Raw genomic sequence first — 122,168 nt, forward strand, 5'->3', positions numbered from 1 at the left:
GCTAAAGCCTAGGCTCGGGTCAAGATCACTCATCATGCGAGCATAGTTCACTGAAGCACCTCCGCTCCACTTGCACCCAGAGCTACAGATAGTAAGAGCAACCAGGTCAAGCATGTCAATGTTTCCTGCCAATGGAGTCTATAGTTCAGTCCAGTCTTTATCATACTATTACTGTGAGTGGGGCAGTGATATCGTCCCAATCCCTGTAATTTTACAATCGTGACATAGCGGTTTATAACTTTGTATGGTTGGCCAAGGGAGGACCTTGAGAGTAATTACTCACAATCATTTAGCAACAAATAAAGGGCGATAGAAGGAAACATCCACCAAGGGATTGCCCACCTTAAATTAATGGCAGTGAATACTGAGGGATTTTATTAAGGCACGGGTTGATTGTGCACACAGTAACTAAGCTTTATTGCACATATTAAATGTATATGGTTGTATAACATAGGAACTGTAGTGATAAACCTTCTATATAAACTCTTGTTAATGTAACAGTATAGCTTCTGTCCCTCTCCTCGCCCCTACCTGGGCTTGAACCAGGGACCCTCTGCACACATCAACAACTGCCTCCCACGAAGCATCGTTACCCATCGCTCCACAAAAGCCATGGCCCTTGCAGAGCAAGGGGAACAACTACTTCAAGGACTCAGAGCGAGTGAAGTCACCGATTGAAACGCTATTAGCGCGCACCCCGCTAACTAGCTAGCCATTTCACATCGGTTACATTAAGGTGATGCAAAGTGATGTTTGTCCACAGTGTTGTTTGATTGACAGTTTCTTAAGAATGATAGAGGGTAGAGACAGTCAGAACAGAGAGACAGAGGAGAGAATACACACAAATAAAATGGTTCTGTATAGTGCCAAATTAGGGTTCTTTGGCTTGTAACCATAGCGGTGCTATATAGAACCTTTTTTTTAAGGTTAAATAAAGAACCATGCTCATAAGGTTCTAAATGGAACCTGTATGGTGCTATAAAGAACCCTTTCCAAAGATTATTTGATTACTCAGTACAAGTTGATTCATTCTCAGTAGAAGTTGAGTCATTCTCAGTAAGAGTTGAGTCATTCTCGGTAGGAGTTGAGTCAGTCTGATAAAGACTTGACTGGACTATAGACTCCATTCGCAGGGCAAATTTGCTTAGTTGGTATAGTTGCTCTGATTATCTGTCGCTCTGCGTACAAGTGGAACGGAGGTGGTTCAGTGAGCTATGCCTGCAAAATGAGTGATCTCGTCTGAGACCTGGAGAAGCGAGCCTAGGCTTTAGATAAGTGTACTGACATGGTCTTGAGGTGTGTTGACAACACAGGTTTGACTGCCAAACAAAACTGCCACAAGAACTAGACTAGCCTATATGCAACGACATTGAATAATATTGATGATGAGGATGGTGAGGGGAAGGAGGAAGATGATGATGATGAGGAGGGGGAGGAGGAAGATGATGAGGGGGAGGAGGAGGAAGATGATGATGAAGATGATGAAGATGAGGATGAGGGGAAGGAGGAAGCTGATGATGATGATGAATAAGAGGAGAAGGAGGATGATGATGAGGGGAAGAAGGAAGGTGATGATGATGAGGATGATGATGAGGAGGATGATGGTGATGAGGATGTTTAAAGACTTTCCATTTAAAATTCCTTTCACAACTCCTCACAAGTTACACTCACTGTGATTCCAGGAAATTTTACCTCCATGGAAGTGTGTTAATTATGGTTTTGGCTCTTTTTGATTACGCAATGTGTCAGGTATTAGTTCAGTTCAGTGCACATGATGTCTCAATTCCAGTATGACGGAAAGTCTCTGGATTGTGTGTCAACTCTTACTGAGACTAAGAGTGTGCTAATATTAACACTGTACAGATAAACAGCACAAAAAATAAAGATAGAAAAAACTGAGAGTTTTATTTTTTATTTATTGTAACCTTGATTTTACCAGGCAGGTCCATTAATAAAAAAATTGTATTGACAATGACAGAGACAGTGGGCAGAAAGTGTAAGAACGAGAGAGACAGAGAGAGAGAGAGAGAGAGAGAGAGAGAGAGAGAGAAACAGAGTGAAATGCAGAAAAGAGAGAAACAGAGAGAAAGAGAGGAGAGTGAGATCTGCAGTAGTATGGTTCTGTCTGACCACATCATCCCCTCTGACACTGTTTGAGGAATTTGTGCGAATCCGGCCAAGTCACACCCCTTTCTGCGCTATGTCCGACCCAGGCCATAACCCTAACCCAGCCAGACGATAGCCTCTCACACTACAGGAATCAGGCCTCATTTTACAGGTGGCCTACCCTGTCATAAAAATAAAACTTAATGCCATCTCAGGAAGGCCCAGAAATGTTCCAGTGAGAGAGAGATCTGAGCAGATGAGGGTATCTGTCTTCAGTGCTGTAATGTACAGTACGAGAGCCCCATCCTTCAGTCAATGGAAAGTAATCCTCATCCCCAGAGACCTCCTCACAAAACATTATCACACTCCACCAAGTTCAGCTGGTTATGTATTCACAGTTATACAAGAGCTAGAGTCTATCAGGTGATGGGCATGTTTTGTGGATAAGGATTTCATATATGCAGGCACGTGCTTGCAGTGAGTGCGTTCTGTGTAAGGGTATACAGTTGAAGTCAGAAGTTTACATACACCTTAGCCAAATACATTTAAACTCAGTTCTTCACAATTCCGGACATTTAATCCAAGTAAAAATTCCCTGTTTTAGGTCAGGTAGGATCACCACTTTATATTAGGAATGTGAAATGTCAGAATAATAGTAGAGAGAATTATTTATTTCAGCTTTTATTTCTTTCATCAAATTCCCAGTGGGTCAGAAGTTTACATACACTCAATAAGTATTTGGTAGCATTGCCTTTAAATTGTTTATCTTGGGTCAAATGTTGCGGGTAGCCTTCCACAAGCTTCCTACATTAAGTTGGGTGAATTTTGGCCCATTTCTCCTGACAGAGCTGGTGTAACTGAGTCAGGTTTGTAGGCCTCCTTGCTCGCACATGCTTTTTCAGTTCTGCCCACACATTTTCTATGGGATTAAGGTCAGGGATTTGTGATGGCCACTCCAATACCTTGACTTTGTTGTCCTTAAGCCATTTTGCCACAACTTTGGAAGTATGCTTGGGGTCATTGTTCATTTGGAAGACCCATTTGCGATCAAGCTTTAACTTCCTGACTGATGTCTTGAGATATTGCTTCAATATATCCACATAATTTTCCTTTCCTCATGATGCCATCTATTTTGTGAAGTGCACCAGTCCCTCCTGCAGCAAAGCACCCCCACAACATGATGCCGCCACCCCCGTGCTTCACGGTTGGGATGGTGTCTTCAGGTGGCAAGCCTCCCCCTTTTTAACAATGGTCATTATGGCCAAACAGTTCTTTTTTTGTTTCATCAGACCAGAGGACATTTCTCCAAAAAGTATGATCATTGTCCCCATGTGCAAACTGTAGTCTGGCATTTTTATGGCGGTTATGGAGCAGTGGCTTCTTCCTTGCTGAGCGGCCTTTCAGGTTATGTCGATATAGGACTCATTCTACTGTGGATATAGATACTTTTGTACCTGTTTCCTCCAGCATCTTCACAAGGTCCTTTGCTGTTGTTCTGGGATTGATTTGCACTTTTCGCACAAAAGTACGTTCATCTCTAGGAGACAGAACGCGTTGTCACGATCGTGTGGAGGAGAGACGGACCAAGACGCAGCATGTGGAAAATAAGCCATCTTCTTTTAATATGGAAGAAGGCAAAACGAAACAAAACACTTACAAACTACCAAAACAATAAACGACCGTGAAGCTAATAAACGTAGTGCACACATACAGGCTACAAACGTTCAACATAGACACAGCTAGACAACTATCCTAAACATAAACCCAACTACTCTAAATAAACCCCCTAAACCATACAATCACCCTGGACACACAAAAACCCACATAAATACCCATGTCACACCCTGACCTAACTAAAATAATAAAGAAAACAAAGAATACTAAGGCCAGGGCGTGACACGCGTCTCCTTCCTGAGCATTATGACTGCTGCATGGTCCCATGCTGTTTATACTTGCGTACTATTGTTTGCACAGATGAACTTGGTACCTTCAGGCATTTGGAAATTGCTCCCAAGGATGAACCAGACTTGTGGAGGTCTTGTTAGGATTTATGTTTATGCACTATAGCCTGCTACCATATTGTATGAAGATGAATATTGTTTTGTTACACACAAACAATGCAGATGTGTGTGTGTGTGTGTGTGTGTGTGTGTGTGTGTGTGTGTGTGTGTGTGTGTGTGTGTGTGTGTGTGTGTGTGTGTGTGTGTGTGTGTGTGTGTGTGTGTGTGTGTGTGTGTGTGTGTGTGTAAAGACTGATCAACAGAGTGACAGGCTATAAAAGCTGTGGTCAATCTGGAGAGGGGAGTGGTGCATATCTCTTAAGCCAACCAGGGAGGGTAGGGCACTGGACAATACCATATTAGGAACTGTTTGAGTGTAGAATCGACGGGAAGACACAAGACGGATCTAATCTACCCAACGACCAGATGCGGACATCTGAAAGAAGGGGACCAGTCTGAGTACCGGCGATAGGCTGAGCAAAGTTTAAACCACGCTCAGCCTCTACTGTGATAGGCCAACAGACGCGTTGGAACTACGTCATCACGGTATAAGAACAGCTGTTTACATACTTCCTGCCAGTTACCTGTTTTACCCTGCGCGGTGATACAGCGAACCCGTATATACGAAAATTGCATTTGCCATTTATTGTTTGCGTTAATTAAACATAATTTAAAAAAGTTAGCAGACCTTGCTTTTTATTTATCCTGATACCGGATTTGAAAAACGCAAAGCTCACAGTCTACACATTTTTTTCTGAGGTCTTGGCTGATTTATTTTGATTTTCCCATGATGTCAAGCAAAGAGGCACTGAGTTTGAAGGTAGGCCTTGAAATACATTACAGGTACACCTCCAATTGACTCAAATTATATCAATTAGCCTATCAGAAGCTTCTAAAGCCATGACATCATTTTCTGGAATTTTCCAAGCTGTTTAAAGGCACAGTCAACTTAGTGTATGTAAACTTCTGACCCCCTGGAATTGTGATACAGTGAATTATAAGTGATGTCCTAACCGACTTGCCAAAACTATAGTTTGTTAATTAACAAGAAATTTGTGGAGTGGTTGAAAAACAAGTTTTAATGACTCCAACCTAAGTGTATGTAAATTTCTGACTTCAACTGTATGTGCTATGTTAGTGTAGTGTATGCTGTGTGTGTGTCCGTGTCAATCAATCAATCAATAACATTTTATTTGTCACAAGTCACAAGTTACCATGAAATGCTTATTTACAAGCCCTTTCCCAACAATGCAGAGTTTAATAGGAAAACATTTCTAAAATAAAATAGAAACACAATAAATAGCAATAACGAGGCTGTGTTCAAGGAGTAGCAGTGATGAATTCATGAACTTCTTAGATGAAAAGATCATGATCATTAGAAAGCAAGTCATTAGAAAGCAAAGCTCAGTTGTCCTGAGTCTGCACAGGACTGCCAAGACCAAGGATCAATGGAGACACTAACGTTTTTAATCCTGTATCTCTTCACATACAGTATTCATGAAAATAGTCATGGCCTCTAAACCTTCAAGCTGCATACTGAACTTTATTCCAACTAAACTACTGAAAAAGCTACATAATAAATGGCACCCTATCCATTGGATGTGTACCAAACACACTAAAAGTGGCAGTCATAAAACCTCTCTTGAAAAAGTCAAACCTTGACCCGGAAAATGTAAAAAACTATCAGCCTGTATCAAATTTCCCATTCCTCAATTTAAAAAAAAAAGCTGTTGCACAGCAACTCACTGCTTTCCTGAAGACAAATGACGTATACGAAATGCTTCAGTCTGGTTTTACACCCCTATATAGCATTGAGACTGCACTTGTGAATGTGGTAAATTACCTTTTAATGGCGTCAGACCAAGGCTCTGCATCTGTCCTCATGCTCGTAGACCTTATTGCTGCTTTTGACACCATCGATCAGCACATTCTTTTAGAGAGATTAGAAATCCTAATTGGTCTACACGGACAAGTTCTTGCCTGGTTTAGATCTTATCGGAAAGGTATCAGTTAGTCTCTGTGGATGGTTTTTCCTCTGACAAATCAATTTAAAGTTTTGGCGTTCCTCAAGGTTCCGTTTTAGGACCACTATTGTTTTCACTTTATATTCTACTTCTTGGTGATGTCATTCAGAAACACAATGTCAACTTTCACTGCTGTGCAGACGACACAGAGCTGTGCATTCTGATGAAACATAAGGAAGTGAGGAACATAAGGAAGTGGATAGCGGCACATGTTTAACTTTTAAACTCGGACAAATCAGAGTTGCCAGTTCTAGGTCCCAAGAAACAAAGAGATCTGCTGTTGGATCTGACTAACCACCCTTGCTGTCTCTGCCTGTCCAGCTCCCCTCTCCCCACTGTGATTTTCTGCCTCTGACCCTATTACGGGGGCTGAGTCACTGTATGGAAAAGCACTGAGTTACTAGTGCTTTTCCATACCGTCCCTAGGAGGGGTGCATCACTTGAGTCACAGACATGATGTTCTTGTCTGGTTTTGCGCCCCCTCGGGCTTGTGCGGTGGGCTAAACTCAGCCTTGTCTCAGAGTAGTAAGTTGGTTGTCTGTTTTTATTTTATTTTACCCACTTTTCTCCCCAATTTCGTGGTATCCAATTGTTAGTAATTACTATCTTGTCTCATCGCTACAACTCCCGTACAGGCTCGGGAGAGACAAAGGTCGAAAGCCATGCGTCCTCCGAAACACAACCCAACCAAGCCGCACTGCTTGCACTGCAAGCCTTGGTTAGTGCGCACTGCGCCTGGCCCGCCACAGGAGTCGCTGGTGCGCGAGACAAGGATATCCCTACCGGCCAAACCCTCTCTAACCCGGACGACGCGAGGCCAATTGTACGTCACCCCACGGACCTCCCGAGCCTGGGCGCGAACCCAGAGTCTCTGGTGGCACAGCTAGCACTGCGATGCAGTGCCCTAGACCACTGTGCCACCCGGGAGGCCAGTTGGTTGTCTGTTGATATGCCTCTAGTGGTGTGGGGGCTGTGCTTTGGCAAAATGGGTGGGGTTATTTCCTGCCTGGTTGGCCCGGTCCGGGGGTAGCGTCGGATGGGACCACAGTGTCCCCCGACCCCGCCTGTCTCAGCCCCCAGTATCTATGGTGCAATAGTCTATGTTGCGGGGGCTTGGGTCAGTCTGTTATATCTGATGTAATTCCCCTGTCTTATCTGGTGTCCTGTATTAATTTATGTATGCTCCCTCTAATTCTATCTATCTATCTATCTATCTCCCTCTCTCCCACCCCATCCAGAGGATCTGAGCCCTAGGGCCATGCCTCAGGACTAACTGGCCTGATGACTCCTGGCTGTCCCCAGTCCACCTGGTCGTGCTGCTGCTCCAGTTTCAACTGTTCTGCCTGCGGTTATGGAACCCTGACCTGGTCACCGGATGTGCTACCTTGTCTCGGACATGCTGTTTTCGACTATCTCTCTCTCTACCGCACCTGCTGTCTCGACCTCTGAATGCTCGGCTATGAAAAGCCAACTGACATTTACTCCTGAAGTACTGACCTGTTGCACCCTCTACTACCCTCTACAACCACCTTATTATTTTACCCTGCTGGTCATCTATGAACGTTTGAACATATTGAACAACAATCAGGCCTTAATGGCCATGTACTCTTATAATCTCCTCCCGGCACAGCCAGAAGAGGACTGGCTCAGGACTGGCTCAGAGCCTGGTTCCTCTCTAGGTTTATTACGAGGTTTCTGCCTTTCTAGGGAGTTTTTCCTAGCCACCGTGCTTCTACATCTGCATTGCTTGCTGTTTGGGGTTTTAGTCTGGGTTTCTGTATAGCACTTTGTGACGTCAGCGGATGTAAAAATGGGCTTTATAAATACATTTGATTGATTGATTTAATTCAGGCTGTAACCAAGGGTGAAAGTAGAATATATATATTCCCGATACGAGGCCTCCTATGTGTGCATGCACCAAAGAAATATATTGGCCATATCATAGAATTACATATAGAAACCCTATTCATTCAATATGATCTATGTGGGCCTTGTCTTAAACATATGTCGTCTAACTTTTAAAATGACCTTTTATTGTGGCATAAACACAACCAGTCATGATGTTTTCATCTGATTGTCAAACTCACTTCAACGGACTCGTTTACTAGGCTAACTGCGCACCTTCATCCACTTGCAACATATTTCCAGCCTCCAAACACTGTACATGTCTCTCTATACATTTTATAATTAAATCTTATTTATTTATTGTCCTATCATGGTGGAACTGCATTTAAAAAATAATTTATACATCTCATATATTTTCTTATGGTCTTATATTGACGGGACGGTCCACAACCCTATACACTAGACACCCACCTTAACGACCCAGATACTAAGGAGAAGTCCCTAACTGTTTTATGGGCCTGCTGTAAGCAGCCTGTCTGCAGCCAAAATGCTCACCGCCCCCTCAAGATTCTGAGCCTGCCTGGCAAGGTTGGTCCTGCAAAGCCAGAGCCCCCTGATAAAGAGCTTAATATACAAGGAAATTCTCAAAGATGCTAATGAGAACCTTGATGACCTTGTACCTAGCCGGTGGGAATTCCGGTGGGGTGTCCCCAACCAGGCAGTGGCAGTGCTGGCAACACTAGCTGCAGTAACCCATGGGGAGGGGGTCACACTCGGACATTCAGAGAGGGGGCATATTATTGTGGCCCTGGTGGCACAAAATCAAAGGTCTGACTGCACGGAGATGCTTGGGAATATGGTCACAATGGGGGACCGTGTGGGTGTTTCAGGGGAAGGGGGTATATCTGACCTCCATCACCTAGGATGTGACAATGGTTAAATAAATCTACCCATTTCTGCCCTTTTTTTGCTTTGTTTTGCAGGCCTTCTCATACAGCTGCAACTGTATATGCATTCGTAAATCAAGACCTTTCTTGAGTTGAGCTCTGGGATGGTGCAACTGTTGAGAATCTGAGAATCTTGTTGTGTGTATCCCACAACTGTTGCGAGGGAGTAAAAGATGTTAGGGACAATAGAGGATGAATCATAATAATTGCGTGCCATAATGTGTTTTGGTAATGGCAATACTGGCGAGAGGTAAAAATCCTTTGCATAAACTGCCAACATTACTACAAATATGAATTGCTAATATTAATTGAAAATAAGATACAGGAGTTTTTATATATATGTATATATTTTAATGGCTATATATAATACAAATTGAGGTAATGGCGATGGAAATGCATTTGGCGGTTGATTTGTTTCTGTTCTGATGGTGGCACTATGTGCTCTTTTCGAAGGATGGGTCTCGGTCTCCCCGGGGCCATGGGATGACAACCCAACTCGGGATGAGGGGTTTTAGCGGGTGTGGACCAATTGGAGGTTTACTTTGTAGCAATGCAAATATCACGGTACAGCTATATAGACACTCAATCATCACGTTACTTTTTAATGGTACGTTTACAAACATATATTATGATAAATAGAATTGAAACGTGTGTCTCATTATGGTAATTGGTGAAATAAGTATAGCCAGTTATGATTGTAATAGCAGATAGTAAAAAAAGACGATCAGTATTTACCTGGCTAAAAGAGAAGGAATATAATATCTATTGTTGACAGGAAACTCATTCAACAATTTTAGATGAAGTTTTGAGGAAAAAGGACAGGGGGCGAAATGTATTTATCCTGTGGGCAAAGAAATTCAAAAGGGGTAATGATATTAATTAACAGTAATTTTGATCCAAATGTGCAAATTGTCCGAACAGATCCTCAAGGCAGAAAGATGATTTAAAATATATTATTGGACCATAAACAGATATGGCTTATTAATAACCTATACGATCCAAAGCTTCTTTGGAAATATATATTAGAATTTATCAACTCTACAAGCAACACTAGACTCTATTATTATGGTGGGAGATTTTAATATGGTTTAAAATACCTCTATTAATACCCTGACCTAGTGAGATATACATGGAGGAGGTTTAATACCCTGACCTAGTGAGATAAACATGGAGGAGGTTAAATACCCTGACCTAGTGAGATATACATGGAGGAGGTTTAATATCCTGACCTAGTGAGATATACATGGAGGAGGTTTAATATCCTGACCTAGTGAGATATACATGGAGGAGGTTTAATATCCTGACCTAGTGAGATATACATGGAGGTTTAATATCCTGACCTAGTGAGATATACATGGAGATTTAATATCCTGACCTAGTGAGATATACATGGAGGTTTAATACCCTGACCTATTGAGATATACATGGAGGAGGTTTAATACCCTGACCTAGTGAGATATACATGGAGGAGGTTTAATACCCTGACCTAGTGAGATATACATGGAGGAGGTTTAATACCCTGACCTAGTGAGATATACATAGAGGTTTAATATCCTGACCTAGTGAGATATACATGGTGGAGGTTTAATATCCTGACCTAGTGAGATATACATGGAGGAGGTTTAATGTCCTGACCTAGTGAGATATACATGGAGGAGGTTTAATATCCTGACCTAGTGAGATATACATGGAGGAGGTTTAATACCCTGACCTAGTGAGATATACATGGAGGAGGTTTAATATCCTGACCTAGTGAGATATACATGGAGGAGGTTTAATACCCTGACCTAGTGAGATATACATGGAGGAGGTTTAATACCCTGACCTAGTGAGATATACATGAAGGAGGTTTAATCAAGCTAGTCGTCTTGACTACTTTCTTATGTCATTCTCTCTGGCAACAAAAGTCACATAATTGGTATATAATTTATATTACTCTTACAGAATTTCCACGTGGGTGAGGATATTGGAAATTTAATCAAAGCCTACTGGATGATAACTTGTTTTTAACTAGGACAGAATAATTTATAACTGACTTTTTCCGACATAACATAGGTACAGCAGATCCCCTTATTGTATGGGACAATGGGACTTTAGAGGCCATGCAATTCAGTACTCATCTATAAAACAAATTAAATTGAAGGACTAACAGTACAGATAGCTAGCAATAAAAACTGTACCATAGAGGCTCAGAGTAAGTTAGAGGAAAAACAAAAAGAAATGGAGGAGCTTATTCAAGAAAGATCCAATGTAATATATTATAAAAAATAAAGCGAACTGCACCAAATTATTTTTCAATCTTCAATATAGAAATTCTACCCAAAAAAATTTATTGAAACTTGTTACAAATGATGGAGTCACTCATGATTCACCGAACTATATTTTGAAAGAAGAAGTAAAGTACTTTAGGAATATGTTTTCGTTTCAGTCTCCTCCATCTCCACTAACCAAAGCTAATTGTATGGATTTTTTTCTTATTAATAATGTACAGAAAGACTCATGTGAAGGCCAAATTACAGAGGAGGAACTTCTTGATGTAATTAAAGCATTTAAGTCCAGGAAACTCCACGTCTGGATGGCATACCAGTGGAAGTATACCAAACTTTTTTTGATGTACTCAGAGGACCATTATTAGCATGTTTAAACCACTACTATATATAAACGGTAGATTATCAGACACGCAACAAGAACGTCTGATTTAATTATTACTGAAACAGGATCCAAGTTGTATATGCAGTGGGGAGAACAAGTATTTGATACACTGTCGATTTTGCAGGTTTTCCTACTTCCAAAGCATGTAGAGGTCTGTAATTTGTATCATAGGTACACTTCAACTGTGAGAGACGGAATCTAAAACAAAAATCCAGAAAATCACATTGTATGATTTTTAAGTAATTAATTTGTATTTTATTGCATGACATAAGTATTTGATACATCAGAAAAGCAGAACTTAATATTTGGTACAGAAACATTTGTTTGCAATTACAGAGATCATACGTTTCCTGTAGTTCTTGACCAGGTTTGCACACACTGCAGCAGGGATTTTGGCCCACTCCTCCATACAGACATTCTCCAGATCCTTCAGGTTTCGGGGCTGTCGCTGGGCAATACGGACTTTCAAATCCCTCCAAAGATTTTCTATTGGGTTCAGGTCTGGAGACTGGCCAGGCCACTCCAGGACTTTGAGATGCTTCTTACGGAACCACTCCTTAGTTGCCCTGGCTGTGTGTTTCGGGTTGTTGTCATGCTGGAAGACCCAGCCACGACCCATCTTCAATGCTCTTACTGAGGGAAGGAGGTTGTTGGCCAAGATCTCGCGATCCATCCTCCCCTCAATACGGTGCAGTCGTCCTGTCCCCTTTGCAGAAAAGCATCCCCAAAGAATGATGTTTCCACCTCCATGCTTCACGGTTGGGATGGTGTTCTTGGGGTTGTACTCATCCTTCTTCTTCCTCCAAACACGGCGAGTGGAGTTTAGACCAAAAAGCTCTATTTTTGTCTCATCAGACCACATGACCTTCTCCCATTCCTCCTCTGGATCATCCAGATGGTCATTGGCAAACTTCAGATGGGCCTGGACGTGCGCTGCAGGATTTTAATCCATGACGGCGTAGTGTGTTACTAATGGTTTTCTTTGCGACTGTGGTCCCAGCTCTCTTCAGGTCATTGACCAGGTCCTGCCGTGTAGTTCTGGGCTGATCTTCCTCATGATCATTGATGCCCCACGAGGTGAGATCTTGCATGGAGTCCCAGACCGAGGGTGATTGACCGTCATCTTGAACTTCTTCCATTTTCTAATAATTGCGCCAACAGTTGTTGCCTTCTCACCAAGCTGCTTGCCTATTGTCCTGTAGCCCATCCCAGCCTTGTGCAGGTCTACAATTGTATCCCTGATGTCCTTACACAGCTCTCTGGTCTTGGCCATTGTGGAGAGGTTGGAGTCTGTTTGATTGAGTGTGTGGACAGGTGTCTTTTATACAGGTAACGAGTTCAAACAGGTGCAGTTAACACAGGTAATGAGTGGAGAACAGGAGGGCTTCTTAAAGAAAAACTAACAAGTCTGTGAGAGCCGGAATTCTTACTGGTTGGTAGGTGATCAAATACTTATGTCATGCAATAAAATACAAATTAATTACTTAAAAATCATACAATGTGATTTTCTGGATTTTTGTTTTAGATTCCGTCTCTCACAGTTGAAGTGTATCTATGATAAAAATGACAGACCTCTACATGCTTTGTAAGTAGGAAAACCTGCAAAATCGGCAGTGTATCAAATACTTGTTCTCCCCACTGTATAAAGATCCAGTCCATTAAAAAAAATGGAGGCCTCTCAGTGTTGTGATGCAAAAATTCTAGCTAAATGCTTGGCTCGTAGAATTAAAAAGGTTTTGTCAGATATTATTCATCCTAATCAGACAGGTTTTTGACATGGATGATACATTGGAGATACTATAAGACAAGTATTGGAAACAATAGCACAATATGAAATATCGGGGAAACCAGGCCAGGTTTTCATAGCTGATCTTGAAAAGGCTTTTGATAAAGTATGACTGGAGTTTATATATAAATGCCTGGAATATTTACATTTTATGAAAATATCTTATAAAATGGGTTAAAGTTATGTATAGTAACCCTAGGTGTAAAATAGTAAATAATGGCTACATCTCAGAAAGTACTAAACTGTCAAGAGGAGTAAAACAAAGTTGTCCACTATCGGCATATCTATTTATTATTGCCATTGAAATGTTAGCTGTTAAAATTAGATCCAACAATAATATTAATGGATTAGAAATCCGTGGCTTAAAAACAAAGGTGTCATTGTACGCTGATGATTCATGTTTTCTATTAAAACCACAATTAGAATCCCTCCACAGCCTCATAGATGATCTAGATACTTTTTCTAACCTCTCTGGATTAAAACCAAATTATGATAAGTGTACTATATTACGCATTGGATAACAAAAAAAATTATACTTTTACATTAGTGTGTAGTTTACCAATAAAATGGTTTGACGGGTATGTGGATATACATATCCCAAAAGAAAGAAATGATCTTACTCAAATATATTTTTTATAGAAACTTACCATGGAAAGGAAAATACCTGTCTATTTGTGGAAAAATCACCCTGATTAACTCTTTAGTCATATCACAGTTTATCTATTTGCTTATGGTTTTGCCTACACCTAGTGACCTGTTTTTCAATTGTATGAACAAAATTATTCCATTTTATTTGGAATGGCAAGCCAGAACAAATTAAAAGGGCCTATTTATATAATGAATATGAATTCAGAGGGCAGAAATGATTAAATATTAAAGCATTAGACCTCTCACTAAAGGCATCAGTCATACAAAAGTTATACTTACCTGTAAATCCAAAATGGTTCTCTAGTAAATTAGTAAGAATGTCTCACCCCATGTTCAAGAATGGCCTTTTTCCCTTTATTCAGATTACAACTGCTCACTTTCGGTTATTTAAAAATGAAATCATCGCCAAAATATTGTTATTTTTTAAACAAGCCTTAGAAAGACACAAAACAACTACCCACAAAACACAGGTGGGAAAAGGGTACCTAAGTATGGTTCTCAATCAGAGACAACGATAGACAGCTGCCTCTGATTGAGAACCACACCTGGCCAAACACATAGAAATAGAAAACATAGAACAAAAACATAGAATGGCCACCCCAACTCACACCCTGACCAACCAAAATAGAGACATAAAAAGGATCTCTAAGGTCAGGGCATGACAGTACCCCCCCCCCAAAGGTGCGGACTCCTGCCGCAAAACCTAAACGGGAGGGTCTGGGTGGGCATCTATCCGCTGTGGCGGCTCAAAAAACACAAATCGAACAAAAACAACAAACAGGAGAACGAAAGCGAAACAGTTCTGTCTGGTGCAGACACAAAACAGAAAACAACTACCCACAAAACACAGGTGGGAAAAGGCTACCTAAGTATGGTTCTCAATCAGAGACGATAGACAGCTGCCTCTGATTGAGAGCCAAACCCGGCCAAACACATAGAAATAGAAAACATATAACAAAAACATAGAATGCCCACCCCAACTCACGCCCTGACCAACCAAAATAGAGACATAAAAAGGATCTCTAAGGTCAGGGCGTGACAGCAATTTCAGTTTAATCCACCTGAAAAGACAGAGCAAATAATACAACAAATATTGTGGTTAAACTCAAATATAGTAATTGATAAAAAAAACATATTTTTCGATAAAATTCCAAATAAAATAAAAGGTATAATCTTTGGAAATGTTATCATAAATAAGACTGGTGGAGTTATGTCATTCATGTAGCTAACACAGACATATGGAAATGTCTGTTCCACCCAAAATTACAACCAACTAATTGCAGTATTACCACAAAAATGGATGGGCGAAAAAGTAAGGAACTTGTCTGTCAACCCTGCATTAAAGACCAAAAATGGTAAAAGAAAATTGTGATAAATAAAACTAAATAGCAGTTTCATTGAAGGACCAAAAAATGTACAGCTGTGCCATATAAATTGCTAAATAGTTGGGAAGAGATTTTCGATGTACCGATTCCATGGCACATGGTTTATGAATTGATACACAAAACAACGCCGGATTCAAAACTTCTAATTTTTCAAATTCAATTATTATACAAAATTCTTGCAACTAATAGAATGTTATATATATGGGGGATACAATCTTCCCAGCTCTGCAGATTTTGCTGCGAGGAGGCAGAGCCATTAGATCATTTGTTTTGGTATTGTCCATATGTAGCTTGTGTTTGGTCACAGGTCCAGGAATGGATGAAGAATTGCAACATTTACCTAGAACTAACGCTGCAGATAGCAACACTGGGTGATTTGAAAAGTCACAGTCAATTGATCGATAATATAATAATTATTTCAGCAAAAAAAAAAAACTTTAATTTACAATCTGTACAAACTATGAGAATAGAAAGGTTCAGTATTTTTGTGAACATCACAGCACAGTTGAAAAATATATGGCAAAGAGAAATCCAAAATGGATGGTGTTAAGAGATTAAGAGATAGATGGGAGCTGAAGGGTGGGGCTAACAACAATAAGAGAACAAATGTAAACATACGGGGTCTGTAAAATCTATATAGGTTCAGAACTTTTGTGAAATAGCACAGTTACAAATAAAAATTGAACTGGATGGTCATCAGAAATAGAGGAAGGCCAGAACTAAAAACAAACAAAAGATAACTATTGTAAAACAGATAGTGTCTGTAAAATGTGTATAGTATGTATAAACTGAAGGTAGAAGCCTAAGTGTTATTGTTTATTAGTTTACTCCAATTGGGGGAGGGGTGGTAGGGTTTGCGGGGAATAATAAAGGTATGTTCTAAAAAAATAAAAAATAAAATAAAAACAACATTTGGTGGTTGTCATTGGGCCAGAATGTATGCCTCCACTGCTGTCCTCGCACGTCTCTGTATCGGCCAATCATCTCTGCCTCAGCAAAATATCAGTTGGGGGTAGAAGCTGTTCAGGTGCCTTTTGGTACCAGACTTGGTGCTCCGGTATCGCTTGCCATGAGGTACCAGAGTGAACAGTCTATGGCTTGGGTGGCTGGGGTCTTTGACAATTTTTAGGACCTTCCTCTGACACTGCCTGGTATAGAGGTCCTGGATGGCAGGGAGCTCGGCCCCAGTGATGTACTAGGCCATGCGCACTACCCTCTGTAGCGCCTTGTGATCGAGGCGCGGTGCAATTGGCATACCAAGCGGTGATGCAGCCAGTCAAGATGCTCTCAATGGTGCAGCTGTAGAACTTTTTGAGGATGTGAGGGGCCATGCCAAATATTTTTTACCTCCTGAGTAGGAAGAGGCGTAGTCGTGTGTGTGTTTTGTGTGCAAGGTGTGTGCGCAGGTGTGTGTGCGTGCCTGTGAGCATTGGTGTGTTCTTACGATGTGTTCACCATCCCTCCTCCTCATCCTATCAATTCCACCCCAGAGATCAAAGGTTCCCTAATCGCTGTGGTGATATGAAAGGATGGGCATCCATTTAGCACTCAGCCATATAAATGAGACGTTCCGCTTCATCATCATATTTAAGCCTTTTGTCGAGAACATACTTGGTTTGTACATTAGGGATGGTTTGGGTGGGTTGTATTTGTGTGTATGGATGAGGCATTAACTTGAACTCTATTTTACAGTTCCTCTAACATTGATGACACCATGTTAACCTTGTTCATATGGATTTACAAGTTATTAATCAGGGTGAGATAGATTCCAGGTGAGAGAGAAAGCAGACAACAGTTACTCCTTGGCAGGCAGCAATAAGAGGAAGACGGACAGTTTATTACCCGTTTTACCCTCCTTTCAGCGGGACAGTTTAATACCTGATACCCTCCTTTCAGAGGGACAGTTTAATACCTGTGATACCCTACTTTAATTGCTTAACTCACTATCAGATGGCTGCAGTATTTATTTTATTTACATTTTATTTTATTTCACCTTTATTTAACCAGGTAGGCCAGTTGAGAACAAGTTCTCATTTACAACTGCGACCTGGCCAAGATAAAGCAAAGCAGTGCGACACAAACAACAACACAGAGTTACACAGTGGTGGGCCGTCAGGGCCTGCAAGGCCTTCTCTGCTGGCCTAAACATCATCAGAATATATAATTTTTTTTAAAATATATTTTCCCACAAATATGTATTAAATTATTCCCCAGAGTAAGAGTTATACTCTTCATTTCATAGCTTTCCTCTTGGTTGCACTGCTTCCAGCCCCAGGTTGAGATTTTGAGGGCTGGTCTTTATGTTAGATCTTTTATCCAATCATATTCAGCCATCATGTGTTGCCAGGGCTCTAAAATCTGCCCTCAGGCCTTCAGAATCAACAGTGCGGGCGCTTGTAGCTTATAGTGAATGGAAATGAAAATTTAGTGTCAACCAATCAGCTTTAGAGTTGGCTATTGTACGCCTTCTGGCTGGCTCCAGTGTTACACAGGAGCCAGCTAGCAGGCGTAGTGCGTGCACGTCTTTTGATTGGATTACCAATATTGAGAGGCAGGTCCTATGGAGATCTAGGAAACTGAATTTGATAAACGAATTAATTCGCGTACTACTAAGCTGTTTTTTCAACCCACAATGGCGGAAGGAGGAGAAGATATCGATTTGGTCGAGGATATAATTATAACGCCATTCTCAAGACGAACTTTTCAAGAAAAGTTAGACATTGTAAGGAGAGGTCGCCCGACGCCACAAAGCCTGTCACAGGCGGGAAAGTGCTTCGTTCGCTCGCCACTTTCAAAGTTTCAACTACGAGCGCTGTCAATGGCTCACAGGCTCCTTGGCTCCGAGAAGCACTGCAAACTGTACTGCTGGGAATGCCTATTATTTGCAAGTGATCGATTTGGTGTTTGGAGCCACACTGGCTTTGCAAACTTGAGTTGTCTAACCAAGGCAGCAACGAGACACCAAAGTACGGCTGGGCACTAACAAGCAATGGTGCTTTTGAAAACTTTTGGGGACACCGGAGTGGATCTACAGCTCAAAGAACAAACGCGCAGGGCAACGGAGCTGCACAATGAAAAGGTGAAGGGAAATATTGAAAAGACTCATTGATTGTGTCATGTTTTTGGGTAAACACTGTTTACCCAAAAATGTCAATTTGTCAATTTCAAGGTGACGCAACGCCTGGTTATACTGCGTTTCTGTCTAAATGTATAGTTTCTAGAGCCATGGCATCATAATGAGGTGGATTAATTCGGGTGGGACTGTGTAGTACCTCACTGAAGGCCCAGGCCCCAGGCCCACGGCACGCCACTGGAGTTACAGTAGGAGTTATTATTCATTAGAAACCGGGTAGTTTGGGTCCTGGATGCTTATTGGCTTAAAGCCTTGGTCTATCAGACTATATACCACAGGTATGATGCAAACTACAGTGGCTTGCGAAAGTATTCACCCCGTTGGCATTTTTCCTATTTTGTTGCCTTACAATCTGGAATTAAAATAGTTTTTTTTGTGGATTCATATCATTTGATTTACAAACATGTCTACCACTTTGAAGATGCAAAATATTTTTTATTGTGAAACAAACAAGAAATTAGACAAAAAAACTGAAAACTTGAGCGTGCATAACTATTCACCCCTCCAAAGTCAATACTTTCTAGATCCACCTTTTGCAGCAAGTACAGCTAAAAGTCTCTTGTGGTATGTCTCTATAAGCTTGGCACATCTAGCCACTGGGATTTTTGCCCATTCTTCAAGGCAAAACTGCTCCAGCTCCTTCAAGTTGGATAGGTTCCGCAATGTACAGCAATCTTTAAGTTATACCACAGATTCTCAATTGGATTGAGGTCTGGGCTTTGACTAGGCCATTCCAAGACATTTAAATGTTTCCCCTTAAACCACTTGAGTGTTGCTTTAGCAGTATGCTTAGGGTCCTGCTGGAAGGTGAACCTCCGTCCTAGTCTCAAATCTCTGGAAGACTGAAACAGGTTTCCCTCAAGGATTTCCCTGTATTTAGCGCCATCCATAATTTCTTCAATTCTGACCAGATTCCCAGTCCCTGCCGATGGAAAACATCCCCACAGCATGATGCTGCCACCACCATGCTTCTCTGTGGGGATGGTGGTCTTGGGGTGATGAGAGGTGTTGGGTTTGAACCAGACAAAACATTTTTCTTGATGGCCAAAAAACTAAATTTTAGTCTCATCTGACCAGAGTACCTTCTTCCATATGTTTGGGGAGTCTCCCACATGCCTTTTGGCGAACACCAAATGTGTTTGCTTATTTTTTTCTTTAAGCAATGGCTTTTTATAGGCCACTCTTCCGTAAAGCCCAGGTCTGTAGAGTGTACGCCTGTGGAGACTGTGGAGCTTTTGCAGCTCCTTCAGGGTTATGTTTGGTCTCTTTGTTGCCTCTCTGATTAATGCTCTCCTTGCCTGGTCCGTGAGTTTTGGTGAGCGGCCCTCTCCTGGTAGGTTTCTTGTGGTGCCATATTCTTTCAAATTTTTTTATAATGGATTTAATGGTGCTCCGAGGGATGTTCAAAGTTTCTGATCTTTTTTTATAACCCAACCCTGATATGTACTTCCCCACAACAATGTCCCTGACCTGTTTGGAGAGCTCTTTGTTCTCCTTGGTGCCGCTTGCTTGGTGGTGCCCCTTGCTTAGTGGTGTTGCAGACTCTGGGGCCTTTCAGAACCGGTGTATACATACTGAGATCATGTGACACTTAGATTGCACACAGGTGGACTTTATTTAACTAATTATGTGACTTCTGCAGGTAATTGGTTGCACCAGATCTTATTTAGGGGCTTCATAGCAAAGGGGTGAATACATTTGCATGCACCACTTTTCCGTTTTTTATCTTTTAGAATGTTTTGTTCTTTTTTTAATTTCACTTCACCAATTTGGACTATTTTGTGTATTTCCAATACATAAAATCCAAATAAAAATCCATTTAAATTACAGGTTGAATGCAACAAATTTGGAAAAACGCCAAGGGGGATAAATACTTTTGCAAGGCACTGTACTTGTTTACTGTTCCAATTATGTTGTTATTTGTATTTGTATTTATTGCCAAGGCAACAGCTACTCTTCCTTTGGTCCAGCAACATTAAGGCAGTTACAGTTGAAGTCGGAAGTTTACATACATACACCTTAGCCAAAAACATTTAAACTCAGTTTTTCACAATTCCTGACATTTGATTTTAGTAAAAATTCCCTGTCTTAGGTAAGTTAGGATCAACACTTTATTTTAAGAATGTGAAATGCCAGAATAGTAGAGAGAATGATTTATTTCAGCTTTTATTTATGTCATCACATTCACAGTGCGTCAGAAGTTTACATACACTCAATTCATATTTGGTAGCGTTGCCATTAAATTGTTTATCTTGGGTCAAACGTTTCAGGTAGCCTTCCACAAGCTTCCCACAATAAGTTTGGTGAATTCTGTTTCCATGTTTCTCATGGACTGAGAGTCCTTTAGGAGCCTTTTGGCAAACTCCAAGCAGGCTGTCATGTGCCTTTTACTGAGGATTGGCTTCCGTCTGGCCACCCTACCATAAAAGCCTGATTGGTGGAGTGCTGGAAAGTTCTCCCATCTCCACAGAGGAACACTAGAACTCTATCAGAGAGACCATCAGCCTCTTGGTCACCTCCCGGATCAAGACCCTCTCCCCGATTGCTCAGTTTGGCCGGGTGGCCAGCTCTAGGAAGAGTCTTGCTGGTTTCAAACTTCCATTTAAAAATGATGGAGTAAATGTGTAAATGTGATATTTCAGTATTTTATTTTTAATAAATTTGTCACCCCCCACACACATTTCTAAAAAACTGTTTTTGCTTTGTCATTATGGGGTATTGTGTGTAGATTGTTGAGGAGGGGGGGGGGGAAATGTTTTAATCAATTTTAGAATAAGTCTGTAACGTAACAAATTGTGGAAAAAGTGAAGGGGTCTGAATACTTTCCGAATTCCCTGTAAATGCACATCCATACACACATACAACCACTGGATTTAAACAGGAGTTCCTGATGGAGTTCCTCTGGATTGGTTTCAAAAATGTTTCATTCCACAGTTAAAAAGGACAACTCTTCTATCCCTAACTCAGTGCCCCTCTCAGTGTAGCATAACCCTCCCCTCAGAGGAACAGGGTCACCTCCAGGCTCCAAGCCAGGCTGCCTGAATCACACACAGATGTGGCTATGAAGTCACAGATCATACCCCGCACACTTCTCCACACTACACCACCCCCTAACACATGTTAAACCAGCCCTCTTGTCAACCATCGTCACTAGTTGTTTTTGAAAGTGTGTAAAAATGATTGCCTTTCTCTATGACTATAACTAGTTGTTTCTGCAAATGAGTGTCACCTTTGGATGGTTCCTGTGAATGAGTGCCACCTTTGACTGGTTCCTGTGAATGATTGCCACATTTGACTGGTTCCTGTGGATGAGTGGCACCTTTGATTGGCTCCTGTGAATGAGTGCAACCTTTGATTGGTTCCTGTGAATTAGTGTCATTTTGTATTGTTTTTTGTGAATGAGATTCACCTTTAATTGGTTCTTGTGAATGGTTGCCACCTTTGATTGGTTCTTGTGAATGAGTGCCACCTTTAATTGGTTCTTGTGAATGGTTTCCACCTTTAATTGGTTCTTGTGAATGAGTGTCACTAGTTGTTCCTGTGAATTAGTATCACCTTTGATAGGTTCCTGTGAATGAGTGAAACCTTTGACTGGTTCCTGTGAATGAGTGTCACCTTCGATTGGTTCCTGTGAAACATCAGTACTGTCATTTTTTGTATTTTGGTTAGTTTTCAATAAAACAATTCTCAGAGCAGACTGAAGTGCAATAAATGGTCTTCTGTATGTGGACTAGTGTATGTAGACTACTGTATGTGAACTACTGGATGTAGACTACTGTAAGTGGACAACTGTATGTAGACTGCTCTATCTGGACTACTCTATGTAGACTACTGTATATGGACTACTGGTGTAGACCTTACCATGAAATGCTTACTTATACAGCAATTCAGTTTTCAGAAAATAAGAGTTAACAAAAGATTTACTAAATAAACTAGCATTATTGCTAATGAATCCAGGTAACATCTCCAGCCCTCTCCAATAGGGCATTATTTAAGCAAGAAGGCCAATGGGGTGTGGTAGCTGACCAATATACCACGGCTAAGGGCTGCTCTTAGGCACAACGTGAAATGGAGTGTTATGTTATACAGCGCCTTCGGAGAGTATTCGGACCTCTTTACTTATTCCTTTTTACCTTACAGCCTTATTCTAAAATGGATTAAATAAATATGAATACTCAGCAATCTACACACAATACCCCATAATGACAAAGCAAAAACAGGTTTTTAGAAATGTTTGCAAATTTATTACAAATTAAAAACAGAAATACCTTATTTACATGAGTATTCAGACCCTTTGCTATGAGACTCGAAATTGAGCTCAGGTGCATCCTGTTTCCATTGAACATCCTTGAGATGTTTCTACAACTTGATTGGAGTCCACCGGTGGTAAATTCAATTGATTGGATATGACTTGGAAAGGCACACCCCTGTCTATATAAGGTCCTACAGTTGATAGTGCATGTCAGAGCAAAAACCAAGCCATGAGGTTGAAGGAATTGTCCGTAGAGCGTCGAGAGAGGATTGTGTCAAGGCACAGATCTGGGTAAGGGATGAATGTCCCCAAGAACACAGGTCCCCAAGAACACGGGTGGCCAGCTCTTCCTAGAGCTGGCCACCCGGCCAAACAGAGCAATCGGGGGAGAAGGGCCTTAGTCAGGGAGGTGATCAAGAACCCGATTGTCACTCTGACAGAGTTCTAGAGTTCCTCTGTGTAGATGGGAGAACCTTCCAGAAGGACAAACATCTCTGCAGCACTCCACCAATCAGGCCTTTATGGTAGAGTGGCCAGATGGAAGCCACTCCTCAGTAAAGGCACATGACAGCCTGCTTGGAGTTCGCCAAAAGGCACCTAAAGACTCTCAGACCATGAGAAACAAGATTCTCTGGTCTGATGAAACCAAGATCGAACTCTTTGGCCTGAATGCCAAGCGTCACATCTGGAGGAAACCTGGCACCATCCTTACGGTGAAGCATGGTGGTGGCAGAATCATGCTATGGGAATGTTTTTCAGGGGCAGGGACTGGGAGACTAGTCAGGATCGAGGCAGAGATGAACAGAGCAAAGTACAGAGAGATCCTTGATGAAAACCTGCTCCAGAGCTCTCAGGACCTCAGACTGGAGCGAAGGTTCACCTTCCAACACGACAACAACCCTAAGCACACAGCCAAGACAACGCATGAGTGGCTTCGGTACAAGTTTCTGAATGTCCTTGTGTGGCCCAGCCAGAACCCGATCAAACATCCTGGAGAGACAGCAACTCTCCCCATCCAACCTGACAGAGCTTGAGAGAATCTGCAGAGAAGAATGGGAGAAACCCCCCAAATATAGGTGTGCCAAGCTTGATGCATCATACCCGAGAAGACTCAAGGCTGTAATCACTGCCAAAGGTGCTTCAACAAAGTACTGATTGAAGGGTCTCAATACCTATGCAAATGTTATATTTAAGTTTTTTATTATTTAGCAAAATGTCACATTTCTCATTTTGCTTTGTCATTGTTGCGTCAAAAAACAGAACACTCAAAACATGAGCACAATGGCAGCTCTTCCTTTAAAGAACTCCAGGCCTCAAGAGGGCAGATAACCCAAAAACACGGGTGGAACTAAAAAATTGAGCCAGGATTTCTGGAGGGACTACTTTTACATGCGCACCTGGCAGATAAGCATGGGTATAAAATGTTTGGGCTTAGCTTTGCTTGGGTCCTCAACATACAAACAGCTCATTGTTCAACCCTAAAGACGCAACTGGTATGTAATGTTTGGAATTATTTATTATGTTGCATCCAGTGCTTAGCACAATTTACATGTTTAACTCTGGTAGGAGTGGTGACTTCTTTTGTTGTGGATATTTTCTGACTGCAGAAGTAATTGCTTGAAGTGCTAGATTAAATTGTTTAAACGTTTACTTTATTCAAAGCCATGCTTTGTTGCTGTGTCATGCATTGTTTATTGTGTAAAATAATGCATGTTTATTCTCTGTTTAAGGTTATCAACCTATTCCTGTTCCCTATTCCTTATTCCTCTGTCATTCAACTACTCTATTCAACAAATCAACTGTTTCAACATATTCAACAAATGGCATCAAAACCATAATAAAACACTAAAAAGGAATTGAGTTGTCCCTTTGCATCCTTCACGGGTTGAGCAACCCGTTTTCAAGTTTGGGCAGAGCTGAAATAATTATAACACCTAGACAACTTGACAGTTGATAACCACCTGGCAGTGAAGACAAAAGGATTAACGGCCTGAAGTCAGGAAAGCTGTCGTCGCAGACAAGAGGATTGGCTTACATCTCAAAATGGCGGAGGAAACTCTTGGGAAAACAGGGAAGGAGCTGAAGCAGCTGGGAGGTGAAGTCTGCAATCAAAGAAGCTGAGACCGCCTGTGATGGAGTTGCTCAAATACCTGTTATTGCTGTAAATAGAGATGGCTTCGAGCTACGGTGGGATGGTGCGAAGGCACAAGTCCAAGATGCAATCACAAGCCTAGCAGAGTGGGAGATGTGGATTCCAGTAGCAGAAAAAGAACGGCTGGAAGCCAGAGTAAAGGATCTGAAAGCATTCAGAAACAACCTTGAAGCAAGGAGGGCAGGATTTCTCACAGCGCAAAGAATTGCAGAAGAGGATAAAGACAGAGGGAAAGTGCCGCAGATGCCCGTGCCAGCTCCACAGCCGACACTGAGAATAAAACCAACCTGTTTACCCAGGTTCAGTGGGGATAAAAGGAATTTCCATCGATGGAGAAGAGACTGGGAGAGTCTACAGAAGCAGGGGGAACAAACAGGCTCAGTCGAAGTAAAGAAGATCCAACTCCTTGACAGTGTAGATGAGAGAATGTGCAGAGACCTCCGTTTGTCTACTTACAATAATGCTGAGGACATGTTCAGGGTGCTTGAGAATAGGTATGGAAACAAGTCTACAATTGCCTTGGAGATAATTGAGGATCTAAAGAAAATTCCTGCTTTAAGAGCAAATCAGCCAAGGAAAGTTATCGACATGATCCAAACTATAGAGAAGGCACTGGATGATCTCACAGAGCTTGGAGGCACAGGAGCCATCAACAACCCTCTAGTGATCAAATCCATAGAAAGCAAGTTACCTGACAACATCAAGCGAGATTGGCTTGTCTTCATGGTTAACCCGAGGAATAATGTCACGCCGGACAATCACTTTGAAAACCTTCTTAAATTCCTGAAAACACAGGAGGAAATTCTTGAAAAATTAGAGCAGCTGGGAGGGAGTGAAAAGCCAGAAAAGAAATATGCTTGTGAAGAGAGAAAATATGCGTCCACACGTTCCACAAGGAAAGGCGGCTGTGTTGTCTGTGGAGATGAAAAGCATAGAGAAAAGATCTTCTTTTGCAAGCGTTTCAAAGAACTGAAGCCTGTGGAAAAGTTGGATGCTGTAGAAAAGCTGGGGGCCTGCAAGAGGTGCTTGGTCTGTCATGGAGAAGATGATGAATGCAAAGACACTTACCTGTGCAGGAAAAGAGACTGTAAGAAAGACCATCATTTCTTTCTTTGTCTGAAGGGAGATTTCAAGAGGAGTGACTCAGACAGAAGACAATCCAATGTGAGAAGGTATACGCTTACAGAGGAGCAGGAGAAATTTCTATCTAAGCTCTCCCCAGAGATGGCAGAGAAATTCAAGAAAGCATTCACCAACATCACTGCGAAAAAACAAACTGTGTCGAAAAGAATCAGCTGGGAGTGACTGAGTCAAGTGCAGTAGAAGAATTGCCAGTTATTCTAATGCTGCTCAAGGTAACTGCCAATGCAGGACAAAAAATTGGAACCCTGATCGACTTGGCATCGGACACAAACTACATCACTCACAGAGCTGCCAGAAGATTAAATCTTCGAAGTGAAAACATCACTTTAGTCGTTCATGGAGTCGGAGGAATGGCCATTAAGGTTAGAACCAGAAGATATCTCCTTAGAGTGAGGGTCAAAACGCCCATAGGCACGGAAAGAGCTCATGAGCTTATCTGCTATGGTTTGAATGAAATTGCCAATATCCACAGAGTCATCAAACCTGAGCAACTCAAGAAGTTCTTCCCAAAAGTCAATCTAGGAGATCTGAGCAGACCGGAGAGTATTGAGCTACTGATAAGCCACCGCGAAGGAAGACTTGCTCCGCAAAGAGTGAAGGTGATTGGAGACCTTGTCTTGTGGGAAGGCCCGCTAGGAAAGACTGTTGGTGGAGCACATCCAGATCTGTTTGAAGAAGTGGATATAGCCGCACACAGGTCTGAAACACACTTTGCTCGATCCATGAGAGCAACCGCTGTCAAGTATCAAGAGATAGCTAAGCTGTTCACAGCTGAAACCAAAGGCACAGTTGCTCGCAGAGAGTTCTTGGATTGGTGGAAATGGGACAGCATTGGAGCAGCTTGCGACCCAAAGTGTGGAGGACGCCGGTGCGGCAACTGTCAACCAGGAGGCAAAGAAATGACTCTGGGTGAGGAAAGAGAGCTGGAGATCATAAGGAAAGGCCTCACCTACATCAAAGCAGATGCTCACAGTGATGAACCCCACTGGGACACAAAATACCCCTGGATTCAAGATCCAAGTTCCCTTCCTGACAACAGGAGTGGGGTGGAAGCCACCATCTTGAGAACAGAAAAGCAACTCAAAAAAGAGCCAGAGTGGAGAATAGCATACACAGCTCAAGTCCATGAAATGGTGGAGAGAAGAGCAGCGAAGAAACTCACCAAAGAGCTCATTGCCAGCTGGAAGGGGCCAGTATGGTATGTCAGCCACTTGGTGGCGGCAAACCCGCACTCTCTCACAACACCTGTGCGACTGGTATGGAACAGCAGCCAGAAGTTTAGAGGGGTCAGCATGAATGACCTTCTGCTGAAAGGGCCTGATGTCCTCAGTCCCATCCGAGCAGTACTACTCAGGTTCAGGAGAGGCGTCCATGCTGCCCTCGGCGACATTAAGAAAATGTACAATTCTGTGTGGTTGGAAGACCTGGAGATGCACCTTCACAGATTTCTCTGGAGAGACACTGAGGAGGAAGAGATTGAAGAGTATGCGATCACCAGAGTCAACATTGGCGATCGACCAGCAGGGTGCATTGCGCAATTGGCTATGAGAGAGACAGGCAAACTGCCCATGTTTGCTCACCTGGAGGAGGAACGTAGGATCCTTGAAGAAGATACCTATGTCGATGACATCCTGACTTCCCATAATGACTTGCAAAAGCTGGACCAGAACACCAAAAGGGTTGAAGAGATCCTGAAGGCAGGCGGCTTCGTCCTCAAGCCCTGGGTCCGGTCAGATCAAAGTGGGAGGCAGGAGATCGTACCAGGAGAACAAGGAGCGCAGTCAAGCACAGCACTCATTCTCCCAAACCAAATGAGGGAAGCAGACAATAAAGCCCTTGGAGTTGGATACCTTGTTGAGGAGGATAAACTGTACCTCATGACTTCAATCAATTTCTCAAAGAGGAAAAAGAAAATGAGAGTCGGCTAAAATCTCCTTGATGAAGAGGTGAGAGGGAAAACTCCAAACCCACTGACGAGGAGAGAACTGCTGAGCCAGGTAGCTAGCCTGTATGACCCAATAGGCCTCGTCACACCTGCCAAACAAAAGGGCGCCATTCTTGTCAGAAAGGCGTTTCAGGAAGTTGGAGGCAAAACTCTGACCCGAGACACTTGGGACAAACCTTTGTCTGAAAATTTGAGGGAAGAAGCCATCCAATTCTTTGAGGAATAGACACGTCTTGGCCAAATCACCTTTCACAGAAGCCTCACACCAGTCAACTGGATTGGAAAACCTTGGGGAATAACATTCTCTGATGGAAGTGACAAGAGCTATGGAGCCGTAGTGTACTTAAGATGGGAGACCCAGCAAGGCATCAAAGTCAGACTGGTTGAATCCAAAGCAAAGCTCACACCATTGGACCAAAAGGGAGAACCAGTAAAGCTGAAATCTGCGGTGCTGTCTATGCAGCACGACTTCGAAAGTACGTTGAAAAGCACAGTCGAATAGAAATTGAACGATGGCTCCATCTACTGGACAGTCAAACTGTGTTGGGAGAGACAGCTATGGATATCAAACTTTCTTTGCGAATAGAGTTGGAGAGATCCAGAAATCCACATCCGTAGAAGACTGGTGGTGGATCCCAGGAGGCCTGAACAGTGCTGACATCATAACAAGAGGGGCAGCCCCAGAAGACCTCCAGGAAGATTCCATGTGGCAGGATGGACCAGCATTCCTGAGGCAACCTGTGAAATTATCTTTGAAAGACAGGGTCCTGAAAAAGGGACGTTTCTTTTTTTGCTGAGTTTACAACCCAGGGGTCCTAGTACCCCTTGTTGGGAACCATTGCAATAGCCTGTCTTACAGGGGTGTTTCTGCCTGGATGAGCAAGCATAAATTATTACTGTTGACACACAGAGCCTGTCAGTAACTGGTGAGAGATTGATCAGGATTGTAAACATAGAATAGCTCATGTCAGTCAGGCCGAGGAAGAAATGGATTCTGCCCTTTATCACCAGGAAACAGACTAAGGGAAGGTGTGCCCCTGTCAGACTGGTGCATTGGCACACTTTGACTCGCCATTGCAGGTGAATGATCAGAAAGCCTAATGGGTAAAGTGTTGGTTTTGCCCTTCAAATAAATATTGAGACAACTATGCTGGAAATGCAGCATCCTATCTAACTATTGTAATGGCTGTCACAATACCCCATAATGTCAAAGTGGAATTATGTTTTTATAATTTTTTACAAATTAATACAAAATTAAAAGCTGAAGTGTCTTGAGTCAGTTTGTATTTATTATGGATCCCCATTAGTTTCTGCCAAGGCAGCAGCTACTCTTCCTGGGGTTTATTATGGATCCCCATTAGTTCCTGCCAAGGCAGCAGCTACTCTTCCTGGGGTTTATTATGGATCCCCATTAGTTCCTGCCAAGGCAGCAGCTACTCTTCCTGGGGTTTATTATGGATCCCCATTAGTTCCTGCCAAGGCAGCAGCTACTCTTCCTGGGGTCCAAACACGTTAAGACACTTACATTACACATAAAACAAAAGATAAAACATTACATAAAATAACACTGTCACACCACAACACAAAATATATACCACTATACAACATTACAATGCACGTGTGTGTAGACTGCGTGTGCTAGCACTGGTGTGCGTATGCGTGTGTCTCTTCACAGTCCCCGCTGTTCCATAAGGTGTATTTTAATCTGTTATCTGATTCTACAGCTTGCATCAGTTATCTGAGGTGGAATAGAGCTCCATGTAGTCATGGCTCTATGTAGTATTGTGCACCTCCCGTAGTCTGTTCTGGAATTGGGGATTGTGAAGACCTCTGGTGGCATGTCTTGTGGGGTATCAATGGGTGTCCGAGTAGTTTAAACAGACAGCTCGGTGCATTCACCACTTACAAAGACAAGCAGTGACGAAGTCAATCTCTCCTCCACTTTGAGTCCTGATAGACTGACATGTCTATTATTAATGTTGGCTCTCCGTGTACATTTAAGGGCCAGCCGTGCTGGATCAACAACATTGTAGTTACTCCACAATACTAACCTAATTGCCCTGTAGGTTTTTGCTCCAACCCTAATCTAGCACACCCGATTCTAATAATCAGCTAGTTGAAGGTAAATCTCCAGGAAGGTAAATCTCAGGGTTGAAGAACTCTGCTGTACAGAATAAAAATATTCCGAAACATGCAAAAAATGTGGCAAAGGAATCAACTTTTTGTCCTGAATAGTGTATTGTTTATGGCAAATACAATAGATTACTGAGCACCACTCTCCATATTTTCAAGCATAGTGGTGGCCTGCATCATGTTATGGGTATGCTTTTAATCATTAAGCACTGGGGAGCTTTTCAGGATTAAAAAAAAATAACTAAATGGAGCCAACTAGAGGAAAACCTAGTTGTCTGCTTTCCACCAAACACAAGGCCAAATCTATACTGGAGTTGCTTACCAAGAAGACAGTGAACCTTCTGAGTGGCCAAGTTACAGGTTTGACTTAAATCTATGGCAAGATCTGAAAATGGTTGTCTAGCAATGATTAAAAAACAATTTCACAGAGCTTGAAGAATTTTGAAAATAATAAATGGGAAAATGTGCCACAATCCAGGTGTGGAAAGCTCTTAAGACACTTATCCAGAAACACTCAGTTGTAATGAATCACTGCCAAAGGTGCTTCTACAAAGTATTGATTCAGGGCTGTGAATACATATGAAGGCACTGTATATCTTTGCACTACTCATAATTTCACTCTGAGCCTTGTGCCATCTAGCGTCCAAGTGTCAAATCAGCAAAAGTTTCACAGCTTAAATACTTAACCAAACAGCACACCCTAGTGGAGGATTTTAAGAGTGTGGGATGTTAGACAATCATGCAACATAAAATACACTCGTTAGCAACCCCATTCCCCCCCCAAAATGTTAATCTTTAAATCGACTGAAGCTGTTTCATAAACAAACTATGCCCTGTCCTTTTATATGGTGGGGAGGGGTCTTCCCGGCCCTTTAGAGTTAACCTTTAAGAGAAATAACATTCAGACCAGAAACATGGGAGTCATTTCGTTTGTGTTGAGTTTATTTACAGCTGAATTCAGTGGGAAAAGCGATCCCTTGTGCAACGAACTATTGGAATTCATAAACATCTTGCAAAAACAGCATTGATTCTAAAGTAATAGTTAATATAAAAAACACATTTCAAATGACTACTTCAATGCATAGGCCTTCATATCAATATATTCTTAAAGCATTACAGACTTGTATATGGAAATATCATAACACACCATTTAATAGCAATAACATAATATCTGGATTTTTATTATTTATTTTTTTAAATTCCAGGTTAGCAGTAGCCACGCTCTCATCCAATAACTAACTTAAGTAATAGTACTAAGACTGTCAAATAAAAAGTCAACTGATATGGCAGACGTCAGAAGCAAGCTTAGGCACAACATCAGTAATACCACACTCACTGCTCCCCCCCCAAAATAACTATACAAAACTATCAAACTACAAAAGCATAAGACTGTCAGAGGTGATGGAGTCTAGAGTGAAATTGCATTGGCTGGGGGCTGTAGTGCTTTTAGCGAGAGGGAGTTCAATATAATGAACCATGGCGGTTTTTGTCAGTCAGAGCAGGGAACTGATTGAACCAGTACCTCTGCTTAAGGAGACAATATGACAACATCTCCTCTGACGCCCGGGATCCTTCAATTCAAAGTCCCATTAACTGGCTCTGCAAATGTTATGTCAAAATACATTCAGTACTCACCACAATATCACGTTTCACAGAGCAACTATCTCCATCCTTCCGTTACGCACAGTATGTACTTTCAAAAAAGGTAAAAAATAATAGTTTTTGACCAAATGCGCATGCGCCAAATCCAATGACTCATTACTGCCACACACAGGTCGGCTGATCCAGCAGCAGTACAGTATCCCGAAACACATTTTTAGGAGGTAAACGCCATGCGTAACGGCAGTAACGACGATAGTTGCTCTGCGAAACGCCATATTGTGGTGAGTACAGAATGTATTTTGACATAACATTTGCAGAGCCGGTTAATGGGACTTTGACTTGAAGGATCCTGAGCGTCAGAGAAGATCTCGTCATATTCAGGGTCTCCTCAAGCCCAGGTACTGGTTCAGTGACTCATGAGACATCACGGTCTCCTCAAGCCCAGGTACTGATTCAGTGACTCATGAGACATCAAAACCACCATTTCAACCTCATGACATCGCAGACGACAATGGCAACCGGGCACCATATGCCAAAGCACCCAGAAACTGAAGAAGTGACCCTCTTGAGGCGAGGTGGTTGGAAATACTCCATTTGGTGCTTTAATTGGACCAAGGAGGGTTGGCCCTAAAGAGGGAGATGTCTATAGTAGGTTCACCATCAGCAGGAATAGGGTCAGGTAGAACAGTAAGGTTTAGGGAATAGGGGGAAAGTTCTGTAGCTTCTCCATTTTCTCCGTCTCAGGGCTTCCATAGAGGCCGAGAAGACAGAGGAGGGTAGTAGACCAGCTACTGGCCGACAGGGGGCGACGGGGGGCGAGGGTCGGTAGAATTCAGGAGAAGGGGCTCCTGGGGGTATCAGAATCCTGACGGTGTCAGGACGTTCATGTCCCGGGGTTTGAGTTTGTGTGGGCGAGTCTGGGGGGGTCTCTTGCCCTCGATGCCGCTGATCTCGATCTTGGGGGGGTTGAACTTGGCGGGGTCATCCACCATGAGGTTGACCTGGGTCTTAATGCCTTCCATGGTGTTGGACTTTGGCACGCCAAAGTACGACTGTAGTGTGAAGCCTGAGGGACAGCAGAGGAGACAAGAATGTTACTCAACTGACAGAAAGGTATATAATCAATATAGCAAAAACGGCAACATCCATTACATTCCAAGTTATTTTTAAAAGCATTCTCTCTCGGGAACACAAAGTCCACAATGACAGCTCAGCCACCATTCATAATAATAGAGACTCCTGAGGGACTGATTTCTCACCTGTGTTGGTTTCTGAACCAGGGTCAGTAGAGGACTTCTGTACTACTGGGCGAGAAGTTCCAAAGAAGCTCCACCTCTCCCCTCCTGCTCCTCCTCCCTCATTGCCTCCCATTTCTGGGCTGAAGTTAGGACTGCCGAGCTCCGGTGTGGTGAGAAACGGTGCTGGACTCAGGCTGTTGAACCAGCTCCTGTGCCCCCACACACATTAACGATATTAGAGACATGGAACAGTTGTACACAAAAGTGCCATCTGAAACTTATCTTTGCATCTATTGCTTATTCTGAGGAAAGTGGAGAAGTTCTATTCTACTACATACTTGGGTTGAGTATCAGTGGAGAAGTTCTATTGTACTACATACTTGGGGTTGAGTATCAGTGGAGAAATTCTATTCTACTACATACCTGCGGTTGAGTATCGGTGAGGCGTGGGGACTGACGCTGGGGGTAACGGAGGGGGTCCCGGAAGGGGTGCCACAAGGGGTGGATTGTGCTGATGTCGAAAGCCTGTCCTCCTTGAAGTCCCCGCTTGGCATTCTCAGCTTCTGCAGAGACAAAGAGGTAGAAAGATGCAGCTTAGAGATGTTGTTCAGTAGCTCCCTGTCTGCAGCCCATGAGGGAGAGAGAGGTGTGTGTTTTGCAAGACATTTACAGACAACACACATGACAAGAAGACACAGCAGGATTGTGACATTGAGGTGAGTCAAATGATGGCTGGCCACAAACACACAAACCAAAGCCCAGTTTGGCCTGTCCCCCCCCCCCCCATTTGTTTCTGTGTCAAACTAAGGGTTATTGGAAACCGTTGACTGCCCTTAACCTCAGTCAATGGGAGAGATAGCCACTCAGGGGGCACTGAACAGAAGGATTGAAGATTCTCTGGTGGGCCAACAGGCTACAAATTCCACTGGACCGGCACAAAGACAAATGGCCTTCTAATAACCCTCTCTACGCAGGGATCCCATTCCCATCAGTCCAAAATTAGAAGCTCACTGCATATCAAGTATTTTTTATTATGTGTATAACTCAAACGCATCAAGAAAGGGAGTGTTCTTCCTAGGCCAAACAAGACAGGCAAAACACCTGTCCTGCACCCACCCAGAAAGAAACCAAATCACCGTCAAGACCTGTCACAAACATCCCTATTACCCATATTATCCATAGCAGGATAAGCCTGCCAATATGGTTCCCCAGCTAGGTAGCAATATTCACAGAAGATTAGGCAATCTAGAGAGTTTCCCAGCTAATTCCATAGTCCATAGAACTATGCTATAGGCTAGTGAAAAAGCTCCAATCTTACCATTTTGAGTCTGTGGATTTTGGTTACTACCATCTCTGGAACGATATTCTCAATGTTCATCATCCTCCATTCTGTCGGGGAATATTGGGATGAATATCCCGTACCTCTGTATGTACAATGCTCCTGCATTCTCTCTGTCTGTTCTCCAGGTTGCAATCCTTGCTCTTGAGTTCTGCTCACTGTACTGCTCATCATTCCAATGTGGCTGATGCACTGTCTGTCCCCTCTTGGTTTGCTCTGCTCCTAACATTCTATCTAGGGGTTTCCTCTAGGGTTTCAGCACCTGGCCGAAACATAACCTTTTGGAACCCTGCCTGTCGAATCCAAATCTGGTGTCGACCACGGCTCCAGACGGTTGGTCAGGGACCACATGTTTATGTCACACCCATGAACCTGTCAAAGACCCAGGAGGGGGGTAAATCTCTGACCACCAAGGTTAGAACCAGAAGATATCTCCTTAGAGTGAGGGTCAAAACGCCCATAGGCACGGAAAGAGCTCATGAGCTTATCTGCTATGGTTTGAATGAAATTGCCAATATCCACAGAGTCATCAAACCTGAGCAACTCAAGAAGTTCTTCCCAAAAGTCAATCTAGGAGATCTGAGCAGACCGGAGAGTATTGAGCTACTGATAAGCCACCGCGAAGGAAGACTTGCTCCGCAAAGAGTGAAGGTGATTGGAGACCTTGTCTTGTGGGAAGGCCCGCTAGGAAAGACTGTTGGTGGAGCACATCCAGATCTGTTTGAAGAAGTGGATATAGCCGCACACAGGTCTGAAACACACTTTGCTCGATCCATGAGAGCAACCGCTGTCAAGTATCAAGAGATAGCTAAGCTGTTCACAGCTGAAACCAAAGGCACAGTTGCTCGCAGAGAGTTCTTGGATTGGTGGAAATGGGACAGCATTGGAGCAGCTTGCGACCCAAAGTGTGGAGGACGCCGGTGCGGCAACTGTCAACCAGGAGGCAAAGAAATGACTCTGGGTGAGGAAAGAGAGCTGGAGATCATAAGGAAAGGCCTCACCTACATCAAAGCAGATGCTCACAGTGATGAACCCCACTGGGACACAAAATACCCCTGGATTCAAGATCCAAGTTCCCTTCCTGACAACAGGAGTGGGGTGGAAGCCACCATCTTGAGAACAGAAAAGCAACTCAAAAAAGAGCCAGAGTGGAGAATAGCATACACAGCTCAAGTCCATGAAATGGTGGAGAGAAGAGCAGCGAAGAAACTCACCAAAGAGCTCATTGCCAGCTGGAAGGGGCCAGTATGGTATGTCAGCCACTTGGTGGCGGCAAACCCGCACTCTCTCACAACACCTGTGCGACTGGTATGGAACAGCAGCCAGAAGTTTAGAGGGGTCAGCATGAATGACCTTCTGCTGAAAGGGCCTGATGTCCTCAGTCCCATCCGAGCAGTACTACTCAGGTTCAGGAGAGGCGTCCATGCTGCCCTCGGCGACATTAAGAAAATGTACAATTCTGTGTGGTTGGAAGACCTGGAGATGCACCTTCACAGATTTCTCTGGAGAGACACTGAGGAGGAAGAGATTGAAGAGTATGCGATCACCAGAGTCAACATTGGCGATCGACCAGCAGGGTGCATTGCGCAATTGGCTATGAGAGAGACAGGCAAACTGCCCATGTTTGCTCACCTGGAGGAGGAACGTAGGATCCTTGAAGAAGATACCTATGTCGATGACATCCTGACTTCCCATAATGACTTGCAAAAGCTGGACCAGAACACCAAAAGGGTTGAAGAGATCCTGAAGGCAGGCGGCTTCGTCCTCAAGCCCTGGGTCCGGTCAGATCAAAGTGGGAGGCAGGAGATCGTACCAGGAGAACAAGGAGCGCAGTCAAGCACAGCACTCATTCTCCCAAACCAAATGAGGGAAGCAGACAATAAAGCCCTTGGAGTTGGATACCTTGTTGAGGAGGATAAACTGTACCTCATGACTTCAATCAATTTCTCAAAGAGGAAAAAGAAAATGAGAGTCGGCTAAAATCTCCTTGATGAAGAGGTGAGAGGGAAAACTCCAAACCCACTGACGAGGAGAGAACTGCTGAGCCAGGTAGCTAGCCTGTATGACCCAATAGGCCTCGTCACACCTGCCAAACAAAAGGGCGCCATTCTTGTCAGAAAGGCGTTTCAGGAAGTTGGAGGCAAAACTCTGACCCGAGACACTTGGGACAAACCTTTGTCTGAAAATTTGAGGGAAGAAGCCATCCAATTCTTTGAGGAATAGACACGTCTTGGCCAAATCACCTTTCACAGAAGCCTCACACCAGTCAACTGGATTGGAAAACCTTGGGGAATAACATTCTCTGATGGAAGTGACAAGAGCTATGGAGCCGTAGTGTACTTAAGATGGGAGACCCAGCAAGGCATCAAAGTCAGACTGGTTGAATCCAAAGCAAAGCTCACACCATTGGACCAAAAGGGAGAACCAGTAAAGCTGAAATCTGCGGTGCTGTCTATGCAGCACGACTTCGAAAGTACGTTGAAAAGCACAGTCGAATAGAAATTGAACGATGGCTCCATCTACTGGACAGTCAAACTGTGTTGGGAGAGACAGCTATGGATATCAAACTTTCTTTGCGAATAGAGTTGGAGAGATCCAGAAATCCACATCCGTAGAAGACTGGTGGTGGATCCCAGGAGGCCTGAACAGTGCTGACATCATAACAAGAGGGGCAGCCCCAGAAGACCTCCAGGAAGATTCCATGTGGCAGGATGGACCAGCATTCCTGAGGCAACCTGTGAAATTATCTTTGAAAGACAGGGTCCTGAAAAAGGGACGTTTCTTTTTTTGCTGAGTTTACAACCCAGGGGTCCTAGTACCCCTTGTTGGGAACCATTGCAATAGCCTGTCTTACAGGGGTGTTTCTGCCTGGATGAGCAAGCATAAATTATTACTGTTGACACACAGAGCCTGTCAGTAACTGGTGAGAGATTGATCAGGATTGTAAACATAGAATAGCTCATGTCAGTCAGGCCGAGGAAGAAATGGATTCTGCCCTTTATCACCAGGAAACAGACTAAGGGAAGGTGTGCCCCTGTCAGACTGGTGCATTGGCACACTTTGACTCGCCATTGCAGGTGAATGATCAGAAAGCCTAATGGGTAAAGTGTTGGTTTTGCCCTTCAAATAAATATTGAGACAACTATGCTGGAAATGCAGCATCCTATCTAACTATTGTAATGGCTGTCACAATACCCCATAATGTCAAAGTGGAATTATGTTTTTATAATTTTTTACAAATTAATACAAAATTAAAAGCTGAAGTGTCTTGAGTCAGTTTGTATTTATTATGGATCCCCATTAGTTTCTGCCAAGGCAGCAGCTACTCTTCCTGGGGTTTATTATGGATCCCCATTAGTTCCTGCCAAGGCAGCAGCTACTCTTCCTGGGGTTTATTATGGATCCCCATTAGTTCCTGCCAAGGCAGCAGCTACTCTTCCTGGGGTTTATTATGGATCCCCATTAGTTCCTGCCAAGGCAGCAGCTACTCTTCCTGGGGTCCAAACACGTTAAGACACTTACATTACACATAAAACAAAAGATAAAACATTACATAAAATAACACTGTCACACCACAACACAAAATATATACCACTATACAACATTACAATGCACGTGTGTGTAGACTGCGTGTGCTAGCACTGGTGTGCGTATGCGTGTGTCTCTTCACAGTCCCCGCTGTTCCATAAGGTGTATTTTAATCTGTTATCTGATTCTACAGCTTGCATCAGTTATCTGAGGTGGAATAGAGCTCCATGTAGTCATGGCTCTATGTAGTATTGTGCACCTCCCGTAGTCTGTTCTGGAATTGGGGATTGTGAAGACCTCTGGTGGCATGTCTTGTGGGGTATCAATGGGTGTCCGAGTAGTTTAAACAGACAGCTCGGTGCATTCACCACTTACAAAGACAAGCAGTGACGAAGTCAATCTCTCCTCCACTTTGAGTCCTGATAGACTGACATGTCTATTATTAATGTTGGCTCTCCGTGTACATTTAAGGGCCAGCCGTGCTGGATCAACAACATTGTAGTTACTCCACAATACTAACCTAATTGCCCTGTAGGTTTTTGCTCCAACCCTAATCTAGCACACCCGATTCTAATAATCAGCTAGTTGAAGGTAAATCTCCAGGAAGGTAAATCTCAGGGTTGAAGAACTCTGCTGTACAGAATAAAAATATTCCGAAACATGCAAAAAATGTGGCAAAGGAATCAACTTTTTGTCCTGAATAGTGTATTGTTTATGGCAAATACAATAGATTACTGAGCACCACTCTCCATATTTTCAAGCATAGTGGTGGCCTGCATCATGTTATGGGTATGCTTTTAATCATTAAGCACTGGGGAGCTTTTCAGGATTAAAAAAAAATAACTAAATGGAGCCAACTAGAGGAAAACCTAGTTGTCTGCTTTCCACCAAACACAAGGCCAAATCTATACTGGAGTTGCTTACCAAGAAGACAGTGAACCTTCTGAGTGGCCAAGTTACAGGTTTGACTTAAATCTATGGCAAGATCTGAAAATGGTTGTCTAGCAATGATTAAAAAACAATTTCACAGAGCTTGAAGAATTTTGAAAATAATAAATGGGAAAATGTGCCACAATCCAGGTGTGGAAAGCTCTTAAGACACTTATCCAGAAACACTCAGTTGTAATGAATCACTGCCAAAGGTGCTTCTACAAAGTATTGATTCAGGGCTGTGAATACATATGAAGGCACTGTATATCTTTGCACTACTCATAATTTCACTCTGAGCCTTGTGCCATCTAGCGTCCAAGTGTCAAATCAGCAAAAGTTTCACAGCTTAAATACTTAACCAAACAGCACACCCTAGTGGAGGATTTTAAGAGTGTGGGATGTTAGACAATCATGCAACATAAAATACACTCGTTAGCAACCCCATTCCCCCCCCAAAATGTTAATCTTTAAATCGACTGAAGCTGTTTCATAAACAAAGTATGCCCTGTCCTTTTATATGGTGGGGAGGGGTCTTCCCGGCCCTTTAGAGTTAACCTTTAAGAGAAATAACATTCAGACCAGAAACATGGGAGTCATTTCGTTTGTGTTGAGTTTATTTACAGCTGAATTCAGTGGGAAAAGCGATCCCTTGTGCAACGAACTATTGGAATTCATAAACATCTTGCAAAAACAGCATTGATTCTAAAGTAATAGTTAATATAAAAAACACATTTCAAATGACTACTTCAATGCATAGGCCTTCATATCAATATATTCTTAAAGCATTACAGACTTGTATATGGAAATATCATAACACACCATTTAATAGCAATAACATAATATCTGGATTTTTATTATTTATTTTTTTAAATTCCAGGTTAGCAGTAGCCACGCTCTCATCCAATAACTAACTTAAGTAATAGTACTAAGACTGTCAAATAAAAAGTCAACTGATATGGCAGACGTCAGAAGCAAGCTTAGGCACAACATCAGTAATACCACACTCACTGCTCCCCCCCCAAAATAACTATACAAAACTATCAAACTACAAAAGCATAAGACTGTCAGAGGTGATGGAGTCTAGAGTGAAATTGCATTGGCTGGGGGCTGTAGTGCTTTTAGCGAGAGGGAGTTCAATATAATGAACCATGGCGGTTTTTGTCAGTCAGAGCAGGGAACTGATTGAACCAGTACCTCTGCTTAAGGAGACAATATGACAACATCTCCTCTGACGCCCGGGATCCTTCAATTCAAAGTCCCATTAACTGGCTCTGCAAATGTTATGTCAAAATACATTCAGTACTCACCACAATATCACGTTTCACAGAGCAACTATCTCCATCCTTCCGTTACGCACAGTATGTACTTTCAAAAAAGGTAAAAAATAATAGTTTTTGACCAAATGCGCATGCGCCAAATCCAATGACTCATTACTGCCACACACAGGTCGGCTGATCCAGCAGCAGTACAGTATCCCGAAACACATTTTTAGGAGGTAAACGCCATGCGTAACGGCAGTAACGACGATAGTTGCTCTGCGAAACGCCATATTGTGGTGAGTACAGAATGTATTTTGACATAACATTTGCAGAGCCGGTTAATGGGACTTTGACTTGAAGGATCCTGAGCGTCAGAGAAGATCTCGTCATATTCAGGGTCTCCTCAAGCCCAGGTACTGGTTCAGTGACTCATGAGACATCACGGTCTCCTCAAGCCCAGGTACTGATTCAGTGACTCATGAGACATCAAAACCACCATTTCAACCTCATGACATCGCAGACGACAATGGCAACCGGGCACCATATGCCAAAGCACCCAGAAACTGAAGAAGTGACCCTCTTGAGGCGAGGTGGTTGGAAATACTCCATTTGGTGCTTTAATTGGACCAAGGAGGGTTGGCCCTAAAGAGGGAGATGTCTATAGTAGGTTCACCATCAGCAGGAATAGGGTCAGGTAGAACAGTAAGGTTTAGGGAATAGGGGGAAAGTTCTGTAGCTTCTCCATTTTCTCCGTCTCAGGGCTTCCATAGAGGCCGAGAAGACAGAGGAGGGTAGTAGACCAGCTACTGGCCGACAGGGGGCGACGGGGGGCGAGGGTCGGTAGAATTCAGGAGAAGGGGCTCCTGGGGGTATCAGAATCCTGACGGTGTCAGGACGTTCATGTCCCGGGGTTTGAGTTTGTGTGGGCGAGTCTGGGGGGGTCTCTTGCCCTCGATGCCGCTGATCTCGATCTTGGGGGGTTGAACTTGGCGGGGTCATCCACCATGAGGTTGACCTGGGTCTTAATGCCTTCCATGGTGTTGGACTTTGGCACGCCAAAGTACGACTGTAGTGTGAAGCCTGAGGGACAGCAGAGGAGACAAGAATGTTACTCAACTGACAGAAAGGTATATAATCAATATAGCAAAAACGGCAACATCCATTACATTCCAAGTTATTTTTAAAAGCATTCTCTCTCGGGAACACAAAGTCCACAATGACAGCTCAGCCACCATTCATAATAATAGAGACTCCTGAGGGACTGATTTCTCACCTGTGTTGGTTTCTGAACCAGGGTCAGTAGAGGACTTCTGTACTACTGGGCGAGAAGTTCCAAAGAAGCTCCACCTCTCCCCTCCTGCTCCTCCTCCCTCATTGCCTCCCATTTCTGGGCTGAAGTTAGGACTGCCGAGCTCCGGTGTGGTGAGAAACGGTGCTGGACTCAGGCTGTTGAACCAGCTCCTGTGCCCCCACACACATTAACGATATTAGAGACATGGAACAGTTGTACACAAAAGTGCCATCTGAAACTTATCTTTGCATCTATTGCTTATTCTGAGGAAAGTGGAGAAGTTCTATTCTACTACATACTTGGGTTGAGTATCAGTGGAGAAGTTCTATTGTACTACATACTTGGGGTTGAGTATCAGTGGAGAAATTCTATTCTACTACATACCTGCGGTTGAGTATCGGTGAGGCGTGGGGACTGACGCTGGGGGTAACGGAGGGGGTCCCGGAAGGGGTGCCACAAGGGGTGGATTGTGCTGATGTCGAAAGCCTGTCCTCCTTGAAGTCCCCGCTTGGCATTCTCAGCTTCTGCAGAGACAAAGAGGTAGAAAGATGCAGCTTAGAGATGTTGTTCAGTAGCTCCCTGTCTGCAGCCCATGAGGGAGAGAGAGGTGTGTGTTTTGCAAGACATTTACAGACAACACACATGACAAGAAGACACAGCAGGATTGTGACATTGAGGTGAGTCAAATGATGGCTGGCCACAAACACACAAACCAAAGCCCAGTTTGGCCTGTCCCCCCCCCCCCCATTTGTTTCTGTGTCAAACTAAGGGTTATTGGAAACCGTTGACTGCCCTTAACCTCAGTCAATGGGAGAGATAGCCACTCAGGGGGCTCTGAACAGAAGGATTGAAGATTCTCTGGTGGGCCAACAGGCTACAAATTCCACTGGACCGGCACAAAGACAAATGGCCTTCTAATAACCCTCTCTACGCAGGGATCCCATTCCCATCAGTCCAAAATTAGAAGCTCACTGCATATCAAGTATTTTTTATTATGTGTATAACTCAAACGCATCAAGAAAGGGAGTGTTCTTCCTAGGCCAAACAAGACAGGCAAAACACCTGTCCTGCACCCACCCAGAAAGAAACCAAATCACCGTCAAGACCTGTCACAAACATCCCTATTACCCATATTATCCATAGCAGGATAAGCCTGCCAATATGGTTCCCCAGCTAGGTAGCAATATTCACAGAAGATTAGGCAATCTAGAGAGTTTCCCAGCTAATTCCATAGTCCATAGAACTATGCTATAGGCTAGTGAAAAAGCTCCAATCTTACCATTTTGAGTCTGTGGATTTTGGTTACTACCATCTCTGGAACGATATTCTCAATGTTCATCATCCTCCATTCTGTCGGGGAATATTGGGATGAATATCCCGTACCTCTGTATGTACAATGCTCCTGCATTCTCTCTGTCTGTTCTCCAGGTTGCAATCCTTGCTCTTGAGTTCTGCTCACTGTACTGCTCATCATTCCAATGTGGCTGATGCACTGTCTGTCCCCTCTTGGTTTGCTCTGCTCCTAACATTCTATCTAGGGGTTTCCTCTAGGGTTTCAGCACCTGGCCGAAACATAACCTTTTGGAACCCTGCCTGTCGAATCCAAATCTGGTGTCGACCACGGCTCCAGACGGTTGGTCAGGGACCACATGTTTATGTCACACCCATGAACCTGTCAAAGACCCAGGAGGGGGGTAAATCTCTGACCACCAAGGTTAGAACCAGAAGATATCTCCTTAGAGTGAGGGTCAAAACGCCCATAGGCACGGAAAGAGCTCATGAGCTTATCTGCTATGGTTTGAATGAAATTGCCAATATCCACAGAGTCATCAAACCTGAGCAACTCAAGAAGTTCTTCCCAAAAGTCAATCTAGGAGATCTGAGCAGACCGGAGAGTATTGAGCTACTGATAAGCCACCGCGAAGGAAGACTTGCTCCGCAAAGAGTGAAGGTGATTGGAGACCTTGTCTTGTGGGAAGGCCCGCTAGGAAAGACTGTTGGTGGAGCACATCCAGATCTGTTTGAAGAAGTGGATATAGCCGCACACAGGTCTGAAACACACTTTGCTTGATCCATGAGAGCAACCGCTGTCAAGTATCAAGAGATAGCTAAGCTGTTCACAGCTGAAACCAAAGGCACAGTTGCTCGCAGAGAGTTCTTGGATTGGTGGAAATGGGACAGCATTGGAGCAGCTTGCGACCCAAAGTGTGGAGGACGCCGGTGCGGCAACTGTCAACCAGGAGGCAAAGAAATGACTCTGGGTGAGGAAAGAGAGCTGGAGATCATAAGGAAAGGCCTCACCTACATCAAAGCAGATGCTCACAGTGATGAACCCCACTGGGACACAAAATACCCCTGGATTCAAGATCCAAGTTCCCTTCCTGACAACAGGAGTGGGGTGGAAGCCACCATCTTGAGAACAGAAAAGCAACTCAAAAAAGAGCCAGAGTGGAGAATAGCATACACAGCTCAAGTCCATGAAATGGTGGAGAGAAGAGCAGCGAAGAAACTCACCAAAGAGCTCATTGCCAGCTGGAAGGGGCCAGTATGGTATGTCAGCCACTTGGTGGCGGCAAACCCGCACTCTCTCACAACACCTGTGCGACTGGTATGGAACAGCAGCCAGAAGTTTAGAGGGGTCAGCATGAATGACCTTCTGCTGAAAGGGCCTGATGTCCTCAGTCCCATCCGAGCAGTACTACTCAGGTTCAGGAGAGGCGTCCATGCTGCCCTCGGCGACATTAAGAAAATGTACAATTCTGTGTGGTTGGAAGACCTGGAGATGCACCTTCACAGATTTCTCTGGAGAGACACTGAGGAGGAAGAGATTGAAGAGTATGCGATCACCAGAGTCAACATTGGCGATCGACCAGCAGGGTGCATTGCGCAATTGGCTATGAGAGAGACAGGCAAACTGCCCATGTTTGCTCACCTGGAGGAGGAACGTAGGATCCTTGAAGAAGATACCTATGTCGATGACATCCTGACTTCCCATAATGACTTGCAAAAGCTGGACCAGAACACCAAAAGGGTTGAAGAGATCCTGAAGGCAGGCGGCTTCGTCCTCAAGCCCTGGGTCCGGTCAGATCAAAGTGGGAGGCAGGAGATCGTACCAGGAGAACAAGGAGCGCAGTCAAGCACAGCACTCATTCTCCCAAACCAAATGAGGGAAGCAGACAATAAAGCCCTTGGAGTTGGATACCTTGTTGAGGAGGATAAACTGTACCTCATGACTTCAATCAATTTCTCAAAGAGGAAAAAGAAAATGAGAGTCGGCTAAAATCTCCTTGATGAAGAGGTGAGAGGGAAAACTCCAAACCCACTGACGAGGAGAGAACTGCTGAGCCAGGTAGCTAGCCTGTATGACCCAATAGGCCTCGTCACACCTGCCAAACAAAAGGGCGCCATTCTTGTCAGAAAGGCGTTTCAGGAAGTTGGAGGCAAAACTCTGACCCGAGACACTTGGGACAAACCTTTGTCTGAAAATTTGAGGGAAGAAGCCATCCAATTCTTTGAGGAATAGACACGTCTTGGCCAAATCACCTTTCACAGAAGCCTCACACCAGTCAACTGGATTGGAAAACCTTGGGGAATAACATTCTCTGATGGAAGTGACAAGAGCTATGGAGCCGTAGTGTACTTAAGATGGGAGACCCAGCAAGGCATCAAAGTCAGACTGGTTGAATCCAAAGCAAAGCTCACACCATTGGACCAAAAGGGAGAACCAGTAAAGCTGAAATCTGCGGTGCTGTCTATGCAGCACGACTTCGAAAGTACGTTGAAAAGCACAGTCGAATAGAAATTGAACGATGGCTCCATCTACTGGACAGTCAAACTGTGTTGGGAGAGACAGCTATGGATATCAAACTTTCTTTGCGAATAGAGTTGGAGAGATCCAGAAATCCACATCCGTAGAAGACTGGTGGTGGATCCCAGGAGGCCTGAACAGTGCTGACATCATAACAAGAGGGGCAGCCCCAGAAGACCTCCAGGAAGATTCCATGTGGCAGGATGGACCAGCATTCCTGAGGCAACCTGTGAAATTATCTTTGAAAGACAGGGTCCTGAAAAAGGGACGTTTCTTTTTTTGCTGAGTTTACAACCCAGGGGTCCTAGTACCCCTTGTTGGGAACCATTGCAATAGCCTGTCTTACAGGGGTGTTTCTGCCTGGATGAGCAAGCATAAATTATTACTGTTGACACACAGAGCCTGTCAGTAACTGGTGAGAGATTGATCAGGATTGTAAACATAGAATAGCTCATGTCAGTCAGGCCGAGGAAGAAATGGATTCTGCCCTTTATCACCAGGAAACAGACTAAGGGAAGGTGTGCCCCTGTCAGACTGGTGCATTGGCACACTTTGACTCGCCATTGCAGGTGAATGATCAGAAAGCCTAATGGGTAAAGTGTTGGTTTTGCCCTTCAAATAAATATTGAGACAACTATGCTGGAAATGCAGCATCCTATCTAACTATTGTAATGGCTGTCACAATACCCCATAATGTCAAAGTGGAATTATGTTTTTATAATTTTTTACAAATTAATACAAAATTAAAAGCTGAAGTGTCTTGAGTCAGTTTGTATTTATTATGGATCCCCATTAGTTTCTGCCAAGGCAGCAGCTACTCTTCCTGGGGTTTATTATGGATCCCCATTAGTTCCTGCCAAGGCAGCAGCTACTCTTCCTGGGGTTTATTATGGATCCCCATTAGTTCCTGCCAAGGCAGCAGCTACTCTTCCTGGGGTTTATTATGGATCCCCATTAGTTCCTGCCAAGGCAGCAGCTACTCTTCCTGGGGTCCAAACACGTTAAGACACTTACATTACACATAAAACAAAAGATAAAACATTACATAAAATAACACTGTCACACCACAACACAAAATATATACCACTATACAACATTACAATGCACGTGTGTGTAGACTGCGTGTGCTAGCACTGGTGTGCGTATGCGTGTGTCTCTTCACAGTCCCCGCTGTTCCATAAGGTGTATTTTAATCTGTTATCTGATTCTACAGCTTGCATCAGTTATCTGAGGTGGAATAGAGCTCCATGTAGTCATGGCTCTATGTAGTATTGTGCACCTCCCGTAGTCTGTTCTGGAATTGGGGATTGTGAAGACCTCTGGTGGCATGTCTTGTGGGGTATCAATGGGTGTCCGAGTAGTTTAAACAGACAGCTCGGTGCATTCACCACTTACAAAGACAAGCAGTGACGAAGTCAATCTCTCCTCCACTTTGAGTCCTGATAGACTGACATGTCTATTATTAATGTTGGCTCTCCGTGTACATTTAAGGGCCAGCCGTGCTGGATCAACAACATTGTAGTTACTCCACAATACTAACCTAATTGCCCTGTAGGTTTTTGCTCCAACCCTAATCTAGCACACCCGATTCTAATAATCAGCTAGTTGAAGGTAAATCTCCAGGAAGGTAAATCTCAGGGTTGAAGAACTCTGCTGTACAGAATAAAAATATTCCGAAACATGCAAAAAATGTGGCAAAGGAATCAACTTTTTGTCCTGAATAGTGTATTGTTTATGGCAAATACAATAGATTACTGAGCACCACTCTCCATATTTTCAAGCATAGTGGTGGCCTGCATCATGTTATGGGTATGCTTTTAATCATTAAGCACTGGGGAGCTTTTCAGGATTAAAAAAAAATAACTAAATGGAGCCAACTAGAGGAAAACCTAGTTGTCTGCTTTCCACCAAACACAAGGCCAAATCTATACTGGAGTTGCTTACCAAGAAGACAGTGAACCTTCTGAGTGGCCAAGTTACAGGTTTGACTTAAATCTATGGCAAGATCTGAAAATGGTTGTCTAGCAATGATTAAAAAACAATTTCACAGAGCTTGAAGAATTTTGAAAATAATAAATGGGAAAATGTGCCACAATCCAGGTGTGGAAAGCTCTTAAGACACTTATCCAGAAACACTCAGTTGTAATGAATCACTGCCAAAGGTGCTTCTACAAAGTATTGATTCAGGGCTGTGAATACATATGAAGGCACTGTATATCTTTGCACTACTCATAATTTCACTCTGAGCCTTGTGCCATCTAGCGTCCAAGTGTCAAATCAGCAAAAGTTTCACAGCTTAAATACTTAACCAAACAGCACACCCTAGTGGAGGATTTTAAGAGTGTGGGATGTTAGACAATCATGCAACATAAAATACACTCGTTAGCAACCCCATTCCCCCCCCAAAATGTTAATCTTTAAATCGACTGAAGCTGTTTCATAAACAAACTATGCCCTGTCCTTTTATATGGTGGGGAGGGGTCTTCCCGGCCCTTTAGAGTTAACCTTTAAGAGAAATAACATTCAGACCAGAAACATGGGAGTCATTTCGTTTGTGTTGAGTTTATTTACAGCTGAATTCAGTGGGAAAAGCGATCCCTTGTGCAACGAACTATTGGAATTCATAAACATCTTGCAAAAACAGCATTGATTCTAAAGTAATAGTTAATATAAAAAACACATTTCAAATGACTACTTCAATGCATAGGCCTTCATATCAATATATTCTTAAAGCATTACAGACTTGTATATGGAAATATCATAACACACCATTTAATAGCAATAACATAATATCTGGATTTTTATTATTTATTTTTTTAAATTCCAGGTTAGCAGTAGCCACGCTCTCATCCAATAACTAACTTAAGTAATAGTACTAAGACTGTCAAATAAAAAGTCAACTGATATGGCAGACGTCAGAAGCAAGCTTAGGCACAACATCAGTAATACCACACTCACTGCTCCCCCCCCAAAATAACTATACAAAACTATCAAACTACAAAAGCATAAGACTGTCAGAGGTGATGGAGTCTAGAGTGAAATTGCATTGGCTGGGGGCTGTAGTGCTTTTAGCGAGAGGGAGTTCAATATAATGAACCATGGCGGTTTTTGTCAGTCAGAGCAGGGAACTGATTGAACCAGTACCTCTGCTTAAGGAGACAATATGACAACATCTCCTCTGACGCCCGGGATCCTTCAATTCAAAGTCCCATTAACTGGCTCTGCAAATGTTATGTCAAAATACATTCAGTACTCACCACAATATCACGTTTCACAGAGCAACTATCTCCATCCTTCCGTTACGCACAGTATGTACTTTCAAAAAAGGTAAAAAATAATAGTTTTTGACCAAATGCGCATGCGCCAAATCCAATGACTCATTACTGCCACACACAGGTCGGCTGATCCAGCAGCAGTACAGTATCCCGAAACACATTTTTAGGAGGTAAACGCCATGCGTAACGGCAGTAACGACGATAGTTGCTCTGCGAAACGCCATATTGTGGTGAGTACAGAATGTATTTTGACATAACATTTGCAGAGCCGGTTAATGGGACTTTGACTTGAAGGATCCTGAGCGTCAGAGAAGATCTCGTCATATTCAGGGTCTCCTCAAGCCCAGGTACTGGTTCAGTGACTCATGAGACATCACGGTCTCCTCAAGCCCAGGTACTGATTCAGTGACTCATGAGACATCAAAACCACCATTTCAACCTCATGACATCGCAGACGACAATGGCAACCGGGCACCATATGCCAAAGCACCCAGAAACTGAAGAAGTGACCCTCTTGAGGCGAGGTGGTTGGAAATACTCCATTTGGTGCTTTAATTGGACCAAGGAGGGTTGGCCCTAAAGAGGGAGATGTCTATAGTAGGTTCACCATCAGCAGGAATAGGGTCAGGTAGAACAGTAAGGTTTAGGGAATAGGGGGAAAGTTCTGTAGCTTCTCCATTTTCTCCGTCTCAGGGCTTCCATAGAGGCCGAGAAGACAGAGGAGGGTAGTAGACCAGCTACTGGCCGACAGGGGGCGACGGGGGGCGAGGGTCGGTAGAATTCAGGAGAAGGGGCTCCTGGGGGTATCAGAATCCTGACGGTGTCAGGACGTTCATGTCCCGGGGTTTGAGTTTGTGTGGGCGAGTCTGGGGGGGTCTCTTGCCCTCGATGCCGCTGATCTCGATCTTGGGGGGGTTGAACTTGGCGGGGTCATCCACCATGAGGTTGACCTGGGTCTTAATGCCTTCCATGGTGTTGGACTTTGGCACGCCAAAGTACGACTGTAGTGTGAAGCCTGAGGGACAGCAGAGGAGACAAGAATGTTACTCAACTGACAGAAAGGTATATAATCAATATAGCAAAAACGGCAACATCCATTACATTCCAAGTTATTTTTAAAAGCATTCTCTCTCGGGAACACAAAGTCCACAATGACAGCTCAGCCACCATTCATAATAATAGAGACTCCTGAGGGACTGATTTCTCACCTGTGTTGGTTTCTGAACCAGGGTCAGTAGAGGACTTCTGTACTACTGGGCGAGAAGTTCCAAAGAAGCTCCACCTCTCCCCTCCTGCTCCTCCTCCCTCATTGCCTCCCATTTCTGGGCTGAAGTTAGGACTGCCGAGCTCCGGTGTGGTGAGAAACGGTGCTGGACTCAGGCTGTTGAACCAGCTCCTGTGCCCCCACACACATTAACGATATTAGAGACATGGAACAGTTGTACACAAAAGTGCCATCTGAAACTTATCTTTGCATCTATTGCTTATTCTGAGGAAAGTGGAGAAGTTCTATTCTACTACATACTTGGGTTGAGTATCAGTGGAGAAGTTCTATTGTACTACATACTTGGGGTTGAGTATCAGTGGAGAAATTCTATTCTACTACATACCTGCGGTTGAGTATCGGTGAGGCGTGGGGACTGACGCTGGGGGTAACGGAGGGGGTCCCGGAAGGGGTGCCACAAGGGGTGGATTGTGCTGATGTCGAAAGCCTGTCCTCCTTGAAGTCCCCGCTTGGCATTCTCAGCTTCTGCAGAGACAAAGAGGTAGAAAGATGCAGCTTAGAGATGTTGTTCAGTAGCTCCCTGTCTGCAGCCCATGAGGGAGAGAGAGGTGTGTGTTTTGCAAGACATTTACAGACAACACACATGACAAGAAGACACAGCAGGATTGTGACATTGAGGTGAGTCAAATGATGGCTGGCCACAAACACACAAACCAAAGCCCAGTTTGGCCTGTCCCCCCCCCCCCCATTTGTTTCTGTGTCAAACTAAGGGTTATTGGAAACCGTTGACTGCCCTTAACCTCAGTCAATGGGAGAGATAGCCACTCAGGGGGCTCTGAACAGAAGGATTGAAGATTCTCTGGTGGGCCAACAGGCTACAAATTCCACTGGACCGGCACAAAGACAAATGGCCTTCTAATAACCCTCTCTACGCAGGGATCCCATTCCCATCAGTCCAAAATTAGAAGCTCACTGCATATCAAGTATTTTTTATTATGTGTATAACTCAAACGCATCAAGAAAGGGAGTGTTCTTCCTAGGCCAAACAAGACAGGCAAAACACCTGTCCTGCACCCACCCAGAAAGAAACCAAATCACCGTCAAGACCTGTCACAAACATCCCTATTACCCATATTATCCATAGCAGGATAAGCCTGCCAATATGGTTCCCCAGCTAGGTAGCAATATTCACAGAAGATTAGGCAATCTAGAGAGTTTCCCAGCTAATTCCATAGTCCATAGAACTATGCTATAGGCTAGTGAAAAAGCTCCAATCTTACCATTTTGAGTCTGTGGATTTTGGTTACTACCATCTCTGGAACGATATTCTCAATGTTCATCATCCTCCATTCTGTCGGGGAATATTGGGATGAATATCCCGTACCTCTGTATGTACAATGCTCCTGCATTCTCTCTGTCTGTTCTCCAGGTTGCAATCCTTGCTCTTGAGTTCTGCTCACTGTACTGCTCATCATTCCAATGTGGCTGATGCACTGTCTGTCCCCTCTTGGTTTGCTCTGCTCCTAACATTCTATCTAGGGGTTTCCTCTAGGGTTTCAGCACCTGGCCGAAACATAACCTTTTGGAACCCTGCCTGTCGAATCCAAATCTGGTGTCGACCACGGCTCCAGACGGTTGGTCAGGGACCACATGTTTATGTCACACCCATGAACCTGTCAAAGACCCAGGAGGGGGGTAAATCTCTGACCACCAAGGTTAGAACCAGAAGATATCTCCTTAGAGTGAGGGTCAAAACGCCCATAGGCACGGAAAGAGCTCATGAGCTTATCTGCTATGGTTTGAATGAAATTGCCAATATCCACAGAGTCATCAAACCTGAGCAACTCAAGAAGTTCTTCCCAAAAGTCAATCTAGGAGATCTGAGCAGACCGGAGAGTATTGAGCTACTGATAAGCCACCGCGAAGGAAGACTTGCTCCGCAAAGAGTGAAGGTGATTGGAGACCTTGTCTTGTGGGAAGGCCCGCTAGGAAAGACTGTTGGTGGAGCACATCCAGATCTGTTTGAAGAAGTGGATATAGCCGCACACAGGTCTGAAACACACTTTGCTTGATCCATGAGAGCAACCGCTGTCAAGTATCAAGAGATAGCTAAGCTGTTCACAGCTGAAACCAAAGGCACAGTTGCTCGCAGAGAGTTCTTGGATTGGTGGAAATGGGACAGCATTGGAGCAGCTTGCGACCCAAAGTGTGGAGGACGCCGGTGCGGCAACTGTCAACCAGGAGGCAAAGAAATGACTCTGGGTGAGGAAAGAGAGCTGGAGATCATAAGGAAAGGCCTCACCTACATCAAAGCAGATGCTCACAGTGATGAACCCCACTGGGACACAAAATACCCCTGGATTCAAGATCCAAGTTCCCTTCCTGACAACAGGAGTGGGGTGGAAGCCACCATCTTGAGAACAGAAAAGCAACTCAAAAAAGAGCCAGAGTGGAGAATAGCATACACAGCTCAAGTCCATGAAATGGTGGAGAGAAGAGCAGCGAAGAAACTCACCAAAGAGCTCATTGCCAGCTGGAAGGGGCCAGTATGGTATGTCAGCCACTTGGTGGCGGCAAACCCGCACTCTCTCACAACACCTGTGCGACTGGTATGGAACAGCAGCCAGAAGTTTAGAGGGGTCAGCATGAATGACCTTCTGCTGAAAGGGCCTGATGTCCTCAGTCCCATCCGAGCAGTACTACTCAGGTTCAGGAGAGGCGTCCATGCTGCCCTCGGCGACATTAAGAAAATGTACAATTCTGTGTGGTTGGAAGACCTGGAGATGCACCTTCACAGATTTCTCTGGAGAGACACTGAGGAGGAAGAGATTGAAGAGTATGCGATCACCAGAGTCAACATTGGCGATCGACCAGCAGGGTGCATTGCGCAATTGGCTATGAGAGAGACAGGCAAACTGCCCATGTTTGCTCACCTGGAGGAGGAACGTAGGATCCTTGAAGAAGATACCTATGTCGATGACATCCTGACTTCCCATAATGACTTGCAAAAGCTGGACCAGAACACCAAAAGGGTTGAAGAGATCCTGAAGGCAGGCGGCTTCGTCCTCAAGCCCTGGGTCCGGTCAGATCAAAGTGGGAGGCAGGAGATCGTACCAGGAGAACAAGGAGCGCAGTCAAGCACAGCACTCATTCTCCCAAACCAAATGAGGGAAGCAGACAATAAAGCCCTTGGAGTTGGATACCTTGTTGAGGAGGATAAACTGTACCTCATGACTTCAATCAATTTCTCAAAGAGGAAAAAGAAAATGAGAGTCGGCTAAAATCTCCTTGATGAAGAGGTGAGAGGGAAAACTCCAAACCCACTGACGAGGAGAGAACTGCTGAGCCAGGTAGCTAGCCTGTATGACCCAATAGGCCTCGTCACACCTGCCAAACAAAAGGGCGCCATTCTTGTCAGAAAGGCGTTTCAGGAAGTTGGAGGCAAAACTCTGACCCGAGACACTTGGGACAAACCTTTGTCTGAAAATTTGAGGGAAGAAGCCATCCAATTCTTTGAGGAATAGACACGTCTTGGCCAAATCACCTTTCACAGAAGCCTCACACCAGTCAACTGGATTGGAAAACCTTGGGGAATAACATTCTCTGATGGAAGTGACAAGAGCTATGGAGCCGTAGTGTACTTAAGATGGGAGACCCAGCAAGGCATCAAAGTCAGACTGGTTGAATCCAAAGCAAAGCTCACACCATTGGACCAAAAGGGAGAACCAGTAAAGCTGAAATCTGCGGTGCTGTCTATGCAGCACGACTTCGAAAGTACGTTGAAAAGCACAGTCGAATAGAAATTGAACGATGGCTCCATCTACTGGACAGTCAAACTGTGTTGGGAGAGACAGCTATGGATATCAAACTTTCTTTGCGAATAGAGTTGGAGAGATCCAGAAATCCACATCCGTAGAAGACTGGTGGTGGATCCCAGGAGGCCTGAACAGTGCTGACATCATAACAAGAGGGGCAGCCCCAGAAGACCTCCAGGAAGATTCCATGTGGCAGGATGGACCAGCATTCCTGAGGCAACCTGTGAAATTATCTTTGAAAGACAGGGTCCTGAAAAAGGGACGTTTCTTTTTTTGCTGAGTTTACAACCCAGGGGTCCTAGTACCCCTTGTTGGGAACCATTGCAATAGCCTGTCTTACAGGGGTGTTTCTGCCTGGATGAGCAAGCATAAATTATTACTGTTGACACACAGAGCCTGTCAGTAACTGGTGAGAGATTGATCAGGATTGTAAACATAGAATAGCTCATGTCAGTCAGGCCGAGGAAGAAATGGATTCTGCCCTTTATCACCAGGAAACAGACTAAGGGAAGGTGTGCCCCTGTCAGACTGGTGCATTGGCACACTTTGACTCGCCATTGCAGGTGAATGATCAGAAAGCCTAATGGGTAAAGTGTTGGTTTTGCCCTTCAAATAAATATTGAGACAACTATGCTGGAAATGCAGCATCCTATCTAACTATTGTAATGGCTGTCACAATACCCCATAATGTCAAAGTGGAATTATGTTTTTATAATTTTTTACAAATTAATACAAAATTAAAAGCTGAAGTGTCTTGAGTCAGTTTGTATTTATTATGGATCCCCATTAGTTTCTGCCAAGGCAGCAGCTACTCTTCCTGGGGTTTATTATGGATCCCCATTAGTTCCTGCCAAGGCAGCAGCTACTCTTCCTGGGGTTTATTATGGATCCCCATTAGTTCCTGCCAAGGCAGCAGCTACTCTTCCTGGGGTTTATTATGGATCCCCATTAGTTCCTGCCAAGGCAGCAGCTACTCTTCCTGGGGTCCAAACACGTTAAGACACTTACATTACACATAAAACAAAAGATAAAACATTACATAAAATAACACTGTCACACCACAACACAAAATATATACCACTATACAACATTACAATGCACGTGTGTGTAGACTGCGTGTGCTAGCACTGGTGTGCGTATGCGTGTGTCTCTTCACAGTCCCCGCTGTTCCATAAGGTGTATTTTAATCTGTTATCTGATTCTACAGCTTGCATCAGTTATCTGAGGTGGAATAGAGCTCCATGTAGTCATGGCTCTATGTAGTATTGTGCACCTCCCGTAGTCTGTTCTGGAATTGGGGATTGTGAAGACCTCTGGTGGCATGTCTTGTGGGGTATCAATGGGTGTCCGAGTAGTTTAAACAGACAGCTCGGTGCATTCACCACTTACAAAGACAAGCAGTGACGAAGTCAATCTCTCCTCCACTTTGAGTCCTGATAGACTGACATGTCTATTATTAATGTTGGCTCTCCGTGTACATTTAAGGGCCAGCCGTGCTGGATCAACAACATTGTAGTTACTCCACAATACTAACCTAATTGCCCTGTAGGTTTTTGCTCCAACCCTAATCTAGCACACCCGATTCTAATAATCAGCTAGTTGAAGGTAAATCTCCAGGAAGGTAAATCTCAGGGTTGAAGAACTCTGCTGTACAGAATAAAAATATTCCGAAACATGCAAAAAATGTGGCAAAGGAATCAACTTTTTGTCCTGAATAGTGTATTGTTTATGGCAAATACAATAGATTACTGAGCACCACTCTCCATATTTTCAAGCATAGTGGTGGCCTGCATCATGTTATGGGTATGCTTTTAATCATTAAGCACTGGGGAGCTTTTCAGGATTAAAAAAAAATAACTAAATGGAGCCAACTAGAGGAAAACCTAGTTGTCTGCTTTCCACCAAACACAAGGCCAAATCTATACTGGAGTTGCTTACCAAGAAGACAGTGAACCTTCTGAGTGGCCAAGTTACAGGTTTGACTTAAATCTATGGCAAGATCTGAAAATGGTTGTCTAGCAATGATTAAAAAACAATTTCACAGAGCTTGAAGAATTTTGAAAATAATAAATGGGAAAATGTGCCACAATCCAGGTGTGGAAAGCTCTTAAGACACTTATCCAGAAACACTCAGTTGTAATGAATCACTGCCAAAGGTGCTTCTACAAAGTATTGATTCAGGGCTGTGAATACATATGAAGGCACTGTATATCTTTGCACTACTCATAATTTCACTCTGAGCCTTGTGCCATCTAGCGTCCAAGTGTCAAATCAGCAAAAGTTTCACAGCTTAAATACTTAACCAAACAGCACACCCTAGTGGAGGATTTTAAGAGTGTGGGATGTTAGACAATCATGCAACATAAAATACACTCGTTAGCAACCCCATTCCCCCCCCAAAATGTTAATCTTTAAATCGACTGAAGCTGTTTCATAAACAAACTATGCCCTGTCCTTTTATATGGTGGGGAGGGGTCTTCCCGGCCCTTTAGAGTTAACCTTTAAGAGAAATAACATTCAGACCAGAAACATGGGAGTCATTTCGTTTGTGTTGAGTTTATTTACAGCTGAATTCAGTGGGAAAAGCGATCCCTTGTGCAACGAACTATTGGAATTCATAAACATCTTGCAAAAACAGCATTGATTCTAAAGTAATAGTTAATATAAAAAACACATTTCAAATGACTACTTCAATGCATAGGCCTTCATATCAATATATTCTTAAAGCATTACAGACTTGTATATGGAAATATCATAACACACCATTTAATAGCAATAACATAATATCTGGATTTTTATTATTTATTTTTTTAAATTCCAGGTTAGCAGTAGCCACGCTCTCATCCAATAACTAACTTAAGTAATAGTACTAAGACTGTCAAATAAAAAGTCAACTGATATGGCAGACGTCAGAAGCAAGCTTAGGCACAACATCAGTAATACCACACTCACTGCTCCCCCCCCAAAATAACTATACAAAACTATCAAACTACAAAAGCATAAGACTGTCAGAGGTGATGGAGTCTAGAGTGAAATTGCATTGGCTGGGGGCTGTAGTGCTTTTAGCGAGAGGGAGTTCAATATAATGAACCATGGCGGTTTTTGTCAGTCAGAGCAGGGAACTGATTGAACCAGTACCTCTGCTTAAGGAGACAATATGACAACATCTCCTCTGACGCCCGGGATCCTTCAATTCAAAGTCCCATTAACTGGCTCTGCAAATGTTATGTCAAAATACATTCAGTACTCACCACAATATCACGTTTCACAGAGCAACTATCTCCATCCTTCCGTTACGCACAGTATGTACTTTCAAAAAAGGTAAAAAATAATAGTTTTTGACCAAATGCGCATGCGCCAAATCCAATGACTCATTACTGCCACACACAGGTCGGCTGATCCAGCAGCAGTACAGTATCCCGAAACACATTTTTAGGAGGTAAACGCCATGCGTAACGGCAGTAACGACGATAGTTGCTCTGCGAAACGCCATATTGTGGTGAGTACAGAATGTATTTTGACATAACATTTGCAGAGCCGGTTAATGGGACTTTGACTTGAAGGATCCTGAGCGTCAGAGAAGATCTCGTCATATTCAGGGTCTCCTCAAGCCCAGGTACTGGTTCAGTGACTCATGAGACATCACGGTCTCCTCAAGCCCAGGTACTGATTCAGTGACTCATGAGACATCAAAACCACCATTTCAACCTCATGACATCGCAGACGACAATGGCAACCGGGCACCATATGCCAAAGCACCCAGAAACTGAAGAAGTGACCCTCTTGAGGCGAGGTGGTTGGAAATACTCCATTTGGTGCTTTAATTGGACCAAGGAGGGTTGGCCCTAAAGAGGGAGATGTCTATAGTAGGTTCACCATCAGCAGGAATAGGGTCAGGTAGAACAGTAAGGTTTAGGGAATAGGGGGAAAGTTCTGTAGCTTCTCCATTTTCTCCGTCTCAGGGCTTCCATAGAGGCCGAGAAGACAGAGGAGGGTAGTAGACCAGCTACTGGCCGACAGGGGGCGACGGGGGGCGAGGGTCGGTAGAATTCAGGAGAAGGGGCTCCTGGGGGTATCAGAATCCTGACGGTGTCAGGACGTTCATGTCCCGGGGTTTGAGTTTGTGTGGGCGAGTCTGGGGGGGTCTCTTGCCCTCGATGCCGCTGATCTCGATCTTGGGGGGGTTGAACTTGGCGGGGTCATCCACCATGAGGTTGACCTGGGTCTTAATGCCTTCCATGGTGTTGGACTTTGGCACGCCAAAGTACGACTGTAGTGTGAAGCCTGAGGGACAGCAGAGGAGACAAGAATGTTACTCAACTGACAGAAAGGTATATAATCAATATAGCAAAAACGGCAACATCCATTACATTCCAAGTTATTTTTAAAAGCATTCTCTCTCGGGAACACAAAGTCCACAATGACAGCTCAGCCACCATTCATAATAATAGAGACTCCTGAGGGACTGATTTCTCACCTGTGTTGGTTTCTGAACCAGGGTCAGTAGAGGACTTCTGTACTACTGGGCGAGAAGTTCCAAAGAAGCTCCACCTCTCCCCTCCTGCTCCTCCTCCCTCATTGCCTCCCATTTCTGGGCTGAAGTTAGGACTGCCGAGCTCCGGTGTGGTGAGAAACGGTGCTGGACTCAGGCTGTTGAACCAGCTCCTGTGCCCCCACACACATTAACGATATTAGAGACATGGAACAGTTGTACACAAAAGTGCCATCTGAAACTTATCTTTGCATCTATTGCTTATTCTGAGGAAAGTGGAGAAGTTCTATTCTACTACATACTTGGGTTGAGTATCAGTGGAGAAGTTCTATTGTACTACATACTTGGGGTTGAGTATCAGTGGAGAAATTCTATTCTACTACATACCTGCGGTTGAGTATCGGTGAGGCGTGGGGACTGACGCTGGGGGTAACGGAGGGGGTCCCGGAAGGGGTGCCACAAGGGGTGGATTGTGCTGATGTCGAAAGCCTGTCCTCCTTGAAGTCCCCGCTTGGCATTCTCAGCTTCTGCAGAGACAAAGAGGTAGAAAGATGCAGCTTAGAGATGTTGTTCAGTAGCTCCCTGTCTGCAGCCCATGAGGGAGAGAGAGGTGTGTGTTTTGCAAGACATTTACAGACAACACACATGACAAGAAGACACAGCAGGATTGTGACATTGAGGTGAGTCAAATGATGGCTGGCCACAAACACACAAACCAAAGCCCAGTTTGGCCTGTCCCCCCCCCCCCCATTTGTTTCTGTGTCAAACTAAGGGTTATTGGAAACCGTTGACTGCCCTTAACCTCAGTCAATGGGAGAGATAGCCACTCAGGGGGCACTGAACAGAAGGATTGAAGATTCTCTGGTGGGCCAACAGGCTACAAATTCCACTGGACCGGCACAAAGACAAATGGCCTTCTAATAACCCTCTCTACGCAGGGATCCCATTCCCATCAGTCCAAAATTAGAAGCTCACTGCATATCAAGTATTTTTTATTATGTGTATAACTCAAACGCATCAAGAAAGGGAGTGTTCTTCCTAGGCCAAACAAGACAGGCAAAACACCTGTCCTGCACCCACCCAGAAAGAAACCAAATCACCGTCAAGACCTGTCACAAACATCCCTATTACCCATATTATCCATAGCAGGATAAGCCTGCCAATATGGTTCCCCAGCTAGGTAGCAATATTCACAGAAGATTAGGCAATCTAGAGAGTTTCCCAGCTAATTCCATAGTCCATAGAACTATGCTATAGGCTAGTGAAAAAGCTCCAATCTTACCATTTTGAGTCTGTGGATTTTGGTTACTACCATCTCTGGAACGATATTCTCAATGTTCATCATCCTCCATTCTGTCGGGGAATATTGGGATGAATATCCCGTACCTCTGTATGTACAATGCTCCTGCATTCTCTCTGTCTGTTCTCCAGGTTGCAATCCTTGCTCTTGAGTTCTGCTCACTGTACTGCTCATCATTCCAATGTGGCTGATGCACTGTCTGTCCCCTCTTGGTTTGCTCTGCTCCTAACATTCTATCTAGGGGTTTCCTCTAGGGTTTCAGCACCTGGCCGAAACATAACCTTTTGGAACCCTGCCTGTCGAATCCAAATCTGGTGTCGACCACGGCTCCAGACGGTTGGTCAGGGACCACATGTTTATGTCACACCCATGAACCTGTCAAAGACCCAGGAGGGGGGTAAATCTCTGACCATGTGACATTGATAGAGCACACCCTTTTAGTAGGAAGGGCAAACTCGATTGTGATTTCTGGTATATCATAAAATAAAATAAATTGCAGCGCGATTTCAGACTCATTCCACAGTTTTTACATGATTAAGTACAATACCATTGGAAAGATCAATTTATAATCCTAAAACTTAAGTTGAAAATGATGCTGTCACTGCTTCCTGTTGACAAGACATTTTGATAAATAGCCAAATGTCAAAACACAGCTTTACATTTACATTTAACAGACGCTCTTATCTAGAGCGACTTACAAATTGGAAAGTTCATACATATTCATCCTGGTCCCCCCGTGGGGAATGAACCCACAACCCTGGCGTTGCAAGCGCCATGCTCTACCAACTGAGCCACACGGGACCACGGGGGCTTTAACTTGTCCAAATCAAAAACCAATACGGAGAAACAGTTTGTGATATGCTGAAAACATCAAATGTACTATCTACGCTGAGTATACGAAACATTAAGAACACTCCATAACAGACTGACCAGGTGAATCCAGGTGAACGCTATGATCCCTTACTGATGTCACCTGTTAAATCCACTTCAAAATCGGCGTAGATCGGTTAAAAACAGTTTCCCGTGTGTATCAAGAATGGTCCACCACCCAAACTGTGGGAAGCATTGTAGTCAACATGGGCCGACATCAATGTGAAATGCGTTCTACACCTTGTAGAGTCCATGCCCCTACGAATTGAGGCTGTTCTTATAAACTCAATATTAGGAAGGTGTTCATAATGTTTTGTATACTCAGGGTACACATACATGTGCAGCAAAAGTAACAATTTTAACGTTACTTGTTACAAGTTGCAATAAATCACTCATTGATTAGGAGAAAATATGGTTGTACGCGCTGTTGAAACTAACAACAACAAAAACGTCGTATATATTGTATCGATGTGCTACGGAGTCGAAGGTTCGTCAACACACGCTAGGGCCAGACTGGCAGAAACTGGCTCTAGCCTGATAAACTGTTTGTTTAACCCGGACCTCACCAAACAACGTTAGCTAGCAAGCTACGGTAGTTTTGTTAGCTAACGTTAGTTCGCTAGCACAAAGTGTCCCCGTTTCTGTTGCCGGTATAACGTTAGACAGGAATTAATAATTAGTACCCAATCAGCTATATGACTATTCATTGTGTATATACTGTATGCTAAATGACCTTCGTTTCAGCTTGTTTTTGTTGCTAACGTACGGTAGGCCTCCGTTTATTTTACTGTTAGGTTAATTTAGCGAACGTTAGGCCTCGACATACAGGATATTGTCAAGGAAAATGAAACATAAATCTAATGAAATACCTTTTCATGAGAAGATTCCTTTGACTTTCCAGTACGATCCACTCTGTCACTTTATCCATTATTCGTATTTTGTATTCAAGTTTAATTGACAAATAAAGCACGGAGACGGAGGTACAATGATGTGTAGCTAGCTAAGTTAGCTACAAACCGGAAAAAAAATCCCCTTTGTTCTGATTGGCTGTTTCAGGAAAATATGGGCGATCATGTCATTTTAAGGGTGTTGCCTGGCAACATGCAAAGCACAGAGAAATAAATTCTAGAACAGACTCATTCTTATTATACCTCAGTGGAACATACGGCACTAGCTATGGTTTAATACAAGTGTCAAAAGAACATAGAACCCGAAATCGAATCGAGAACCTGGCAACAAATCAGATGATCAAAAAACAAATACATCACACAAGGAAATAGCCCTGCTTTATTGTGGGTGACAATTTCTATATCCAGTAGCATTTTCATAAACTTTATTAGTGGTGTTTATTTTACACAAAGGGTAAAATGTATATAAGCTATTGTCGAGCCATTATATGTGTTGATGAAAATGAGTCCACCATATATGTGGATACCATTCACCTATAAAATAACTGAATATAGATTATGATTACAATACTAAAATGACTGTGTAACATGAGTGGATATTGATTGAATTCATATATGTAACGGGGTTGGTTATAATTCTACTTGCTACTTTAGATAAATGTATTTTAATGTTTTAGTATTCAGATTGATTGGATTACTTTACATGTCAATATAAACTGGGTAGTTTGGCTCCTGGATGCTGATTGGCTGACAGGGAAGGACAAAACATTTATTTTTACTGTTCTAATTACGTTGGTAACCAGTTTATAATAGCAATAAGGCACCTCGGGGGTTTGTGGTATATGGCCAATATACATGGCTACGGGCTGTATCCAGGCACACCGTGTTGCGTCGTGCATAACAGCCCTTAGCCGTGGTATATTGGCCATAAACCACACCGCCTCGTGCCTTATTGCTTAAATATACCACGGGTATGACGCAAAACTACTTGTTTACTGTTTACTGTTTACTGTTCTAATTACATTGGTAGCCGGTTTATAATAGCAATATGGCACCTCAGGCATTTGTGGTATATGACCAATATACTACGGCGTTGTGCATAAGAACAGCCCTTAGCCATAGTACAGTATATTGGCCTCATACCATATACCCTCAGGCCTTATTTCTTAATTATACCACAGCATTGTTGAATACTGGTTTCTGATTGGCTAGAAGGGCATTCTAGAATGGGCATTAAAACCAAATAATGGACAGTTGGAAAAGATATCGGGACACCTTGCAGTCATGACGATATACCCTTGGCCACTGTTGGAGATTCTATCCAGTCAGATATTTACATGCAAGCGGTAGGTCATGTTCTAAAGCAATGTATTCTATTTATGTACATGTGTACAAGTTCAGTACGTACTGTATATATGCATAGGTGCTGCATGCAATAGGGGAAGCTAAGCTTATATGTAACATACTATATGTCGAAATTCAAGAATAGCATGCGATCGGTTGGCTCTATAGAGACGTCTTTTGTTTACAAGCAAACGGCACATTCGAGCTATGCGCACCCTTCCTCGTATCAAAGTTAACAGTGTGTAAGTTATGACTATGAAAATAAACCAGACTGGTGGCTATAGCTATGTTCAACAAGTATATTATTGTTCTGGCTTTATCTAGCACGGTTTGTGATATTTTACCTTGCCTCGCTGGCTTGCTAGTGTGCTAGATAATCAATTCCATGATGACATCTGCAATGTTGTAGTAGACGATAACCATCTGCATCTGAAATTGGATGTTGTCGTATTCACTTCAACATAAACAAGCCTCTTTGATGATGCAGCCTGGAAATGGGTCTATGGAATCCAAACTGTTGACACTTGTATGCAACACCTTTGGACAGTCTCATTGACCCCTGGCCCAAGCCTAATCATACACCACAGAGACAACAACTGCACAGGCAGGCAGACACACACACGAGGGTTACATTCAAGATTTATATTATACTGGTCTTTAAAAAAAAGAAAAACATATCCAAGCACACTCTAGAGGGAGAGAGCATGTTTCTAGTTCTTCAAGATTGATTGCTCTTATATAACACTATCTTCTGCTCCCATCCACCTATGGTATGTCAGGTAGCATGACTCAGATAGCATGAGTCTGCACTGATCAAAGGACTGGAATTACACCAACTATTTACAAACATTACAGTTTTTCTCAATCGCGCACAAGCATTTTTTGGTTCTGCATTGAAACATACAGTAACAATAGCAGAACAGCTATGATCAAATTCTCAAATACATTTACAGAACTTCTGATCATTTTCTTGCCTTAGTACCTAGCTTGCATATCATAGACCACCTTTTGATAAACTTTAAATGCAAATGTCATCAGTGAATACAAAATGGTATGTCAGAGAGCATGAGTCTGAACTGATATTAACTTATGCATTGATGGAAGGTTTAGCATTACACTCCGCCCACCCCTCCAGTGGACTGGGATATGCTTTTTCCAACGGTAAGCTGATCTTGTATCAGTGCCAACAGTCAATCCTCCAGTCCCTGTCATACTCACAGGCATCTGCCCCTCAGCCAGGCGGTGGAATCGTGTGTCCTCTGCAGAGAGGCCCTTGTGGGGGGTGTAGCCAGCTTCTGTTAGCCCTGCCTGGAGCTCAAACCTCTGGAGGCTCTCCTGGGTCTGCTCTGAAGGACCAGGGATGGGTTCACAGTCAGCAGTAGGACATACAAGTCTAGTGTGGTGTACTAGTCTAGCGCAGCAATGTTGAATGCAATGATATTATGTCATCCATCCTATCCCATATATCTATCTATGTCATTCCTATCATCTAGAGCAGGGACGGGCAACTTTGATGGGGGTGGGGACAACAACAAAAACTAAACTCCCCCCCACCCCCCTGCGAGCAAAACATTTTAGCGGCCCCCATCGTGACAGTGAAGATAAAAATTGTAGTTTTAAGGTTAATTTACTGCTATTCTACACATTTTGCCATGGGGTGGAGAGAAGATTTTGTAATTTTATAACTAATTTCATACAATTCAAAGAATTTTGCCATGGTGCGGAGAGAAGAATGTTCAGTTTTACAGCTTATTTCCTGCAATTCTACCCATTTTGCCAAAGGGTGGAGGTATATGTTTGCTGTGTTTAATATGAAAATTGATGATCAATGGGCCCCACTCCGGTCAGTCATTGGACCATGCTTACTACAAGTTTAAATAGCTGGCCAATAGACTAACTTACCAATCTCAAAAAATGTAGCTGACATGGGCTAATTGAGTGACTGTGTGTTTTCTAGTTGAGAGACCTTGGGTATTCTATTATTCGCAAGTTGCCCATCCCTGATCTATACAGTGCAATATATACAGTTGAAGTCGGAAGTTTACATACACTTAGGTTGGAGTCATTAAAACTCATTTTTCAACTTCTCCACAAATTTCTTGTTAACAAACTAGAGTTTTGGCAAGTCGGTTAGGACATCTACTTTGTGCATGACAATTGTTTACAGACAGATTATTTTACTTATAATTCAATGTATCACAATTCCAGTGGGTCAGAAGTTTACATACACTAAGTTGACTGTGCCTTTAAACAGTTTGGACAACTCCAGAAAATGATGTCATGGCTTTAGAAGCTTCTGATTGGCTAATTGACATCATCATCATTTGAGTCAATTGGAGGTGTAGCTGTGGATGTATTTCAAGGCCTACCTTCAAACTCAGTGTCTCTTTGCTTGACGTCATGGGAAAATCAAAACAAATCAACCAAAAAGAATTGTAGACCACCACAAGTCTGGTTCATCCTTGGGAGCAATTTTCAAGTGCCTGAAGGTACCACGCTCATCTGTACAAACAATAGTATGCAAGTATAAACACCATGGGAACAAGCAGCCGTCATACCGCTCAGAAAGGAGACGCGTTCTCTCCTAGAGATGAACGTACTTTGGTGCAAAAGTGCAAAATCAATCCCAGAACAACAGCAAAGGACCTTGTGAAGATGCTGGAGGAAATAGGTACAAAAGTATCTATATCCACAGTAAAACAAGTCCTATATTGACATAACCTGAAAGGACGCTCAGCAAGGAAGAAGCCACTATTACAAAACCGCCATTAAAAAGACAGACTACGGTTTGCAAATGCACATGGGGACAAAGATCGTACTTTTTGGAGAAATGTCCTCTGGTCTGATGAAACAAAAATAGAACTGTTTGGCCATAATGACCATCGTTATGTTTGGAGGAAAAGGGGGAGGCTTGCAAGCCGAAGAACATCATCCCAACCGTGAAGCACGGGGGTGGCAGCATCATGTTGTGGGTGTGCTTTGTTGCAGGAGGGACTGGTGCACTTCACAAAATAGATGGCATCATGAGGAAAGGAAAATTATGTGGATATATTGAAGCAACATCTCAAGACATCAGTCAGGAAGTTAAAGCTTGGTCACAAATGGGTCTTCCAAATGGACAATGACCCCAAGCATACTTCCAAAGTTGTGGCAAAATGGCTTAAGGACAACAAAGTCAAGGTATTGGAGTGGCCATCACAAAGCCCTGACCTCAATCCTATAGAAGATTTGTGGGCAGAACTGAAAAATCGTGTGCGAGCAAGGAGGCCTACAAACCTGACTCAGTTACACCAGCTCTGTCAGGAGGAATGGGCCAAAATTCACCCAACTTATTGTGGGAAGCTTGTGGAAGGCTACTCGAAATGTTTGATCCAAGTTAAACAATTTAAAGGAAATGCTACCAAATACTAATTGAGTGTATGTACATTTCTGAACCACTGGGAATGTGATAAAAAAAATAATGTGATAAAATAAATAATTCTCAATAATTTCACATTCTTAAAATAAAGTGGTGATCCCAACTAAGACCTAAGACAGGGAATTTATTACTTGGATTAAATGTCAGTAATTGTGAAAAACTGAGTTTAAATGTATTTGGCTAAGGTGTATGTAAACTTCCGACTTCAACTGTATACCATCTATTCTGATATTTCTACAATATTCCATATAGTATGATCAGAGTGCATCAGGATTTGGGATGTCTTACTGTGTTAGCATGTTGGATGTCTAGTTACTTTGTAAAGTTGACAGGTATCTCACTATGTTAACATGTTACCGCAAGGCAAGCGGTACCGGAGCGCCAAGTCTAGGACCAAAAGGCTCCTTAGCAGCTTCTACCCCCAAGCCATAAGACTGCTGAACAATTAATCAAACGGCCACCGGACTAATGGCCACCGGAGTAGCAGCAGTGTTTTGAACGATGTTGGATGTGTAGATACATTGTAAATTTGACAATGTGAGTTTGTTTGTTTTCCTACTTACTGATCATGAGTGTGTTCATGAGCGAGGAGGCTTTGGCCTTGACCACGGGGACAGGGGACTTGACCGGTGCTGCTGTTGTTGCCACGTTAAACTGACTGGCAGACAAGTTCAGTGTCTTCCCAGTGCCACTCTCGTCCTCCTGGACATAACAACAGGCCAATGGGTTTAATATGAACACAATACTACGTGCTTTATGGGTGGTCACTCTTCCAGCCACGGTTCATTAAACTCTACAGTGATAACCTCGGCCAGGTTGGACATTGAGCGTTACAGTTGCCGTTACACAACAAGTACTATTACACAACTATAAACTTCTATACTGTATGTAGTAACAGGATAGATAACTAGGAGATATTTAGGTTCTGTACCTCAACAATCCTCTTGAACTTCCTCTGTGGGATGAGAGGGTCCTTCCATGGGTTGTTGACACACATGTCAGGGGGAGGGGAGTGCATGGGAGCGTCCAGGGCCTCGTCATAGCTAAAGGCTCGTCTGGACATACCAATGGGGGACGAGAACCCCCCAAAGAATCCCCCAGATACACCAGACTCCAGTGCTGGAATTGAAGACAATGGTAAGAGAAACATTAGAGCAACATTTAATGACCTCACCTAATTTATTTGACCGCTAGTGGACCGTTTGTGTGTCAAATGAAGAAGCACACCATCACATTTACTATCTTATTGTGTTGGGAATCAAATAAATGGTACTAGTCATCAATTCTATTTGCTTTCATCTTTGATGATGTGTATCACACGTGATCAATGAAGGAGGATGTTCATCATGTATTACCTGGTATATCACCCTGTCTGGATCCCATTCTGCAGTGTGCTATGGAGGACCAGGTTATCTATGTGAATGAAGGTGAATGTGGAGATCTTGACTGGCTTCCTAATCTGCAGAGATCAGCATAAGACCCAACATGAGTTAATAACGGGGCAGAGTTCCAGAGGCCTGGGCCCGTATCCACAAGGCATCTTCAGAGTAGGAGTGCTGATCTATGATCAGTATTGCCTTTTAGATCATAAAGAATCAAATGATATGGACAGATGGGGACCTGATCCTAGATCAGCACTCTGAGACGCTTTGTGGATACGGGTCCTGATACAACAACAAAAAATGCTTTATGAATAATGTCAACACACTAATTAATAAAGGTTTGGTTTTATGTTTGTTTTGGGAAGAGCACAATGTCCTGGGAGGGGTTCTGACCCCCAAATAGACCTGAGTCTGGTTACCAGAAGCCTATGTTACAAAAGGTCACAACATCAGAGTCATGTCACGGAAAGACAGGAAGTCACACACGTCACACAACCATGTTACAGTGTCCACACCAGATGGTGAAGGTGAAGCAATGTTCCAATGTATATTTGTAGGCTATAATGCGAGAATATTAATCAATTGACGTTGTTTTCTTATTGCAAGTTGCAACAGACCAATGCTGTTTGCACAACATGCACTCCTATAACAATTATCCCGGTACTGTGTGGCCTAAACTCTCCTTCATCTACCACCAATCTTATCAACAGATCAGTAACAAATGCAATTCTTTTAACACCATTCCCAAGATTTTGTGAGATTAAATTCCTGAATCGTGGAGACACCATGGGGAAGACATATATAGCCTACCATAGCAGGCTGCTGTTTAGAAAGGGGAAGCAGTAATAGGAGGTAAAAAATATTTGCAGAACATGACAAACATGCGATTGTCACGATTGTGAAAGTCAAGACAGCATAGCTTTAATTAACCTATACTGAAATTGACAACGTCGGCAGCAGCGCTTGCCAGCTGGACAGTGACTTGCACAAATACAATATTGATGTGAAATTCGCAAACGATTCGTTCTTTTTGAACGACTCTTTTCACTGATTCGAGAGTCAAAATTATTTTCTCCGAGTGACTCGTTCATTTTAGTCGTTCGTTTGACCTGCTGGCCGGCCTGGCCGCAATTAATTCAAAGCAGGATTAATACGCGATTATCCGGTTCAGCGGCTCCAAGAGACGACAACCAACAGTCCATCATGTGCACAGCAGAAAAACCATGTTACAGGCATCATAGAGAAGGAAAATAACTGACAAATTATTAATGCAATCATTTGATTATTAAATGTTATTGGACACAGCTTTGTAGAACCAAAACATACACAACCTTCTGCTTAACACTCGAACTCAAGAGCGAATCGTTTGTGTGGCTGCTGCAGTTCTCGAACGATAGCCTATTGCAGGGGTAGGCAACCCTGGTCCTGGAGTGCCGTAGGCAACCCTGGTCCTGGAGTGCCGCAGGCACTTCATGTTTTTGAGTTAACTGACCTGGAAGACCATGCAGGTGTGTTGAATTTAGGCAACCACTGAACAAATACATTAGCTCAGTTAGTCAGGTAGGACTGGGCGATATGGCCAAAATGTCATATCACAGTATTTTATGTTTTTGAAAATAAAATGTTTATATTGTAACGACCCTGGGTTTATAAGCGCGGATATCGACTCTGCCGCTCGAGCATGCTTTTGCGGTACAGTCAATAGCGCGCTGGACTTCGGGCTAGAAGGTCTTTCTCCATTCTGATTGTTTTATACATTTCAACTTCAACCAAAAATCATTTTCAGCATTTACATCCATTTCTGCCACATAGACGATATGGACAAACAATCTAGGCCTTATTTTTAACCAAATGTTGCAATTGAAATTTGATTTGCGATTTAGAGCAAAACACTTGTGTTAACTGTTGGAATAATGGATTATGATAATTGTAATTATATAGTTAGAATATATAGTGGGCACTTTGACATAACAACGAATGAAAATACCAGGGAGGAGTTAATTGTGACAAGGTAGGAAGCAGCGTTGATAAGTGTTTCCTAGGGTAGCCTATAATCTTTGTCTACATTGAATATTTTCCCTAAACTACTTCATGTAGTGTACAAATTCATGCTTCGCATATTACTCTTTGATTTTGAAGATACTGTTACACAAACAACATGCTCATTTAGGTCTACACCATCACTGGTATTATCAGGCTGTATAGCCAACTACGTTTGCTCTTACTCAGTACATTTATTAGCTAGCTAACTAACTAACGTTAGCCAGCCAAACCAGCCAGCTAACTAGCGATTACCATTAGCGGCTAACAAGATTTAGGCACAATTTGCTAATTAGCTGTTTGCAGGTGTAAGAAACACAAATGAATAGTGTCATAAAAGAACACTAGTGAATTTATATTAAGAAGCAAAGTGAAAACAGCATCGTTGTTTATCAACACTGATACATGTGTTGCATTGACCATGCAGACCGAATGCAAGTGTCTAGTAGTGCTCAAGGAACAACCACGCGCTCCTTGAGTGACAGGGGCTGGTCTAGTAGTGGTCGAGGAACAACCACGCGCTCCTTGAGTGACAGGGGCTAGTAGTGGTCGAGGAACAACCACGCGCTCCTTGAGTGACAGGGGCTGGTCTAGTAGTGGTCGAGGAACAACCACGCGCTCCTTGAGTGACAGGGGCTAGTAGTGGTCGAGGAACAACCACGCGCTCCTTGAGTGACAGGGGCTGGGCTAGGTCTGTGTGGAAAGCGGCATGGAGAGTGAGAGCGGAGAGAGATTACTCAAGAAGTGAAGTAAACTAAATCGACGTTACACATATCGTATCACATTTAGCAAACCAAACATTCAAATGCCATTATCGAAGGTAAAGTAATAAGTTAAACCGCTCCTTGCATCAATACTGGTATATCGGAAAATACAGTATACCGCCCAGAGGTGTGCACCACACCTGACCAACTGAGCTAATTGATCAGTTGGAGCAAAATCTTGCAGTATACAGACCCATGCAGTGTGACAAATGTAAATTACTTGATTATGTGTCAAGTGTATGTAGACGGGAGGAGTATTATTTGCCTGCTGAGCCTAAATGCTGCAATTGTGGTTTGTGAACATGCACCCGAATTCCTGACGTGTCCTGTTAGGCAGGGTGAAGGAAACGGATGCGGCAAGAATAAGGGCTGACCAGAATGTGTCCTGGTCAGAGGCGGTGAGAAGAGTGGCAGAAAGAAGTGAAGAAGTAATGGTAGTAGGAGTAAAGACACTAGATGATGTCTCTTGTCAACAGAGGGATCCTGACATGTTGTATGTTAAGAAGGTGGACTTTGTAGCGTTTATTACTTTGTTTATCAACTGCACAGCGCACTGGAGAAAATAGGCATTGTGAATGCGGCTGAGCATTTTTGGGGGGGACTCGTGGATTTTTCTGCAGAGGCATTACAAGGAATTCTGTCGATGAATGCTCGGTCCTACCAGGCACCTGAGGCTGTGTATGGATGTGATTTCAACTGTGACTGAAGGAGTGGGGAGGTTGTTTGATTTATCGTCCCCCCATGGAATATTTGTTCTTACATTAATCAGTAGGTGTAGTCTGCCATAAAACTTTCAAGAAGAAGGACATTGGCTAATCTCCCCCGCGGCTGTCAAACAGTTATATTCTGCCAAGAGTCGTTCTTAATCTAGTCCGGTTGCGGCCGCAACTAGACCTCGTTTCAAATGTATTAATAAATCATCGTATTTATATGCCTAGCAATCACAAATGTACATTGCTTGAAGCACAGTTTTCAAAATTTCTGTCACATATGACAGCTCCAATAAGCCCCCTATGGTGAACGAGATGGCTTGTAGAATCATGATTCTTTCGAGTTTTTAGTTCATCGTTCGCCGATAGGGGTTCCTGCGTGCTCTGGGCATTAGGCCTACTGACTCAAATGAATGAAATGAGTCGAAATATTCATTCATTTGACTGAACGAGTCGAAAAGATCCGAGTCAGTAAAAAGAGTCAACTCCCAATCACTAAAAGATTACGTGAAAGGCAGGCAGAATACTGGAATTAAATTCATACGATCGGCTAAATGCGCCTTAAAAATATTTATATTGATAAACCATGAATATTATAGGCCTACTTATAATACAAATATATAATTATCTTGATATTAAGTTGGATTTTACTATTGCTGTAGGCTATTAAAATATAATTACACATAGGCTATAACCCAACCACCGACGCAATAAAAACACATGTATTGATCATATTGGTTATTACAGAAACATGACAAGATGCAGTTATAAATTATAGAGATTTCTCACCTATGATGACGATGTACCTGCTATACCTCAATAAAGTCCACTCACTGTCGTAACTGCGCTGTATTTGAACCAATTTTGGTGAACAAACAGACAACGGCCTAATCCATGACTTTAGGATGGGCACGCAAATGAACAAGTGCAGTGACAAGCGGTCAAGCACCGGACCAATGAATGAGCATTCTGAAAAATAACGGAAGTGATCATGCTGGAATGGGAATTGTAAAAATGAAAGTCTTGACTCCTCCCTGGTGCATGGGTTTGTCTGTCTTGATTCTAGACATGATGCAGAGACCAGAGAGACGTTTTAAAATGCATTTTATTTTGTACATTGGTCACACCTCACAGCAACATCCGAATTATTACAATTATATGTATATATTTGAATGTATAGTAAACATGTTATTATACACATTTCAACTTGCTTTGTTGTATCCCTCCATACATTTACTCATACATTCACCCATACATTCACACATACATTTACTCATACATTCACACATACAGTGCTTTGACTAGAAAACCAACTTACTTCCCCTTGAGTGTGCACATCATGTGGTTGAAGTCCTGTAAAGTTACTTTAGACTCTCTACCACTATTACATAAATGTAATGATGGCAGCACACACAGTCACACAGTAGCATAGTTTCCCCAATGCAAATAGGGGTTTGGACATATAGGGGGCCAGCCAGATGCCTGACGACGAACAAGATCGACGACCACCACATCCTCATATATTCTCGAATAGAATAATCATAATATGATTAGCCTGCTTAATTACTTACACATAACTTAAAACGTTCTGAAGTAAAGGTCTACACATGACACATTTTCCCATTGATCTATGTATCAAATGTCAGGACACAGAATTATAGGCCTCGGGAACTGACAATCCAATCTTGAACTTGCTAGACTGTTGAATTTCACTCTGTACCCAAAGTAGCCGATGCCTCACTGTTCAATTGAAAGTTGTCTCAGGTTCATATGGACCACTGTCTGTGATGATGCATGTATAGGTCATTCAGAATGACTATATAATGTTGAGATTCAGTAGAATAATTTGTGCCTTTGAGCCATGCCTTTTAAAGACATGCTCTAACAACATGCTATTGGCCTTGGCTTTTTTAGTTACTTGCCTTTTTACTATCAGGCCTTTTGCATGTTCACATGACCACTTGAACCCCAAAGCTCTGTATTAGAACTTTTACCTTGACTGGATCCTGAAAGTCAAATCTCCTCTTTTACCTTTTCAAAGTCAACTTGCTACTTCAAAATTACTGCTTCTACATAATTAAATGATGAACACCCTCCTCTTAGTTTACTGCAAGGAATCCAGGTGACATTATAACACAGGTTTTCCCAAACTCGTTCCTCGGGACACCAAGGGGAGCACGTTTTGGTTTTTGCTCTAGTGCTACACAGCTGATTCATATAATTAACTCATCATCAAGCTTTGATCATGTGAATCAACTGTGTAGTGCTAGGGCAAAAACCTAAACATTCACCCCTTGGGGTCCTGAGGACAGAGTTTGGGAAACGCTGTTATAACCTGTCAAAACTTTGATTGAACCCCACAGTACACATTACAAAAAGGTGCTATTGGGTTCCAAGTAGGACCCTTTCCACAGAGGGTTCTACATGGAACCCAAAATTGTTATAGCCGAATAACCCTTTTTTTCTAAGGGTGTAGGGTGTACAGTAGCAATAAATTCAGCTCTAGCTTTGGAGGATGCAATGAAAGTTATTTTCCATTATGCATGATATCAGTGTGGAATGGACAAGTTAACTTCAGTCTCTAAGATTGTAACCGATTTGCACCAGAAAGTGAGGAGACTGCATTAGAAAGTGAGGAGACTACATTAGAAAGTGAGGAGACTACATTAGAAAGTGAGGAGACTACATTGGAAAGTAAGGAGACTACATTGGAAAGTGAGGAGACTACATTAGAAAGTGAGGAGACTACATTAGAAAGTGAGGAGACTACATTGGAAAGTGAGGAGACTACATTAGAGACTACATTAGAAAGCGAGGAGACTATATTAGAGACTACATTAGAAAGCGAGGAGACTACATTCGAAAGCGAGGAGACTACATTAGAATGCCGGGAGACTACATTAGAAAGTGTGGAGACTACATTAGAAAGTGAGGAGACTACATTAGTCTATTAGTGTATTGTCTGTGTCTGGTGGCCATGGGGTGTAAAGTCAACTCAGAGTCCCTAACCCTAACCCTTACAGCATGGAATGGGAACACATTCTCAACATGGTTAATATCAAATCCAAAATAACCACAGCACCCCGACGGTCGGTCTGTCTCACTGGATCGGGTTCCCTGTGATATTTGTGAGCATGGGTAGGAGCGTCTAGGACCATGGCATGTGATAGTCCTCAGGCAGAGGAACGTCTGTACAAGACGCAGAGAACACAGATTTATTGGATGCTCTGGAAAGGGCATCTGCATTCTGTATGATCGTGTCTGCGTTCCAAATGAAATCCTATACCTTTGACAAGAGCCTCAATGGGCCCTGGTCAAAAGTAGTGTACTAAATAGTGAATGGGGTACGATTTGGGACACAGTTCTACTGTATCTGCTAGACTTGCGTCAGAAGTAGTCACAAGATATACCTTCCCCCAACCTCACCAACGTCATTTGCCTTTCTGAGATATACAGTGCATTCAGAAAGTATTCAGTCCCCTTGACTTTTTCCAAATATTTTTACATTACAGCCTTATTCTATAATTGATTAAATGTTTTTTTTCTTCTCATCAGGCTACCCCATAATGACAAAGTAAAAACAGGATTTTAGAAATGTGTGCAAATTTATATTAAACCCCCCCCCCCGGAAATATCACATTTCCATAAGTATTCATACCCTTTACTCAGCAGTTTGTTAAAGCACCTTTGGCAGAGATTACAGCCTCGAGTCTTATTGGGTATGATGCTTCAAGCTTGGCACACCTGTATTTGGGGAGTTTCTCCCATTCTTCTTTGCAGATCCTCTCAATCTCTGTCAGGTTGGATGGGGAGCAGTGCTGCACAGCTATTTTCAGGTCTCTCCAGAGATGGTCGATCGGGTTCAAGTCTGTGCTCTGGCTGGGCCACTCAAGGACATTCAGAGACTTGTCCCAAAGCCTGCATTGTCTTGGCTGTGATCTTAGGGTTGTTGTCCTGTTGGAAGGTGAACCTTCGCCCCAGTCTGAGGTCCTGAGAGCTCTGGAGCAGGTTTCATCAAGGATCTCTCTGTACTTTGCTCCGTTCATCTTTATCTAGATCCTGACTAGTCTCCCAGTCCCTGCCACTGAAAAACATCCCCACAGCATGATTCTGGGACCTTCAATCCTGCAGACATTTTTTGGTACCTTTCCCCAGATCTGTACCTCGACACAATCCTGTCTCGGAGATCTACAGACAATTCCTTCGACCTCATGGTTAAGATTTTGTTCTGACATGCACTGTCAACTGTTGGACCTTATATAGGTGCCTTTCCAAATCAGGACCAATCATATCAAATGTTAGTCATCTGAGCCAAATACAACAGGTGTAGACTTTACTGTGAAATGCTTACTTACAAAATGATGTGATGTGAAAGGATGTGACAAACTGAAACTAGCAGCAGCAAGAAAAAGCCCCCTTTCTTATACACCGACTTCACTCCTCACTCTGCAACCTCACTTATTATCAAGTTTTAGAGTGGATAATAATAAAGATCATTTTTTAAGGATTTATAGGAGTTAATTTGGCTTTGAGTCACTTTAAATCCTAGTTGAATATATTGTTTAGTTAGATCAAAGGAAGTAATTGCCCTTGTTGATGTGGTTCATCTCCCTAATATCAGTTACTGGGAAATTACAAAACACTAGGAACACCTGCTCTTTCCATGACAAAGACTGACCAGGTGAATCCAGGTGAATGCAAATGATCCCTTATTGATGTCACCTGTTAAATCCACTTCAATCAGTGTAGATGAAGGGGAGGAGACAGGTTAAAGAAGGATTTTTATGCCTTGAGACAATTGAGACATGGACTGTGTATGTGTGCCGTTCAGAGGGTGAATGGGCAAGACAGAAGATTTAAGTGCCTTTGAACAGGGTTTGGTGGTAGGTGCCAGGCGTACCGGTTTGTGTCAAGAACTGCAACACTGCTGGGTTTTTCAACAGTTTCCCGTGTGTATCAAGAATGGTCCACCACCCAAAGGAGTCCATGCCCTAACGAATTGAGGCTGTTCTGAGGGCAAGAAGGGGTGCAACTCAATATTAGGATATTAATATTGTTCTTAATGTTTTGTCCACTCAGTACATATACATATATGTCTTAATATATAATATTTTTATAGATTTTTTCTAATTTCTCAGTATTACAGTGATGTTAATTTAGTCTGTTAAGTAACTGAATAGAATAAATTCGGAACTTAATGAATAGAAATATAATCTGAAACGCTAGAACTACTATGTCTATGAATGAGATGTACAGTATTTTCAATTATCATATGCATTATATTTAATGTCATACTTTTTTGTCTGAGATGTGGATGTTAGAATGTTTTGTGTTTGTGGCGTGCATGCCTTGCATGTTTTCATGGCTGTGAGGAGGGGGTGTTTTAGACCGTTCCAGTGTGATGGTGGTCTTAGCTAGCCTGGCTGACATGACCATACACAGAGGAAGAGCTGTTACTCACTGGTCTGGAAAGGAGCCCGTTTGTTAACTCAATATTCACACAAAAATTGAGCGGGCGCATTGATTAGTTCTCTCAAGTGTTTTTTTATGATTATTTTTATCTGCTGGGTTGAGACGTCTTGTTGTTGTCCCCCACAGTGAAATTGGAGGCGGACTATGGATCCGTCTCCGTCGGTTCGTACGTCTCAGACACCACTGGACAGATTTTGATGAAACTTGGGTGAATTATGCAGTTTGCCGGAGAGATCCAGGTATTTACAAAAATACTCTGATTTGCCCAGGAGGGGCTCTCTAGTAATCAACTGAAATTCCAAACTTAGAAAATTCCTATCTCCTGTCCCGTTTGAGCTGCTGTCATGAATGTTTTCCACATATGCATCTCCTCGTGAGAAACACGTTCCCCATAAGGACCTTGATTTTGTAAAAACATTCTCTGTCACTAATCCACACAACAGTTTGAACAAATGTCACTAATCCTTGTTAAGAATTGAAAATCCAACAGTTGTAATGGAAGGGGGTGGCACTCGGGAGCTGTGTGTGGTTGTCCATGGGGGTGTTTGAGTGAGAGACTGGAGGAGAACCAACCAGTAAAAACACAGCCACATTCATTATCAACGCACCGAACAAAATCAAAACAGCCTTTCCAGACTCTGAAGTCAGGAAGACTTCAAGTTTGGTATCAGCCAGTCCAGTTCTTTGCAGCTCTGCTCTCATCACACCACTAGTCAACAGAGCCAGTGTGGTTAACACCTCTAGTGTCTGCAGCTGTGGCTCTTTTCTGCGTGAAAAGCTTTACAATTCTCACCTTTCTATTCTCTCTCAGAAAATGTGAAACCTCATGTGACATGCATTTTTACACCAAGAGTACATTTTCTGGGTTATGTGTTAAGGTCAGTTGACAAACAGAACTTTGCCTCTAGCTCACATTGTATGTATGCTTGATTTGTTGTAATTGTGTGTTTCAATCCATTGCATAGTATTTTATTGAGACTAATTATTTTTTTGACTGAGATCACATTCTCATTTACAGCAACAACCTGGGGAATAGTTAAAGGGGGACAAACAAGTCAATTGGAAGCTGGGAATGATTAGGTGGCCATGATGGTATGAGGGCCAGATTGGGAATTTAGCCAGGACATCAGGGTTAACACCCCTACTCTTACAATAAGTGCCATGGGGTCTTTAGTGACCACAGCAAGTCAGAACACCCTGTAACATCCCAGCCAAATAACAGCACCCTACACAGGGCAATCTGGGGCAAGAGTGCCTCCTACTGGCCCAAGAGTGCCTCCTACTGGCCCTCCAACACTACTTCCAAGCAACATCTGGTCTCCCATCCAGGGACCAACCAGGACTAACATTGCTTAGCTTCAGAGGCAAGCTAGTAGTAGAATGCAGGGTGGTATGCTGCTGACAAATTATGCACATTAATGTTATTGACTTGGAGCTACTATGAAGAGACTCTTGTCTTTCGGTCTTCATTCATTCTTTATTCTCCCTGTCTCTTAAAAAAAAAATAATAATAATCACAAATGTAGAGATAATATCCCCAGAAAGATGGGGAAACGTTAGTTTCAGGTCCTGTTTTTGGTCTGTAGTTGCAGAGTGAGCGCAGTTCTGGACTTAAAGGGAATGTCTTTTTTGGTGCCATCCTGGGTGAAAAGGAGTCTGGAACACGCTATGGGAAGTGAAGTGTAGATGGAGTTTCACAGGAAGTGACATGACAGTTTAGAGAAAGTCAAATGAGATGCCTGATGTCTCTGGAGGTCAACCAACACCAAGGTTATGGGAGAGTGGGGAAAGAGACATATGGCCAGCTGATATAGCGCAATGTTAAAGTAAACATTAAGGTAATTTAGCAGGCACTTTTATTCAAAGCTTCACATATAACACAGATTGTCGGTTTCAGTGTATGTGTATGCAAGATCAAACCCATAACTTTGGTGACGTACGCAAGCACCGTGCTTTGACCAACTGAAACAATGGAATGAGATGAGAATGACATCTCCACATGGTCAACACTGGAAAGGAAAGGAAAGGGGATACCTAGTCAGTTGTACAACTGAATGCATTCAGCTGAAATGTGTCTTCCAAATTTAACCCAACCCCTCTGAATCAGAGAGGTGCGGGGGGCTGCCTTAATCGACATCCACGTCTTCGGCAGGGAAAGTATCTAAGGAAAGCCCATTCTGACTGAGGAGGCCTGTGGTGAAGTACGTTTAGCCACTAGTCACACACTGACTTTATACATTTAAGTTAATTAGGGCCTCTCATATGCTCTAGAGGCACTTCATGATGATGTCAGAGCACCTCATAATGACCACCTATAGGGGTTTGGATTTGGAATTAGGCTTTAGACGGGTGCTTCCTGACTTGAATGTTCAAAATGTTCACATTGTTATTAAAAAGCAGTGCTTTGAACAAAAGGGTATTTGACGCACTTTCCATTAAAGCTACAGTAGAAACAGCATGCATGATTTGAGGGTATGTGTGTGTCATATCTCTCAAATCTCATGTAGTTTGGTTTTTCATCCCGACTTGGTTTTCCATTCAGATAGAAATGGCCTTAGAGATTTGCTGTGGGCAGATGTAGCCGTAGCTAACCCTGCTCTTTCTCTTTCTCCACTGTAGGCTGCCTTCTGTCAGGTCACACTTCTATGTTAGATACCAGTGAATATTTCATGTTTTTTTTATAGCGATGCAAAGTGTACGTATCCGGACCATCAGTCAGTGAGCAAAGGTACACAATGCTTCTGCTGTCTCATTCTGATGAGGAGGAGGATGATGAGGAAGGAGGATGATGAGGAGGAGGATGATGGGAAGGAGGATGATGAGGAGGAGGAGGATGATGGGAAGGAGGATGAGGGCATACTTAGAACTCGTTTGCTTTGTTTGTATTGCAGTGCCATATCAAGAACAATAATCATTTTCAAAAAGGCATACACGTCAAACTAAAACAGTGATGTTTTTAAAGTAATACATTGGTTTTATTGTCTGTTATCTTTTTGGACTAATACCATATAGGTAACTGTCTGCCGTCATTGGAAACATCTTAAATGTCACTTGATATTTGACACTTGACACTCCCCTCGCTCAAAACAAAAGCAGGATATCAGTATCAGCATCATCAGTATAAAGCTGACCACAGCTCCAATCCAAACCACTACACAGCAAAAACCCTCTTCCTATACAAAAACCACCGAGAATGAAAACACAGAGGAACACTTGGCTAGAGCGTCATCCTCTCTTCCCCCACAGACCAGTAGGAGAGGGCAGATTATTATTGCTCTAATTATGGATGTCACTGTGTAAGCGATTCACTATATTATGAAAGTATTACTTAAGTATTTTATATTTTCGTACAGGCATATACATTCCTACCTCATTCAAAAAGCATGTTCCCATGGTATATCGAATGTATAAAACCACATGTGCAATGTACTGTACTTCAAGCATTGTTTACTGTCACTGTGAAAGAAAATACCAATAAAAAGAACTGGACTGAAATGTGTTTTTTCATCGAATAGATAACAAATGACCAAAAACACAAGGTCAGTCGAAACACAAACATAATGTACGTCAGTCACCTTATCTCATTCCTTTTCTGGACGGGGTTGATCAGGTTGCACAAACAGTGTGTGTGTGCGTGTGCGCATGCCTGCCAGTGCAGTTGTTGTCTGTGGTGTATGCTTAGCCTGTGTGTGCTTGTGCGTGTGTAATACTCTTCCTCTCATTCTGTGGAGAAAACAGTTTTGTCCTGCTTCTCTCTGACTACAAGTGGAGCAATTTGCTTTGTATATACAGTGAATAAATGTAGAGCTATAGATCTGCTTGTAGAGACTATTTACAAATTATCATCATAACTGTAGCATCATTAATGAACCTGTCGGAGTCAAAATCAAATCAAATCAAGTTTATTTTATATAGCCCTTCGTACATCAGCTAATATCTCGAAGTGCTGTACAGAAACCCAGGAAAAACTCCCTAGAAAGGCCAAAACCTAGGAAGAAACCTAGAGAGGAACCAGGCTATGATGGGTGGCCAGTCCTCTTCTGGCTGAGTTAGGGTTATGGGTGTTGCTGAGTTAGGGTTATGAGTGTTGTCTCTTATCTTATAAGGGGTCCTCAGGCTGCCCCCTGCTGGTTCATTCTTACCAGGGTTGGTTAATGAACCTGTCTGAGTGTTGTCTCTTATCAGGAGTCCTCAGGCTGCCCTCTGCTGGTTCATTCTTACCAGGGTTGGTTAATGAACCTGTCTGAGTGTTGTCTCTTATCAGGAGTCCTCAGGCTGCCCTCTGCTGGTTCATTCTTACCAGGGTTGGCCATGGCAGATCCTGAGAGGTTAGCCATAACCCTAACCCTAGCTTAATGTCCACACCCCGGCTCAACCTTGACCCTAGCTTTGTGTCCACACCCTGGCTCAACCATAACCCTAACCCTAGCCATAACCCTAACCCTAGCCATAACCCTAACCCTAACTCTAGCCATAACCCTAACTCTAGCCATAACCCTAACCCTAGCCATAACCCTAACCCTAACCCTAACTCTAGTCATAACCCTAACTCTAGCCATAACCCTAACCCTAGCCATAACCCTAACTCTAGCCATAACCCTAACTCTAGCCATAACCCTAACTCTAGCCATAACCCTAACCCTAGCCATAACCCTAACTCTAGCCATAACCCTAACTCTAACCATAACCCTAACCCTAGCCATAACCCTAACTCTAGCCATAACCCTAACCCTAGCCATAACCCTAACTCTAGCCATAACCCTAACTCTAGCCATAACCCTAACTCTAACACCAGCCATTACCCTAACACTAACACTAGCCATAACCCTAACTCTAACACCAGCCATTACCCTAACTCTAACACCAGCCATTACCCTAACTCTAACACTAGCCATAACCCTAACTCTAACACCAGCCATTACCCTAACTCTAACACCAGCCATTACCCTAACTCTAACACTAGCCATTACCCTAACTCTAACACTAGCCATTACCCTAACTCTAACACTAGCCATAACCCTAACTCTAACACCAGCCATTACCCTAACTCTAACACTAGCCATTACCCTAACTCTAACACTAGCCATTACCCTAACTCTAACACCAGCCATTACCCTAACTCTAACACTAGCCATAACTCTAGCCATAACCCTAACTCTAACACCAGCCATTACCCTAACTCTAACACTAGCCATAACCCTAACTCTAACACCAGCCATTACCCTAACTCTAACACTAGCCATTACCCTAACTCTAACACTAGCCATTACCCTAACTCTAACACCAGCCATTACCCTAACTCTAACACTAGCCATAACTCTAGCCATAACCCTAACTCTAACACCAGCCATTACCCTAACTCTAACACTAGCCATTACCCTAACTCTAACACCAGCCATTACCCTAACTCTAACACCAGCCATTACCCTAACTCTAACACTAAGGCCTGTACACACTTATAGATTGATCATCACTGACGTAAAGAGAGTTTTGTTTGCATATTTAATCTGAAATAACCCCTTATCCAAATTGTGTTGTGCCTTTTTGTCTGTATGTTGATATAGCAGGACGTTGTTTGTTCTGCATGCCTCTTCCCTCTTGGAATCAGAATGCCTCTGTTTGCCTCTTTGGAATCATCTCTTTGGAGGATATTGGGTTTCTGACACGTTCCCACAAACAAATGATCACGCCCTGAAAACAGTCTTAGGTTTACAATTATCGGACACTGTATTAAAAACATATTTTTTTATCAATTCACTATACAGATACACAGAGAGGTATAAAAAAGTGTGCAGGTATAATCAGTCATGTATTAATTGTATACAGCAACACGAAAATGTCCTTAAGCACACCATAGATACACAATACATAATCATGTTGTTTTCTTGGCTCAATCTCACATTATATAGTGAATGAACCGTCTGTTGGTGCCATATTTCTCATTTGGAACAGTCTATTGGCTAGATCTATGTCTATAATTCAGTGCCATTTGTCATAGATCAGCATCTATTTGCCATCGTGTCGATTCAGCAGGCATCTACTGTTACAGTGAAACTGTGGTGTCTTGTCATTGTACATCTCATGTCATATATATCTATAGTCTGTTGATGAGGTTCAGTGTCTGGTAGCTCTATATACCTGTGAGGATGCAAACTCGTAAACGGGCCTCCTTCCAGACACAACAACAATCTGAGATCCACTGAGAGATCAGAGAATTTTTGACCGTAGAGCTCTCCCTCTCTCTCTCCTCCTCCTTACTCTCTCTTTCCCTCTCTTCGTCCCCCTTATTTTCTTTGTTTATTAATGGGCTACTTATCCTAGCCTGTAGCTGTTCTGCAGATCCCTGTGTAGGTGTGCATGTCTGTGGGGGCTGTGTGGTGAGGTCAGAGGGGGAGGGGCCACAGTCAGGGGTTGCTGTGTCACTGAACTCAGGGCAGCTGCTCTTACGATTCTGCTGGAAGTCAGAGGGCAGGTCAGAGAGGCAAGAGCGGGGGTAACTGTGTGCCCGAGGGTGGGACTGGCCCTCAGACACCACCCCATGTCTCCTTAAACCCAATTCCCTGATTGACAGGTGGAGTGAGCAGGGCTGCCGTACAGGAACTCTAAGGGGTCTGACGCACCAAGGCAACCAAACTCAGGTTCATCGCAGTTGGAATCTTTCCCCTGTCTGCCGCATACAGTGATGAAGTCAGAGTACATCCCAGGCCTGTCCTTCCCATGGGACTTTTCCCTGTGACAACGTGCAGTGGTCTTTGGAGAGTTTTCATCTTGAACAGCAAGCCGTGGCAGCCTTGGCCTCTGGTGCAGCGATACCTGCTGGCGAGGGTTGATGATGTCATTGGTGTGAAGGGAGGTGGGGTGAGCCAGGTGGCAGATGGACAGCAGGTAGTCCTCTGAGGAGAGGGTGTGTGGACAGGGCCCTGGGTGGGCGGTAGGCCGGGCAGAGTGAAGGGTGTTGGACTGGTTCGTCTGGTTCATGTCTCTGACCAGGTCCTCGTAGCCCTCGCTGATAGTGGGCAGCTGTAATCTCCTCTTCTGGGACACCGGTTTGGACATGGGACTCTTGGCTGCTGGGAGAGACGGACATAGAAATACGTCAGTCACCAAGAGATAATATTTGAATAATATCGGAGTGGCTGTCCTTGTGGACGTGGGGTCTGACATTTGGGAAATGGGTATCTTATGCATACTCTGATTAATCATCTTTGATAACTGCTCCTTTCAATGCTCCCCACAGAACCACATCAACACCATTCTATACCTGGTAACCTAACACCATTCTATACCTGGTAACCTAACACCATTCTATACCTGGTAACCTAACACCATTCTATACCTGGTAACCTAACACCATTCTATACCTGGTAACCTAAGCCCCACAGATCCTTCTATTTCTCTACACTTATCCCCGCTCTCCTCTCCTCTCCTCTGTTTTCTCAGAAGGAGCTGTGTAAATACGTCCGTGAGACAAACACACCATGACCATTGCTACATAAACACACTGGTATATAAATACCATAGATACCAGACCAGCCAGCCAGAACCTGCCAGAACCAGCCAGAACCACATACTGTAGCCTACATTTTCTTATGCCACCCATATTGTTTCAGCCCTGAATGCAGCCCACAGAGTATTTCAGTACCAACCTCAATGTCAAAAATAGCCCCAGCCAAACCCTAAAGCCTCTGTCAGTATCCTTCAAGTTGGAACAACTGCTAAATATAGAACCACACCTAGCTGGTATACAGTGACTCAGAACCATACTAGCATCATTCCTATACATAGCAAAGATACAGGTAATTGCCAAAATAATGGAAACACCAACATAGAGTGTCTTCATAGGGCACTGGGCCACCATGAGCTGCCAGAGCAGCTTGATTGCAGCGTGGCATAGATTCTACAAGTGTCTGGAACTCTATTGGAGGGATGCCACACCGTTCTTCCACGAGAAATTCCATCATTTGGTGATTTGTTAATGGTGGTGGTAAACACTGTCTCAGGCGCTGCTCCAGAATCTCCCTTAAGTGTTCAATTGGGTTGATATCTGGTGACTGAGACGGCCATGGCATATGGTTTACATTGTTTTCATGCTCATCAAACCATTCAGTGATGACTCATGCCCTGTGGACGGAGGCATTGTCATCCACTCCCATCAGGATAGAAGTGCTTCCCCATAGGTTGAAGGTGATTTTATTTATTGTTATTTAACCTTTATTTAAACTAGGCAAGTCAGTTAGGAACAAATTATTATTTACAATGATGGCCAACTCTGGCCAAACCCTTACCCGGACGACGCAGGGCCAATGGTCCATTATTTTGGCAGTTACCTGTATATTAGAATCATGTATATAACCTAATACAGTAGATAAACCTGTAGGTTTAATGGTATGTAGCACAACTGCTTTGCAGACTCACCTGTAATAAAAGGTGTAGTGTATATCCAAGTCTTTTCTCTGCTCCTGTAGCGTGTGGCTTCTCTCGTTAACTCTTCAGGAGAATCTGTGAATGAACGTCTGTGCAGATAAGATCTGGCTGCTTTAAAAAAAAGAGAAGCAGCGATGCTGGTCTTTGAGCGCGCTCTGTGGCTCTAACTGTCTCTGACTGTGTCTGTCCTGAGGCAGCAGTAGACTGCAGATTTATCTCCTCCCTCTCTCTCTCCTTCCCTCTCTCCCTCAGTCTGCCCTGATTCTAAATATAGCATCACCCTCCATTTCCTATCCCTGAGCACTGTCATTGGACGATTGTGTTGATGGAGGGAGACAGAAAGAGAGGGGTAGATGAAGAGATTGAGTAAACAAATATATAGATCTTTTTTAAAGAGAACAGAGGTAAAAGTGGGGGCAGGTTGAGAGAGTTGTGGTAAAATAACATTTCTCACATTCTGTGTGTGTGTGTGTGTGTGTGTGTGTGTGTGTGTGTGTGTGTGTGTGTGTGTGTGTGTGTGTGTGTGTGTGTGTGTGTGTGTGTGTGTGTGTGTGTGTGTGTGTGTGTGTGTGTGTGTGTGTATATATATTTGGACAGTGAAGCTAAATCTTTTCTGTCACCTTTTATTTGAGGGTATTTTCATACATATCTGTTTTACTGTTTAGAAATGAAAGCACTTTGTGTATCTAGTCCCCACGTTTGAAGTCATAGGTATTTGGTATTTATAGTATATTAAAGTAGTCAAAAGTTTAGTAGTCCCATATTCCTTGCAAGCAATGACTATGTCAAGCTTGTGACTCTACAAATGGGTTGGATGCATTTGTTTTGGTTGTGCTTTTCCCAATAGGAACTGAATGGTGCCATATTGGAGTTTCTGAATACTTCTAGATTCATGTGGATCCTACCACGACTATGAATAATCATGAATGAATCGTGAATTATGATAAGTGAGAAAGTTACAGAGGAACATCATACCCTCAAAACATGTTTTGTTGTAGCCTCTGAACGGCATCTAACTCATAATTTTTCAGGATTCATTCAGGATTTTTCTTAATCATGGGATTATCAGGATTAATTTAGAAGTGTTCACAAACATCTTATCTACTCACTTAGAAAGAAAATGACTCCAGTCATCATTCACCATTCAGTTCCTATGGGGCAAAACAGAACCCAAAACACATAAAAAACAAACTGCAAATTCATCCAACGAGTTTGTAGAGTCACAAGCTTGATGTAGTCATTGCGTGTAAGGAATATCTACCCTGATCAGCCAATACCATCAAGGAGCTGTTGAAGAGTTTTGAATCTGCTTTGAATAGTCAGAAGTACCACTTTAACCTATTACAGCCTCTTCTGAATATCTGGACCCAATCAACAACATTAACTATTATTTACATTATATGAACTTTGTACAGTGGACTCTTCACCAGAAGCCAAGTCTACCCACGTCACTCTGTGTACGTGTATCCTAGGGATTTGTCTGCTGTTAAAGCATTAAGCATTTATTTTGTCCAAACAGTGTCGAAAAATTATGTGTTTGTGTGATTGTCTCCACTCCCCTCCAGGTAGTCACCTGGAGTAGGCAAGACGAAAGATTCAAGTGCCTTTGAACAGGGTATGGTAGTAGGTGCCAAGTGCACTGGTTTGAGTGTGTCAAGAACTGCAACACTGCTTGTTTTTTTACGCTCAACAGTATCCTGTGTGCATTAAGAATGGTCCACCACCCAAACGACATCCAGCCAACTTGACACAACTGTGGGAAGCATTGGAGTCAACATGGGCCAGCATCCCTGTGGAAAGATTTCGACACCTTGTAGAGTCCATGCCCCGACGAATTAAGGCAGTTCTGAGGGCAAAAGAGGGTACAAGTCAATATTAGGTAGGTTTTATTAATGTTTTGTACACTCAGTGTATATTTATATCTCTGGATTTTGATGTTGCTAGTTCTGATATTTCTTAATTTCGTTATTTTTCTGTGTTGGATTTGTGTGTATTGTTTTGTATTGCGAGTTATTACTGAACTGTTTGGAGCTGTGTGTGTGTGTGTGTGTGTGTGTGTGTGTGTGTGTGTGTGTGTGTGTGTGCATATATGAAGAGAACTGTTGGAGCTGTGTGTGTGTGTGTGTGTGTGTGTGTGTGTGTGTGTGTGTGTGTGTGTGTGTGTGTGTGTGTGTGTGTGTGTGTGTGTGTGTGTGTGTGTGTGTGTGTGTGTTTGTGTGTGTGTGTGTGTGTGTGTGTGTGTGTGTGTGTGTGTGTGTGTGTGTGTGTGTGTGTGCATATATGAAGAGATAATTTACACTCAATCTTCACATCCCATCTATAGAAAGATCCCTTAATTGTTTTATACTCTAATGTGAGTAGTCAAAAGAGATAGCAGCTAGCGATTACCTCACTCTAAACACTACTTTACACTCACCACACACTCACCACACACACACGCAGTGGTTAGAGAATTATATGGCCATAAATAAAAAGGTTGAAACGCATGCTGTCAGTACAGCGTGACCAGCGTTACTTCATCTATCCCTGATGAACAGGAGGTAGCACAGAGGAACTACAGCCTGACTCAAAGGGAACACTACTGACTGTTCTCAACAACAATATGATGACACATATGTTCTGAGACCAATATGGGACATTCAGAAAGAACAGGAACAAAGCATTCATAGGAATGAAACATGACATCACAAACTCTGTTATGTTTGACAGGCTGAGAAACAATACTGAAGTTAAAGGGAAAAATGTCACACATAAATTTGCTTTAAAATAACCAAATATAACCCCCCTGCCGCACCCCCCCCCTCCCCACTTATTAGAATAGAAGAGATAGGAATTTGGGGAGAGGAGAGAGAGAGGAGACGGAGACAGAGGAGAGAGAGAGAGAGAGAGGAGACAGAGGAGTCAACCTGTTTTCTGTGGCATTGTGTGAGACGGACATGTGGTGAGCCATTGATGTCTACCAGCAGGATGTCACTTACCAAATGTATTTTCTATGGAGCGGTGATATAACCAACCTCGTTGTGTTTCGTGGATTTCATGGAACTGGAGGAAAACAAACATCCTTGTGTGTCAGTTTGAACCAATGACCAGCTATACATACATTTTCCAGAATCCTAAATTGGCACATCTCTTACGTCTTTCCAGAGTTATAAATTGCACAGAAACAACAATAGGCGTCTTTCAGTCTTCCTGTGGCTGATGCTCATACATTGAGGATAGATATCACTTGGATTTTTTAGAGAGTTCAAAGCACTAACAAATGATACAAAAAATAAAATTACCAGTTAAAGCTAGAATCCTTAGTTGCTACACTGAACAAAAATATAAACGCAACATGCAATAATTTCAAAGATTTGACTGAATTACAGTTCATATAAGGAAATCGATCAATTGAAATAAATTCATTAGGCTCTAATATCGAAAAAATAAAGGTGAAATAAAATAACATATTTTAATAATCTAGGGATTTCACATGACTGGGAATACAGATATGCATTTGTTGGACACAGATACCTTAAAAAAACAGGTAGGTGTGTGGATCAGAAAACTATTCAGTATCTGGTGTGACCACTATTCGCCTCATGCAGCACGAAACATCTCCTTCGCATAGAGTTGATCAGGCTGTTGATTGTGACTGTGCAAAGTTGCTGGATATGAGGCAGGAACTGGAACACGCTGTCATACACGTTGATCCAGAGCATCCCAAACGTGCTCAATGGGTGATATGTCTGGTGAGTATAGTTGTTACCGAGACTGTATTACCGTCACACCGGCAGTCATGAGTCATGACCGCAGTAATGGTAATCTCCTCTTATGCCCTCTGGATATGCGTTGGTAGTACCCAACTTGATAACGACCATCAGGTCCTAATGACCTGGCACTCAGGGCTCTATTGTCCCTCTAACCACTCTGACATGAATGAAAATGCAATCAAAAATCACATCAAAACGGTATGGTCCATTTCAAACTCACCTCACTGTGATGATCAATGTGAAGAAAGAAGTTCAACAGCAGGTTGAAACTGAGTGTAAAACATGGTCCTTGTGGACTTGTGGATGTTGTTTCAAAGCCTAACACAACAAAATGGACAGCTTTGATAAGGTGATGATTCATTCAAAACATCCATATGCATCTTAGAGCTTATGCATATGCATAGGCTTATATGAGCACAAGCCACCCTAAAATTACCTAAATTCAAATTATGATTGTGCTGTTATACAATAATTAGCCTACCGCATATTACGCACGGCAGAATCCCCCCCCCCCCCCCCCAAAAACACTGATTTAAGAAGTCTTTGGTGCATAATTGGGCTAGCCTATACTCCAAAATTAAACACATTTGAGTAGTGTGGACTGTATTATTATGCATACTGTATGGACTGGTTACCTTATGCTACGCTGCAAAATGTCTATCCATGAGTCTGGGAGAAAACGTATAGCCCTAGGCGATGCTGTTGGTTCATTGATTGTGCCGGGTGGCTTACAGTTAGCCTACAATTATGGTGAATTTGTATTTGATGTTGAATAGCCTATTAATAAGGAATTGTTTATATTTTCTTAATGAATTGAGTGATACATTACCTTTAGCTATACATAATCTCTCACCTCCATGTGTTTCTAATCTCCTGCTCTCTCTCCTTTTTTCCTTTCCCCAGCATGCAAAGGGGCTGGCAACAGTTTAGTGAAATACGTTAAGTTGCAAAAACATGTTACTATCGATGTTTCTTTACACATTTCACTTGGTTTCCCAAATTAAGCACTGGGTAGCTGCAGGAACATGGTTGGAGAGCCCATGGCATACAGAGTATGGGGCGGAATATCACCTGATAGGCAGCGAGAGCATGCTCCTCAAACAGTGATGATGCGTGGAGTGAAATAAGTTATCTTATATTTATTTCTCAGCTGCTCATATTAAGCACATATAAAACCGAAGTAGCTCACCCAGTATCATTGAAAAACCGCCCTGCGGGAAAGCGTGTGGCCTCCATACGCTATTCGAGTGCATAAAGATGTATTTTTCCCATGCCCCTGTTCTTGCCCTTTTGATAATGGGCCATTCTAAATCAATTTTTATTTTACATATTAGTAAACATACGATTAAATTGAGAATAGTCTGATGGGTGAAAATATGATCACTTGATGAGAGAACAGCTGTGCAGCCTGAGGCAACCTTCTCAAATTATCAATAGCCTATAGCCGCATAATGTTGCCTATATACAGTATCTTTTGATTTCTAAGGCATTCTAAGGTTTGTATCATTACAAAAGTTGCCAAATAACTCTACATTTACCGTTTCAAATTATAATTTTTCACTCAACTTAGCGACATCCTATGTGCACTAGCTCCGGAATGGGAAAAATGTAATTTCTATTCAATTCAGCTAAATTAAATTATATTTTTCTTATTATAAAATAATTTAAAGAGGTGTCCATATACTTTGTATATATAGTGTAACTAATAAATGCCTCATAAGCTTAGTTCGACTGTCATACTCCATCAGTTTCCAAAATATAAGCTTGTTTTACTCCAATGTTTGTAAACGATTTAAATGTTAACAAACACTGTATAGCCTCAAAACATGGTTAAAAACAGAATATTGATATAGAATATTGATATTAGGTTCCCGAGTGGAGTAGGCATTGCATCTCAGTGATAGAGGCCTCACTACAGATCCTGGTTCGATTTCAGGCTGTATCACAACCGGCCGTGATCGGGAGTCCCATAGGGAGGCGCACAATTGGCCCAGCGTCGTCTGGGTTTTACCGGGATAGGCTGTCATTGTAAAATAAGAATTTGTTCTTAACTGACTTGCCTAGTAAAATAAATGTTAAAAAAATGGATGGATGGTCAGTCCGAGTATCCATAGCTACACTATATACAGTTGAAGTCAGAAGTTTACATACACATTAGCCAAATACATTTAAACTCAGTTTTTCACAATTCCTGACTTTTCATCCTAGTAAAAATTCCCTGTCTTAGGTCAGTTAGGATCACCACTTTATTTTAAGAATGTGAAATGTCAGAATAATAAAAGAGAGAATGATTAATTTCAGCTTTTATTTCTTTCATCACATTCCCAGTGGGTCAGAAGTTTACATACACTCAATACGTATTTGGTAGCATTGCCTTTAAATTGTTTAACTTGGGTCTCCTTGCTCGCACACGCTTTTTCAGTTCTGTCCACACATTTTCTATAGGATTGAGGTCAGGGGTTTGTGATGGCCACTCCAATACCTTGACTTTGTTGTCCTTAAGCCATTTTGCCACAACTTTGGAAGTATGGTTGGGGTCATTTGGAAGACCCATTTGCCATCAAGCTTTAACTTCCTGACTGATGTCTTGAGATGTTGCTTTAATATATCCACATCATTTTCCTTCATCGTGAAGCCATCTATTTTGTGAAGTGCACCAGTCCCTCCTGTAGCAAAGCACCCCCACAACATGATGCGGCCACCCCCGTGCTTCACTGTTGGGATGGTGTTCTTTGGCTTGCAAGTCTCCCCCTTTTTCCTCCAAACATAATGATGTTCATTATGGCCCAACAGTTCAATGTTTGTTTCATCAGACCAGAGGACATTTCTCCAAAAAGTACGATCTTTGTCCCCATGTGCAGTTGCAGACTGTAGTCTGGATTTTTTTATCGTGCTTTTGGAGCAGTGGCTTCTTCCTTGCTGAGCGGCCTTTCAGGTTATGTTCATTTAGGACTCGTTTTATTGTGGATATAGATCATTTTGTACCTGTTTTCCTCCAGCATCTTCACAAGGTCCTTTGCTGTTGTTCTGGGATTGATTTGCACTTTTCGCACCAAAGTACGTTCATCTCTAGGAGACAGAACGCGTCTCCTTCCTGAGCGGTATGACGGCTGCATGGTCCCATGGTGTTTATACTTGCGTACTATTGTTTGTACAGATGAACGTGGTACCTTCAGGCGTTTGTAAATTGCTCCCAAGGATGAATCAGACTTGTGGAGGTCTACAATTTTTTTGCTGAGGTCTTGGCTGATTTCTCTTGATTTTCCCATGATGTCAAGCAAAGAGGCACTGAGTTTGAAGGTAGGCCTTGAAATATATCAACAGGTACACCTCCAATTGACTCAAATTATGTCAATTACCCAATCAGAAGCTTCTAAAGCCATGACATCGTTTTATGGAATTTTCCAAGCTGTTTAAAGGCACAGTCAACTTAGTGTATGTAAACGTCTGACCCACTGGAATTGTGATACAGTGAATTATAAGTGAAATAATCTGTCTGTAAACAATTGTTGGAAAAATGACTTTTGTCATGCACAAAGTAGATGTCCTAACCGACTTGCCAAAACTATAGTTTGTTAACAAGAAATGTGTGGAGTGGTTGAAAAACAAGTTTTAATGACTCCGACCTAAGTGTATGTATACTTCCGACTTCAACTGTATACAAAAGTATGTCGACACTCCTTCAAATTAGTGGATTCAGCTATTTCAGCCACACTTGTTGCTGACATGAGTATAAAAATCTAGCACACAGCCATGCAATCTCCATAGACAAACCTTGGCAGTAGAATGGCCTTACTGAAGATCTCAGTGACTTTCAACGTGGCACCGTCATAGGATGCCACCTTTCTAACAAGTCAGTTCATCAAATGTCTGCCCTGCAAGAGCTGCCCCGGTCAACTGTAAGTGCTGTTATTGTGAAGTGGAAACGTCTAACAGCTCAGCTGCAAAGTGGTAGGCCACACAAGCTCACAGAACGGGACTGCCGAGTTCTGAAGCTCGTAGTGCCTAAAAATCGTCTGTCCTGGGTTGCAACACTCACTACCGAGTTCCAAACTGCCTCTGGAAGCAACGTCAGCACAATAACTCTTCATCTGGAGCTTCATGAAATGGATTTCCATGGCCGTGCAGCCGCACACACACAAGCCTAAGATTCCCATGTGCAATGCCAAGCGTCGGCTGGAGTGGTGTAAAACTCGCCGCCATTGGACTCTGGAGCAGTGGAAACACGTTCTCTGGAGTGTTGATTCATGCTTCACCATCTGGCAGTCCGACAGACGAATCTGGGTTTGGCAGATGCCAGGAGAACGCTACTTGCCCCAATGCATAGTGCCAACTGTATTTATTTTTTATTTAACCTTTATTTAACTAGGCAAGTCAGTTAAGAACAAATTTTTATTTACAATGACAGCCTACCCCAGCCAAACCCTAACCCGGTGTCACGACTCCGCCCGATTCTTTGTGCGGGATTGATTATTGTAAGCCTGGTGGTTTGTTACAGACATACGTGTTTGTGCATGTTCGTGTATAGTGCTGGACTGTTTTCGTTCCCCGTGTCTGGGGCAGTTTATTTTGAGCACCCAGTGTTGAGTGGGGTGGCCGAGGTTCATCGTGTTGCATTAAAAGAACATTCTATCGAACTCTCTGTTTTCCTGCGCCTGACTTCACACTCCGACACCCAGTACCTTACACCCGGACAACGCTGGGCCAATTGCGCGTCGCCCTATGGGACGCTGAGCCACTCGGGAGCCCCTGTATAGTTTGGTGGATGAGGAATAATGGTCTGGGGCTGTTTTTCATGGTTTGAGCTAGGCCCCTTATTTCCAGTGAAGTATATTAACAATATTAACACTACAGCATTCAATGACATTCTAGACGATTCTGTGCTTCCAACTTTGTGGCAACAGTTTTGGGAAGGCCCTTTCCTGTTTCAAAATGACAATGCAGCCCGTGCCCAAAGCGAGGTCCATACAGAAATGGTTTGTCGGTGTGGAGGAACTTGACTGGCCTGCACAGAGCCCTGACCTCAACCCCATCGAACACCTTTGGGATGAATTGGAACGCCGACTGTGAGCCAGGCCTTATCACCCAACATCAGTGCCCGACCTCACTAATGCTCTTGTGGCTGAATGGAAGCAAGTCCCCGCAACAATGTTCCAACATCTAGTGGAAAGCCTTCCCAGAAGAGTGGAGACTGTTATAGCAGCAAAGGGGGGACCAACTTCATATTAATGCCCATTAATTTTGGAATGAGATGTTCGACGAGCAGGTGTCCACATACTTTTGGTCATTTACTGTATGTCTATGCATTTGAGAGGGGTTACATTTCTCCAGGCCCTTTCCTCAGCTTTTGACCAAAACAGAGGCGAGGGTGACCGCTTTGCTATTGTTTCAATTAAAGGACTCTAGCTTTAAATGTTAAAAGAAAATCATCTTAAAACAACAAACAGAAGATCAACACAACTGGCTAAGAACAACCTGTTCTTGGTCTGTAACAAACATTTGATCTGGATTTATAAGTGGACGCTCAACATGAAAGGGACACAATGTAAACCGTTACTGTGAATTACCTCCTCACCGACACGTGTTTCCTACTGAATTCTGAGAAAGTCGAAAGAACATCCTTCTACAGCAGAAATGGTCTAATCTAATATCTATGTTCTTGTTCTGTTCTTGTTGTTCTGTGCCCGTGCTGATAAGATCAGGGTGAGAGAGATTAGAGGAACAACTGCTGCAGCTTTGGGGACACTTAATTCATCAACATGAAGTCAACTCTCACATGCTAAATCACACATTATAAATAGCCATGTTTTACAGCCCCAGTCATCAAGGCTCTCCCCTGTCTCCAAACCTTTCATAGCTGTTGTTCTTCATGTGTGATGGGATAGTGTCATAGTGATGGGAAAGACAGCAGTTCAAGTGATGCCTGTCACACTACATCGTGACATATCCATTACCTATTGACAAGGATACAGCACAGTATTCTCACACATAGGTGCACACACACACACACACACACACACACACACACACACACACACACACACGTATTACCTTGAGGTACACCAAGGATACAAACATGTTGGAGAGAACAAGGGTCAATACTATGGTTAACTTCCCCTTATGTTAGGACTGTCTCCACAGTCCACGGCTGTACGATGGGTCAATTAAGATTCAAAGCTCAACCAGAGGCTAGCTAAAGGAACCTGTGGAAATGTGACTAGTTGGAAAGAGAGAGATGAAATGGTGACCAGGGAGAAGGTTACTATGAGGCAAAGACCTCCGGCTGTGTCAGATAGAGAAGGAACGGGAGCTCAATGTAGGTGTCCTCTGTGTCGCCGGCATCAAAGTGAGGGAAAGTGTGTGTGCATGTGTATGTGTATGTGGCGTGCATGCGTGGTGTGTGTGTGTGTGTGTGGTCGATCCCATCTGGAGCACTACATGTCAGTTCAACACACTTCTGTTTCTATGAGCCATATGTGAAGGGTTTATAGAGAACAAGAAAGGCAGGTGTTGTTATGTGTGAAGGGTTTATAGAGAACAAGAAAGGCAGGTGTTGTTATGTGTGAAGGGTTTATAGAGAACAAGAAAGGCAGGTGTTGTTATTAAAAGCAATATGGTAATGTAACAACATAACACTGCACAGGTAGACAGAAGTAGACAGAGAGGTGAAGAGGTATTTTGACTCAGAGCAGAAGCCAGTATACGGACATGGACTGAGTGGACAAAACATTAGGAACACCTTCCTCATATTGAGTTGCACCCCCTTTTGCCCTAAGAACAGCCTCAATTTGTCGAAGGCATGGACACTACAAGGTGTTGAAAGCGTTCCACATGGACACTGGCCCATGTTGACTCCAATGCTTCCGACAGTTGTGTCAAGTTGGCTGGATGTCCTTTGGGTGGTGGACCATTCTTGATACACACGGGAAACTGTTGAGCGTGAAAAACCCAGCAGCGTTGAAGTTCTTGACACAAATCGGTGTGTCTGGCACCTACTATCATACCCCGTTCAAAGGCTCTTAAATATTTTTCTTGCCCATTCACCCTCTGAATGGCACACATACACAATCCATGTCTCAATTGTCTCAAGGCTTAAAAATCCTTATTTAATTTCTACGGGATCGGTGTCCCCCACGTGGGACGGTTGAGCTAACGTAGGCTAATGTGATTAGCATGAGGTTGTAAGTAACAACAACAAAAAATCCCAGGACATAGACCTACCTGATATGGGCAGAAAGCTTACATTCTTGTTAATCTAACTGCACTCTCCAATTTACAGTAGCTACTACAGTGAAAGAATGCCATGCTATTGTTTGAGGAGAGTGCACAATTATGAACATGAAAATTTATTAATAAACCAATTAGGCACATTTGGCAGTCTTGATACAACATTTTGAACAGATATACAATGGTTCATTGGATCAGTCTAAAACTTTGCACATACACTGCTGCCATCTAGTGGCCAAAATCTAAATTGTGCCTGGGCTGGAATAATACAGTATGGCCTTTCTCTTGCATTTCAAAGATGATGGTACAAAAAAACAACCAAAAAAACGCTTGTTTTTTTCTTTGGATTTTCTTTTACCAGATCTAATGTGTTATATTCTCCTACATTAAATTCACATTTCCACAAACTTCAAAGTGTTTTCTTTCAAATGGTATCAAGAATATGCATATCCTTGCTTCAGGTTCTGAGCTACAGGCAGTTAGATTTGTGTATGTCATTTTAGGCAAAAATGTTAACCTGTCTCCTCCCCTTCATCTACACTGATTTGTGGCTTTAACAAGTATCATCAATAAGGGATCATAGCTTCCACCTGGATTCACCTGGCCAGTCTATGTCATGGAAAGAGCAGGTGTTCCTAATGTTTTGTCCACTCAGTGTACATACTAAATCTGCTACTCTGCTTCTCTCTAGTGGTCAGTGAGGAGAGAATGAAAGTGAAAAGAAGAGACAGCAAGAGAGAGACTCATTGTAGACATTAGAACAGGAATATCATGCAACACCCGATGAGTAAAATACCACAGATACTTGAACTTTAATAAAAATTAAACATTAAGCTCTTATTCATATGTACAGACAGATCCGTAGGTGATTTTGCAGCAGCTGCAAGACAAAATGCATCCGATAATAAGGCGACTGGCAGAAAAAAAACAATAACAGTTCCCCTGAAAGCTTCTATTGTGATGCAGTAGATACAAATAGATTTTTTAATAATGTTTCGTTCTTTGTCTTTGCTCTTTGAAAATGTAATAAACACAAGTGAATGGATTAAGGTCTCTGTGAATCTTTGCTGGGCAATGCTTTTAGTACCAACATGGATAAAAACAGTGCACCACGACTGACCATTTCAACTCACAAACCTGATTATGATGACGGATTTCCCTCTATTAACCATCCAATTCACCTTAATAACACAATGCATTTGATCATGTCTATTATAAGAGAGATATGGGGCTCTATTTTCGGCAGGAGTTAAGGCGGCACTGGTGTCAAATGCATGTTAGTTTGCAATTGTGTTATGTAAAAACTGTCGCACTGCCATTTCCCAGCCCTAACGCCAGGTTCGGGCAATTTACCTGTCTTATATAAACTCTCTTGCGCTCAGATGGGCGGGTAGAACTATCTGAGGAGTGTCCTTAAAAACATGATCCAAAGTCCTAATTTCAGGCAGCGCTGAAAATACCAACCAAATGCTGGTTTTAGCAGTCGGTTATGGCATGAATTTTGACAGCGGAAAGGCAGCCTATCCAGCCGTGACGCACACTGCCCATATGCGCATGGAACAAGAGTAGCCCAATATGCTTTTGGTGCCTATATACTTCGTATTTAGAAACATAAAAAACAATGTTTCTTCCCATTTCGTTCTTTTTTTTCAAGCATAGCATCCCCTCCTCTAAATGAAGACTTTTTTGTTTGTCCAAGGAAATCAAAAAGTGTCAAGACTGTCGATTAAGGGTTTGGCTCCTGAGACCACGTGGACATAAATCTTTATCACCAAAGCTTTATTAAAACATCAAGTTTGAGAGGAGTAAAACAGTGAGCTGACATTCCCTTTGTATCTATTCCTTGTAGGCAGGCCCACATGATTTTAGACATGCAGGTGTCGTTTTGGACTTGTGTAAAACCCCCTCCATGATGAAGGCTACATATCCATGCCCATCATGAAACGAGCGATGAGAACCTCGGTGAATACCGGCGAAGCTCCTATTTAGACGTTACCTGTAACCTGTAATAAGTGCTTGTTTTCGGTTTCATATGTTCAAAACCCAAGCCCTCCATTAGGCCTACTTTAAGGAAGGCTGGTTCAACAGCAATGCTTGTCTTTTTTATCATTCAGATGTTATGATATCTTTACATTTTAAATGCATTTATTGTTGTTGTTGTTTAAAAAAAACGGCTTGTTTTTCCGTTTAATTTTATTACAACCAAACATATTAGAATGATTCACCTTCCTGGTTTTATGGTGACAATGTCCATGGCGCGCTTGCAATGCAACTTCTGTAGATGTGTGAATGCGATCTGATCTGTAAAATGGTTCCGATTATGTTCATAAAACATAGGCCTATTTGGGAGCAGTATACGGTGAGTGGACATTCTCCATTTCTCTTTATATTGGATGGATCGTTGTCAAGCTACTGTAAAAGATTTGGACGTGCGTATAACGCTCCATGGTCTGCGTTGTTTTATTTAATATGATAAGAAGTTGTTGCTTGTTTAGAGTTCGATTATAATTATTCATGATCTTTTTAGTCCTTATCAACAGTTAATTTAATATTGCTTATTGCCTATATTTGGCATGGCCATGCTAAGCCATAATGCAATTTACAGTAGGCTTAGCCCATATATCAGTGTGAACGATTGTCACGTTCCTGACCTGTTTTCTGTTGTTTTGTATGTGTTTAGTCGGTCAGGGCGTGAGTTGGGGTGGGCATTCTATGTTATGTGTATCTATGTTGGTTAATGGGTTACCTGATATGGTTCTCAATTAGAGGCAGGTGGTTTACGTTTCCTCTGATTGAGAGCCATATTAAGGTAGGTTGTTTCACATTGTTTGTTGTGGGTGGTTGTCTCCTGTGTTTGTATGTTGGTACCACATGGGACTGTATCGTTCGTTCGTTTGTTTTGTAGTCTGTACCTGTTCGTGCGTTCTTCGTTGTATGTAAGTTCTCATGTCCAGGTCTGTCTACGTCGTTTTGTTATTTTGTTAATTATCAAGTGTAGTTCGTTTTTTCGTCTTGTTTAATAAAGTCATTATGTCAAACTACCACGCTGCATATTGGTCATCTGATCCGTCTCGCCTCTCCTCGTCTGAGGAGGACGAAGTAGACGTTCGTTACAACGATGTTGAAGCCATTCGCTTACTTACAGCAATGTGGACGGCAAATAGGTTTACGTTAATATGTCTAGGAAAGATAGGTCTACATGTTGTTATTTCGTTTCTGTAAGCCATTTAACAAACTATAAAGGCCGTAAATACACAACTTGAAGCAACCACATATTTCGCATGGAGCACGTTCTGGTTGGCCGGTGAGGGGCCAGGCTTCCACACACCCACAACTTGTTTATTCATCAAAACCCAGGCCTTTCGCGCCAACGGCAGAGAGTGCACAGATAATTGTGATAGTGAAAATAGCTAAAATATTTCTGACACATCCCTGAACATATAGCGCTCCCGCCTGCACTCAGATTTACTATTCCGTTAGGTTTGATAAAATGGAGCCCATGAAATAATTTACAAATCATACGTAATCCAATAGAGCACCAATAAAATCCAATAGAGTTGTCAGTAATGGCTCTCCATAGTCCCCCAGAGCACTTGTTCATTGACATTGAGAAGCAGCAGAAAGGAGCATGTGAAAAAGAACCCACTGAGTCATAGAGTAGATGTGTAATGGACATGGCATTGGCAGCACCGCGCTAACCCATTAGCTTCCAGCGTTTTACCTGACCAGGAGAAGGGATATTTTGGGGAATATGAGATATGTGGGTTAATCCCAATAGTCTAAACTAGGATTCTTCTCTGTACGTCCTTTCCTTCATTTGCACAGACCTGAAGGGGGAAAACAATGTAGGTGAATGCACTAGCATTCAGAATGCACTAGCATTCAGTACCCTGACACTAGCATTCAGAATGCACTAGCATTCAGTACCCTGACACTAGCATTCAGAATGCACTAGCATTCAGTACCCTGACACTAGCATTCAGTACCCTGACACTAGCATTCAGAATGCACTAGCATTCAGTACCCTGACACTAGCATTCAGAATGCACTAGCATTCAGTACCCTGACACTAGCATTCAGAATGCACTAGCATTCAGTACCCCGACACTAGCATTCAGAATGCACTAGCATTCAGTACCCTGACACTAGCATTCAGAATGCACTAGCATTCAGAATGCACTAGCATTCAGTACCCTGACACTAGCATTCAGAATGCACTAGCATTCAGTACCCTGACACTAGCATTCAGTACCCTGACACTAGCATGACAGTGATACAATATCAAATTATTGCTAACCTTAGCTAGAAAAAAAACTGTTGTCATTTACATGTTCTTAGGCATTGAGCTATTTCGTTACTGTTCAAACCTTGATAAAGCAGAAGAGAACATTCGAATATGGTGCAGCACCTGTGGCCTACAAAGTTACAAGAATAGGCTAGCGAATTGGATTTTAATTTAGAAATATAATAGGGCATATTTGTATAATTAGTACCCTGACGCATATATATCTTTCATAATATTTCTCAAATGTAATTAGCCTATCTCCTCTTTCTCTCTCTATTGTTGCCCCATTCCTTCCTTGCTTTCAACAGTTAAATTAAATACATTTAGTTATCCTTATCTTAATCATTCTAAAGGAATCCTTAAATAATTTAGGACTAGAATTAGTTGCAAAAGGCTTTCACTTCTTTTCAAGAATACTGAATGGTTATGGGTCTCAGTAAATAACTGCGATAGCCTAACGCTATCGCGTGTTCTCTCTTCTTTCAAACTACCCCAGTTCTATTGGCTGCTGTATCGCGTGTTCTCTCTTCTTTCAAACTACCCCAGTTCTATTGGCTGCTGTATCGCGTGTTCTCTCTTCTTTCAAACTACCCCAGTTCTATTGGCTGCTGTATCGCGTGTTCTCTCTTCTTTCAAACTACCCCAGTTCTATTGGCTGCTGTATCGCGTGTTCTCTCTTCTTTCAAACTACCCCAGTTCTATTGGCTGCTGTATCGCGTGTTCTCTCTTCTTTCAAACTACCCCAGTTCTATTGGCTGCTGTATCGCGTGTTCTCTCTTCTTTCAAACTACCCCAGTTCTATTGGCTGCTGTATCGCGTGTTCTCTCTTCTTTCAAACTACCCCAGTTCTATTGGCTGCTGTATCGCGTGTTCTCTCTTCTTTCAAACTACCCCAGTTCTATTGGCTGCTGTATCGCGTGTTCTCTCTTCTTTCAAACTACCCCAGTTCTATTGGCTGCTGTATTTAACATTCAGCAAAAAAGAGCTCGCTTCCCTTTTTGAATAGTCTATTTGTATAAGCAATGTAACAAAAAAATATATGTGCAGCAAATTATTTTAGTCTAGCTTTTCCTGCATGAAACTTCTAAGAGACAGTGGTGTAAAGTACTTGAGTAAAAATACTTTCAAGTACTAATTATGTCGTTTTTGAGGGTATCTGTACTTTACTTTACTATTTATATTTTTGACTACTTTTACTTCACTACATTCCAATATTTAGCTTTTTACTCCATACATTTTCCCTGACACCCAAAAGTACATGTTACATTTTGAATGCTTTGCAGGACTGGAAAATAGTCAATTTCACACACTTATCAACCAAACATCCCTGGTCATCCCTACTGCCTTTGATCCAGCAGACTCACTAAACACACATTTATTTAACTAGGCAAGTCAGTTAAGAACAAAGACTGGCCAAACTCAGACAACACTGGGCCAACTGTGCACCGTTCTAAGGGACTCCCAATCACAGCCGGTTGTGATACAGTCTGGATTTGAACCAGGTTGTCTGTAGTGATGCCTCTAGCACTGAGATGTCTTAGACCACTGTGCCAGTTGAGAGCCCACATGCAATGTGTGTAAATTATGTCTCAGTGTTGGAGTGTCCCTGCATTCCGTAAATAGAACAAAAACAAGAAAATGGTCTCATCTGGTTTGCTTAACATAAGGAATTTGAAATTATTTATACTTTTACTTCTGATACTTAAGTATATTTTAAACCAAATACTTTTACTCAAGTATAATTTTACTGGGTAACTTTTACTATTACTTGAGTTATTTTCTATTAAGTTATCTTTACCTTTACTCAAGTATGACAGTTGGGTACTTTTTCCATCACTGCCAAGAGCTAAGGAGAGGCTAGCGGAGCACAGGTGCTTGCAAATTGCGCAAGAGACAGATGCTATAACTTAGAAGCTTATTATGCATAACCCATATTTAATTAGCAAAACCAAAGGCTGAAAAGAACGTATTACCTGAAAGAGGTAGGCTAGGACATCTATATATAGGGCTATATTTAAATTTAGAACAGGATTATCTGTTTCGGATCCAATTTGAATGGAGTTGATGGAAAGAGAGAAAGACTGCGAGAGAGAGCTCGTGCGTGCACTGATTTAAAGCAATCATATTCAAATCAAATGTATTTATATAGCCCTTCTTACATCAGCTGATATCTCAAAGTGCTGTACAGAAACCCAGCCTAAAACCCCAAACAGCAAGCAATGCAGGTGTAGAAGCACGGTGGCTAGGAAGAACTCCCTAGAAAGGCCAAAACCTAGAAAGAAACCTAGAGAGGAACCAGGCTATGAGGCGTGGCCAGTCCTCTTCTGGCTGTGCCGGGTGGAGATTATAACAGAAGATGGCCAAGATGTTCAAATGTTCATAAATGACCAGCATGGTCAAATAATAATAATCACAGTAGTTGTCGAGGGTGCAGCAAGTCAGCACCTCAGGAGTAAATGTCAGTTGGCTTTTCATAGCCGATCATTAAGAGTATCTCTACCGCTCCTGCGGTATCTAGAGAGTTGAAAACAGCAGGTCTGGGACAGGTAGCACGTCCGGTGAACAGGTCAGGGTTCCATAGCCGCAGGCAGAACAGTTGAAACTGGAGCAGCAGCACGGCCAGGTGGACTGGGGACAGCAAGGAGTCATCATGCCAGGTAGTCCTGAGGCATGGTCCTAGGGCTCAGGTCCTCCGAGAGAGAGAAAGAAAGAAAGAGAGAATTAGAGAGAGCATACTTAAATTCACACAGGACACCGGATAAGACAGGAGAAGTACTCCAGATATAACAAACTGACCCTAGCCCCCCGACACATAAACTACTGCAGCATAAATACTGGAGGCTGAGATAGGAGGGGTCAGGAGACACTGTGGCCCCATCCGATGATACCCCCAGACAGGGCCAAACAGGAAGGATATAACCCCACCCACTTTGCCAAAGCACAGCCCCCACAACACTAAAGGGATAACTTCAACCACCAACTTACCATCCTGAGACAAGGCCGAGTATAGCCCACAAAGATCTCCGCCACGGCACAACCCAAGGGGGGGGGGGGGGGGGGGGGGGGGGGGCGCCAACCCAGACAGGAAGATCACGTCAGTGACTCAATCAAGTGACGCACCCCTCCTAGGGACGGCATGGAAGAGCACCAGTAAGCCAGTGACTCAGCCCCTGTAATAGGGTTAGAGGCAGAGAATCCCAGTGGAGAGAGGGGAACCGGCCAGGCAGAGACAGCAAGGGCGGTTCGTTGCTCCAGAGCCTTTCCGTTCACCTTCACACTCCTGGGCCAGACTACACTCAATCATATGACCCACTGAAGAGATGAGTCTTCAGTAAAGACTTAAAGGTTGAGACCGAGTCTGCGTCTCTCACATGGGTAGGCAGACCATTCCATAAAAATGGAGCTCAATAGGAGAAAGCCCTGCCTCCAGCTGTTTGCTTAGAAATTCTAGGGACAATTAGGAGGCCTGCGTCTTGTGACCGTAGCGTACGTGTAGGTATGTACGGCAGGACCAAATCGGAAAGATAGGTAGGAGCAAGCCCATGTAATGCTTTGTAGGTTAGCAGTAAAACCTTGAAATCAGCCCTTGCCTTAACAGGAAGCCAGTGTAGGGAGGCTAGCACTGGAGTAATATGATCAAATTTTGGGGTTCTAGTCAGGATTCTAGCAGCCGTATTTAGCACTAACTGAAGTTTATTTAGTGCTTTATCCGGGTAGCCGGAAAGTAGAGCATTGCAGTAGTCTAACCTAGAAGTAACAAAAGCATGGATTAATTTTTCTGCATCATTTTTGGACAGAAAGTTTCTGATTTTTGCAATGTTACGTAGATGGAAAAAAGCTGTCCTTGAAACAGTCTTGATATGTTCGTCAAAAGAGAGATCAGGGTCCAGAGTAACGCTGAGGTCCTTCACAGTTTTACTTGAGACGACTTTACAACCATCAAGATTAATTGTCAGATTCAACAGAAGATCTCTTTGTTTCTTGGGACCTAGAACAAGCATCTCTGTTTTGTCCGAGTTTAAAAGTAGAAATATGACAGCCTATCAGCCTATTCGACTGATAGGCTGTTTTAAAACTCTGTAGCTGCAATAAAAAATACAATAATCTTTACAATTATAAAAACAAGGTGACCCCCGAAAGCCAGATGGAGATGGGTAAATTAGACACACATTCGGTCTTTATTTTACTGTAGCATAGGCTATGCTGCAGCAAATGTAGGCCTACCTGTCACAAGTTACCATAATGAGATGATAGGTGTACATGCATTGTGAACTGCGCTCCACACTGAGATGGGTCTGTCCCCACCCTGAGCGTTGATTCATCATGCAGAGGCTGTAGAGAAGCCAGATTTAGACATTGCGTATAATTGAACAGTTCCATTTCGTGGAGAAGCCAAATTTAGACATTGCATATAATGTAACAGTTCCATTTCACGCCATGCTGTTCATATAAATCATTTATTATGATTTACGGGTTTCTTGCAGTTATTTATCCAGAGAAAAGGGAGTGGTTTTGAGCGGTAAATCACGGTAAACCTCGGCAATCAACCCTAGTCTATTCCCTTTACAGCACATTACTTCGGACCAGGGCCCTTAGGGATGTACCCCTAGACAAAGACACATATGGACACTTCCTATCTAACCTGTCTCATTCAATGTGACCAGAGTGGTATTCATGTCTGTTTGACTCAAAGAGGGGGCATATCAACTGCAGTCATAGGCTGTAATCTGATATGGAATGTTAGACTTGTTCGGGATGAGCAAGCTTACCTAGGTCATGGCATGGTGCTTGGGAATAAGACTTAATTTAAATAGAATAAATAAAATCTACTTTGAGCTTTATCAACTTTAATGTCCTGAAGGTCCAACGTTTCACAACCTGAGCTTATCCAGGTATGTGCTGCTTATGAAAGAGAATACATCTTTACTGTATTTGCCTTACTCTGAAAACCTAAGCACACTGGGGGAGGATTGGAGAGATAAAAGTTTCCCTTGTTGTGGTACAGGTCCAGGAGGATGTACGGACCAAATCTCATCTGGCTCTACTCTCAGCCGTACAACAAGACCAACCGCTTTTATTCAAAACAACTGTGCAAACATCTGGCTTTGGTTCTCTCTCTGCATAGTTCAGTTTGCCGTGTGGCTGGCTGGTGTGTGTGTGTAAAACAACAGGGTGGTATGTATGTCTGTACTGTGGCTCTGGGTGTGCGGTGGGTCTTTGCCTGATAGAGAGCACCAAGGCAGGTTAAGGGTTAAATAATAACTCCAGTCTGTTAGCAGACGTAGGTACATCTCTATAAGAGAAAGGGGTCAAAGGTCATCACACAGCACCCCTGTGGGCCCGCTTCATCCTCAACAGAAAGTTCCTCTTCTCCTCCAGGAGTTCCTGGATGCGTTTGTTCCGTGTTCTCTCCCTGAGGAACACACGGCTTCGTCTGGGGATCAAGTTGTTTTGGGAGATGTCGTTGTCCACTCCTATAATCCGGTTATAGGGATCATCGATGGAGTTGTTCTCTCTGGTCTCCTCTTGGCGGCTTGGTGGCCACGTGGGTTTTTGGGTTTTTGTTGTCATTGTGGCGATGGTTGTTGTGGGAGGCAGGGCTGTCGTTTGTTCTGTTGTGGGAACAGTGGCCCTCACAGATATGTACTCTGTGCAATCCGGCCAATCAGGGGTGGTCATATCTATGATGTCATCGCTGGGGACAGTAGTTCCACTGAGCATTGTGACATCAGTGTATGGGATGGTTCCACTGGGCGATGTGACATCCTCAAAGTAGTTGGTTTCAGTTGGCTTTATGACATCATCCATGGAGAATAGGCTACTGGGAGTTGTGGTTGATGCACCTGTGGTGTCGTTGCTGACAAAGGTGATATCAGTGAAAGGGCTGCTGGGAGTTATAGTGTATATGCTGGTGCTGGTGGAGAGGGTGAATGAGGGGTACTTCCTGGTTGTGTCTCTGGGGGTCACACTGCGCTCTGGGGTCATGGGGATGGGGTATGTGGTGTAGTATGGGTGGGGTGTTGTATAAGTGTCTGCGGTGCTCATTGGGCGTGGCGTGGTATAAGGTATATGTGTTGTACTTCTTGGATGCACCGTGGCCTGAAAGAGGGTGTTGTTGTCCTTGGGCTGAGGCAGAGGCCGGGGGCGAGGCAGGGGGACAGCTGTGACCCGGGGAGGGGCAGTGGTGCTCAGGCTGCTGTCTGTCACGTTGCTGCAGGATTTGCAGCACATGCGCTTGTAGCCAGGCAGAGTGCAGTAGCGGATCAGCACCTCCATGCGACAGAACACTGACCTGTCTCCATGACAACGCTGCTTGCCTGTGGGGGAGAGAACACAGAGCTGAGACTGGGCGGGGCTGGAGATGGCGCTGTGGGAGTGTGTGTGTTTAGAAACGGTCCAGTAAAGTAGTAGAGGTAGTAATGTCAGACCATTAACAACGAGAGCAGGAAGGAAGAAGAAGAAAGAGAAGACCCAAGCAGCATGGACAGCAGAGTCAATAGATTAGTCCGTAGCATCTAAAAGGAAAGAAGAGCGGAGTGGGTTCTTTGTTGTTGTGGTGCTGGAACAGTAACCTGGCTCCAGTCTTGGGGAGTAGTGAACTACATGTAGTTCAACTAGTCATTTAACTACATTGTGCAGTAGCTTTGTGGTAGTTGAACTAAATTAAAATCTACGTAGTATTTTCAGTAGTATTACATTTTTTTGCCATATAGCGGTGTAGCTAACTACTGGAACAACACACTACTTAAAAAAGTATATATGGGTGAAGTAGGCAAAACTTTTCTTTCTTTTTCGACACCTGTATAATTCTCACAATTGTTGTTGTGTTTAATCGTCAGAATTACACATTCTGTTAACATATGACCCAAAAGTGATATAATAATTTGTAGTTTGTAGTCTATGACATATCTGATTTACAAATGATAATTTTTCACAAAGTAGTTCGGATGAAGTGAACTACTTTTTCACAGTAACTTTAGTTTAGTAAACTATATTTTTCTTAAGGTTTAGTGTAGCTTCACCTTTTTTAGTGTGAAGTAATTGTTAGCTTGGTAAAAAATTTTTTTTAGAGTAGCTTCCCCAACACTGCTCGTCTCTTTGCAGACCAAACTAAATGTTTCTGACATCTCATCTGTGTTTCTTTATTCGTTTCAGATTAGTGTAAACATACTACGTATATCAATATAACTTTGTTCATATTTTTTATGCAGGATAAGAGGCTTGATCTTCTTTAATCTGTCTTTCATTATTCATGGCAATATCACTTTATAAGACAATATTTTACCCTTTGTAAGGTTGGAGCAATCTTTGAGTTGTGTTATACTGGCAGTTTGTAATGCGCTCCTCCTCACACCAAGTCAAACCATCACAAACTCAGGAGGAGAGAGTGAGAGCGCATTTTAAAACATTTTTTTATTTATACAACTTTGCAGTTGATAATGACAGGAACTAAAACAATGAGATGTACTCCCCCCTCAATATATAGATATATTATTGTCTTAAGAAAAATAAATAAACTGTATCGAAAGGTACAAGTTCACAGTCACTTTGGTAAAACACTTCATTACTGGGAAGTAAACCAATCAATTCGTTTAGTTAATCAATTGATAAGAAGTCAAAAGAAGAAGTCAAATTTACATAAATGAATAAATAGATTTGAAGTTGAATAAATAAAATACAGAATTCTCCATGATGAATGATGTAAAAACTGGATTGGCACGTTTAAGTGTCATATGAAACATTTACAAAACATGAATACATTTTTCCCTGATAAATCAAAGTGCATATAGACGTAGTGCACATAGTCCTTCTGAATGTTTCCCCAACGTCAATCCAACGTCCGTCCAACGTCAGCCAGCCCCACCCAGCAGGCTAGTGAAGCCACAAAACAGTTACCCATAGTATAGAATATTATAGATTTTTTCCCCCATAAGTAAGAAGATAACAGTCATGAACATTATTAAATATAGTCAACACCAACGTTATATACAGTATCGCACTGCAAGGTCTAGCTTCATTGGCCTCCTACCGTCCGACTCCAGCACGAAACATCGGATAGCTCGCTACTAGTCACAACAGAAACATGTGATCACAATGCAATGATAAGACTGAAGTGTTTTTCTAGATGCCGTCCTCAGTGTCGATCGATACCCTGGGCCCTTCGTAAACCGTACCCGGTGGTCAGACCACGGTCCAAACCTTTTGCATGTTGCAGGTTCTGATGGTTTGCCTGTGTTTGCCTGTTAGTTTGAAGCTGCCTTTAAGTGATTAATAAAGGTTTTGATGAGTAAAGCCTTCTCTTTCACAGATAAATGCCATTACATTCAATCCAAGATAAGGCATTGTTCATGTGTTTAATGTTCATCACAAAAGGAAAAACAAGATCTGATGCTTTCAAATGAAGGTTTATGAGGTATTTCTGTTTCAGAGTTGTATGTCTACGAGAAGCCTGCATGAACGTACACACACAAACACGCATACACACACACACAAACACGCATACACGCATACACACGCATACACACACACACACACACACACACACACACACACACACACACACACACACACACACACACACACACACACACACACACACACACACACACACACACACACACACACAGACAGACAGACAGACAGACAGACAGACAGACAGACAGACAGACAGACAGACAGACAGACACAGACAGACAGACACAGACAGACAGACAGACAGACAGACAGACAGACAGACAGACAGACAGACAGACAGACAGACAGACAGACAGACAGACAGACAGACAGACAGACAGACATGCACCTTTGGACACATACACACACACACGTAAGGGATGCAAATGTGCATGACAGAAACGTGATCCTTTCCCTAAAGAAAATAAGAAGCAACAGTAAACCCCATCCATCTGAAAAAAATGGAGCGGCAACTACCTGACCAAGTCCTGCATAATATAGGTCTATACCCCTTCCCCCCTGACACTTTACTCTTAATAAATATTAACTTCTGTATTACTCATGTAAAATAAATAACAAAAAATACACATAACAGTCAAGGATCGAAGTGATCAATAGCAGTCTGTAGGTTATAATGAACTACAGCTTATTCATGGTAAAACATTATTATTATTCATATTATTGTTACTCATATAGATTTTCATATACATTATATATACAGTACCAGTCAAAATGTTGGACACACCTAATCATTCAAGGATTTTTCTTTATTTGTACTATTGTCTACATTGTAGAATAAAAGTGAAGACATCAAAACTATGAAATAACACATATGGAATCATGTAGTAACCAAAACAGTGTTAAACAAATTCAAATATATTTTATATTTGAGATTCTTCAAAGTAGCCACCCTTAGCCTTGATGACAGCTTTGCACACTCTTGGCATTCTCCCAACCATTTTCATGAGGTAGTCACCTGGAATGCATTTCAATTAACAGGTGTGCCTTGTTAAAAGTTAATTTGTGGAATATCTTTCCTTCTTAATGCGTTTGAGCCAATCAGTTGTGTGGTGACAAGGTAGGGGTGGTATACAGACGATAGCCATATTTGGTAAAAGACCAAGACCCTATTATGGCAAGAACAGCTCAAATAACAAAAGATAAATGACAGTCCATCATTACTTTAAGACATGAAGATCAGTCAATCCGGAAAATATCAAGACATTTGAACGTTTCTTTAAGTGCAGTCGCAATAACCATCAAGCGCTATGACAAAACTGTCTCTCATGAGGACCGCCACAGGAAAGGAAAACCCAGAGTTACCTCTGTTGCAAAGGATACGTTCATTAGAGTTAACTGCACCTCAGATTAGAGCCCAAATAAATGCTTCACAGAGTTCAAGTAACAGACAGATCTAAACATCAACTGTTCAGAGTAGACTGCGTGAATCAGGACTTCATGGTCGAATTGCTGCAAGGAAACCACTAATAACGGACACACATAAGAAGAAGAGACTTGCTTGTCCCAAGAAACATGAGCAATGGACATTAGACCAGTGGAAATCTGTACTTTGTCTGATGAGTCTTTGTGAGATGCAGAGTAGGTGAACGGATGATCTCCGCATGTGTGGTTCCCACCGTGAAGCATGGAGGAGGAGGTGTGATGGTGTGGGGGTGCTTTTCTGATGACACTGTCTATGATTTATTTATAATTCAAGGCACACTTAACCAGCATGGCTACCACAGTATTCTGCAGCGATATGCCATCCCATCTGGTTTGCGTTTAGTGGGACTATCATTTGTTTTTCAACAGGACAATGACCCAAAACACACCTCCCAAAACACACCTCAAGGGCTATTTGACCAAGAAGGAGAGTGATGGTGTTGCATCAGATGACGTGGCCTCCACAATCACCCGACCTCAACCCAATTGAGATGGTTTGGGATGAGTTGGACCACAGAGTGAAGAGAAAGCAGCCAACAAGTCCTCAACATATGTGGGAACTCCTTCAAGACTGTTGGAAAAGCCTTCCAGGTGAAGCTGGTTGAGATAATGCCAAGAGTGTGCAAAGCTGTCATCAAGGCAAAGGGTGGCTACTTTGAAGAATATAAAATATATTTAGAATATTTAACACTTTTATGGTTACTACATGATTCCATATGTGTTATTTCATAGTTTTGATGTCTTCACTATTATTCTAGTATTATACTATTATTATTTAATAGTACAAATAAAGAAAAAACCTTGAATGAGTAGGTGTGTCCAAACTTTTGACTGGTACTGTATATATATATATTATATATACAAATATATTTATAGATGTATTTGTTTTAAAGTTTGCAAGCATAAATAAGCTGCAGTTATTGAACTTTAATATAACAGTCAAAGAGAGGATGTCTGATGAGGTGGTGAAATGGGAAGCAACCTCACATGGTAAAACTACCCTGTTTTCATTAGCCTTTTACTCTTCTGCACTCTTGACCTCTTCACCCAACAGCTCCGTATATAATATTCCTAAAAAGTGTTGGTTTGTATCACCTCCTGTCCCTGTGCTGAGTTCCTGTCAGTCTGAGAATGGGACCTAGAACGAGATAAACCGTCGTTGTCATTCGGGAATGGAACCAGGATGTGAGATGAGCACTTTAGCAAAGATGTCCTCATTGTGACAAGATCACATTCACAATAAAGCTTTAGTTTTTTTAACGTTTTTTTACACTTCTTTTTTATTTATATATTTTTTCCCTTCGTTAATTTCACACTTGTCACCCCAGACGATGACGGCGTGGTGACCCCCCAAAAAATCGCAGCCGCATCTCAGGAGCGTGACCCATGACATCTTGCAGCTAGCTCACTCAAAACATGGCCGCCAAACAGAGGGGTGGGCTCACACCTCACTGGCTCTTCAACACCACTAAGAGCCGCCAATCAAACCTGTTCGCCATTTTCCATTTCCAGCTTCTCTTCAATGTTTAATTGTTTTTCGTTTTAGTTTGGACTGGCCAGCGGTTACAACACAATGCTCCACAAAAGAGAGAGAGAGATAAGAGAAGAGAGAGACAGAGCAAGAGAGAACCAACCAACCAATCAGCACACAGTAGCCAGAGACCTCCCCCAATCAGAGCTGTCTCACACACAGAGAGAGAGAGACACACACCCCCCAAAAGAGAAGTGAAAAGCTGGCGCTCGCTCGCGGGCGCGGGCACAGGCACGGACACAGGGGTGGGGGTGGGGGGGTGGTCAGGGGGTGAGCCTGCCCCCAGGACCCCTTGCCCAGGCCTGTTGCAGGGTGAAGAGGACAGAGAGAGAGGTCAGGGTCCAGGTCAGGACAGCCATGCACCGGAGGCCGGGCCCAGAGCTATAAAGGGATGGTTTTTTACGTGAAGTGTTCCTCTGGTAGGGCAAGTCTGGGTCTGGACGGGACAGCCACTGGATCAGGATGTTGCCGTTCTTATTCAGGTCTGATGAGCCTCCTGGAGATGGAGCAAGGAGGGAAAAACATCAGAGAGGACAATGAGAGACTTCTACTGTCTATTTTACATTACCTTAATACACCAATCAGTAGTAATAATAAAGAATCATGGATTAGATTTCTAAAGTGCTTTTCTTCTGAGGTAATCAAAGCACTTTACATAGTATTGGGAAACATCCACCACCAATGTGTAGTACCCACCTGGATGATGTCAGCAACCACCAAACATCAGCTATCATGTGGAGAGGTGAGGAGTGATATATGCCAATTAGGAATGAGGGGGATGATTAGGTAGCCATGATGGAATGGAGCCAGGTTGGGAGTTTAGCCATGCCACCGGGGTTAACACCCCTACTCTTACGATAAGTAACATGGGATTTTTAATGACCACAGAGAGTCAAGACACCCGCTTAACATCCCATCTGAAAGACAGCAACCTGCGCAGGGTAGGGTCTCCTTCAATGCCCTGCGACATTGGGATCTTCTTAGACCAGAGAAAAGAGGCCCCCCTACTGACATCTCTTCCAGCAGCATCTGGTCTCTCATCTAGGGACCGACCAAGACCGACCCTGCTTAGCTTCAGAGGTAAGCCAGCAGTGGGATGCAGGGTGGTATGCTGCTGGCAAGTAGTGGCACAAGGACACTAAATAAGAGGAGTTATAATGGGGCCATAATACTCACTGGCACAGGGCGCCAGGCGACATATGCGTATGGTGTCTGGCTTGCTGTCCAGACACAGACCGATGGTGTTGTCACGCGTGTGACACAACGCCTGCCTCTGCTGTGTCCCGTTGGCACACGTCACGGAGCACTGTGGTCACACAACACAGAAAAGAGTGTGGGAATAGGCTATACAAATCAACACACACACCAACACACACACCTACACAACAACACACACACCTACAAAACAACACACACCAACACACACATACCTACATACCTACAAAACACCTGTTCCCACCCCCCCTCAGACACACCTACACACCTGTTCCCACCCTCACAGACATCACTACACACCTGGTCCCACCCTCACAGACACCCCTACACACCTGGTTCCACCCTCACAGACACCCCTACACACCTGGTCCCACCCTCACAGACACCCCTACACACCTAGTCCCACCCTCAAAGACACACCTACAAACCTGGTCCCAACCTCACAGATACCCCTACACACCTGTTCCCACCCTCAAAGATACCCCTACACACCTGGTTCCACCCTCAAAGACACCCCTACACACCTGGTCCCACCCTCACATACACCCCTACACACCTGGTCCCACCCTCACAGACACCCCTACACACCTAGTCCCACCCTCAAAGACACACCTACAAACCTGGTCCCAACCTCACAGATACCCCTACACACCTGTTCCCACCCTCAAAGATACCCCTACACACCTGGTTCCACCCTCAAAGACACCCCTACACACCTGGTCCCACCCTCACATACACCCCTATACACCTGGTCCCACCCTCACAGACATCCCTACACACCTAGTCCCACCCTCAAAGACACACCTACAAACCTGGTCCCACCCTCCCAGCACCCCCAGCCCCCGCAGCCCCCATCCATCCCTACCTGTGTCCAGGACCCTACTCTCCACTGTGCAGGGCAGAGCTCTCTGTTACATGGTCTGCGTGCCTCAGGACGGTCATCGTTGCAGTACTTGCTGTGGATGGAGCGCTTGTTGCCGTTGTCTAAGGGCTGGACACAGCGAACAGATCTCATCTGGTACCCCGTTTTACCACACGTCTTACTGCACGGCTCCCACGGACCATCTTCCCAGCTAGACAGACATAGAACAGAGAGTTAGAGGGAGGCACAGACAAAGACATACATCTTAGACCTGGTGACATTTTGATCACTAGCCCCTTCCTCTTTAACCTCTTTAGTGTTGACAGGTTCACGGTGAAGGGAACAAGGAGTGAAATTGTACGGGGCCATTCTCTATGTTTACATCCATCTAAACCACCCATCCATACGTACATGGGCTGTGAGCACTCCTTCTGGTTGCAGTCTCTGCTGATGGCGCGAGGCTTCTTGATGTTCTCACAGTAGCGTCGGTGGACCATCTTACTGTCTGCTCTCCTTCTACAGCCGTACCGGGTATACTGCTTACCTTTCCAGGCACAACACACACAAACATCCGTTAGACAAATAGATCCTCATCCAAAACTCCTATCATGTTCCCCAGTGTCTTCCTGTGTAAGCAGTGTCACTGTAAAATACCTCCCCCACAGGGCTTGGAGCAGTAGGACCATTTCTTCAGGGCCCACTCGTAGAAGGAGGAGTCATCCAGCAGCATATTGTTCTCTATGGCAGAGAGAAGGTCCATATGGATGATGTACTTATAGGACAGGGTCACCTTGGCATCTCCATGGGACTGCACCTGGACACAGGGAGACAACAGTATGTATTACATTTGTCGGTGTTAGTGTGTGTGTGTGTGTGTGTGTTTCTGTGTGTGCGTACCATGATTAGGACCCCATGTCTGAGCGGTCCATTCGTCTGTAGTGTCTCCTTGTCTTGGTCATTATTCACATACTCCCACTCCACGCCCTTTTCTATGACCGCACGGGATTCTGGGAGGTCTCCCTCCGCGTTCAGGAAAAACTGTCCTGAAGCCTGGTTCTTCACCGCTGGGGAGGGAGGTGGAATTATAGATTGGAATGCACACACACGCGCACACACACAAGCACTCGCACGCAAACGCACGCATGCACACGCACACACATCACACCTAGGATGTGGGCTGTTGGCTTAATCTCCTGGATCAGTAGGTGTCTGGCCCCTCTAGGGATTTCAAGTACTTTGAGGAAACCTGAAAGGAAAACACACACATTGCCATAAGGTCCAGACACCCACAGATGTCTCTTCAAATTGGTCAGGATACATTTCACTAAACGTTATTGTTCATTTGAGGAACACAGTGTTCATGTAGCGACTTTTTACTTGCTTCAAATAAGACTTTAACTGCTGTAAGTTTTGCTAGCCAGGGTCAACAACAGTCGTCCAGGAAATGTAGAAAATGAGTTTCTTCCTTATTTCAGCTGGATGATATTGATTTAATATGACGTCCTGGCATAGCGTTTGGACATGACTGGCCAGCTCATTGTCTCTCTGTGACCAGTAGAGGGGGCTCTTTCGTTAGATATCCAGGGGATCATCATCATCATCGGAGGATGACCCAGGCCGGGAAAACAACCTCATCTATCTCACTTCCTGATCTGTTTTCTCATGTTCCGGGGTCTGACAACTGAGCTACACTTGACCTCACTGGTCTCTGCCTGCCAGTGTGGTGGTGATGGTGTGCATGTGGGTGTACCTTGTTTCTTGGCACTTCGTGTGAAGTTGCCATTGATGATCTTGCAGCTGGAGTTGTCTCCTCCACAGACGCCACACTTATCCTCCTGTTGGGAGGACCCTACCACGCCGTCACAGCCCACTTTCTGCAACATACACGTGTATGCACACACACACACAAAGACACACACCTAGACTTAATATGGACACACACACTTCACAAAGTTATGAACACTGACACCTCACACAGTCACACATACATCATTTGGGTTGCAAAATAGACTAGCACTGTGTAACCCCACATAACCTTAAAACAAACCCACAGACTGACCTCACAGTCCCCACGCACACACACGCTGTAGGGGTCTCTATATGAGCAGAGCGTGCCGTCTTGGACCAGCCTCTGCATGTTGATCTTGTCTCTGGTCTCCTTGGACTGGCAATGGAGGTGGCATCGCTGCTTAGCTGCACAACACACACACACACACACACACACACACACACACACACACACACACACACACACACACACACACACACACACACACACACACACACACACACACACACACACACACACACACGTTACAAAGCTATATTTACATACAGTTAGCAACAGACCCCTATGCAGAACTATGACAACATACTGTTGTAAAGAGATCTGGATTCATACTGAACAGGTAAATCACTTAAGAGTACGAGGCACACCTAGCATATATCCTCTACAATAAAGACACAGCTCAGAGAAGGCCGTGGAGGATCTTTGTCTAGCCTGTATGTGTTTATGTAATCTCTCAGACGTGTGTCTACCCCGACTATGCCATGGCCATAATGTACAGTATGGCACGTGAGATTAGCTTTAAGGTGGATTTGACTGTTCAATGTGTATGTCTACCTGCTGCAACGTAAATTGCCCAGAGTTTGATTGTACACATGACCTATTGAGTCAGATTAGATTTAGCTAGCCGCAGAATCACTGTGTGATCTGAGATGACTATGTCTTCTGTACGCTATGTTCAGAATGCACTGTGATTACTTTACGGATATGACAAAGTATTAGAAACGCGAGTCCACTAATGGTGATGCTATTCCATTACGCAGTCCCTCACTCCCTCAATCTTCCAGCCAGAGTCCCCAGGGTGGGGGCCGACACCATAGATCATCCCAGAGAGAGATAGATCTCTGGGTGAGAAGGGTTGACTGATTCCCCTGACCAGCTGGACCCTGGATGACCAAAGCAGCTGGAACAATCAGCGCCTGTAAAAGTGTTTTTTAAACTATTGTTAGGAGGATGTTAACAACAGTATTTCACAACAGGCATAACTGATGATTTGAATTGGAGCAAGGTCTGGATTTCAACACAGACTGACTCCTGTTCTCACATCTCTAAACCCTGGAGATGCCAACACACGAATGGAATTCATTCCAACCTCACTCCTTACCTATACCTTTCCCCCCTTCTCTTTCTTTCCTTTTCCCTCCCCACCTACTTGAGTAATTTAAGCTCAAATAAAGACCACGGGAAGGCCTTTCTCAAAAGGATGGCTTTTAGAAATGACAATGTAGAGAGAAACTATTTAGCGTGGGGACTGTTATCCTGGACGCAGCGCTGTCCATAGTCTACTGTGACCCTGGATTAGACTGAGAGACGCATCAGTGTTTTTCCTCAAGCTCTGCCCTTTACTGGGACCATCAGTTAATACCCAGCGAGGAGTCACTGACACCGCCACTTAGAAGGAGTGGATCGGCAAGCCTCACACACTCCGCAAACCCACACACACACTTCTAGATGACGGAAGGGAGTTTTTGGAGACATGGAGAGAAAGAAGAGATGGGATTCCTATTTCAGAGTTCTGATGGTTTAAACATATGCTCTGTGATTCACAACAGCTGGCTGGCTGGCGAGGGAGGGAGGGACGGAGAGAGAGAGAGAGAGAGGGGGAAGAGAGAGAGAGAGAGAGAGAGAGAGGATGAGAGAGGGGGAAGAGAGAGAGAGGGGGGTGAGAGAGAGGCTGGAAAAGAGCTCAGATGACGTCAGTGTGATTAGGTGGAGTGAGAGAGTTCAAATAGAGTGTTTTTTAAAGATGGGTTCAGGAAAGGGGTTGTTGTTTTAGAAAGGTTGAAAGACAAGAGTTTTGTTTTTGAATATAGGTGTTTTCACACTGCTCAGCAGAAAACCAGCTGTCGTTGACCATAACATAACTCTCAATCTGCCTCCGTGCAATCTCTACATCAGATACAACAGACTTTGGCCACAAAGCAAAAGGAGCCGACTTAAGGCCCGCAAATGTCTCCGTCCCAACCGACCATTTGGGGAAGTCTGTCTGTGTGTAGGCTACTTACGTTCGGTGTGTTCATAAGGAAGCCAGTGGTGTTTGTTGTTGTGGAACTCATACTCGGTGTCCAACCTACGGCACTGCTCCTCCCTGAAGTCACTGTATAGCTCCTCACACTCCTGGCTGTTACACAGCTGGAACTGGTAGTTAGCACCCAGACAGGTACGACCTCCGTTAGCAGGCCTAAGGAGGACAGGGGGAGAGGGTAGAGAGAGAGAGGGAGGGAGGGGTAGAATTGTTAAACTAGGTTGATGTGAACAGTGATGTCGCATATCTTTTTGCAAATCCATCACAATGTGATGGATAGCAATGATACCATGTTGGTTATGTTCTGTTAGGACAAGATCTTACACCTTTTCACTATGATACCATAGAAATGTTGCTCGGTAGACTTCTTTGTTGTTTGATATTTATGTACCTGGGGTTGTCACATTCACGGGTTCTGAACTGCACCCCTCCTCCACAGGTACGAGTGCAGGACCCAAACTGGCTCCACACGCCCCACCCACCATCCTGCTTTATCATGTCATTGGTCAGCCAGATACAGTGACCTTTGAAGCAGTGCTGTGATAGGATGAGAAAGGGGAGAGACTGTCAGATAGCATAATTTTTGACCATTACTGTGGTGTGTGTGAGTATGTATAATATGAATAATATTTTGTGTGTGTGTGTGTGTGTGTGTGTGTGTGTGTGTGTGTGTGTGTGTGTGTGTGTGTGTGTGTGTGTGTGTGTGTGTGTGTGTGTGTGTGTGTGTGTGTGCTTATGTTAGTGTACCTTCCCGTCCCCACACATGGTTCCGTCAATTGGCGGTCCTTTCTTGGTCTTGCAGAAGAAGGGGTTGTCAGGGTGGCTGCACCACAGCTGTTTGCAGGGATCAAACGTCCGGTACTGCAATGGAGAGAGAGAGAGAGACATCCTCACACACACGCCCGCTCATATTATACACACACAGCCAGTACCTTAACATATCACAAGAGTAGACAGGTGACCTGCAACAGTCACAACAAAGAACAGATCTGTCTGATATGCACACCAGTCACTGGGAGTAGCTAGCATCACAGAACATTCCAGAAATCACCTCAGACCTACTACACCAGAGATAACAAATCAAATGTACCACTGACTGCACTGCACATGTACAATACAATATACAAAATAATAACATCCACAGGAGTCCAGACGGTGGTGTACTGTAGTAGTCCATCACTGGTTCACTGTTACAACAACACGGCTGTACAGGAGACAGAGAGCATGCCGACACAACCAAAGAGGATGAGGAGAGAGAGACTCTGACTGAGACACCCTGCAGCTCCGTGGGCTCAGAGAGGAGGGCAGAAGGTGAATATAAAATGGTCAACAAGACCGATCATTGGTTCAGAGAAGAATAAAGTTGTCCTTAGTCAGTTTTTCATTCTATGCCCCTAATGGTTAAGGTAAGAATGCTGGAGAATAAACTGATCTTAGATCTGTGACAAACTCTCTTCTCTCTCAGCTGTTTCCTTCCGCTCCCCCCTCTGTCCCCCTTGCCACAATAACAGAGCCGAGCCAGACTCCCTACCCAGAATGACCTCAGGTGACCCCTCCAGTTGAGGTTACAGCAGGGTCAAAAGTCAGCCTGATGGTTGGTTGGCACTGATGACATCAGCTTGGTAAACTGGCACGCGACACTGCAGGATCCTAAACCTGAACATAGAAAAGCAGCTTTTGCTCCAGACCTTTCTTTCTGTCTGGAAACTTCTCTCTCTCTCTCTTTCTTTCCACCCTTTTTCTACCTATGTTCTACATGCCAATATGTCTTTCTGAACGGCCAAAAAGTCACACAGACATTTACAGTAAAAGGTGCCATGCGTGATGTCAGGGTTGAGCTCATTTGCTATGGTTGACTTTGTCTGGCTATGAGATCCAGGAAAGCTGTTCGGGACAAATCCAGCGTTTTACTTTTTCTCTTGTTAGGTACTATATGGGAACCAGAAACAGAGATTATGTTTAGAATCCTGCAGTACACATGCCAGGCACAATAATGTGACGATGGGCAGAACTAAATAAATAAAAAATGTACGAGTAACGTTGCAACGACGACGACAATACTGATATCAATCAGAGGAAAAAGAAAAAGCGGCCACATGGCTCCGAGGGGGGTGTGGGGGAGGGGGGGGTAACCTTACCTGTGTTCCAGCCTGGCTCACCTTTTGCAGCTAAAGAATGGTTTGACAACAGAATACAGGGTAATCTAGCAACGTGTGCAAAGCAAAGAGCAGGTCAGCTCAACTCTCAATCAGAACAGCTCTTGAACAGTCTGTCTAAAAAGATGAGCTCTTCAGTCAGTGTCAAGATGCTTTAAGGAAAATACTTATTCAAGTGGGGACTTAGGTCAGCAGGGACTTAATTCAGTGAGGAGTGGGGAGTCATTCTATCCAGACGTGGATGTAACCCTAGTCATCCTACTGCATCAGTGAGGAGTCATTCTATCCAGACGTGGATGTAACCCTAGTCATCCTACTGCATCAGTGAGGAGTCATTCTATCCAGACGTGGATGTAACCCTAGTCATCCTACTGCATCAGTGGGGAGTGAGGAGTCATTCTATCCAGACGTGGATGTAACCCTAGTCATCCTACTGCATCAGTGAGGAGTGAGGAGTCATTCTATCCAGACATGGATGTAACCCTAGTCATCCTACTGCATCAGTGAGGAGTGAGGAGTCATTCTATCCAGACATGGATGTAACCCTAGTCATCCTACTGCATCAGTGAGGAATCATTCTATCCAGACGTGGATGTAACCCTAGTCATCCTACTGCATCAGTGAGGAGTGAGGGGACGAGGAAGTCCATTGTCTGAGGAGGTCATTCTATCCAGACATGGATGTAACCCTAGTCAGTCCTACTGCATCAGTGAGGAGTGAGGAGTCATTCTATCCCCTGTTGAAAGGCTGTCTGTACTATAGATACATGAACACTGGTATGATCCTGTTGAAAGGCTGTCTGTACTATAGATTAATGAACACTGATATGATCCTGTTGAAAGGCTGTCTGTACCATAGATACATGAACACTGGTATGATCCTGTTGAAAGGCTGTCTGTACTATAGATACATGAACACTGATATGATCCTGTTGAAAGGCTGTCTGTACTATAGATTAATGAACACTGATATGATCCTGTTGAAAGGCTGTCTGTCCTATAGATACATGAACACTGATATGATCCTGTTGAAAGGCTGTCTGTACTATAGATACATGAACACTGATATGATCCTGTTGAAAGGCTGTCTGTCCTATAGATACATGAACACTGGTATGATCCTGTTGAAAGGCTGTCTGTCCTATAGATACATGAACACTGGTATGATCCTGTTGAAAGGCTGTCTGTACTATAGATACATGAACACTGGTATGATCCTGTTGAAAGGCTGTCTGTACTATAGATACATGAACACTGGTATGATCCTGTTGAAAGACTGTCTGTACCATAGATACATGAACACTGGTATGATCCTGTTGAAAGGCTGTCTGTCCTATAGATTAATGAACACTGGTATGATCCTGTTGAAAGGCTCTGTTTGTCTTGTATCCCACTGAGATGTAAACACACACACACACACACACACACACACACACACACACACACACACACACACACACACACACACACACACACACACACACACACACACACACACACACACACACACACACACACACACACACTCACACACACACGTACACACGTACGCATGCACGCAGACACACACTAGAGACGACACTTAGCCCCACTATACTATAGAGTGGATACCTCTCCACAGAGACGACAGACAGCACTATACTATAGAGTGGATACCTCTCCACAGAGACGACAGACAGCACTATACTATAGAGTGGATACCTCTCCACAGAGACGACAGACAGCACTAACTATAGGTGGATACCTCTCCACAGAGACGCAAGACAGCACTTACTATAGAGTGGATCCTCTCCACAGAGACGACAGACAGCACTATACTATAGAGTGGATACCTCTCCACAGAGACGACAGACAGCACTATACTATAGAGTGATACCTCTCCACAGAGACGACAGACAGCACTATACTATAGGTGGATACCTCTCCACAGAGACGACAACAGCACTAATCTATAGAGTGGATACCTCTCCACAGAACAACAGACAGCACTATACTATAGAGTGATACCTCTCACAGAGACTACAGACAGCACTATACTATAGAGTGGATACCTCTCCACAGAGACGACAGACGCACTATACTATAGAGTGGATACCTCTCCACAGAGACGACAGAACACTATACTATAGAGTGGATACCTCTCCACAGAGTGACATCAGCACTATACTATAGAGTGGATACCTCTCCACAGAGACGACAGACAGCACTATACATAGAGTGGATACCTCCCACAGAGACGACAGACAGCACTATACTATAGAGTGGATACCTCTCCACAGAGACGACAGACAGCACTATACTATAGAGTGGATACCTCTCCACAGAGACGACAGACAGCACTATACTATAGAGTGGATACCTCTCCACAGAGACGACAGACAGCACTATACTATAGAGTGGATACCTCTCCACAGAGACGACAGACAGCACTATACTATAGAGTGGATACCTCTCCACAGAGACGACAGACAGCACTATACTATAGAGTGGATACCTCTCCACAGAGACTACCAGCAGCACTTAGTGTTGGCCATCTTCATCAGGGCAGGACTACATGGATAGCTCTGA

At 43.3% G+C, this 122,168-nt stretch overlaps 5 protein-coding genes across 5 annotated transcripts in view; all 5 read right to left on the reverse strand.

Annotated features, from left to right (window-relative positions):
- Nucleotides 1-31,071: 31,071 nt before the first annotated feature.
- Nucleotides 31,072-34,677, reverse strand: LOC120062564 (putative monooxygenase p33MONOX). Its single transcript, XM_039012633.1, has 4 exons — nt 34,310-34,677; nt 33,415-33,554; nt 33,013-33,200; nt 31,072-32,819 (listed from the first exon to the last, which is right to left on the reverse strand). Exons 1-4 carry the CDS (start codon nt 34,502-34,504, stop codon nt 32,611-32,613), a joined length of 732 nt encoding a protein of 243 aa, XP_038868561.1. The 5' UTR covers nt 34,505-34,677; the 3' UTR covers nt 31,072-32,610.
- Nucleotides 34,678-39,380: 4,703 nt separating this feature from the next.
- Nucleotides 39,381-42,990, reverse strand: LOC120062565 (putative monooxygenase p33MONOX). Its single transcript, XM_039012634.1, has 4 exons — nt 42,618-42,990; nt 41,723-41,862; nt 41,321-41,508; nt 39,381-41,127 (listed from the first exon to the last, which is right to left on the reverse strand). Exons 1-4 carry the CDS (start codon nt 42,810-42,812, stop codon nt 40,946-40,948), a joined length of 705 nt encoding a protein of 234 aa, XP_038868562.1. The 5' UTR covers nt 42,813-42,990; the 3' UTR covers nt 39,381-40,945.
- Nucleotides 42,991-47,688: 4,698 nt separating this feature from the next.
- Nucleotides 47,689-51,294, reverse strand: LOC120062567 (putative monooxygenase p33MONOX). Its single transcript, XM_039012636.1, has 4 exons — nt 50,927-51,294; nt 50,032-50,171; nt 49,630-49,817; nt 47,689-49,436 (listed from the first exon to the last, which is right to left on the reverse strand). Exons 1-4 carry the CDS (start codon nt 51,119-51,121, stop codon nt 49,228-49,230), a joined length of 732 nt encoding a protein of 243 aa, XP_038868564.1. The 5' UTR covers nt 51,122-51,294; the 3' UTR covers nt 47,689-49,227.
- Nucleotides 51,295-55,997: 4,703 nt separating this feature from the next.
- On the reverse strand, nt 55,998-71,642 carry LOC120062566 (putative monooxygenase p33MONOX). The gene is made up of 8 exons (XM_039012635.1): nt 71,479-71,642; nt 67,149-67,252; nt 66,725-66,912; nt 66,357-66,495; nt 63,594-63,721; nt 58,341-58,480; nt 57,939-58,126; nt 55,998-57,745 (listed from the first exon to the last, which is right to left on the reverse strand). The coding sequence occupies exons 2-8, from the start codon at nt 67,174-67,176 to the stop codon at nt 57,537-57,539; spliced, it is 1,020 nt and encodes a 339-aa protein (XP_038868563.1). The 5' UTR covers nt 67,177-67,252; nt 71,479-71,642; the 3' UTR covers nt 55,998-57,536.
- Nucleotides 71,643-105,168: 33,526 nt separating this feature from the next.
- Nucleotides 105,169-122,168, reverse strand: part of LOC120062196 (A disintegrin and metalloproteinase with thrombospondin motifs 2-like) — a 24,458-nt gene continuing 7,458 nt past the window's right edge. Inside the window, exons 2-14 of the mRNA XM_039011998.1 lie at nt 118,193-118,306; nt 117,837-117,982; nt 117,426-117,601; nt 115,414-115,547; nt 115,105-115,228; nt 114,520-114,600; nt 114,252-114,418; nt 114,009-114,168; nt 113,766-113,898; nt 113,358-113,565; nt 112,454-112,583; nt 111,681-111,773; nt 105,169-106,166 (exon numbers count right to left, since the gene is read on the reverse strand). Coding sequence (XP_038867926.1) covers nt 105,169-106,166; nt 111,681-111,773; nt 112,454-112,583; nt 113,358-113,565; nt 113,766-113,898; nt 114,009-114,168; nt 114,252-114,418; nt 114,520-114,600; nt 115,105-115,228; nt 115,414-115,547; nt 117,426-117,601; nt 117,837-117,982; nt 118,193-118,306 — 2,664 coding nt within the window. The remainder of the gene's footprint in view (nt 106,167-111,680; nt 111,774-112,453; nt 112,584-113,357; nt 113,566-113,765; nt 113,899-114,008; nt 114,169-114,251; nt 114,419-114,519; nt 114,601-115,104; nt 115,229-115,413; nt 115,548-117,425; nt 117,602-117,836; nt 117,983-118,192; nt 118,307-122,168) is intronic.

This window comes from Salvelinus namaycush, chromosome 17 (genome assembly GCF_016432855.1).
Source record: "Salvelinus namaycush isolate Seneca chromosome 17, SaNama_1.0, whole genome shotgun sequence".
In the NCBI taxonomy this organism is placed as follows: domain Eukaryota; kingdom Metazoa; phylum Chordata; class Actinopteri; order Salmoniformes; family Salmonidae; genus Salvelinus; species Salvelinus namaycush.

Coding starts and splice junctions, on each gene's coding strand:
- LOC120062564 (XM_039012633.1), bottom strand. CDS start 34,504: ATGATGAGCAGTACAGTGAGCAGAACTCAAGAGCAAGGATTGCAACCT. Junction 33,555..34,309: donor AAATCCACAGACTCAAAATG/GTAAGATTGGAG, acceptor TTGTCTCTGCAG/AAGCTGAGAATGCCAAGCGG. Junction 33,201..33,414: donor TCACCGATACTCAACCGCAG/GTATGTAGTAGA, acceptor GTGGGGGCACAG/GAGCTGGTTCAACAGCCTGA.
- LOC120062565 (XM_039012634.1), bottom strand. CDS start 42,812: ATGATGAGCAGTACAGTGAGCAGAACTCAAGAGCAAGGATTGCAACCT. Junction 41,863..42,617: donor AAATCCACAGACTCAAAATG/GTAAGATTGGAG, acceptor TTGTCTCTGCAG/AAGCTGAGAATGCCAAGCGG. Junction 41,509..41,722: donor TCACCGATACTCAACCGCAG/GTATGTAGTAGA, acceptor GTGGGGGCACAG/GAGCTGGTTCAACAGCCTGA.
- LOC120062567 (XM_039012636.1), bottom strand. CDS start 51,121: ATGATGAGCAGTACAGTGAGCAGAACTCAAGAGCAAGGATTGCAACCT. Junction 50,172..50,926: donor AAATCCACAGACTCAAAATG/GTAAGATTGGAG, acceptor TTGTCTCTGCAG/AAGCTGAGAATGCCAAGCGG. Junction 49,437..49,629: donor TGGTTCAGAAACCAACACAG/GTGAGAAATCAG, acceptor GCTGTCCCTCAG/GCTTCACACTACAGTCGTAC.
- LOC120062566 (XM_039012635.1), bottom strand. CDS start 67,176: ATGGGATCCAGACAGGGTGATATACCAG. Junction 66,496..66,724: donor AGTTCAAGAGGATTGTTGAG/GTACAGAACCTA, acceptor TGTTATGTCCAG/GAGGACGAGAGTGGCACTGG. Junction 57,746..57,938: donor TGGTTCAGAAACCAACACAG/GTGAGAAATCAG, acceptor GCTGTCCCTCAG/GCTTCACACTACAGTCGTAC.